The sequence below is a fragment of the Equus caballus genome, chromosome 17, assembly GCF_041296265.1.
Source record: "Equus caballus isolate H_3958 breed thoroughbred chromosome 17, TB-T2T, whole genome shotgun sequence".
NCBI lineage: Eukaryota > Metazoa > Chordata > Mammalia > Perissodactyla > Equidae > Equus > Equus caballus.
The window spans coordinates 98,452,225-98,593,953 of NC_091700.1; the positions used below are offsets into that span (position 1 = coordinate 98,452,225).

Here is a 141,729-nt window from a genome sequence, read left to right on the forward strand (position 1 = left end):
GTACAGCACACACTGCTAGCTAGGTATTTTACTTCCTCTCGGCCCGCCATCCTGAATAGGCATCAGTAAGGTGAATTCCATGACCGCAGATCCAGTTCAGCGTGGCCTCTTTTGGCAAATGCAGGGAGAAAGGATGGAGAAACACGCTGTTGAGTTTTACGCAGGAGAAAGTGAATAAGAATATTCAACACAGCGCCTCTGCAAACGTGACAAACGTGAGAAGTGCTTTAATCATTTGAGATCTTGATAAAGATTTTGTTCCTGGGCCCCATCAACCTGACATATGAGAAGAGGCTGTGGTGAAATTACAGGGTGCAGTTCAACATTCATCCATGGCCTCTCCCCCGGTCACCAGTGTACCCTCCTGCCGATGCTGCAACAGCTGACAGAGGAGACGTGTCCTACGCCATAGCCAAGCAGATCAGCAGAACAGCAGCAACATTTTGACTGATTATTTTGTGTTTTCAAGAAATATGTTGAATCATAGCAATCACTTAGAAAATAGATGGCTCAATTTTTAGGCATAACAAACAATAGGTACCTTTGTGCTTCTGCATTTCAAATAAGCCCCCGGAGAAACTAAATCTACCTGAACCTGACTGGTTTTTCCTCATGTCTGAAAATAAAGATTTGCTGATCCTGGTAATAAATTTTATTTTTCCTTCTGGCTATATTCCTTAATCATATTCCTCTTCACTGCAAAGCTAAAAATAATAGTTAAGATGTCATGAGGGACAGTTCTCAAAATTAAGGACCCAGTTACCAAGGGGCGTGATGAGCAGCCGCTCCCACTGAGGTAATTAAACTAACAGGAATGCAGATCAGTTGTCAGTGTTATGTTACTTCTAATCTCTTCAAGTTTACTCAAAAAATTACAGATTATTCTGGCTTTAACTATTTTCAGATTTTGTGGGTGAAAGCTAAAAAACGCACTTACAGGTCTTCTGTAATGGTATCCAATGTGCTACTTCACATTCAGAACAGTAAGAGATCCGGCCTCCGACGGATCTTTCTTGCATCTATTTCTTAGCCTGGTTTGATGAAGACAGCAGCCTGCAGGCCAAGAGCACCGGGGAGGACAGTGTGGAAAGGCAAGGAAGGTCACCTCTCAACCTTGCCAGAGAGATGGGACAAATGTGTTTTATTTTAGAGGTGATGCAAAGGAAATGAAGTGCCACCCACATTTCAGACTGTTCACTTTCCCTCCCTGTCATTTGGCTTTGGAGGACAAATCATAATACAGGGAGGCAGGTCTGTGTCCAATGAGCTCCATATCCCCTCTCTTCCTCCTACCACCACTCCACAGGATGGGCAGCTCTGACTCTCACGCTTTACAACTTCATAGCTGAGTAACGAAGAGTCAGAGTTTAATTATTTGTACAACTTTTCTAAGTGTACACAGATCTGTCCCCTCCAAAACTAAGGGGAGGGGCACAGGAGAAGGAACTCCTGTTCTGCATCTGAGGGAGGGCAGACTCACCACATCCCAAGGATTAGAGGTGTTGGAAGTGGGGGGCAAGATGACCCATTGAAATGTAAATATTTAAATATGCTTGCATTTAAAATATAAAAAAAGGGTAATGTAATAAAATAAACAAAATAAATGAAAAAAACTTACAAATTCATACTGGTAATAAATAACCTAGTTAATAAATAAAACAAAAATTCGGAATAAAATAAAAATTCACAAATTTTTTCTGAATGAAATAAAAATCCAGGAGCTCACACTGGTAATAAATAAATAACCTGGTGTACACCACCCTAACCAAGTGATCAAAGTTAACGAAGTTAATGTCACCAAAAAATGGGGCAAACTGACACTGCTTATATAGACGATCCCAAGCAATCTCAAAAACATTTGCTAGAACTAATAAGTTAATTTAGCGCAAAGGACACACTGTCAATATATAAAAATCAATTGTATTCCCATTTACGAGCAATGAATAACTGAAAATTAAAATCTAGAGGCTGGCCCCGTGCCAGAGTTGTTAAGTTCATGCACTCTGCTTCAGCGGCCCAGGATATCACCGATTCGGATCCTGGGCACAGACCTAGTACCGCTCGTCAGGCCACGCTGAGGCAGCGTCCCACATAGCACAACCAGAGGCACTCACAACTAGAATCTACAACTATGTACTGAGGGACTTTGGGGAGAAGAAGAAGAAAAATAAAAAATAAAGTCTAAAAAATAACATTTATAATAGCATCAAAAGCATGCTTTGGGTGTGTTGATAGAAATGTTCTAAATCATGAATGTGATGATTACATGATTACATACATTTGTTAAAATGCATAGAATTGTACTTTTAAAATTAGTGGATTTTATTGTTACGTAAATTATACCTCTGTAGTGGAGGAAGACATTTCCTCTTCCCAAATGTGGGTTCGTCTGGCCTGAGAACGAATTAAATTCACATGAGACAGAATAGCAAGAGAAAATTAAACAAAGCTTTATGAGGAACCATGGCCCGGGGCCTTTCTTCCCGAAGGAAGAAAGGGCACCCAAGAAGTGGGGTGCACAGAGTGGTTATATACTCCCAAACAGGGTGTTTCACATGTGATTGAAATGTCCCTCCCACAATAGTCACAAGATTGCCCTGTCGGCACAGTGCTTGATGGACACAGCAGGCAGTGGTCTGCTGTCTCAGAGGGCGTAGCCAGAGGCAAGTCAATTGTCTGGAGCTGGGCGGTCACAGGTGAGCACAGCAATCAGTTCCTAGCCTAAGGAAAGGTGCTTAATCCTTAAGAAATGCCAATGTTGGGAGGGGGAGGGAAGTCAGTTACAGGAGGTTACCAGAGAAGCACAATAAAATGCAGATTTAAATCCTTGCCTTTGGTATTGATTAAGGGTTTCTAGAGATAAGGTCATCGCCTTTCTTGTTCCTGGTACAGAGAGAGGGAGGCACCTTTTACAGATAGAGATTTACCTTACAAATGTAAGTGTCCTAACAAAGGGCAAGTTCCATTCCTCAGAGCCTCCTTCCCTGTCCCAGTTTATCAAAAGCAATCAGCCTCAAATAATCCTGATGCCAAAGAGACATATCTTGGGGTGGCCAATTTCAGGTCCCTACACCTCAACAAAGAGAGAGAGAACTTACTATGTTCCACCTTCTAGGTACTGAGCATACAGTACAGAAAAAAGTAAAGCTTTCCCATTGGAGCTAACTTGCTAGTCATGGTGAGACAGATGACAATGAACGAACGAACGAATGAATGACTGAATACATCAAATAGTGAAAAGTGCTAAGAAGAGAAAGAAAACAGGGTAAGGGGATGGCAGCGGCGAGAGAGACGAGGTATGAACTATTTTATATAGAATGGTCAGGAAAGGCTTTGCACTGATAAGACAAATGGGCAGAGACCTAAGGGAAATGAATGCATAAGCCCCACAGATATCAGGAGAAAGAACATTCCAGAAGAAGGGAGAGCATGAACAGGCTTGGCAGGTTAGTCTAAGGGCAAAGAAGTTGACGTAGTCGGGAGAGAGCAAGGATGACAGTGGCAGGAGACTGAGGACACCATCACAGGGGGGCTGGAAGGCCACGGAAGAAAGAGACTTTGGATTTTATTCTGAGTGACACAGGAAATCACTGGAGGGTTCTGTGCAGCGAGTGACATGGTCTTTCATTTAAGATCATTCTGCTGCTGTAGGAAAGCAGGGAGGTGAATTTAGGTGTTATGAGGTGAACTGCATCCTCCCAAAATATGTTGAAGTCCCAACCCCCAGGACCTGTCAATGTAACCTCATTTGGAAGCAGGGTCTGCAGATGATCAAGTTAAGACAAGGTCATTAGAGTGGACCCTAATTCAGTATGACTGGCATCCTGACGAGAAGAGGAAAACACCATGCGAGGACAGGGACTCACAGGAAGAAAGCCAGGTGATGACACAGGCGGAGATTGGAGTGTTGCAGGCACAAGGCAAGCAATGCCAAGGATTTGTGGAAATTAATGAAAGAAACCTTAACCAAGTTGGAGTTGGGAAGGCCTGTAGGGGGAGCTCTCATACCCTGTCACACATCTCAATTACACCAAGTAGGAAAAGAGAGAAACTTGCATCTTGGACAGGACGTACAACTACTTCACAGCTGAAGGAAGATTTCTCTCCACACCGGCAGCAACCCAGGCAACGAGAAGCTGCTGCGGCCCTGAACTGCTACTTTCCCCCACTGGACTTTGCTTTAGAACAGCCCCTCCCTACTCTCCCTTTTCTCTATAAAAACAGCTCCCCTTCTTTGTTTGCTGGATTTGCCTATGGTCTGCCATAGCATGCACACCCAAATTGCAGTTCTTTTGGTTATTCCTGAATAAACTCATTTTGAGCTAAAATAACAGGCAAATTTGCTTTTTAAGTTGACAGATGGATGGCCACCACCAGAAGTTAGAGCACGCCTTGATTTTGGACTTCTGGCCTTCAGAACCGTGAGACAATGAATTTCTGTTGTTTAAGCCCCCCCAGCTTGTGGCAATTTGTTATGGCGGCCCCAGGAAACGAATACAGAACGCTATTGCCATCACCGCTTGTCCACGAGGGCGCTTCAAACAGGGTGCGCAGGCAGGCAAGCCCTGGGTCTGTTCCTGAGGCAGGGCAAGCGGGAGGAGGGATGGGGTGGGGGACAGAGACGTCAGGATCCCTCCAGGCTGGCGGCTAGAGCAGCTGGGGGACGGAGCTCCCGCTGACGGAGGTGGGGAAGGTGGCGGGCGCTGGGCTCAGGGCTGGTTTGGGAGAGACCCAGCTGGACGGACCAGCTTGGAGTCCAGCGGAGGGTCGGGCGGGGCCCGAATCTCGGACCCCGCACTTAACAGACCTGAGCTGCAAGAGGCGGTCCTCGAAGCCCTCCACCTGCTTTCTGGGGTCTGACGCCGAATGACAGGTGTTCTGACGGCAGCCTGCTGACCCATGGGCAGCGTCTGCCTCCATCATTTTCTATAAGGCCCTTGCTCAAAGGAACGATAAAAACAAGCCCAGCCTTCCACCTTGAAGACGCATCTTGATTCCGTCACCGGCCTTCCAGCAAAACGCGGTGGGCCACAGCGAGGGCCCAGGCCCGGTTGGGCAGTGGGCTTGTCAATCATCTGCAACAGGATGTGACTGGTGGAGGCCCGTCACGGGGTGGAGCGAGGCCGCGGTTCCGCTACCGCGAGTTGGGAGCCGGCTTCTGGAGGCGGCGCGGGGGTGGCCGGGAGTCGGGAAGTCCGCCGGGAGGTTGTTGTTCCGGCGGCGCCGCGGGGGCGGCCGGGAGTCCGGAAGTGCCCCTATGGCTCTGAGTTCCGGCTGGTTGGTGGCCTGCGCCAGCGGGCAAGGTAGGATCGATATGGCTGTCCCCGGCATGGCCACTGGGGCGGGGGTTGGGGCTGCGGTCGCCTGCGCGGCCGTTGTCGCGCTGCTTTCGGCAGTGCTCGCGCTCTACGGGCCACCGCTGGACGCAGGTACCCGGCCGCGGGCCGCTTGTCAGGGCGGGAGGCGCCGCTGTGGGGCCAGGGGCCGCTGGGGGCCGTGTGTCGGGGAGCTCAGGGCGGCCGGGGTGCGCGGGCCGGGAGCGACGCCCGCCCGCCCCCGGGGCCTCCAGTGTCCGAGCGGAACATGCGAACCCGAGGGCTTGGAGAGCCGGGACCACCGAGTGGGGGGCGAGCCACCCGCCCGAGTTCTCGGGCCGGACGGACCGGGCCCGGGCGTGTGTGCAGGGGTCACTTGAGGAGGGGGGTAACCCCGTACCCTCTCGTGTGGCTTTTCCTCTGTGTGCTCTGTGGATATTAACATACCCAGTATCTTTTACACCGCTAAATACGTAGCTTGTGTATTATATTATCTCATTTCTCACGACAATTTGGAGAGATTGCTGTCATCCACCTTTGTGTAGACGACAGAGGCTGTGAAAAAATAGACTTACCCAAGCCTGGGTTCCCCAGCCAGTGAGTAGCTGAAATGACAAAATGTGCTTTTGTTGTAGTAATTAGAAAGATTTTACTATATATGTATATACACACACATACATAAATACATGCTGGGCATGATCAGAGACAAGTGTTGGGGAGTTTTGGCTTTTTGTTTTTTAGGACGATAGTTCAAATGCTTTGAGGAGCTTTGAGGGGTCCCTCAGCTTCTGCACCTCCCTTCATCGCATCAGCACAGAGGGACTTCTGGGCACCCGTTTATTCAGAAATTTTTTTTATCGGTGGTTTTTTGTCTTAAAGTCACACACTATGATGAGTCCGCAAGATTTTTCTTTGAGTTTGAAGTTTCATTATTAGACTGACTTGCTGAACTTTTACCACAAAACAGGTGGAGTTCTAGATCGCTGACTTCCCATGCTAGCTTTAGGGCATCTCAGTTATCTTAAGGATTGCTGTCACATGCTCCAAATTAGTTATGATTCACATTAGTTTAAATCACGTTTGGCGAAAAGAAACATCAATAGCATAGAAAGTTTTAAGTGTCAGGTAATTCTGGAAAACAGCCCAGACTTAAGAAATCTATTTAATTCCCGAATCGTCCTTAGCCACACTTCTGTAAAACAAACAAAAGCCAGACAGGTTTGACCTGTTCTTCCAGACTCAGAGTTGTCGTGAAAAAAAGGTACTTAACAGGATGAATTTTAAGTCGCCTCTTGTCGAGGCCTTTTTATCCTTCAGAACTTTGATGTTTACTTTTAAGTATTTCGGTGGATAAGTGCAAATGGCGTGTCAGTAAGCCAGCTGACACTGTGATTCACTGTGCAGTGTGGGGAAATTTAATTGAGCTTCCTTTGGCCCTTTTGCTAGCAGAAGATGTTCCTCTCAGGTGAATAGGACAGACGCTGGGGACCAGTGTGGATTTTATTTTGCATTCATACAATTCTAGTTAAAAAGTGAAAATGCTGTATTTCTCAACAGTGATCCCCGCCCCCCAAATGGTTTCAGAGGGCAATTGAGAAGGATTTGACTTGTCTTTTTGTTGGTGGGGTGAATATTTTGTTAAAGAAAAATGATTTCTTTTGCCTTAGAATAGCATTTTGGAAAAATGGTGTCTTTTGGCCTAGTTATCCATTCCTAACCAAGGCATCTTCACAGGTCTGTCTCTCTGGGCCCTAGTTTCCTTCTCTGTTGAAGAAAGAGAGGCTGGCTGCTAATGAGGAAATGAAGGAGGATGCCTTTAATTCATCGAACATTTGTTGAGTGGCTTACTCTGTGTCACACCCTGTTTGAGGTGACTGTGGGTGAGGGTCCAACATGGAAACACGTGGACCCTACCCTTAAGCTGCAGGTGGAGCTGTGCCACATTCTGTGTAGGCAAAGGGTAGTGGGGTGAGCTTAGGGATATTTTGTGTGTGGCTAAGTGCTGTGTGTAAAGTGATGATATCTAATAAACCCAAAACATTGTAAGGAGCCCAGAACAACCCTTGAGTGACTGGTAAGTTTGGATTCTGCTTTTATAATTTCTGTACTTTAAAAAACAACTCTAGGGGCTGGCCTCATGGCCAAGTGGTTAAGTTCACTCGCTCTGCTTGAGTGGCCCAGGGTTTTGCCGGTTTGGATCCTGGGCGCGGACATGGCACTGCTCATCAAGCCATGCTGAGGCAGCATCCCACATAGCACAACCAGAAGGATCTACAACTAGAATATACAACTACTTACTGGGGGGCCTTGAGGAGAAGAAGAAGAAGAAGAAAGAAGAAAAAAGATTGGCAACAGATGTTAGCTCAGGTGCCAATCTTTAAAAAGAAAAAAAAGCAACTGTGTTTCCTGTTCAGGGGGATTTGAAAGAGTGACCATTCTCTGATACTCTTGTATTGACTACTTGTGTTGTTGTGCTAGATACCTTATAGTTTGAAACAAATCCTTGCAGGCATTTTCATGACTGCTGGTGGCTAACCAGCAGCCAGCAATTCTGTCTTTAAAGCTGATTATACAGCTCTGGTGCCTTTCATGCAGCTTGGCAGGGAGCACTGGGAAAGAGCATTTTCTGGTAACTGCATGGTGAAGAGAAGTGCATGTCCTGGGAGTTGGGAGTGTGGGTGGGCATCTGGAAGTGGAGTGAACCCGGGGCGAGGAGGCAGGAGAGCGGGTTGCTGTTAAGTCAGTGCTTCTCTGGGCTCCGAGTCAGGGTGGGAGGCAGTCCTGCGCACTTGTCACGGGAGCAGAACTCGGCCGGGATCAGCCACTGTACTGATCCTTGAGCAAGCCTATGTGTGCCTTTCCTTGGCCAAAGGTTTACAGTGATTCTGTTGTGAGTTTTAATCCTGGGTTGGTTTGGAAGAAGGTGAAAAGGTGTTTGAGTTGAGGGGGTCTGAGGGTCTGATGTGTCACCTAAGGAGACATTTACAGTGACTCATCCAAGAAAGTTACTTGAATAATTTGTTGAATAAAAAGTAAAACCATAAGAGTGTCATTAAAGATAAAGCTGTTTTACCGTATGGAGCTGTCACCTCTCAGTCTTCATTTGAGCTAGGGACATGGGTCTAGTTTCTCAGCTGCTAAGATCCTGGGAAGGATACAAATATTGGGTGCCTTGTTTGAGAAAATATTGTTTATATCTACAAAGGTTCTTTAATTCTAGAGAAAATACATGGTGTATTTATTCATACACTGGGCTCTACAGAACATAGCAGCATTTCTCTTGCAGATAGGCTGTTTTAGATATTAAGCAAAATATAAAATGCAGGATTTTTTTCAAGAAAGACCAATTAAAATGTAGCTATTTAGAGATAATTCAAAATGATCAAATTATTTTAAAATGCCACTTTAAACCCAATGTAAGATGTTCTCTATTTAGAATGCTATTTCTAGGTTATTTGATTAGTATCTAATTGAGTGTTGGAAGTAAGACTGGAAAATTAAACTGGGAATACTATGAATCTGTCAGGCTTGAATGTGACAGTGGAAGATAACAAATGGGAGCTTGCTTTTCCAATTTCAGAAAGAGACCTAATAAAGTTAAAGGAGATTGAAATGAAATATGTTTAGTTATTAAGTAATAATGCACTTTTTAAAAAGCTTTCGGAAAGATTAAGTAGGCTTCCAGAATGTCTGATGCATTTCAAAATCACAGTTGATAGATACAGCATGTGTTAGTGTTGTTGTAATTTCTAAGCATCATTTGCTTACAGAAATAAAATGGTGAAAGCTGTGGATAAGTCTGTGTCATTCCTATGAAGTTAACTTTGGGAAGTGTTTTGGTTAATGGGGTATTTTGTTTAAATCTTTCTCTTTATGTATACTAACAGATATTTACCTTTCTGAATGATTGCATTTTCCTGTTTCTCAGTTTTAGAAAGAGCATTTTCACTGAATAAAGCATGTTCGATAAAGGATATGAAGAATACTTTTCAGTTGGTGAGAAATATTATACCTCCTCTAACTACCAAGAAGCACAAAGGCCAAGATGGAAGAATAGGCATAGTTGGAGGCTGCCAAGAGTAAGTGACTTGGAAATGTTAGTGTTTAAACAATCAGTCTCTGTTATTTGGCTGTCTACCTACCTGCCATCCATCCGTCCATCTGTCTGTCTCGTTGGACCCCAGTAATCAATTCTAAAGGTAGTCTGATACTATGACACTCGGTAGTCTTCAGTGATGAACTTTGTGATTGAATGGGAGAACTCTGAGGGGCCAGATCGAGCTGTTCCCTGGTGTGTGTCGGTGTTAACGTTCTGCCTGTAGTGGGGGGATGAGACTGTTTTCTTCTTCTGTACTTTTCTCTATTGACCAGACTTCATACTATACGTATATATTACTTTGTCCATCAGGATAAAAACCCTCAGCATCTGCTTGGTTTACTTTATTAATTTAAAGATTAACTTCCAGATTCCTGGAAGTCATTTATGAAATTTGACAGGTCCTAGCTTTACTCGAGGCCTGTTTTATCTTCTTGTTTTATGTCTTTTGCTGCCCCTTTGGCATATGACATTTATAATTTAATTTGTCCTTGTTTATAAATGATACCTACTGCCTTTGACTTAAATTCCACCTGGGTTACCATTTCAGTTTCTCCTTAATCTCTGTTTACATTTATGTGCTGTCTTTTTGCCTAGCCCTGACTTTTCAACAGTTAATCATGTAGTTAGGTGTATTATAAATAATATGTAGCTAGATTTTCTTTCTTTACCCAGTATGACAGTGACTCCTCTTTTTAATTTTTTTGTTTTATTGAGGTCATAATAGTTTATAACATTGTGAAATTCGGTTGTACATTATTATTTGTCAGTCACCATGCGTATGTGCCCCTTTACCCCTTATGTCCACCTCCCTTCCCCTCTGATAACCACTAATCTGTTCTCACTGTCCTTGTGTTTGTTTATCTTCCACATATGAGCGAAATCATATGGTGTTTTTCTCTCTCTGGCTTATTTCGCTTAACATAACACCCTTAAGGTCCATCCTTGTTGTTGCAAATGGGACGACTTTGACTTTCGTTATGGCTGAGTAGTACTCCATTGTCCGTATACACCGCCTCTTCTTTATCCAGTCATTGGTCGATGGGCACTTGGGTTGTTTCCACATCTTGGCTATCGTGAATAATGCTGCCATGAACACAGGGGTGCGTGAGTCTCTTTGGATTGTTGATTTCAGGTTCTTAGGATAGATACCCAGTAGTGGGATGGCTGGGTCATATGGTATTTCTATTTTTAATTTTTTGAGAACTCTCCATACTGTTTTCCCTAGTGGCTGCACCAGTTTGCATTCCCACCAGCAGTGTATGAGGGTTCCCTTTTCTCCACATCCTCTCCAATACTTGTTGTTTTTTGTCTTGGTGATTATAGCCATTCTACCAGGTGTAAAGTGATATCTCCTTGTAGTTTTGATTTGCATTTCCCTAATGATTAGTGACGATGAACATCTTTTCATGCGTCTGTTGGCCATCTGTATATCTTCTTTGGAAAAGTATCTATTCATATCCTCTGCCCATTTTTTGATTGGGTTTTGTTGTTGTTGTTGAGTTGTATGAGTTCTTTATATATTCTGGAGATTAACGCCTTGTTGGATAGATGATTTATAAATATTTTCTCCCAGTTGGTGGGTTGTCTTTTCGTTTGGTTCCTGGTTTCCTTTGCCTGCAGAAGCTCTTTAGTCTGATGAAGTCCCATCTGTTTATTTTTTCATTTCCCTTGCCCGAGTAGATGTGGTATTCGAAAAGATCCTTTTAAGACTGACGTCAAAGAGTGTACTGCCCCTGTTTTCTTCTAGGAGTTTCATGGTTTCACGCACTGACTGCTCTTTTTAATGAGGGAGACAATCCTGTTCACATTTAGAGTCCACCTGACGCACCTGCTAAGGCTGGTCATGTTTCCTCTTTATTTTACTTGGTGCTTCCATTTTTTCTTTCCTTACTTTGCTAGGCTTTTCCTTTTATTAATTTGGAAATTCTCTTATACTTTCAAATTCAGCTCGTGATTGCCCTTTCTAACTACCGTGATGAATTCAAAGTGCCACTTGGGGGAGAGAGTGTTGGTGGTCGTGTGCCTTGAAGGTGGACCCTTCAGACCATGGTTCATCCCTCTTTGCCTTCTTCGGTGTCCAGCTTCCTTAAGCGGCAGTTGGTCTGAGAACTCCCAGCTGAACCCATAACTACTGAACATCATTTTGTATACTGGCAGATATTTCCTGCCCTCCCTGGTCTGCAGTTTGGATAGGGGCACTTAGCCTCTTCCGGCGTTTTCTTAGGGCAGTGTGTGTAGGTGACCCACTGGACTCCCTGCACATCCACTGCGCCTGCTGTGGTAGGTGGCTGAGCTGGGCGTTGGCTGAGTGTGGGATTCCTAGGGAGCAGTCATTTCCTTTTGGTAATCTGTGTGTGTGATCGCCTTGTCCTCTAGCTTCCATTTGCACCTTAAAAGTCTGGTGGAAATTCCCTTTCATTTATAAGTCGCTTGTTCTTGCTTGGATGTTTGAAAAATGTTTTCTTTAGAATTCTGCACTCTCTCCAGGCTGTGTTGGCTGTGTCTTATTTTTCACTAATCTCACTTGAGACAGGGTCCCTTTGGATGAGGGAAGTTTGCCCCTAGTACTGTTTTCTCACATCTCTTCTGTTCTTTTTTCCTCCTACTGCGTGTTGGACTCTTGGATTGTTAACTCTTAGGCACAGAAAGCTGGCCTTTCTGCCTTTGGGTCCTCAGTCCAGATAGCTCTCCCTCAGCTTCAGGGATGGAGGCCACCAGCACGGCCCTGCCAGTCCCTGTGGGGCCAGAGCAAGCCGGGCCCCTGGGTCCTTCATCTTTCTCGAGAGTTGAGGGAGTCAGGGGTTTTATTCCTCAGACCCCCTCCATCTCCTGCCTTATGTTTTGGGAAGTCTACATAAGAAGAATAGGCCATCAGATTTTCTTTTCACGTAAGTCTGATAGTGTAGGGTGTAAACATCTAACTTAAAATATGTCAGCTTTAGGGATTAAACTTTAAAGTAGAAACATCTTTCTTCCAATTATAAAATCGGAAAAGTATTATCTGCTTATAAAAATTCAAACACTACAGAAATATGTAAAGTGAAAGTCCCATAGTACCCTACATAATAATAATACAGTATGGACATGTTGTTAGCCTTCCACACTTTTCTGTGTAACTATGTTTTACAAAGCTGGGACCATGTAATACCTGCTGTTTGGTTATCTGACCTTTTCAGTTAATGCTGGATCGTGGGTATCGTTCCACGTTGATTCATATAGACCGATTATAAGTGGATGTATGGTATGCATTGGTAAAGGTGGGCTCTAATTTATTTAACCAATTCCCTATTGATAGGCAATTGGTTACCTCTATTCTTTTTTTCAATAACAGTATGACTGTAGACATCTCTGTACATTTATCTCCTTGTGTACCCATCTGGTTATTTCCAGCAGATCAGTTCCTAGAAGAATTTTTGCTGGAGCCAAGTACATAGACGTTTAAAATGATGTTAAGCATTGCTAATTGGTCTTCCCCGCAAATCTCACTAGTGTGTGTGCTGCCGCCGATAAGCATCTGTTCCTCTCACACCCTGTGGCTGTCAGCAGCCTTGCTCATAGAGTAGGCAAGCTGTTTCTCGTTGTTTTAATGTATTTCTTTTGTTAGTGAGGTTTGTGTTCACGTTGTAGGGGGAGGGGAGAGTGTGCGTGCGTGTGTGTGTCTGTCTGTCTGTCTGACGTGTCCTGTCCTTTGCCATTTCTGGCCTGCTGGTGGCCCTGCTCTGCGGGAGAGTGTCACGTGTGTAGAGGGCACTGTTTTCCCCGTTTGTTTTTCCTGGGTTAGCAGATTTCTTCACTGCTTTGAATTCACGTAGAGGTTACAGCCGCTCATGTGGTGCCAAGTTCAAGGACTTTCCTTTCTGTGCTTGAGGCAATGATAAAAATAGTTACAGGCATTCTGGAAATAAGATGGAAGCAAGAGGGAGGAGTGTGAGTCTCTTGTCATTGCGCTGGGTGCCCTGGTGGCCCCCGTCCGAGATGGCTGTTGCTCTCTGGGAGCTGGGTCCCGCTTCTCGGGGCTGCGGCCCCTGGAGGGTTCTGCACTGCAGTCCCCTCGAGCACGGCATCTCTGCCGCAGACAGAGTCTTCGGTGAGCTCCCGCCGTCTTCTCAGCCTTCAGTTTGAACAGAGCGTTACAGAGACCGTGGGCACGGGACGCTGGAACTGGCCTCTTGATGTGGTAGAAAGGCCTTGTGTGTGAGACTGACTTCTCTGGTCCTGATGCGTGTTTCCTGAGCCCCTGGCGGGGGTGGGTGCTGTGCTGTGTGCTTCACGCCTGTGTAATTTGATAAACCTGGGTGCTTGTCTCGTGCTCAGGAGTCTTTGACTGTCAGTGTCTTCTTTCTAGGTACACTGGAGCCCCCTATTTTGCAGCCATCTCAGCTCTCAAAGTGGTATGTTCACGTATATCTTCTTTATTGGGGTTTTTCTAGTACAGAGTTGGATTCTTCAAATATGAGTAAAGAAATGTTTTCTGATGGGAATCTAAATAACATCCTGGGCTAGTCATGGGTGAGAGAAATACCTTTAAATCTGTCCTGGACTCTTGTGCAGTGACAAGATATGTTGACTTGAAACTCTTTTTTTTTTAAACCAAAGTTTTACTAGCGTTGTACTTCACCAAAATCTTCATGGGATGTCTTTCCAGTCCTATCTTAGTCAGTTGACCTCTTTTAACCTCGGCACTTTCCCGTGCATTTTGATTAAGTCCTGACGGCCAGTCAGCACAGTTAACACAGCAAACATGACACGCACTGGGCCCCAAGGCCGCTCTCCCTGCGGGCCTCATTGCGGGTACAGCCTAAGCTGGTCTGGGTCGACCTGCCTCTTAAGTGGCAGCAAGAGTCTGCCTTTCTTTCCAGGTCTTTTTTTAGGTTACATCCTCCTCCTCAGCCACCTCGCTGTAGTTTAACTGCCGTCATTGGCTATTTTTCTTTTACGGATAGTGCTGAGTGATTTGAATGGTTGAACACCACGTGTCCTGTGGTGAGTGGCTCATGCCACGGTCACTTTGGGTGTCTGTGGAGCCAGTCCTGCTTTGAGTCAGCCTCTTGTGCTCATTTCTCAGGGCGCAGACTTATCCCACGTGTTCTGCACCCAGGAGGCCGCGCCTGTGATCAAGTCCTACAGCCCGGAGCTGATTGTCCACCCGGTTCTGTGAGTGGCCCCGGGGCTCTGCGTGCAGTAGTTCTCCCCGTCACGGGCGTTCTCACGCTGACTCTCTCAGAGCCTCTGTTAAGTAGCTGCTGTGCGGGGGTTGGTAGGTAGGTGCTGTCAGGAGAAATGAGAAAACTGTAATGAGCCCATTGCATGGTCAGAAGAAGACAGACAGACAGCCGTGTGCTACAGTGTGGGATGAGATTTGGGCCACCAGGGCGACACGCCTAGGGCTGCTCCTGGCGGCCCATCAGAAGTGGCTGAGGGTTCCCAGGTCCAGAAGAGGCCTTTGGGCCTGCCTGTGGTCATGCCGCTGTGGCAGGAATGGGGGCCTGCGGGCAGCGACAAGACTGTTCCCTCCTCCAGCAGATGTTTCTGCTGCAGGCCCTCTCCTGGGGTCCACGGGGACAGCTCTAAACCGAGCAGACAGAACACCTGCTCCATGCAGCTTCCTCTCCAGGGCAGCCCTGTGCCCTAGGATTTCTGCAGTGATGAAATGTTCTCTCTTGGTGCTGTCCAGGACTCTTGTCACTGACCACATATGGCTACTGGGCACTTGAAATGTGGCCAGTGGAGCTCAGGAACTGAGTTTTTACTTTAATTGTAATTACATTTAAAGCTACATGTGGCTGATGTCTACTGTTTTATGCCACACAGCTCTGGAGACAAATAAGTACGAAAACAGTATCTCCGAGGGTGGTGAGGACCACAGGGAGAGCAGGAGCAGGGAAGGGGACAGAGTGCTGGCCGTGTGTGGGTGCCTTGTGTCATGTCTGTGCCCTTGGTAATAGGGTGATCCTGGGCAGTGGCACAGAGAGTTCATTCAAATAAAGACCTGGAAATGGTGAGGGAGTGAGTCCTGCAGACACGAGAGGGGCTGGGGGTCCCTCCATACCTGGGGAAGAGCTGGTGCAAGAACTTGAGCTGCAGGTGTGTGGGAGCACTTGCGGGCTCAGGATTCCCGGGGGGACCAGAGAGGTTCAGGCCCAGGCTTTGCAGGTCGTGGGGGTTGTTGTAAGGGTTTTGGCTTTCATGCAAATGAGAAGGGGGCTGCTGGAACATTGGAGAGGGCGGGTGGGCGGACAGGACCCAATGTACATTTTGAAAGGCTCCTCTGGCTGCTGTGTTGAGAATAAGCTCTTGGGGCCCAGGGTGAACGCAGGGTCCCACAAGGAGGCTGTTGTAAGGATCCTGGTGACAGGTAAATGACAGGTAAGAAAGGGAGAAGGGTCACATTCTGGGTACATTTGGGAAGTACGGCCCCAGGATCTGCTGACCGATGGGATGTGGGATACAAGGAAAAGACAAGAGTCGTGAAGGCCACCCAGGGTTTGATCCAAGACAGTCATCATTTAACAAGGCGAGGAGACTGAGAGGGTGCGTTTGGGCAGGGGTGACCATCAGGAGCTGGGTTCGGGACTGTTTGTAGTCGCCTGTCAGACATCCAAGCAGATGTGGCTGGTAGGCAGCGGATAGGAGTGGGGCGGTCAAGGAGGCTGTAAATCTAGGAGTAGTTAGCTTCCTTGTGGAAGGTGTTTAGAGCCAGGAAACAAGGATAAGGCCACCCAGAAGTGCATGTAGGCAGGGAGAGCCTGGCATGCAGACGGGTGGGGAGGTGAAAGACGCCAGGAGCGGTGTCCTGGAGTCAGTGAATAATTGTCCACAGACTGTTCTAGAAGGCCCCGTCTCCCTGTAGTCAGAGAGGAGGACTAAGGGTGGCTGGATCTCACAGTGTAGGGTAGCTAACTTCGACAAGGGCAGCTTTTGAAACAAGCCATAACATCTTATTCCAGCTTGTTTTAGATGATGAAAGCTAGACCTCTGCATTCGGGCGTTAAAAGGTGAACCAGTCTACAGAGAAGACTAGGAGACATGATGGCTCATGCAGGGTGGGGTCCTGGCTTGGATCCTGGAAGAGGAAAAGAACATTGGGGGAAGAACTGGGGAGATCCAGAAAAATGTGCAGTTTCACTAATAAAGTAAAGAAGTGAAAATGTTGAGTGAACCGTTCTGCCCTTCTCTTCCTTGTTTAGTGACAGCCCTGACGCTGTTCAGGACGTGGAGAAGTGGTTGCCCCGACTGCATGCCCTGGTCGTGGGGCCTGGCCTCGGCAGAGACGACGGCCTTCTCAGAAACGTCAAGGTAGTGTGTAGAGTCACTGCACGTGACTCTCCTGGGGGCTTTGACGCCCAGATCTCGTGAAGTCAGGCTGGAGCATTTGCCTTGCATTTTCTGTTGTTTAGTGTCCTGTGTGCCTCTTTGTGGGATAATTAAGATGGATAAAATTTGGGGCATAGAGGAGGAACTAGAGATAGTAATGATCTTAAAAACAAAACCAGGGCCGGCCCGGTGGTAGAGTGGTTAAGTGTGTACGTTCCGCTTCCGTGGCCTGGGGTTCGCCGGTTCTGCTCCCGGGTGTGGTCATGGCATGGCTTGGCAAAAGCCATGCTGTGGTAGGTGTCCCACATATAAAGTGGAGGAAGATGGACATGGATATTAGCTCAGGGCCACTCTTCCTCAGCAAAAAGAGGAGGATTGGCAGCAGTTAGCTCAGGGCTAATCTTCCTCAAAAAAAAAAAAAACCAGCCTGAGGGAATCTGTTTTCCTCTTGGGGCACTGGCTCTTCCATGCTACAGCAGGAGGAGGTCGCTGTGGAGTCACTCGGCGGTTTCATGAGTGTCACCCTGCCATTTAGGTGTTTTATATCCAATGTGGTGGGAGAGCCCAGCGTCCAGGCTGAGCAGTCTTACCGTAGGACAAGGTTTGGGGTCAGGCTTAAGTTCACCCTGCAGCATGACCCCCTTCCTGCCGGGACCCTGGCAGCTTGCTCAGCCTCCCCATCCTTGTGCCTTCCCTCTGAAGGGGGTGCCTGCGCCCCTGGGGGTTACTGTGCGTGACATTTTGTAGACTGCTTTGCGCAGTGCCCAGTTAGGCACAGTATGTGATACAGCAGGGACAGTCGAAGTCACTGTCGCTGATGCCCTGAGTGGGAGAGGACAGTCTGAGAATTATTCTAACAACTTGATTTTTGCTGTTAAGTTACACATCCAGATAAAAACCCAAAAGGTATTCTGTTGGTTCTAGCTTTGTGTTGTCAGCTGGGTTCTCTTGAAAGCTCTGTTAGTCTAATTTCTTAACCTGTTGCTTCTCCAACCTTCCTGAGTTTCTTGTTGGCTCCAGAAAACCCTGGGTCTCAAGCCCCATAGGCCTGTTGGTTTGCGGCCTCGACCTCTGTTCTGTTCCCTGCCATCTTTCTCCCATGAAACTATCACATACCCAGCCCAGCCGGGCACGTGGTGATGTGGAGTGGGCACGAGACCCCGCTTCTCCCTCACATGCTTACATACGCTCATCTACCTTTTCATTTATCACTTATGCTCTTCTTTATTACTGGACATTCATTTCATGCCTACCTTAATCCAAAATGATTAAAATAATTTTTGATCCTCAAGAAGTCGAATAGAAATAAATACCACCTGAGATTAGGGAAAATAAAAAGGTTTGGATGGCACACCAGTCCTAGTGCTGTGTCCGTCTGCCAGCCTTCTCTGACACCTGCTGGGTAGGCACTGCCCCGAGACCCTCCTGCCTTCCCAGCTGCCACGTGGGAGAGGGCAGTGCTGTAGCCACCTGGGCCAGCAGGGAGCTCCAAATGAGGGAATGCGCCTGGCGCCATGGTCGGTGTGCGGCCACACGCCTCCTGAAGGGTCAGCGGTCATGCCGAGCCTGACTTACCGTCCTCGTCAGTGACCGACAGGGACTCTGCTCAGCCCAGCTTTCACCTTTTGCATTAAATTGAACAAACTCTTGAGTGAAAGGAAGTGTAGGGAGCTATGGTGGTTGTATTTTCTTAGCAGTCTGATTGGTAAAGGACATTTGAAAAAGGTACAGGTGTGTTTGCTTTACAGAATTTAGTGAGAACATGGATTTTTAAGGGTGCCTTCCATGACAGATCTTGCAGTTCCAGCCTTTGGGATGAAAGATGGGTTTGAAATTTCACTGTCTTCAAACTCGTGAGTTATCACTGAGGAGAAACAGTAGCTGTGACAGGTGACTGGGCTGAATGGAACTGAGCAGTGTATTAAAACTGAGAGTAGATCCATTTATTACTGCCCCTTTAAAAAGGGTTGATTTGGGGCCATCCCCGTGGCCGAGTGGTTAAGTTCACACGCTCTTTTTCAGCAGCCCAGGGTTTCTCGGGTTTGAGTCCTAGGTGTGGACGTGGCACCACTCATTGGGCCACGCTGAGGCAGCATCCCACATGCCACAACTAGAAGGACCCACAACTAAAGATACACAACTATGTACCGGGGGGCTTTGAGGAGAAAAAGGAAAAATAAAATCTTTAAAAAAAAAAAAAAGCGTTGATTCAAACACACATATCCCCTGGAGGACACCATGCTAAGTGAAATAAGCCCAACATGGAAAGACGGTGCATGATCTCACTCCTGTGTGGAGTCAAAATAGTGGAACTCATGGAAGCAGGGAGTAGAGGACAGGGGCTGCCCAAGGGGGCCTGGGGTCAGGGAAGTGGGGAGGTGCTGGTCAGCAGTACAATCTGTCAGCTACACATGATGAACAGGTTCTGGGGATCTAATGGGCAGTGGTGACGAGTTCAAGTGCCGTACTGTAGACTTGAAATTTGCCAAGAGGGAGGTTGACCTTGAGTGTTCTCACCACTAAAACATAGGCTCACCTGTGTGCGGTGATGGATATGTTAATTAGCTTGATGGTGGTGAGTGTTTCACACTACATACATATATCAAAACATCAAGTTGTACCCCTTAAATACATATAATTTTCATTTGTCAACTATACTTCAGTAAAGCTGGTGAAAAAATTTAAAGATAAAAATAAAACACGTATCCTGAGCTGTGCCTGGTGTCATCAAGGAAGTGGAGAAGCCTGCAAATACCTCTCTTCTGCCTTGCAGTGTATTGCACTACTTTGAATTTAAAAGTTTTTTATTTAATGAAAATTCTCGAAACAAAGAAAAGGAGCCCACTGTCTAGAACTGGAAGCTGGCCCGAGTCTGTGGAGTGCTAGGAGATTGAGCGCTTGAACAGAATGTCGCCTGCTTCCCTCTGCTCTGGAGGGAGAAGCCACAACAACAGATGCCTGGGGGTAGGCGGGGCAGCTGCTCCCTGCACGTGCAGACAGCCAAGAGAACAGGAATGGTTAAGGAGCCGGCAGCTGTGCCTGCAGGAGAAGTAAGCTGGCAGGCAGGCAAGCACCATTTACGAGGAGCTCTGGATAACACACTGCGAATGAGAGGCCTTTAGGGTTCTCCTGGTCCGGGGCCACCTGGAATTAGCATGGGAGGTGCACGGCACTGGGCAGGCGGCCCATTCTCATCTTTGAAGGTCATAACTGTTTGCTGACAAGTAGGAGTTAATCAGTTGAGGAGGCTCGACCCTCAGGTTCCTCCCAGGGGACCCCCTCTCCTGGGGAATTCCCGGTGTCAACAGCAGGCCTGCAGGGCGCTTGCATCCTGAGGTAGTGACTCTCCGCACAGTGGGGTCCCCCCACAGGTGGTGGAAGATAGTGTGGTGACAGTCTTCTGCTAGACAACTTGTCCTTGGAAGGGGAGGCAGAGGGTTCCTGCCAGAATGGGGCCTGCATGTTGGGTCCCCTCCCGAGCCTCGTGCTGATGAGCTTCTTGACCTTTCAGGACCTGCCAGTTAACCTCTGGCCCCATTTGATTGTGACAGAGTGGAGCTCATGACATCCTTTAATGCCCTGTCATCTTGGAGACTTACACATGCTGTTGGTGCCGATGGGTTTGACTTCTGTATTGGGCACCCTCAGGACTCCTGAGGGGCTTCCATTAGGTTAGGCTCTGTTTTCATCGTCACATCCTGCTCACTGGGTTATTGAGCTTAGTAGAATCTGTGAACTGTGCCCTGGCATTGCATGCCGGGTACTTTTCTTAAGTACTTCATGTTACTAAACTCGTCTAGTTCCCCCAGCAGCCCTCTAAGTAAGTGTTGTATTGCTTCCGTTTCACAAATGAGGGAGCTGATGCAGGCGTCAGATGCCCACTCTCATCCAGGTAGGACTCGTGTGTTTATGTCCAGAACGTCCTGTGCCAGATTCGGGCTCCAGGGGCTGTGTAAGTAAATAGTAGTATTTATTTAATTCTGCTGCTGTGTGCTGTGTGCTCTGTGAGACCCAGGGGACACAAAATCCTAGTGCTGGCAGGAGTATGGTAATGAACTTGGCTAGTCTTTGTCCCCTGTTCCTTGGAAGGAGTCTCTGAACCTTTGGAATTTTCCAAGTGATAGCAATGTCTGCGTTTACGCTAAAGTGTTGACTCAGGGTTCACACCAGCAACAGATTAGAGTGTTGCCGCTGGGGGGGCGGTGGGGGGGAGTAGACCCCAGTAAACTGGTTGGTGGCAGTGGATGTGCCTAGAGGGGGACCGTGAGTCCTGAGTCACCAGGAGCAGCCAGGAGTTCCTCTGGGGAAACTTCCAGACCTCACTCCCATGTCTCCGTTTGGCTGATCCTGACTTATGTTCTTTATAATAAAGCTGTGATTATAGGTACAGGTTTCCTGAGTTATTTCTAACAAATTTTCGGATCTGAGGGGGTGGGGGGAACGCCCACATTTGTAGCCAGCGGGTTAGAAGTGCAGGCAGTTCGAGAACTCCTGAGCTTGTGGCCGGGGTCTGAAGGGAGGGTAGTGCTGTGGGGTCCCGCCAGTCAGCGAGGAGAGCAGCACAGGAGTGGTTCTGGCGCACCCTCTGGGCCGGCTCTTCAAACATGCACTCTCCTCCGAACCCTGCTCAGACCTGTTAATCCCATCTCAGGGACCCTGTGTCCAAGGGAAATGTCCTAAGCAAGGGGTGGGGTCCTGATTTGTAAACCTCTATATGGAGTGCCTGTCCCTGACCAGACGGGGCATGAGTAAGCAAACTTTGATCCATCATTTGGCTGTGATACCATGGTAGTTATTTTTTTCTCCAACCATATTACAGACACGTGGATTGTGTTCAACCAAACACTGTTATCTAAAATGCTGAAATAAAAATGATTGATTACAGCAATATAAAAACACAGTTTATATCAAGAGGGATCAGGTGTGAATTTAACATGAAAAAAGCTAGAATTCTCCCTACTTCAAGTTGTTTTCTCTGTGAATTTAAGTTTGTAATGAAAAATTTAGTATGTTTATCTTAAAAAAAATTAACACCTTGCAACGTGCAGGTTAGAAGGTGGAAAGTGTGCATGTGCCCACTGCCCTTCCCAGCCAGAGCCAGAGTTCAGGTCTCCTTCGTCCCTTGGGGCTTCTCTCCCTCTGCTTAGGAAACAGCCGTCTTGGTCCTGAGAACGGCCGACATTTCTGGAGCATTTCCTGTGTTCCAGCCAGTACAGAGCAGTACATCATGCTTTCTTCCTTACTAGCTGCCCGCTCAGGGCCTGCTACGTAGCAGACATCTGTGAGATGTCTCTGAATGAATTCATTATCTGGTGCAATCTCGAAAACAGCCCTGTCCAGGTAGCTTTCTGTTCTTAGCCTCGTTTTTCTGATGAGGAAATCGAATCCTGGAGAAATTAAATGGCATCCTGTGCAGGTGGCCAGGTAGCAAGTTCACTGGCGAGTTTTTTAAATCAACTTGAGACTTTTACATACCATACAGTTCACCCATTTAAAGTATACAGTTCACTGGTTTCTAATATATTCACAGAGTTGTGCAACCAGCACCGTGATCAATTATTAGAACATTTTCATCACCCCAAAAAGAAACCCTGTAGCCCTTAGCAATTGCTCCCTGCTCCTTTCAACCTTCGCAGCCCGTGGCAACCACTAATCTACTCTTGTCTCTATGGATTTGCCTATTCTGGATCTTTCCTAGAAATGGAGTCATACAATATGTAGCATTTTATGACTAGCTTTGTTCACTCAGTGTAATTTCAAGGTTCACCCTCGTAATGTGTATCAGTACTTATTTTTGTGGCCGTTTCATCTTTCACTGTGTGGTATACCACATCTTGTTTGTCCATTCAACTGATGGACCTTCCACTTTTTGGCTATTACAAATAATGCTGCTGTGAACATTTGTTTACAAGTTTTTGTGATAACTCTGTTTCACGGGAACTTCCGGTGTTTTCCATAGCGGCAGCACCATTTTACATCCCCATCAGCCACTTGTGAGGGTTCTGGTTTCTCCACATCCTCACCGAGACTTGTTATTGTCTGTCTTTTTAATTACGGCCATCCCAGTGGCTGTGAAGTGGTATCTCATTGAGCATGTGTTTCCTCATTGTTGTTTTGGTTTACATTTCCATGATGGCTAATGATGTTGAGCATTTTTTCATGTGCTTATTGGCCATTTGTAGATCCTCTTTGGGGAAGTATCTATTCCTATCCTTTCCCTATTTAAAAAATTGTTTGTCTTTTTATTATTGAGTTTTAAGAATCTTTATATATTCTAGATACAAGTCCCTTATCAGAGACAGGATTTGCAAGTATTTTCTCCCATTCTGTGGCTTGTCATTTTATTTCCTTGATGGTATTATTTGCAGCACAAATTTTTAATTTTGATTAAGTCCAATTTATCTATTTTTTCTTTTGTCACTCATGCTTTTGGTGTCTTACCTAAGAGGATTTTGCCTGACACAAAATTTTCTCCTGTATTTTCTTTCAAGAGGTTACTGTTTTAGCTCTTATATTTAGGTTTGTGTCCATTTTTATTAATTTTTGTATACAATGAAAGGAAGGGGTCCAGCTTCATTCTTTTGCATGTAGATATTCAGTTGTTCCAGCACCATTTGCTGAAAAGATTCTTCTGTTGTCCAGGGAATTGTCTGGGCATCCTTGTTGAAAATCAGTTGACGTAAGCGTAAGGGTTTATTTCTCGGCTCTCATCTCTGTTCCATTGATCTGTACAGCCGTTGTTCTGCCAGTACCACACTGTCTGAGTCACTGTAGCAGTGTGCTAAGTTTTACAATTTGAAAGGGGGGGCCTCCAACCTTGTTCTCAAGATTGTTTTGGCTACTCTGGGTCCTGTGCATTTCCATGAGTTTTAGGATCAGCTTGTGAACTTGCAGGTAGGCAGCTGGGATTTTGGTCGGGATTATGTCGAATCCGTAGGTCAGCGTGGGGAGAAGTACGGAGAGACGGAGATGTCAGTGTTGTGGCCAAACACTGCAACGTGAAACTAGAGATTGAGGAAATCTGAATCAGCGAAAGCCAAGTCAGTGTTCACATAAAGGCAAGCAGACAGAGCACTGTCACTGTTAGAGCAGGAGGCAAGCTTCTGGGAGGCTCCGCACACAGAGCTCACGGGAGGGGCTCTTGGACACCCCAGTGTCAGCAACTATGACAGAGGCTGTCGGGAGGGTGGCTTGTGCGTTGTGGGCTGTCACATGGCACTTCCAGGATGCTAACTGTTAATTAAGTAGATGTGCATTTATCTTTCAGTGTTTTAGATTATTCCTACTTAGCATGTATTTTGTTTCGCTGTTTTCTTCTTTAAATTTTTTCTGTTATCAGGTGGCTGTATCAGGTAGAGATCATTTTTACATGCTATTGCAATATATAATCGTCATAAAATACTGGTTCATCAAAATAAGCAACCATATGTTAATCATATATATATAACTTTTTTTAGCAAAAAACCTTTGAAACTTTTAGTATAACCTTTTCAGAAAGAAATGATTTACTGTTTATTATTGTGACTGCTCCTTATTTTAAAACACAAAGTCTTATGAAAAATACATAAAAACTAATGATTTGGGGACTTCCCAAGACTTCAGGTTTCTCCTCTCTGAATCCTGAGTGTTAGCATCTATTGGAAATCTGGAGATGCTAGCTTGGGGTCAGCCTTTGTGGACTAGCCTGGGACCCAGTGCTGTGTATAACATTGCCCATGGGCTTATGTCTTCAGAGTTCCAGTGCCCTGCTTCACAAAGGGACTCTGATTCATTTGGGTCTTTTTTGTTTATTTTATGCATTTACTTTATTATTTTCTAGTTACTTGTAATTCATCACGGAACTGCTCAGTTTTATTTTAATTCCTTGAGAGGCGATGGCCTTGGTGCTCAGCGTAGCTTTCTTTTCTTGCAGGGCATTTTAGAAGCGTCGAAGGCCAGAGATGTCCCCGTCGTCATCGATGCAGTGAGTGTGGCCTCTCCTCTCCCATCCCCTCCTCACAGCCAGGCCCCAAGGCCATGCAGTAAGCACGCGTCCTTGCCTGCAGGATGGGCTGTGGCTGATCGCTGAGCAGCCGGCGCTGATCCAGGGCTATCAGAAGGCTGTCCTCACGCCCAACCACGCGGAGTTCAGGAGACTCTCGGAAGCCGTGGTGAGTTTGCCGACCACCTGAAAGACGGGGCGAAGCCCTCCTCGTCCTGAGGAGGGTGACAGACACGCGCTGCGGTTCTGCCCCTGCTCGTCCCCCCGCGCATCCGCAGGACTGACGTGCAGATGGCGAGTGGACAGTGCGTTCTGTGATGCATGTTTCTCACGTGCTAACAGTGTGGTTTTTCTTGGTGCTGCATGTAATGACGGAGCATCTTCTAATCCGTGCGTCTTGGATTGGATAAAGGGTGGTGGGGGGCTCTGGCATCAGCCAGCCCCTCCCGCTGTGCACGCTGGGTGGATCACTGTGTCCCTGCCCTGCGTTGCCTTGTCTGTAGAATGTGGATCACGAGGGCATCTGTCTCAGCAGGCCTTTGAGGACGAAATGAAACAATGCATGTAAATCTCTGAGTCCTTGCATATTAAGTGCCACCCCATAAATGGTAACTCGCTATGGTTCGAAGTTGTATCATTCTGCAAACCCTTAAAATCCCAGCTATGGGCAGAGTTCTTTTGATTTTGGTCTGACAAGCTGCGGTGGGCCCCAGAGCAGTATTTCTGCCATGAGCTGGTGTCGGCGTCCGCCCGGAGGACTTGCTACCCACTACCTTGTGGGCCTCCTTCCAGCTGGTGGATGGAACTTACGTCTCCGCGGGTGGGGCGAGAGCCCGGCCATCAGCAAGTGCCTGGGCACTTCTCCCTGATGTGAGAGCCTGAGGGGCAGGATCTGTGCGTTGTGTCCATGATTGTGGGCTCCTTTCACGTGTCTGATGACAACCTTGTTTGTGTGTCCTGTGTCATAGCTGAGAGACCCCTTGGACAGCAGTGATCCCCACGGAGCTGTGCTGAGGCTCAGCCAGGCCCTGGGGAATGTGACCGTGGTCCGGAAAGGGGAGCGGGATGTGATCTCTGATGGCAGACAGGGTGAGTGGCCTTGGGCTTTGCCCTGTGTCAGCCAGCCAGCATGATCACGCTGAGCACGAGCCCTAGGAAGACCTCTCATTCACACATGACACACATGCTCACACAGCACACGCACTCATGTGACACATGCTTGCACACATCATACACAGAACATGTGTTTCACACATGTTCATATGTGTTCCACACAAAGAAGGACTTCCTGTTTTGCCAAGGGACGTGACAGCGACGAGTGCTGATCCGAGTTGATACCAGGTGCTGTGGCTCCAGTTCTGTCAGTGGTTATAAGAAACAGCCAGTGGGAAGGCGGCTGTCACCACAGGGGGTGCTCCAGGGTCCCCGGGCTGTCTCCATCTTGCCTACAGCATAGACACAGTTAGTTGAATATTTTGTGGCATTTTGTTCTCATTTATAAAAATGACTGGAAGATGAAGAAACCCCAGGAGCTGACACTAGTGCTGGGAGTCACCAGGTGCCGGATGTGGTGACTCTTCCAGTTGTGTTCTTCCCCCGGAGCCTGTGCACCGTTGAGCAGGAGCAGGACGCAGGCATGGGTGGAGCGCTCAAGATGCGCCGTCAGCACTTGTGTCTGCACAGTGAGATGCATGACCAGGATTGACTGTATACTATCTCCAGCTTCCTGAAAACAGGAAGGCTCCCTTCATTAAAAACTTGATCTGGGGCCGGCCCCATGGCGTAGTGGTTAAGTCTGGTGTGCTCTGCCTTGGTGGCCCGGATTCGCAGGTTTGGATCCCGGGTGTGGACTTAATGCACCACTCATCAAGCCATGCTGTGGTGGCGATCCACAAATGAAATAGAGAAGGATGGGTACAGATGTTAGCTCAGGGCCAATCTTCCTGCCCCAAAGGAACAATAAAAACTCAATCTGGAGGCAAAAAGCACAGTGGTTATTTTAACAGAGAATTTAACACAAAGAGTTGTTGCCTAGGGGTAGAGTTGCTGGCTAGGTCACGGAAGTCAGGGCCAACAGAGAACAGGAGGCATACTTAGGCACGTGTGTGTGCACTCACACACACTCACTTTCTCTCACACATGCTGGACAGGAAATGCAGGGTGTTCACCGAGGGACCTTGAAAGCTTTGGGTTCTTTTATAGCTGGAAGGTGCTCTAGACTCAAGCACATTCAGAGAATGTAACAACCCATTTTCAAGACATTTTCTAAAGAACAGAAGTGCTCATTGGACAGCATAAATGACATCCTAACAGTTATGGGCTGAGTCTGAGGTAGGGTGCTGGCACTATGCACGGTCCCTGGAGTGTGAGGTGCCCTGTGGGTGTAGCCTCGGGCCTGAGGGACTGAGGACTCGTGTGTGCCTGCACTCTTCTCCCACTCTGTCTAGCAGGTCCCCTGGGGACGCTGAGTTGTAGGCATCCCCAGTGACACCCCATGCCACACAGGCGGTTCTGGCAACCTCCCCTCATGGTGTCCTCTCCTATGAAAGAGAGGCTGCCCCCTTAAGAACAGACAGGGAGAGCTGCAGATGATGAACATTCCTCAAGCAGAGAGCAGCCAGCGGCGGTACCGTCACCCGCTCTAACGCCCGTCTAACTTGTGCTCCACAGTGCTCGAGTGCAGCCAGGAAGGCAGCAGCCGCAGGTGTGGAGGGCAAGGAGACCTCCTGTCAGGCTCCCTGGGAGTCCTGGTGCACTGGGCACTCCTCGCTGGACCCGAGAAGACAGATGGGTATGGCCACATCTTCATCTGTCCTACTTTGAGATTTTTGAATTGTGTAAGATATTTCAGTAGCTCATACATTTAATCAGTAGCCACTTAGAACATTCCAAATGAAATATTGGTGTTATGCGGGAGAGGTCTCAGGGCAGGGGTGGATCCCAGAATGCTGGCCTCGGAAGCTTTTAACTCTGCACCATGTCTGGGCTCTGCTCCATCCCCTGATGCCGATGGGCTCTGGGGCGTCAGTAGTTTTTAAAGCTCTCCAGTGAGTTAACGTGCAGCCAAGTTTGAGAACACTGTTCTAGAAGGACCAGTGTGTACTGTCTGTAAAACACAATAAGAAAATTGGCAACACGCTGGGTGGAGGTGAGGTCGAGCTTACCTTGGAGGCTGTCCTGAGAGTCCTGTTTTCTTTAAGAGGGAGCAGCATCCTGGGACGGGGGCTCTGGCCCCCTCTGTTGTCAGGCAGCACCGTGAGGGAACTCAGGCAGTCCCACCTCTCTGAGCCTCAGGTTCTCTCTTCTCCACTCATCATGGTGCAATGGTGGCTCCACGTGCTGGGTGGGAAGTCCCGGGTCTGCAGGGCCGAGAGGTCGCGGCACACCTAGCAGGCAGGGAGCATCTGCCCAAACCGGCCCAGGGGGCGTGTGCACGTGGACAGGGAGGCTGTAGCGTGAGTCTAGTAATGGTAGCAAGAGCCTGCTTCTCAGATCTCGAATATTCCCTCCCGCCCTGGGCACTGCAGGGTACTTTCAGGCTGCCACCATTAGGTGTCTGGTTGTCACCAGAGGAGCACTGCTGTGTCTGAGTCCCCCCAGGCACGCAGGTATTTCTCATCAGCCTTGTCAGGGAGTCTCCCATTGGGGTTGATGGCTGCTCTAACTGTAGAAGCTGCCTTCCCCTCAGGGGCCTCTCACACTGGCCACTTTGGGGTCCCGGGTGGAAAGGGCAGGGAAATCTGGAGCCTGTGCTGTCTGCAGGCGCTGATGTCGGACGCAGCTGGGGGGCTGCGGACTTGCTGACGCCTCTCCCTTCAGTTTCAGCCCTCTCCTCGTGGCTGCCTTCGGCGCGTGCTCTCTCACAAGGCAGTGCAGCCACCAGGCCTTCCAGAAGCACGGCCGCTCCACCACCACCACTGACATGGTTGCAGAGGTCGGACCCGCATTCGCCAGGCTCTTTGAAAGCTGACTGGTGCAGATGGAGGGACGTGGGTACACGACGGGGAGGTGGTGTTCGTCCTGGGAAAATCCACATCCAGCACACCTGTCCTCTGGGTACACAGCGGCGCAGCTGCTCGGGAGGGGTCTAAGTCTAGGTTGCACGGGTTCATGTAGAAATCTCAGCGTTGGAAAGTGACGGTTTTTGGCTAAACTAATATGTAGTTGGAGATGTTTTATTCCTGAACCTTTCTTAGCCTCTCGACAATAACTAAGAACAAACGAAGGGAATCGCATGAGCTGCTGAAAGTCTGTCTCGTTGTCAGCTGCATGGGCGGGCTTGCTCCGGGAGCACCGAGTTCTGTGTGAATCTCCCTCAGCTTGCTTCTCATCCTCTCTGCTGTCGTGCTTCCTACTCTTTTATTTACGCAAAAAGTTCCCAATTGATTAGTGGTTCCTCTCAAAGGGATCTGTCAGTGGTTTTCAAATATCTACTGTATCTACTGTGAATGAGTTTTGCTTTTTTTTAACTGAGACCCCCCCCCAAAGGATGTAGTAATCGTTCTTCAACTCATTTTTGGTTTGTAAACAGTTAGGTTGAAAACGTTTGAGCAGAAATACTAAACGTTGGTTAATTGGTTGGAGTACTTCAGAATAATCCAGGTTGACGTTGGAAATCTTTGGGAGGCACCATGGGAAAGTTGGACAAGGAAACCTGATGGGACACTGACAGCTGAATGCTGGGTGGCGGCTCTGAAACGCTCCTGTCTCACGCTCCCTCTTCCATGTCTGTCCCCCCAAGCCCGGGTGCTGGCTGACATGCCCAGCAGAGCCGCAGGAGGGGGAGGGACGCCGAGAGTGTCGTGCTGCCTTGTTCCTGACAGGGCCCACCGGCGCGCACTCTCGGGAGCAAGCAGACATGCTGGACGCAAGGAGGGCGTGCGCACTGGGTCTGGTGGGAGATGGCACCAAGGAGGCTCCGGGGACTGAACATTGTCATCACGTCTGCTCTGCTTCTGGAGCAGGACCTCAGGTCCCCTGGTTTGGAAGTGGGTGTGTCCTCAGGAAGACTTAGATGCCATTCAAGAAGGCGGTGCCTCTGCAGTTGTAAATAAGTCGTCTGTCTCGCTAGCCTCTGGGTAGCTTTTATTGGGCGGTTGTCTCAGTGGCCCGAGAGCTGCTTGTTTTCTCTGGCCACCTCTCGCCGGGCTGTGGCTTCTAACTCGTGCATTTAAGTGGACTCTCATCTGTTTCATGCCTTCCATGGGGCAAGACCTGCCCGGTGCCTCTGAGAGTCTCTCTGCCCCTCACCATCACTCTTGGGTGATACTGCGATTCGAACCCCTCACCCCAAATGGCACTATTTTCTGTAAAACCAGTCATGAACTTTTAAGATTTATTAAAATATGTTTGCCACTGTTATTTCACATCTAACTGTAGAAGCTTCGCTATCTATATGTGAACTTCTCCGGAAAAACTGTCGTGGACATTTTTTCCTTTGGGGAATTACATCTAAATCTTGGTAACCATTAAAAGGACTATCTGATTTATTTCAATGGAGAATTTTGTATTTTTTTCTTAAACAGCCAAAACCCACCTTTCAACTTTCCTAAGTGAGGACATTGTCAGGTACTAGGGAGATAAAAATATATAAGGGTGTCTATTGTTATTTCACCAGTACCTACCAATATTGTTAAAATGAAGTAATTTGAATAAGCCTGAAATGTAACCATTGCTTTACACAGAAAATAGAATTCAGCAATCACAGGAACTATTCTTATGTTTTTTGTTATTTAAGTTTTTGCTCTAAGTACAAAACCCCTTTGCTTAAGGGACATAGGGGGTAAACCCAACTAGTGAAGGGGCCGCTATGTTTAAATGAAGTGAGTAATTGCTCCCTTGCTCTTTTACAAACCTGCGTGTGCTCACCAGCTCCAGCTAAGGACAGTGTCTTACTGGGAGCGTCCCTGAGAGCAGAACAGCAGCACAGAACTACGCATGGATGGTCAAGTTAGGCGTGCAGCCGTTGGGGGACAGTCTGCTCCCCCAGGACGGAATTGACCGGATTTGGATGTCTCCTTATAAGGGGCCTCCCTGCCATCCGGGATCCTCCCTCCGCTAGTCACTAGTTGGGTCTCTCTTAGGTAGTCTGCTTCTGAATAGGGTTCTTTATCTATAGACAGGAACCCCAGTGCCTTTTCAGGGTCCTGAAGGTCAGTGACAAAGTGAACATGACTGCCGAGCTGTCCTGGCGTGTGCCTACCTGCTGCCTGGGGGGGCCACAGGATGAGTCAACGATAGCCTCACAGGGCAGACAGCAGGGTGGGCCTGCGCAGGATCTGAGAGCCAGGGAGGCAGCAAGAGGGCCAGCTCATCTCCTGCTGGTTCACTGAACAGCTGGAGCTCCCTGCCTGTGACAGAAAGGCCAGGAGCCAGAGCGAGGCCGCCAGCAAGCTCCGTCCCAGCTTGGCCACCTCCATCATACCTGTCTTGCTCTCACTGTCAAGACCCAGAGTTAACCTCTGGAGCACAGCCCCGGCCCCACCCTGTCTGCTCAGAGGCAACAAAGGATGGTACACCACAGGAACCAGTTATTCAAAAGGCTTCAAGAGAATAAAGATAAACAGCTATCCAAGCACCACAGAGGGTTTTCTTTGCTGTGTTTTTCTATGATTTAAAAAAAATTATTGAGGTCATGATGGTTTATAAGATTGTGTAATTTCAGGTGTACATTATCAATTTCTGAATATACTACATCGTGCCTACTGCCAATATATATTTTTCTACGATTAACATATTACTATCATAACAAGAAAATGAATGTAAAAATACATCGTCACCTCTGGGGGGGGGCCTCCATGGTTTGGGCATCACCCCTGGTTCAGCACTGCCCAGCACCTGAGGGATGGGCCACCTCCTGCTTCAGACCAGGTGGCAGGGCCGCATCCCCCGAGGCCCCCAGGATAAGGGGTGTCCTAGAAGCCGCTGCCCCATTGGCCCCGTTTGCAGGTCCTGCCTGCCCCTCCCAGGACGTCTTCTGGGGCCCCCTTCAGGACTTTCATCCTGGTCTCCGGCTCCTGGTTTCACACTCCTCCCTCGGTCAGACCCTTGGGCACAGGGCCAGCTGGGGTGCATCATGGACCACAGTGTTGGCTGATTGATTTTACTAAAACCTCATGTGTCTGTGGCTGTCAGAACTATAAAGAAATCCGTTTTTTAGGCATAGTTCTAATTATCAGTTTATTTTACTGTTGACTAAACAGCCATGATGGGGAACTTTAATATAAAGCTTGTATCATGTCATAAGCAGGCACAGAACACGTCCTCAGCTGCCTGGTTTGTGGTCTTGCGCCCTCTGACCCAGCAGTTCCCATGTGGATGTGCTGCTCCTGTCCTGTGGAGGAAGAGGGCCAGGTCCTGGCTGAGCACTCACTTGGCTCGGGGTCAAGAGGTGAGAGGGTCGGGGCCTAGGGTGCCAGGACAAATTGCCCAGCCCGGTGCTCCCACTGCTCTGGGTACTGGAGGAGGCAGTGGCACGCTTAGATGGTCACACTGCTGCCTCCATTACAGGCCGAAGGCCAGAGCAGGGCCACCTGGGGCAGGACAGGCACTGAGCAAGGACATGGGTCTGCTCCTGTGTCCACACACCCCTGAGTGAGCTCACATGCCCCTGGGTCTCAGTGTCCCTCCTAATTTGTCACAAGGTGGGTGTGCTCACAAGCCACATCGGCATGGTGGGATGTCTGAGCTTTGACTGTCCCCTGTGTGCAGTGGTGGCTGCTTACACGGCACCTCAGGGTGATCACTCCTACTGTCACTGGACCCTGGTGGGAGGGGCTCACCTTGATGCTGATGCCATGGGCGACCAGGTCCTGGCGCAGGGTGTCACATGCTTCCAGCAAGGGCTGCCTCTCCAGGAGCTGCTGCCGCCGGGCCTCCCTGGTGGCCTCCCCCGTGGCCAGGGCGAACTGCCGGACCTTGAGCCGGAACCGGACCAGCTCCTCCACCACGCTGTGCAGAGTGGCTGAGCCGCTGTCCCCTGAAACAAACTACACCCAGGCGAGGCAGCATGACTAGTGAGGCCCTGGCAGCAGCCTAGACCCAGCCCAGCTGATGAGGCCGAGTGAGTTCCGTGCCAAGCCAGTCCAGCACACGCCCTCCCCAGGGCTGCAAGGGAACCAGTGGCCTGCTCTTCTCACCGGGCCGGAGCTGCTGGCAAGTGTCCACTCCTCGCCTGCGTGTGTCAGCCAGCCAGGCAGGCTCCCTAGCCTGCTGCAGGCCTCGTCAGAGTGTGCTCAGTGAGGCCTGGAGCTGACCAGGGAGCTCTCCTCCGATCCTGAACTCAGGCGAGGAGCTGGGCGCTGCGGCTTCACGGATGTGCGGACCTCTCCGGTTCACTAGGCAGAGTCTAGAAGTCTAAGCCTTACTGACAGTGAAGCCAGCCTGCTCACTAACCAGATACACAGACCAACGCAGACTTCCCATGAGGCTCACACAGACCACGCTTCCACGGCAGTCGGGACCAACAATCTGCCCAGCCGGAGAGCTTTCAGCGGGGCAGCTGGGACCTGAACTGCTCGAGTTGCCAGGAGTCCTCTCCCCCACAACACGATTTCTTCCTCCATCCTGGAGCAAGGATCCTAGCGGCTGTTTATGTTCCGTGTTTAAAAGAAGAAACAGAACTCACATTTTACAACTTTTGGGTCGAACAACTTCTTCGACCTCATGTGATCCTCAGTTGCTTCCACAATGAAAGAGAGTTTTTCTTATTACGGGATGTGAGCTCAAAGCGGGCTCCAATGTCAACCCGTGAGGTGGGGGCGGTGAGTGAGCTGTTGTGCCAAGGACCAGGCACAGCTTGGCCGAATATGCCTGGTCTTACTCACCAGCAGACTCCGGAGAGTCTCCTGTGGAAATGAATACAGACCTTGCAGAAACTTGGTTACTTCAGACGAGTGAGTTAGATTTTTATACGAACTGGCTGACAGACCCTGGACTGCCCAGGAGAGGACACAGGTCTGCCAGGGAATCGCCACGTCTGTCGGTAAACCAAACTTGAAAATCGTCACAAAGATGCTGCAATTCTTTGTGTTAAGGCCAGAGAACTTCACAATAGTCAAGGTCCCAAGAGCCATGCCCCAGCTCAGGGCAGAGGGCAGCCAGGCGTCGGGAGCTCTGGGTGCCAGGCAGCTGGGCTAGCGTGGCAGCCCCCCGGGAAGCAGGGAGCAGCTGGGCTGTGCCCAAGCCCCTATGGTGGCAGAACGGGGCAGCGCCGTAAAGGAATCTGGGAAGAGTGAGCCATTCCACCACTCCTGTGATAGGGTCACTCCCGTCTGCAGTCTAGACCTTACATGTTGACAACCTGGTCACATAAAATGTTTTTAAAATGGGTATTTTAGCCCTTTCCTGTCCCGTCCTGAACAGTCCTAAAGTTGTTAGGTGTAGCAGAGCAAGGTGGCCCTGTGGAGGAAGAGGAGGGTGCCATGGGGTGGGGGGTCTGGTGTGGGGTGGCACAGCCCAAGGAAGCATCTGTGCAGAGGGCAGTCTGCTGTGAGGGGGATGGAGGCTGACAGGGGGGTGGGGGGGGGGCGGCGGTGGGAGGCTGCCCGCACTCGGGGAGAACAGGTTACTGCATTTAGGATCCTGGAAGGCAGGTTTCTCACCATCAGAGGAGTATGTACGGAAAACGGGGAACGCAGAGTGAACCCTTTGCTGGGGGACTAGAACTGATGTGTGGGAGGTAACGCTGGGGTTTCAGTCAATGAGATCCATTCAGACACAGCTGGATAGCGTGTGCACACATTCCTGGCTCTGCCCGCCGAGGGCCCCAAGCAGCTGTGGCCCAAGCGCAGGGAGCATATGGGCGCTCAGATGCTCCCTGTGATACCCTCCTCTGCGGCAGCAACCCGGCCCCTCGGAGAAACTGCCGCCGCCTGGCTTGGTGCAGAGAAAGTACCAGATGAGCACTGGGTTCTGAAGGGGACCCTCCTGCCGTACAGGGCAGAACCAGAGGATGGGGGCCCCGTTTGCAGGGGGCACACCGAGGGGCTCGGCTAGCAGCTTGCTCTCAGATGGCTCAGGAAAAACGTTCTCACCCTGCATGCCAGCTGTCTGCACATCTCAAGATTCTTTCAAGATAAACACAAAAACGAGTGCGTGCAGAACTGACGACAAAGCGCCCTGTAGCTAAGTGGACGCAGTTCTGCACAGGATTGCCGCAGTTTGCTAGTATCCACTAAAATGAACATTTTAAAAGGGGAAAAGCCAGTTATCACACTAGCACACAGAGAGAATCCCACAACTGAGGACTGAAAAGAGAAGGGCGTACCTGTCGGTCTGCCAGAGAAATCCCCACAGTCTCAAAAAACTGCTCAATGTAGGACACGATGGAGCCGAACACAGCGGGACTCCTAGGACCACCAGGCTCCTGCGACAAACCACCCCAAGAAGCTTCTTTAGAAGCAGAGGAACTTGACGGAAAAGAAGGAAGACCTCGCAGTCGCTCCACCTGCCGCTTTTCCAGCGTCCCGTGGAGTGAGGACACAAGCCCTAGCGGAGACACCGGGCGAAATCCCGGAGCTGCCACCCACCCACAAAGCAAGTGACTGTGGGGAAGTCACTTACCCTGCCCCTCAGTTTACCCATCTGTAACACGGGGGTGTGCTATGGTCTGAGTGCTGCATCCCCCAAATTCATATGGTGACCCCCAGCCCCCAGTGTGATGGTGTTAGCAGCTGGACCTTTGGGAGTCCCTGGGTCATGAGGGCGGACTCATCAATGGGACTGGCGCTGAGGCCCAGAGAAGGCCGGGTTGGGTGGGCACAGAGTCAGGGTCCCAACACACAGCTTCCTCCCCCATTCCATGTCTTAGCAACAAACTCAGATTCCGCCGGGTTCACCTGAGTGAACAGGAGGGTTATGTGCTCTGTGCTGGCAACATGCATGCTGACCGTCAGTGTGCGGGACCTCCCTGTGCCCCACCTGTACCCAAACCGACGCCTCCCGGCTCCGGGCGGCAGCTGCCTCCTCTGCGGGGCCTGCGGGCGGGCCACGTGTGGGCTGCAGCAGCTCCAGGAACTCAAGGAAAGGCAGTCAGAGAAGCCAGAGGCCGCCCGCTCTGGGAAGTGAAGTCTCCCCAGGGAGCTGGCAAGGTGGGATCTGTTCCTTCCTCAGGAGAAAAAACTGACCGAACAAACCCCCCTCTGGGGCCCTGTCCTCAGAGTTACCTTGGTGACTGCCTTGAGCTGTCTGTTCCCATGGTGAATGAGGTCCATGACGGCGTCCACAGCCCCAGGCGTGTCAAAGTCGTCCGCCAGGGCAGCCTTCACAGCCCCCTTGGTGTGGCTGAGCCTTGGAGGGTAGGAAAAAGAAAGGCGTGAGGTGCTCCCAGGACCCGCGGCAGCAGGAGGAGGGGTGCCCGGCCGGTCCTTCCCGGGAGGAGCAGCTTGAGTGATTCTGTGTTTGGACCCTTTCTCGGTCACGTCCACAAAGACCCGTACAAGTAACAGAGTCTTAACCAGATGAGATCAACTCAAAATTGTCCCATTACTCAAAATCCCAGAGTGGGGAACCTGGAAGTGTGTGTGAACACAAAGCAACAGGGGGCACTTCATAATGGTTTAAAAATTGGACAGTGGGCGATGAAGCAGAGTGTGAGAGAATGCTGTGTTCTGACTGACTGAACCATGCGGATGCTGTCACATGAAGGCTTGGAGCCGCTGCTCAGGACCCCATGAGTGGGAGGGTGCTGGCCCGGGCTGCAGTCCAGCCAGTGGGTCAGCAGCGGCAGTCTCCATGGGCCTGGCTGTCTCACCGTCCCACAGTCCTGGCCACGGTCACGCTTTGCTCCCACTCGGGCTCCACCCACACCGGGGAGCTGCCCGAAACCTCTCTGGGCAGCAGACTGAGTGCCCGGCTTTGAGGGGCCCCGGGCCCCACAGGACTGGAACCTCTGCTGAGTCCTGAGAACACAGACCCCTCCCTGGCCTGTCCACGGCAGCCCCCTCAGCTGTGAGCGGGCAGCAGGCCCCGTCCAGCCGCCCCCAGAAGTGTGGAGGCAAAGCCTGCAGAACACTCTTCCCTCTGGCCTGACACCCTCGATGGTGAGATGGCGCTGCTCTCCAGCCTGGGACCCTCCCAAGTGACAAAACAGTGTTCACGGTCCCTCCCTGGCACCTGCCATCCCGGGGCTGCTGAGTCGTGCCGACAGCTCTCAGCCACACAGACACCCAAAGTGTCCCACCCAGCGCTCCGGGCTTTGTCCCCTGGGCTCCCACGGCTGTAACTGACTCAGCTGCAGCCCTGTCCTGTCCTATCCAGGTACCCGCCCTTCCCCACCTGCCCACTGAGTCCAGGGTTCTTCACCCTCCCAGGAACTCAAGGGAGGGGGACGTGTCCCATGGCATTCCGAGCACAGGCAGTCCCCAGCCCGCCATCAGTGTCCAGGAAACGCCCTCCTCATCTCCAGACAGCTGTTTCCCTAGCTTCCAGAAGCTTTCCCAGTTTCCACCATCTCCAGTGTCAGGCCCCAACCTTTCACACTCGGCGGAGATAATAAAACAAGGATAAACACGGGAGACCATCTAAGGAAGCACGGGGACTGGAAACACTCTCCGTACTGACGGTCAGGCGCACCAGGCGTCCCTTCTTGCTTCCTGCTCACTGTCCACTGCAGCTCCTTCACCGGGCCACCCGCAGCCGCGGGCACAGCCCAGGCGGGTCACGACCGCCAGGGTCTGTTCTCCCTGGGCGACGGCAGTGGGGGAGCACCCGAGACTCCCGCAGACTCGCTCCTCAATTCCTGATGTGGGCTGGAGCTTAGTCAGCAGACCCGTGTCCCCACCCGCCTCCTCTCGTCAATGTCCAGCTCGTCCACGGACCTGGAGGTCTTCCTCTAACTAGGAACTCGTGACGGGAGCCTCCATTTATTACACACTAACAAACACCAGCCAGAACGGGGAGTGGGCACGGATGTCATCTGTAACCTTTGCAGCCCCTGCAGGCAGGGCCTCCTCGTGTCTCACCCAGGGGGACCACAGACTTGCCCGGGGGCTCCTGCGCCAGCACTGGTGAGGAAGTGCCCTCAGTTCCCGAAGCCGAGCTTTCCTCTCAGGCAGCCCCACGCTGGCGCCCAAGCAGTGAGTGGCCCCGTATGGCACCTACCTCTCCCACAGCACGTCCTCCCCAATGGGGCCGCACGCCAGCTGCCCCCGCATGTAGGCCCGCGCGTCCTCGACGAAGGCGGTGGCGGCCAGGAGCAGGTGCTTGGCTTCCAGCACGGCGCCGTCGCTGTAGTCAATGGCTGCGGGGGGGAGGGGGGTGGTCACTGGGGGCCGCCAGGTGCCCACGCCCTCAGACCCTGCGTTCCTCAGCCAGGCCATCCTCACATGACCAGAAACCCGGCAGAGGAGCAAGGACACAGTGCTCCCCGGCCCGCCCCACGCAGGCGCCAGGCCCTGTCCTGGCTCGGGTCTCACCACCTCGGAGGAAGCACGGGAGACCTCTCCCAGTAGGTTTAGCCGAGGGGGTCCTCCCCACTGACAGACGGACAGACAGACAAGGGGCTCTGGGAAGCGGAGAGGTCTGCCTGGGGCCTGCAGCACCTCCAAGGAGAGCAGCCAAGTGGTGCAGCAAGGACTTGGCTCAGAGTTTCGGGAGGAAGAGGACTGGTCCTCAGACCCGGCGTCTGGAGAACGTGGAGCAGCTCTCAGGACGCTTGCTCCGCCTGGGCTGGCCACCCAGGGCCCAGACACCCACAGCCAAGCCACCGCAGAAGGGGCGCAGCCAGAGTGCCCGCTGGAGGCCCTGTTGGTATCCTGGGGCTGCCATGACCAAGTACCACAAAACGGCGATTTATTCTCTCACTTTTCTAGAGGCGAAAAGACTGAGATGGCGGTGTCGGCAGGGCTGTGCTCTTTCCAGAGGCTCCAGGGAGGGTCCTTCCTGTCTCTTCCAACTTCTGGGGACCCAGGTGTTCCTTGGCTGGTGGCTACTTTACCCCAATCTCTGCCTCCAGTCACCCAGTCGAGCCCAGTGCACAAGCTGAGGAGCCCACCTGTCCCTCAAGGGCACCTGCTCCTTCTCCAGCGCCAGTCACAGACGTCAGAGGCCACACTGCCATTAGTGGTCGAGCCAGACAGGGCAGTGCCCCGGACCTCGCCTTCTGGGTGGAAGAGCCCTTTGGCCCTGGGGACACAGCACTAGATGACCCCCCCAGCAGCACGCAGTAGCGCGGCCTGGTGGGCACGGCCTACCCTGGGCGGGCCCCCGCTTTGAGGGCTCCTGGCTCAGGCTCTGTGCAAGGATGGCCAGCTCCATCATTTCCAGTGCAGGAAGCAGGGAGCGGAGGTGCTACGGGGTTCAGAAGAGTCCAGCCCCAGAGAGGGAGAGGAAGGGGAGGACCGACTGGAAAACCCACAGCCTCCATGAGATAACTTTCCAGAACCTTCTAGCCGAGTACGGGGCTTATGCTTCCTAACAGTGCATCCTCGGGCTCGCATTCGGAACCCAAACCCTCAGGCATAAGAGCAAGCGCACTAACAAGACCGTGCTCACTGCTCACCGGATGCCGGCAGCCCCAAACGCCACCAGACTCTCGGGGCCACGCCGAGCGGACGCCGGGCCATGCCCTGAGCTCCGTGCCTGAGCTCACCTGACCTGTAGCTGCTCCGCATGCAGAAGAGCCGGAAGACGTCGGGTGAAGCCGTCTTCAGGAAGTCCTGCCCGAGGGAGAGAAAGGGAGAGGCCCGTGAGGCTTTCCCTTCACTCGGAGGCTGGTACTTACTACAGTGTGTGAGCTGATTCCACACATCAAGAAATCAGGGACTGGGGCCGGCTCTGTGGCTGAGTGGTTAAGTTTGCGTGCTCTGCTGCGGCGGCCCAGGGTTCGGATCCTGGGCACGGACATGGCACCGCTCGTCAGGCCACGTTGAGGCGGCGTCCCACGTCCCACAACTAGAAGGACCTGCAACTAAGATACACAACTATGTACGGGGGGTTTAGGGAGATAAAGCAGAAAAAAAAAAAAAAGATTGGCAACAGTTGTTAGCCCAGGTGCTGATCTTTAAAAAAAAAGAAAAAAGAAATCAGGGACTTTTACCAAAAGCTTTGCGCTGTTTCCAAAACTCACTATTAGCACTTTTCCCGCAGATTCCCCGAGGACTCTCCATGTTCAGTCCCAGTGTCTGCGGGACAGGGCCGAGGGGAGAGAGCCCGTCTGCCCTGCAGTCGCTGCTCCACGCTCTGCCACTGGCCTTGGGAGTTCCTTACCGTGACGTGGTTTCTGACCCTCGTCACGAGAGGACAGGGCGCAGCCAGATGCCGCTGGGCGGCCTGTGACCACAGAGGGACTGTGCACGGGGAGGGACGCAGCTCCTGGCTGTGTGAGAGGGACGGGGTCCCAGGAGCAGGGAGGAGACGGTCGTGGCCAAGTGGGACTGAGGACGCAGGGCCCAGCCCGTCTGCTGACGCCACGTCCTCCAGGCAGTGAGGCTGCAGCAGACCCCATGCCCTGTGTCTCCGAAAATAAACCGTCCCGCCCCTGACTGACTACGAGCGAAAAAAGAACCTAACCGCTACCGACGCACACATCACTTCCAGGACGTCTATGCAGAGAGGACACTTCCACGTCAAGAGGGAGGACACGGGGAACCTAGCAGGAACGTTACAACAGCAGACCGTTCACCACCTCTCTGGGGTGTCCGCGGAAGGTTCTCGATGACTCTGACGGCAGCAGACTGGGTGGGGAGACGGGGAGCGCTCGCCTCACTCTGGCCTCCAGCGCGGCCCCAGGGAGGATGGTGGGGCTCTGCTCGGCCTGCCAGGAACACTGGGACACAGGGCCCGCGGTCACTGCCTCGAGAGGGACACACAGCCCAGAGCCCAGCACTGGGCACCACAGGAACACAGGCTCAGACAGGACCCTCTTTTTTCTTTTTTTAGGAAGATTAGCCCTGAGCTAACATCTGTTGCCAATCTTCCTCTTTTTTGCTGAGGAAGACTGGCCCTGAGCTAACATCCATGCCTGTCTTCCTCTACTTGCTATGTGAGACAACTGCCACAGCATGGCTTGACAAGTGGTGCATAGGTCTGCAGCCAGGATCCGAACCAGCGAACCCTGGGCCACTGAAGTGGAATGTATGAACTTAACCGTTGCACCACCGGGCCCCTGACAGGACCCTTTGACAACACAGAGTTTGGGTAAAAGAACCACCACCCTGCTCCCCCGCCCCGGGCTCCCAGAGAGTGAAGAGAGGTGCTCTCAGCCCTCCACTCACCATGCCTCCCTGGCTAGCCATTGTTTCCGCCTCGCCTCAGCAATACTGGGAGAAAACACCGGCCGGGACCCTGCACCAGGACTGGTCAGGTGGCTCCTCGAGGGAACACTGATGAGGGCCAACCACATCACCCCTCACTCTGGGCCCAGCCTCGCGGATCACTGGGCTAACGTGGCAATAATATGACACATGGGGGCTGACGCCAACCCACACCAGAGAGACACAGTCCAGAGCTCCTCACTCAGTCCTCCCGGGGAAGGAGGAAGGGACCACTTGCTCAGACTCCCAGGCTGACCCTTTCAGAGGGGTGGAGGATGACTCTGCCTGCCACCCACCAGGCGGGAACCTCCCCCTTGGGTCCTGCACCTGCACCCCCAATCCACCCCCTTGTCTGGCTGCACCCAAGGCGAGGCGGTGGGGGGTCATTCTCATTCAGGGGCGGCATTAATTAGGAAGCTGCTCAGCCCATCCAGCAGGTCTCCACCTGGGGTCCTCAGACCTCCTGGGGCCCAGGGATGGAATCCAGGAGGGAGGGAGGTCTATGAATTTGGATGAGATTTGGTCACTTCCACTAACCTCCAACTGCATGTGACGTTTCCTCCAACAATCAGTGTAGGCAACAAACCTCATGGGATCAGCCGAACCTGGAGGCTGGGCCCCCTGCGACCACAGGCGTTCTCATCTCAGCTCCCAGACAGCACGGCCTGCAGGCACCCTGTGCAATCGCTCACCTGGGACGATGGCGGCAATCAGCCCTGCTGCTGGAACTTGTCTAATAGCTCACTGAAGCGAAGAAGTGTGCATATCCCTGTATTTCCCTACAACCAGGGCCTTCCATAATCCTCTGTATTTCATGCATTTAAAACGTTAAATTCTAAGGAAGGGTCCATAGCCTTCACCAGGCCACCAAAGGGATCCATAGGGAAGACAGTGCAGAGGCCCCGTCTCGTCCAACTGTTACCACGATGAAGCCGGCACTCCAGCGTCCATCTGTCTGTCTCTGCGCTCCTTCCCAAAGTGTGAAAAAAGGAATATTATTTCTTGGTCCCCTTATTTCCCCCAACTAGCCAATTAACTTGAGCCCCCAGGCGTTTCTGCAGTGCTGGATAACGCGTGCACACAGCCATGCGTCCTCTTATTTTCGCTTTACGTCACTTCCTGTCCAGATCTGCAAGGGCCAGTGTGGAAACCTACCAGTTAAAGCAGTTAACACACCACGCAGCGTGAAACCAGCCACGTCATCTACGGAAGGCTAAGATGCAATGGAATTATTATCTGTCCTTTATGGTGACAAGACGACGAGGCTTAGAGAACTGAAAACCAAGCCACTGAAGGTCAGACAACACAGCCAGCTCCAGATCCTGGGCTTTCTCCATAACGAATCCTTCCTGTGCCTGACTGTGGGGCCACTTCCCAGCGAGGTCCTCGGAGGACTCTCCGGTGCAGGCTGATCTGAACAGCCCCTTGCAGGCCCCTGAGCGCGGGCCATGTCGGGCAGCAGCAACTGTCCACGCACAGCGTCTGGGACCCTCTCCCTGGGCTGGGACCCCAGGAACCCTGCGGCTTGGACCGCGAGTCTGCTCCATGCCTGGAGCCCGGGCACGTGCACGACTGCTCGTAGCACCAGGGCCGCACGCCATCCGCTTCGACTCATCCCCGTTTTTGAATTCTTTCTTTAGACTTCATCCTGCAAAGTGCAGACGCAGCCGCTTTCCAGGCCCGTACAGGGTGCTTTCCTGCTTCTGGCAAATGGTGTCGGGAGGCCTGCCACGCCACGCCAGCCCAGTTGAGTATGCGTTTGTTTTTTGAACTGTCACTGTTGGTTTTGCTTTCTCCAAATTGTTGCCAGATGCCTGCAGCTGTGGGCATGGAGCTGCTCTCCACAGCTCTCGCCCCTCTTGTGACGCTGCCAGCCACGCAGCCTCGTGCTCCCCACCACTTACCATGGAGGGAGCAACAAACCCCTCGTGTCGGTTCCCCACACAGCTGCGCTCTGTGCATCTGGCGCCTTTGCCTACCCCACTAACTTGCTGCTCATGTGTGGGCCTTTAGTTACAAAACTTGAAAATTGAAACATTATGGATGTTTTATGTCTGATATAGTTCTTTGATTTTTCTAAAAGAACTCTCTTCCATTTTAGCATTTTTTATTTTCTGGGTAGCTATGTTCTCTATTTCACTCCTAAAAGGATTTTAGTTTCTTTTTTAAAGAGTTTCTCCTCACATTCAGAATGTGGACTCCTTCAGAATTAACCTCAGTGTGTGTTCAGAAATCTGAGTTAGTCGTTCTCCAACCCTAGCAATGTTTTTTGTTGTTGTTTTGGGTTTTCTTTTAAAAGATTGGCCCTGAGCTAACATCTGTTGCCAATCTTTTTTTATTATTATTCTTCTCCCCAAAGCCCCCAGTACATAGTTGTATATTCTAGTTGTAGGTCCTTCTGGTTGTGCTATGTGGGACGCCGCCTCAGCATGGCCTGATGAGCAGTGCCATGTCCACGCCCAGGATGTGAACAGGCAAAACCTTGGGCTGCTGAAGTGGAGTGCGCAAACTTAACCACTCAGCCACGGGGCCAGCGCCTAACCCCAGCAATGTAAAAGGGTATTTCTTTTCCCCACTTTGGGGGTTCTCCGATGGAGTTTATTATACTAGTTGAAATGGAAATCTGGAATCTAATCTTCCCACAGCATTGAGTTTCTATGGACTATTTCCTAATAATAATAATACAGAAAGCAAGTGGGATGTCACCAAACTAAAAAGCTCTGCAGAGTAAAGGGAACCATCAATGGGGTGAAGAGACAACCTACAGAATGGGAGAACATATTTGGAAAGCATACATCTGATAAGAGGTTAATATCCAAAATATATAAGGAACTCATACAACTTACTAGCAAAAAAAACAACCCAATTCAAAAATCAGCAAAAGACTGAATAGAAATTTTTCCAAAGATGACATACAGATGGTCAAAAGTTGCTCAATATCGACAATCATCAGGGAAATGCAAGTCAGAACCACAATGAGCTATCACCTGACACCTGTTAGGATGGCTCTCATCAAAAAGATGGAGAGAGAGTGTTGGCGGGATGTGGAGAAAAGGGAATCCTCACGCACTGTTGGTGGGAACGTACACTGATGCAGCCACTACGGAAAACAGTACGGAGATGCCTCAAAAAATTAACAGTAAAACTACCATGTGCTCCAGCAATCCCATTTCTGAATATGTACCCAAAGGAAACGAAGTCAGTACCTCAAAGAGATACTGATGTTCACTGAAGCATTATCACCACAGCCAAGACGGGGAAGCAACCCAAGCACCCAGCCACAGCTGAATGGATACAGAAGATGCACATACATACAGTGGAATACCATTCAGCATAAAAAAGAACAACATCCTACCATTTGTGACAACGTGGATGAACCTGGAGGACATTATGCTAAGTGAAATAAACCTATATGTGGAATCTAAGGGAAAAAAAAGTTGAACTCATAGAAACAGAGAATAGAATGGTGGTTTCCAGAGGCTAGGAGGTGGGGGAAATGGGGAGATGCTGGTCAAAGGGTAAAAACTTTCCATTATAAGGTGGGGATCTAATATACAGCACGGTGACTATAGCTAACAAGCCTGTGTTGTATACTGGAAATGTGCTAAGAGAATAGGTCTTAGGCTTTTCAACACACACACACAAGGTAACCACGTAAGGTGTTACATGTGTTAACTAACTTGATCATGGTGAGTATTTCACAACGTATAGGCATATCAAATCATTACATTGTACACTTTAAACATATACAATTTTATGTGTCAATTATACCTCAACAAAGCCGGGAAAGAGCGGGAAGCACTGTAACTCCTTCCTTATTATATGAATACCCGAGTTGTCATATCCTGACACTGACGTGACAAGGCCTCACACTGCTGGTTTCCAGGGACGTTAATTTTTAACGTATTCCTGTTCTGTGCTCTGCTGTCACCGAGCTTCCACACTCCTCTGGTTCCCCCGAACTCCTGACCATGGCGTCCTGAGAGGCAAAATGTGACAACACCCGTGCCAGTTTGTGCTGGAAGATTCTCAGAGGGAGGCAAGCCCCTCCTGGAAGCTCGCTGTCAGGCAGAGACAGCGGCCAGCCCTCCAGGCGCCGCGGTCACGAGGCAGGGCGCCCACTGGCAGGAAGCCGGTGCTGTGGCGCTCTGGCTCGCCGGCTCCCCGGGGCAGGGCGGCGCCCAACCTCCCTGGCCAGCCGCATTTCCTCAGCGCGTTATAACTTTCACCTGCAGGGGAACCCACACAGTAGGTGTAGTTCTCTCATTTTAAAGAAAAACTAAGGCTTTGAGAGTTAAGTAACCAGTCCCAGATCACAATCTAGAAATTAGGGCCAGTTTGGAGCCGACATCTGAACTCTAAAGGTAGACTTAAGCCTCTATTAGGCAGAAAGAATCAGGAGTTTTCACACAGACCACTGTAGGAGCCTGTCAGCGGTCCCTGAAATAATGAGGACCGGCAGGAAACCCTTCTGCTGGGAACCCAGAAACAGACCAATATTTTTAACATGGAGGGCAGAAGCTTAACACACCCAAGGAACTATGGGCAGGGGCAAGTTGCTGGCTAGCAAAATACAAAGTAAAAACAGCCAACAAATACATATGCACAAATTTATCATAACTAATAAAGAAATGAAAATTTAAAATGTAGTTGTCGTTTTCCACCAGATGAACAAGGAAAATGTTAACTTGCTAGGATTCTTCTAAGTTGACACAGACAAGGGAAGTAGACACTTTCATACACTGCTAGTGGGAATGTTGATGACACTTCCTGCTAAATAGCAGAGGCTGCATCCAGAACATTCTGCACGTGCACACACCCTGACATGCATTTATCCTCCATCACTAGTCACTGGGTGTGCGGACGGATGTTCTTCACAGTACTGCAGGTCACCTGCACCGCAGGGAAATAACTCGTCACGTACAGCACCCCCAGGGGCCCCTAAATGGTCATGAAAAGTAACGCAGACTCTGTGATATCTATGCACATTTAAATGCACATACCCTACTAGAAAACTTGATATAATTTAAATGACGATCGATAGGACACTGCTTACATTAATAAAGTGCACCCACACGACAGATGACTCCATCACTGGGAAGAATTAAGTCCATGTGGAAGAAAACAGGCTAGCCCAAAGACTCACTGAAGGAATAAAGCAAGTGCAGACAGCGTGGAAAGGGAAAACGAGAAATACGTGTACAGAGACACAGGCACACGCACATCGTGATGGCTAAGAAACTGGCAGCCGCTGCTCCAGCAGCAGGGGGGCAGGGCTGGGAGGGGAGGGCGCGTCCCACAGGCGGTGCCTCCACACATCTGCCGTGTGCCTCTCTGTCTTCTTGGGTGTTTTCAAACATCCTGCCGTGAAACACATTACTTCTATAATCAGACGAAAACACTACTTAAATTGTCAGGGGAAAAGCAGGTGCCTCACAGGATCATCGTAGATTGTACGGGAAAGAGGAGACAGTCCAAATCCCCACAGAGATGGCTTATAGTTTTTATAAAAACTATAGTTTTTTATAAAACTTTATTTTTAATAAATTTTTATTTTCAAAAATTTTTTTAAAATTTTTACATTTTTATAAAAATTTATAGTTTTATAAAATGAAACACTGGAAAGAGAATCCAGAAAGAAACCTAACATAACAGTTCCACAGGGATGGGCATAACGGGTGCAAGGAAGGAGCAACAACAAGGCGTCTCTTCACAGTGTTAACCACTGAACTCCGACGACCTTTTACTAAATATCTGAAAAATAAAGGAAAATGGGAATAGGGGAAGAGATACTATCCAACTGGAAACAAACGGGACCAATGAGCCTGCAGTGTGGCAAAGGGGAGACCCACACAAAAAGTAATTATACTCTGACGGCACATGGGCACTGTGACCCCATAACCCCAGAGGGATGGAGTCTGAGTGAAAAGAAATGTGAGCCCCGAACAGGCAAATGCACAGACACAGAAAGTGGACCAGCGGGAATGAGGGGGGATGCTGACGGATGGTGATGAAACGTTCTGTAATTAGATAGTGGTGATGGCTGCACAAGTCTGTGAATACACTCACAGCCGCCGAATGATCAACTCAAAGGCTGAATTCTTTGGTATGTGAATTACATCTCAGTAAAGCTACCATTAAAACAAGAACTGCAAGGAAATCTTAAACTTTACCCAATAGTTTCACTGTTAACAGAAATGTCTGTATTAAATTTTTAAACTTATTTTGTGTCTATTTTAAGATAAAACATAACGTTGATATGCTGCTATAAGGAAATACGATTTTTATTAAAAGAGGGAAAAAAGAGGTAAAACAAAACGGCCTTGTAATACTACATTTTATCTGGATATGTCAAAATGAATTCAGACTGTCTACTTCATATGTACAGGTTTATCTCCTCCCCCAGCTCTGTCCCTGAAGAGGACTAGAATCCATGTCACTCCAGCAGCAACGGCACACTGAGCATCCAGACGCTGGTGTCAAAATGCCATTTCCCCACAAAGGCAGCAAGGCTCCTCGGAGAAACGGCGGGTCTGGGGCAGAGTGCAACAGGTGAACAGGGCCGAGAGCCAGGCCACGTGGGAGACACAGCCCGGGACGCAGGAGCCCTGCCTGGCCAAATCTAGTAAATCTGGTAGTTTCAGCATAAAAAGAGTACGACTGAATTGATAAACCATGATGTAACTACAAATCCTGAACTCCACAGCGACACTGAAAAGAGAGACAGAGAAAGAAAGACAAAGCCTCTTCTTTGAAGAGTCTCAGCAAGCACACGTAAGAGAAGTGAACAGAATGCGACAACACGACCTTGCCGAAACCACTGAGTGCACCGGGAAGGTGACGCCCCCCAGAGGCTGCTGGAGCCGCGGGGTCGAGGGCCTTAGGGAACGAGACAGCCACGCCGCGTATCTCCTCACATGTTCTCAATATTCACAAAAGGGAAATAAACAGTGAGCTGGTGGCCATCCCTTAGTCAAGTGATCAAACGTAACATCACGAACAGTCCACGGCCTGGCCCCACGGCCCCCACGGGGATGCAGTATGAAGTCCACAGCACCAATGAGGTGTTCCCGCCAAAGGTTTAACCCGAATCAAGTCAAGCCTTGAGACGTCACTTCCAGTTACAGGAAAGAGGGCAACAGAAGAATAGGTTGAAAGACACCACAAAGAAAAAGACAAATCCTAAAGATGGGATGCTCAACAAAACTGGCCTGGGCTCTTCAAAAAGTCAACGCCACAGGGAAATAAAAGTAGAAAGACTGTTATAGCTCAGAAGCCTAAAAAGAGCAGTGGAATGTTACTCAGCTTTAGAGAAGAATGAAATTCTGACACCTGCTACGACATGGATGCACCTTGAGGACATTATGCTGAGAAAAGAAGCCAGACACAGAAGGACAAGTACTGCATGATTCCACTGATAGGAGGGACCTAGAGTCATCACAATCATGGGACAGAAAGCAGAAGGGTGGCGGCCAGAAGGGTGTGCACCTGCACACATAAAAATAGTTAAGATAGGGGCTGGCTCGGTGGCACAGCGGTTAAGTGCACACGTTCTGTTTCTGCGGCCTGGGGTTCGCCAGATCCCAGGTGCAGACATGGCACTGCTTGGCAAGCCATGCTGTGGCAGGTGTCCCACATATAAAGTAGAGGAAGATGGGCACGGACGTTAGCTCAGGGCCAGTCTTCCTCAGCAAAAAGAGGAGGATTGGCAGCAGATGTTAGCTCAGAGCTAATCTTCCTCAAAAAAAAAAAAGATTAAAAAAAACAGTTAAGATGGTAAATGTTATGTGTTTTCTAGCACTATTAAAATTTTTTTTTAAAAAAAGCCTAAGAAGACACAACATACAAATCCAACACATGAACTTTGACTGGATCCTGGCTAAAAAAAAAAAACTATAAAAGACATATTGGGACAAATGGAGAAATCAGAACTGAACTAGATAATTGGTCATATTAAGAAATTACTGCTAACTTTTCAAGTGTTCGGGTCACGCAGGAAAGCGTCCTTATTTCAGGAGTTGCATGCAGAATAGAGAAGTGTCATGGTGTCTGCAACGTTATTTCCTAGTGGTTCAACAACCATAAAATATGTATATACACGCACACACACAAATACACTCACCACTCCCAGAGACTGAGAAAAGAGCAATATAGCAAAATAATAACTCTTGAATCTACATGGTGAGTATGTAACTGTTTCTTAACTTTTCGATATGTTTGAAATTTTGTGTAAGATAATATCGGACATTTCTATTTAAGAAAAGCATAGAAAGATTCTTTTGTGAGGAGCACTCCCCTTGGGGTTTATTCTAAATTCGGTGCCACAGCTTTCAGTGGTTGGGGACTGCAGTGACGAAGGTCTGATTCCTATCTCGTCTGCTTAATTTGCAATCAAAATTAAACACGGCTTTACAGACCCAAAGACAAAGGAAAATCAAACTGTTTCTTGAAGTGTTCTCCAATTAGTGCACTTGTTTTCCATCATACGGAAATTCACATTCTGTGCTTCATGTCCAGACACACTGAAATTTTTCAGTAGTCTAAGAAGGCAAAAAGCAGCAACAAACCAACCCCACAGCGACACTAGACAGAAGGGGCTGGTGGTGGGAGAGGAAAGAAAAGGGGGAAGGAATCCAGCAAATGTGATTCCAGAGAGAAACTGTCATGAAAGGGAAGGGAAGGGAAGAAGGAGGTGTGGATTGGAATGCAAGAAGAGAAAAAGGAAAGTGCACCGAGAAAGAAACAGACAGAAAACAGAGCAGGAGGGACCTGAGGAAGAGGACAGGGGAATGCAGACACAGCACTGCGCGCTTTTAGGACAAGGAAGAGGATTTCAAACCCGGAGTAGAAGCCCGTTAGGGTCACAGGGCAACGGGGCGGGGACACCGGGACTCAGAGGTTTTGGGTCGCAGCTGCACACCAGCCCTTAGGACAGGTTCAGCAAGCTGGCAGCAATGCAGGAGTCAGGAAAACCCATTACCTTAATAGTGATGTAGTTTTTCAGTGATTTGGACATTTTTTCTTCCTTGCCTTTCACGTGCAAATGCCCTGAAACAAAAACAAAAACAACGTCATTCCTTCCGAATTGAGTGGGAAGAAAGGGACTCTTCCGCCCTAGAGGGGTGGAAGGCGAAAGGGTGCTTCTCCAACGGGTGCCTGAGCCCTGAGCTGGGACTGAGGGCCAGCCTGGGACACGAAGGAAATACCTGATCAGCCTGCATTGTTGATACAAGATTTCCCCCCAAACCTTCACCCACATTCGACCCTCTAGGACACTGGAGCCCACAGCTGCGCTTGTCCTAGGGCATCAGGTATGCCAGCACCAGGGGTGGGCAGCACCCTCAGGAGCAGATGAGGAGGCACTGACAGCAACAGTTCACGCCTCCCCCTCCCCGTAACTCAGAAACACAGACTGAACAGACGCGACAGCTGAAGAAAGGACCAACCTCTGGTTTACAAACCAGGCCCGGGCAGTGAGAGCTTGTTGATGGGCGTTCACAACTGCAGAGCAGGGCTAGGGCCCTGCGAATGAGCAACTACATTTTGTTTGTTTTCAGACTTATCAAGACCTTGGTATTATTTGTCCCCATGTATGTGAAAGACAGGAGGGGAACCTAACCCACGCGGGGACTCCTCCATCCAAGCCTGGATTCCTCCCGGGCTGTATTCTGATGAGGTTTACTTCCAGGGGAGGCCTCTCCTTTCCTAACAGAAGATTCTTCCACTTTTTCTGACACGACTTCAAACACAAGAGTGCTCCAAGGCCAGTTATTTTTTTTTTATTAATGTTATGATAGATTACAACCTTGTGAGATTCCGGTTGTAGATTATTGTTAGTCATGTTGTGGGTACACCTCTTCCCCCTTTGTGCCCTCCCCCCACCCCCCTTTTCCCTGGTAACCACCGATCAGTTCTCCTTGTCAATATGTTAACTTCCACCTATGAGTGGAGTCATATAGAGTTCGTCTTTTTCTGACTGGCTTATTTTGCTTAACATAATACACTCAAGGTCCATCCACGTTGCTGCGAATGGGCCAATTTTGTCTTTTTTTATGGCTGAGTAGTATTCCATTGTGTATATATACCATATCTTCTTTATCCAATCATCAGTTTCTGGGCATGTAGGTTGGTTCCACGTCTTGGCTATTGTAAATAATGCTGCGATGAACATAGGGGTGCAAGGGACTCTTGGGATTTCTGATTTCAGGTTCTTAGGATAGAGACCCAGTAATGGGATGGCTGGGTCATAGGGTATTTCTATTTTTAACTTTTTGAGAAATCTCCATACTGTTTTCCATAGTGGCTGTACCAGTTTGCATTCCCACCAACAGTGTATGAGGGTTCCTTTTTCTCCCCAACCTCTCCAACATTTGTCACTCTTGGTTTTGGATGTTTTTGCCAATCTAACGGGTGTAAGGTGATATCTTAGTGTAGTTTTGATTTGCATTTCCCTGATGATTAGCGATGATGAACATCTTTTCATGTGTCTATTGGCCATATTTATATCTTCTTTTGAGAAATGTCTGTTCATGTCCTCTGCCCATTTTTTGATCGGGTTGTTTGTTTTTTTGTTGTTAAGCCGTGTAAGTTCTTTGTATATTATGGAGATTAACCCTTTGTCGGATAAGTGGCTTGTAAATATTTTTTCCCAATTAGTGAGCTGTTTTTTTGTTTCAATCCTGTTTTCCCTTGCCTTGAAGAAGCTCTTTAGTCTGATGAAGTCCCATTTGTTTATTCTTTCTATTGTTTCCCTCAACTGAGGAGTTATAGTGTCCGAAAAGATTCTTTTGAGACTGATGTCAAAGAGTGTACTGCCTATATTCTCTTCTAGAAGACTTATTGTTTCCGGCCTAATCTTTAGGTCTTTGATCCATTTTGAGTTTATTTTGGTGTGTGGTGAAAAAGAATGGTCTCCAAGGCCAATTTTTCTGAGAACTGGCTAAAATTTGGCTTCCAAAAAGAATTATAACTTTGAATACATGATTCTATGTAACACGTCATATACACCAAGCACAATGAGAATTTTAAAAAATTGACAATATCTGGAAAAGGAAACACATCTATCTTCCATCCACTTACTTCAGCAAACAGGTACTGATTCTCCTGTGCATCAGGAGGCACAGCCGTCTTCCAGGACAGGGCAGAAATGGAATGAAGGTGATTCCTGCTGTCTTAATAGACTGTAAAGTCACGACGGAACAAAGTAACAAGTACCCTCCCTGGTTCCCACGTTTACAGTAAACGAGATGAGCTATTTTACGGACACACACCTCGTCAGGAACGGAGTGAGGCTGCGGAAGTGTGAGCCCCAGCACTGCCAGGAGCACCCTCTGACCTCGATCCACGATTCACAAAGGGCACGCTGCATTCCGCGGTGTTCGAGCAAACCGAGCCTCATCGAGCAGGACGGACGAAGTGTCTGCGGAGGGCGGCGCTAACTCCCAGACACCTCCAGCGAGGACTCGGCCGAGGCTGAGGCCAGGGACGCCCCTACCTGCTCCTGGGGCCTGGAGGGCTTCCTCCCCAGGAGGGCTGCGCACCGTGCCTCTAGGGGAGGGCTCGACTGCACGTGCTCTCTGCAGGGAAGCAGGGGCACCTGACTGTGGAGATCCATGGGACCGGAGTCGCCTCTGAAGCATTCCACCCCTGCCCCTGAGAGCACCAGCTGGAACGAACCAGGATGGTCAGGCTTCTGTCCTATCTAGGGATCTGCCCAGCATGTCACGGCATTGGCAGAAAGGAGGCGGACCCTGGCTACTGACGAGCTCCCCCGGGGAAATGGGGTGGAGTACTAGGTGAGCGCTCACGCGCTACCAACAGCAATTGAATCCGTTTCCGCCCTATTCATTCTCAGGCTGCTGTAAGACCCCGGTCATCACAGAGAACTGGGCCCATGAGGGGCGCAAGAACCAGTGTGATCCCGGGGATCTGGAGGGAAGAAGACACGGTGGTGAGCGCAGTCAGGGCAGGCAGCGCGCGGCTCGCTGTCTGAAGACACAGGTGCACCCTCCCGCAGATGCGCAGCAGCCGACTGCCCGTCACAAAACCCGAGTGTCACTGTGTTAATGTCGCCTCGCTGGGAAAACCTGGCGTCCTTAATTCAAGGACACAGAGAAACAGTTTTTCTTAATTCACTGAGCTTGCGATTATCTGCATCTCTCAACCCTTTCACTACCAAACAACCTTCACCTGTCTTTGCCCCAAGTACAAACGGTACATTCCAAAAAGGTAATAAAACTGGGGCAGGCCCCATGGCGCAGCGGTTAAGTTCGTGCACTCCGCTTCAGCGACCTATGGTTCGCAGGTTCAGATCCCAGGCACAGACCTACACACCACTTATCAAGCCATGCTGTGGCAGGCGTCCCACACATAAAGTAGAGGAAGATGGGCATGGATGTTAGCTCAGGGCCAGTCTTCCTCAAAAAAAAAGGTAACAAAACTGGTGCTCTGTGGCCCCACATCACAATTTGTCAAAATCTGGACCTGTGAATCTCCCCTGCGTCACGGTCAGCCCCCAAACAGCCGGGCTGCAGGTGCGGCTTGTTTCACAGCGTCCCGGCCACTCTGAGAACAGGTGGCTGCTGCTAGTCAGCTCTGCTTTCTGAAGAGTGAAACAGAAGGCAGTGTTAAAAGAGCATGACAGATGTGTACAGTGATGGTATTACAGCCCCAAGCGGCATATTCATAATCATTATGACATCACACTATTGAAACTCCTCAGCAGTTTTATGGGAAAGACACTGATGGAGAACGGCATTGTCCAACACCTTCCATATTCCATACCATTTCCAAAGGGTATACTCATTATTCCAGTCCAAGGAAGTCCAGGGCCAGCTGGCTAAAATCCAACAACAATTTAAGAAACAAATGCGTTTCTGGACCTATTAGCTGATCCACATATTTCCAAATGTAGCTGTTTCACCAAGAAACACGGAATTGGCCGAACTGAAGGAGGACAAATTCACGTGAAGTCATTACTTACCAGAATGTAGGAAATAATTTCCCCATTGCTTGCACTGATGGAAGACCTCACACTGCGCGATCTCGTTTTCGTGATGCGGAAAAGCCAGATCTATCCCTCCTGAGTGGATATCCAGCTGACTCCCAAACACCAAACTGCATGACACGGAACAGAGCAGGGAATTAATTCCATCGAACGCCACAGTTCTCCAGCCACAGCTCCCACTTAATCCTCCAGCCTTTATGCAATGAACAGAATAAATGGATCTCGGCTTTAAATCAATGTGCATGATAATTTAACTGATGCAAATGGACACTGAAATTCTGTTTCACTTCACAAAATCCCTAATTCAGAGCTTTTCCTCCCAGTAAAGAGACTTAATTCTCTTTGCTGCAGATACAACATACGGTTTTCAAAAACTTACAATATTATCTTTCCTTACTTTCAATAGGTAGAGTTTAGTGGTTTTCTAACCTTAACAAAAGAAATACAACTATAAGATCAAGAGAATCTTTAATTTGGCTTTTAAAAATTTAACTATTTAGTGGTCATATATGAAGAACGAGGTAAGAGAATTCAAAGCAACACACATCAGCCATCAGCATTTCTGCTATACATTCCTGAAAAAGCTCACGTCCCACAAAACTGCACACTAACACTAACAGAGCTGATGGGGACAACGAAATTGGCCAGACCCTCCACACCTGTGCCACCCTGCCGCCAGGGCACCTGCAAAAACAACACTGGTGCCAGCATGAACGGTCAGCTGACTAGCGGCTGCTTCGGAGGACATTCAAAATGCAAAAATCACTAAAAATACAACAGCCAGCACAGTGGACACATGGGCTTGGCGGGGCCGGAGTGAAGTGGCAGATGTGGAGCTCTGGAGGCCATCTCCGTGGGGAGAGTGAATTTCCTAAAAATGGTTCAAAACAAATGTTTTTAGAGGTGCCACAGCCCCGCTCAGGTCCGTCCGAGCTGAAGGTTGGGGCTCTTCTCCCACAGGCCCGGCTCAGGCCCCCAACGAACTGCACATCCCCGGTCACACTCGAGCTCAGTGGTGGTGGAGCCATGCACTGTGGCCGAGCAGGAGGCCCGTTATGGTACGTCCTTGGCCACGGGTTTGGAGAATCTCTAAGAGTCCTTGAAATTCAATTGCTAAGGAGGAGGCATGAGATGGGAGGGACCAGGATGGGGGAGGAGAGCACGGGGACCCCATTTGTATTTGTAACAAGTGATTCGTTTTTACAAAGATCTGAAGAAACAGGACAACGTTAAGATTTAATAAAGCTAAACTCTGGGTCCATGGTGTGCCTTATATTAGTCTCTATTCTTGTCTGTAGACTGATTTTAAAACAAGAGAAAGCTGAGAGGGATAAAAGTCTATTCTCATCTAGATTTCAACAAAAATAAGATATTTAATGGTGACATTACATTTGAAATGTTTTCCACCTGCTTTAGATAAATTATTTGAATGCTAAAAATAAATATCTTTCTGTAACCCAAGGTATATGCCACATTGATGTTAAATCAACAAATATATAAATACATATAAGAGTTTACAGTAGGATGAGGGCTGGACATAGTTATTTCTTTTTGAATGAAAAGCTGGACCCCTGCTTCAGACTAACAATACAGGTGATGTCTCATTAACTCGCGGATGCGTTTCCAGATGAGCATCACAGACATCACTACAGGGAAGGGCGGCAGGGGAGGTGCGGTGGAAAAGGAGTCTCTTTCAGGCCCAGGGGAACTGAATCCGGATGGGCAGGCTGTGGACGAGGAGGCTTTCCACCCAGGAGGAGGGGGTGACCCCATGCTGAGAAGGAAACCAGCCCAGGGTCAGGGCACGGGGCGGAGGGCCCTTCCAGGAGTTACCCCTGCTGACACCTGGTTACACAGCCAGAGGACAGCACCACACGCCACAACCAATTTGCAGGTGACTGGGTTTGGGGATCTTGAAATGTTTAGTGTAGACAGTAGTTTGAAATGGTCACCTTAGTCATACTTTATGTTTCTATTTTAAAAACTGCTTAGTAAACACCTGCAATGAATTGAAACACATCAAATACATCAAAATCTGAGTGAATAATGAGACTGAAAAACCCCTCATGTCCATAAACAGGAAACATACACACAAAGCCATTCACTGCAGGTATCTGTAATAGCAAAATACTGAAGAAGCTAAACGCTCCTCCACAGGGTCAAATGGATGGTGGTCCAGCCACAAAGGACAGCACCACCAGGCCGAGACAGATGACGAAGGGCCGGGCAAACTGATCCCCAGGCAGTCCCAGGACAGACTGCTGAGCGATAACAGATAGTGCAGGAGAGAACGTTCAGGACACTGCCTTCTGTACTGCGCAAATGCACACGCACACACATGTACACGCACACACTCACAGGCACAAGAAAAGGGGCGCCTGGCCACTGGCAGCACAGGAAGTGCTGAAGGAACCGTCTATAGAGGAGATCCAAAAGGTGGAGGAAGCCCCAGCAGAAAGGCCGAGACCAGAGGAAAGCTGTTTCACAGAAGCCAAGGAAGGAGCAGCACGTCAGCTGCCCATCACTGATCAGGCTGACAGTGGAGGCCACCAGTGACCTCAGGGGACCAGAGTCAGTGGGGACACCTGGCAGGCAACGGCAGATGGTGCCATGCACATGCAGATGGTGAGAAGAGCAGCAGAGAAAAGAGGGCCGCTGGAGGGGATGGGCATCAGAGCAGCATCCGTGTTATGGTTATGGAGAATCCCAAGACAGAAACGGCCCAGACTGGTGTTGCCTAAGATGCCGAGCTGGTAGAAAGGGCCGAACAAAGACTGCAGAGCCAGGAAAGCGGACAGTGAGGGCAATTCTCGATGGATCGATCAAGAGCCAGCTCTGGGGCAGCAGGTCTGCTGACTGAGAGCGGGTCAGAGGAAGCTCGTTCCGTCCCATCCCTGAGGGGCTCTGTCCTCACCCAGGACCTCAACTGCGGGGGCGGGCGAGGTGGGGTTGCTTTCCTGAACCCACCGAGAAAAGAGATGCAGGCACACCTGGCACTGGTCTGTGACGGGAAAGCAGGAACCAGACGGGGCTTCTCCACTATGAAGAGGCGGTGCTGCTGGAGAGACCACCGTGCCCTGGAGTGGCTTTGACTCCCTGCTCACAGCCGGCCCCACCAGAGCACTAAGCTTTCTTCCCAAGCTGGGACCAAGCCACTCGGCTCCACCCTGCCGAGCGAGTCAGGCCCTGCTGGACTTCACTTCAACACAAACGTGAAGAATCCAGGAAAACCTCACCTTGAGATGGTAGAACATTCGATGTGCCAGCCAGGTCTTCCATTTCCCCATGGAGAGGCCCAAAACATCTCCTGGGGCTTAGCCGCCTTCCACAGGGCAAAGTCGCTGGCATGCCGCTTGTCAGACTCAACTGCCAATAACAAACGGTTCATGAGTGGGAGGCAATGACGAACAGGCAAAGCAACGCAAAATCGCCACAAAACCGAGACGCAGGAAGCTCTCCCCAAAGACCCTGCTCCTTCGTATGGGAAACCTCACATTTCTCATGCACATGTCTTTCTCTTTCCCCACACGACGGCTCGAAGGGCTACCAGATACTTGTCCCTAAAATACGCCAGAAGCACGAGGTGAGCCCCGTTTCAGAGGGGGAATAAGGTCGAGATTTCAAACACGCACAGTGACGCCTCCTTCCCAGGGGCGCGCTGGCCTGAGCACTGTCCCCTCCCTGTGTTATCAGTAACTGAGCTTCAGAGGAACATGGTCCAGAAAAAGATGATAATCATACAGAGGGAAAAAGAAACTACCAGAGTGCCAATCACACTCAAAAAGTAAGACCACCCAGAAGAGGAGGCTGGGTGACTGCTGAAGGTACCACGAGCCAGGTGGGGCTCTTTTATGCTCCCAAACCTGCAAGCAACCAAGAGGCCCTTCAGTAGGGGAATGGGGACATAGTCTGTGCAACATCCAGACGAGGGGATATTACTCAGCGCTAAAAAGAAATGAGCTGTCAAGCTATGAAATGACATGGGGGAACCTTATATGCATATTTCTAAGTGAGGGAAGCCAATCCAAAAGGCCACATACTCTATGACTCCAACTACAGGACATTCTGGAAAAGGCAAACTTTGGAGAGAAAGGTGAGTGGCTGTCAGGAGTGAGTGGGGAGGGATGACCAGGCGGAGCATGGAGGATTTCCAGGGCAGTGAAACTACGCTACGTGATATTATGATGATGGATACGTGGCATCACGCATTTGTCCAAACCCACAGGATCCACAACACAGAGTGAGCCCTGACGTACGCTCTGGACTCGAGTGTTGAAGGTTCACCGACGGTAACAAATGTACCACTTGGTGGGGATGCCGAGAGCGGGGGAGGCTGGGCGTGGGGGGGGCACGGGGTATACAGGAAATCTCTCGCCTTCCTCTCATTTTCACTACGAACCTAAAATTGCTCTAAAAAATAAAGTCTATTTGAAAAAACAGGGTTGCTGAGGCCAGACTGTGTGAGTCTCAGAACGTCCCCCTCTGCCCTGATGAGTCACGGCCACACCTCGCAGGCATAGGTGATCTGGGGGTTTTCTGTCCTGCCCTTTAGGGAGGGAGCAGGATAAGACTGACTGAGTACAAGTAACAAATCTCATTCCTGAGGAGTCAAACAATGCTGTTAGGAACTAGATTTCAACAGCACAGTTTAGAGGGCAGGAGGATTATGCCTAAAGACAAAAAATGGGGACAACATCTTTTGGGGTTTTGCTTTGTTCTCTTAAATAGTATGCGTTACAGGGCTGGCCCCGTGGCCGAGTGGTTGAGTTTGCGTGCTCTGCTTCAGCAGCCCAGGGTTTCGCTGGTTCAGATCCTGGGCGCGAACATGGCACCGCTCATCAAGCCATGCTGAGGCAGCATCCCATATGCCACAACTAGAAGGACCCACAACTAAAAATATACAACTATGTACCAGGGGGCTTTGGGGAGAAAAAGGAAAAATAAATCTTTAAAAAAAAAATAGTATCCTTTAAAATTACTTTTCTTTTAGTTCTATATACTTATTTCTTCTCTATAAAAATGACTTTGATCTAACAATCACTGGAACCGAAGAGAGGACAGGAATAGATTCAAACACACTGGGAGCGCAATATATGGAAACATTTATATGGGAATTTAACGTATGATAAAACACCTGTGGGAATTTAATATATGACAACAGCAAGATGGAGAAGAGCGTTAAACATGACACATGCACGTGCACGAGGCACAGGCAGAGAGCACGTCTGGAAGGAAGCAGAGAACGGGCGGATGCCGACTTGGAGCAGAGCCGGGGACCAGGAGGACGTTAGGAGCAGGTGCAACTCGCTGTGTGAACTTTAAACTCTACGAGTTTTCTCTATTCCAAAAAACCAAATTAAATTTAAAGCACGGCTGTGATCAACGATCTGGCATGAGTGGGGGTCCTCGCTCTCCACTGAGCTCGGGGGACTTGGGGGCCGAGGGTCCACCCACCTGGCTCTCCAACCGGGCCGGGGGCCACACCCACCAGCTTGCCGTACTTGTCTCCTCTGGACTGCAGATCGAAGTAGACGTTGCCTGTTTTGTAAAGGTAATTATGAACTCATCATTCCTCAGTGCTAAATATCAGCATCTGCACGAGCTTAATAGCTGGGAAGTAATCACAATTTAAACAATGTGGCATCTAGCCTTCATTTGGCCCCTTTCCTATATTTTTAAACCAGAATTAACACCACCACCACCACTTTACAAAAGCAGACATCTCCACACCAGGTGTGGAGGGGAAGACACAGGCCTAAGTTCTGTGTGAAATGCTGAGACAGTTCTTTTTAACGAGAAAAAGGAAAAGGGCGTCTTATCGCTGGCCTGCATCCAGCTGCGGCCTTTATGTTACACACTGACCGACGCCGAAACCCTTTCTTAACCCAGGCGTCTTGGAGACGATCTTCCTACTTAGACCACAGACACCTCCGCGCTCAAGCATCCCCGAGCTGCCCCTTCCCTGGGGTGTACAGTCCACGTTTTCAGACTGAGGGTGCAGGAGGACCTCGCCACGGGGCCACGCAGAGCAGGGCCAGCCCTGGCTACTTCCGACTCGAAGGTGGAAAGCAGCGGGGCAGGCACAGAGGGGTCCGGGCTGGCTCTCTCGGAGCCTGAGCCCGCTCACCTGCTCTGGGGCTGCTGCAGTCAAGGCAGAGAGTGGCCACCGGATCTGCATTCCTCAACCAGGGGGCGGGGGGGAAAACAGAGCCCCGCTGACGGGCCTGCCCCGTCCCCCTCAGGGCCCTCTGCACTCAGTGTGTAACTGGGCTCGCACTACGGGCCGAGATAAACCAATGAAACGGAGGAGCTACTGTGGGGGCTGCTTCCGATCAGAGAGAATGTACACACCGCTGGAAAGTCTTTCAAGAGAGGAAGAAACTGCTCCCTTTAATGGAGGAGACATTCTCCTGCCCCTTGGTTTATATTACCATTTTGCTGAATAAATTGTTTCTTCACAAACGGTTCACAGATCAAATTACAACCAAGCTTTTGTGGAAGTGTCACAAAGTCCAAATTAACAGCATCTGAGTGAATGTGAATTTATTTTGAATTAATTATGTTATTATTAAAAATGTACAATAATGCCTGGTAGTAAAACAATAAAAAGAAGAGCATTTCTTCCAGAAGTGTATTTGGGTGAGGCCCTCTAAGCCCCTCAGGAACGTGTGCCGGTTTATCTGGGTTCTACGTCCTCTTTCAAGTTACACGACAGCAGGACAACAGTCCCTGTATGTTCCGGAGCAACCTCCAGTTCGGTCACTAAGTCCTGTAGAATAACTTTTTCTTGGAAACAAAACCTACATACAGCAAAGACGACAGAGTAAAAGACTGCCAGTCCTCCCGTAGGCAGAGGCTGCGGCAGGGCAGCACGTGCTGCCGGGGCCCCTGCCAGGGACCCTGTGTGCTCGGGCAGGCCCGCGGAGGAAGTGCCTGCAGTCCAGGAAACCTGTGAACCATGGCCCCTCATCGGACTTCCTACTTTGTCACTTGCCTGCAACACGCGCTGCAGCACCCTGCACGTCCCAACCCAGGGCTGGGCACTCCAAGAGGTCATCCACTAAAAGCGAAGGGTTTTCTGGTCTGAGAATTGACAAAACATGAATGCATTAACAGCCAGCTAAGTCACTGGCTACGAGATGGTACAGGAAGATACGAAAGCTGAGAAAGTTCTCTCTCAGCTATGGGTGGAAAGAAAGAAAACCTCCTGGGGGCCGGACGCTCTGGTCAAGGCTTGTGGGATGGGTAGGATTTCGATTTGGGAAGAACGACTGGAAAGGAGGCGTGGCTGAAAACAACGCAGGATCACAGAAGCAGTGAAACGCCAGGATGCCCGTCTTTCCCCAAAGCCGCCAGACAACAAGCAGCAGCTCTTAAACCAACTAAACTCCACCAGAAGGAAGCCACCACGCAAATGCAGAGGACGGGGCCTTCTACAAGATGACTGCACGCTCAGTCTCTTCTGTTCCACAACAAGGGGAACAAAGAGGGGACTGGCGTAGGTTACAGAGACTGAGGGACCTGCTCAGATTACGATGTGGGGAGGGGTGACACTGAGTTCACATGAATGCACAGGAGACGTGCGATGCTACTGGGGACTGTCCAGTGTCTCAGGTCTGTCAACGACACTGGGGTCACGGCGGGTGACGTCTCTATTCAGAGAGGCACGCTGAAGTGTCAGGATGTCTGCAGCTTTTCTCACTGGTCTGCCAAAGACGATGCGCCCACAGGCGGAGAGGAGCGTCTGAGGGCTCGGCTCTAACGAGGGAGTGGGTCTTTAGAGGTACTGCCGTGGTCCCCCACTTTTTCCTATGACAAATTGTCAACATAGTTGAAAGAAGATGCCCCAGAACGCCTGCACACCACATCCAACAGCTGTGAGCATTTTGCCATATTTGCTTTACTTAGACTCGCCGTCCAGGTGTTCATCTCTTCCTGTGACCACGGAAAATATTTTTTAAAAGAACTGACTCAACAGTTTTGCAAAGAGACACAATAACCACAGAAAACCTCCCAACGTTTCTGCTGCAGAAATCACATTAAGACAGACAGTAAAGCATGTGGCACGTTCCAACAACTCATAAATGTGTCCAGTTCCTCAAAATCCTATCGGTGCAACCCAGAGACCAGTTGTAATGACATGACCCCTACCTTTTGCTGTTGAGTAGGCATGGCCTTTAGCGATTATTCCTTCAATGAAAGAAATTATCTGAGGAATATTTTCAGTTACCCTCAAGTACACTGTTGGTGGGAGGATCTGAAAGAAAGAAAGGAGAAAGGGCTGTTTCCATGGTTCAAAGGCGCAGGTCAGCCACAACCGGCCTTCACTGTTCAAGCTGCTCATGCTCGGGGCAAGAAGACTCAGCGAGACACTTTATTCACCTTCAAGGCCGCCATATCTTGTTTAAAATCTTCCTCGTAAAGGTTGGCGAGGGAAGTGGGTGACACGTTCATCTGCAAAAGACCGGGGTGCAGAGCAGTGAGTCTGGGGGATTCACAAGAGACCAGGCGGAGGCCCGCGCCCCGTCTGCACCGCCTCGCGCAGGGCAGCCGGGAGAGCTGGGCCTCGGCTCGGCGCTGCCTGCTCACAAAGGGGCCTTTAATTTTAGGGAGCAAACTTGTGCCAGTAGCTTAGCTGGTCAAAAAGGTTTACTCATCCTGCTTTCTGGTTAGAGAGGAAAAAGGAATAAACAATATCATGATTTCCACCACACAACTCAAAACAAAAACAAAAAACATACAAAAGAGCTTCCACTCTTCTGGGACAAGGGCCAGCCAGGTCAGTCTATGCTACATAACGACCAGAACTAGGAGCTCCCGTCTTATCCCTCAGCCCTCAGGGGGCAAAAGAAAACAAGCCAAAAATACATTAAAGAGGAAATCCCTAAGAAAGCAACATAGCACCTCAAAATAGGGACTGTGATGGGTGCTCAATCCAAAGGGGCGGTGGCTGGGCTCCTAGGGGCAGGCAAAACCCCCGGAAATGGACACTGCATTCTGAGCACAGGCCTTGGGGGTAGGGACCTGCAGGCTCTCAGAGGGGCTGGCACACAAGACTAGGCTCCCCAAAGGATTTCTTACTTTTCAGTGGAAAACAGTCCATGGACAGAAGCATGACATTATGAGGTTGCACCAGCTTCATTGCTGCTGAGCCTGCGAAGTGAGCCGTGAGCCGCTGGAACGCGACAGCATCTGCAGCACCTGCCCCGTGCTGGGCGCCCTACCCCGCTCCTCCCCAGCCCAGGGAACAGGGCTCCCCACCTTAAGGCGAAGAAATTCCAGCTCGGGAGTATGAAGGAACTTTCTCAAGTGAAACGCCCCCTCAAACCTCGTCGTCCTGAAGCCCACCTGCTTCCCATCTGGGGCCCTAAGGCGGCAATCACCCCAGAACCTCGACCAACGAACGTTAACCGAAGACACAAACCCGGTGAAGGGAGCGTTGCTGCCCCACCGTCTTTCTGGCTCTGTGGTCTGGGGCAAGACAATACGCCTCTGTGCCTTAGGGTTCCCGGCACAAGGACACAGTCCCACCTAACAATCTCTGAGACTGCTACGAGGATTCCAGGCGCACGGGCGAGGCACCTCCGGGAATGTAAAATTCTACGTTGACATCACCGTTAAAGGACCAGGCACCTGCACCCAGGCATGGCTGGAGATGGGTACACATCAGTCCTTTCCCTCGGTGCCACCCTGTGGCAGAGCAGGCCTCCTAAAAAGAAGTCAGTTAACCTACCATTATCCAGAGGACAAAAGCCAACCAAACAAAAAGCCTAAAAATTCAGTGTCATCTAGCCGCTTCAGAAGTTTCAAATACTATTCAATTTTGGAGCTAAAGATCAGCAATTGCCTGTATTTATTTATCTTTAAGTTTAATTTTCTGCACAGGTGATGCACTCCCAGGGAACTCGAATACATAAAGGGGTGCCCAGGGCCGGTTTCGCTCCCAGAAGGCAACACCGTCACCGGCCGTCTCAGGAGTACGGTCATACGTGTATCTGCATCCTCTTCCTGAAACGGAGCAACTAGCACACATGGCCTGCAGCTGGCTCCCCTTGCTAAGACCAGCACCCAGACCTGCATGTGCGCCATGCACGCCGAGCTGCCACCGTCCTTTCAAGGCTGTCTGCATCCCATCTGCAGACGCACCATGTATTCACTGGTCCTCTCCAAGTACTTTCTCATCTTTTGTTGTTACACAAACCGCACACACGTCACTTCACACATTTCTAAGCTCAGACCGAGACGTGAAACCGCTGGTCAGAGGACTTGCTCGTGTCCTTTGCTGGCTACTTACCGCCCACTGCTCCCGAGGAAGGTGTCCCGACTGGAGCCTGACCGGCAGTGCGTGCCACGCACATCTCCCGTACCATCACCAGACTTTGTCAACATGACGGCTAAAAATGCTTTCTTGCTGTCATTTTAACTTGTACTTCTCTTATTTTGAATGAGCATAAACAGCTCACATGTTTAGGAACCTTTTGTATTAAATGATCTGTAATTACCCAGACCCATTTTTCTATTGAGTTGTAGGTCTTTTCTTACTGATTTGCAGGAAGTTATTTTTATACAAAAGAAATTAACTATTTTATCTCTGATATGGATTTCAATTTTTTTCCACAGTCTTTCAACTTTATGGTTATTTTATGGCATGTAGAAAATTTCATTTTTATATTTAGCAATCTTTTATATTTCTCGATCTTTTCCCATAAATGGCTTCTGGGTTTGGAAACAAACGTAGAAAAGCCTTCCCTAATAAGAGGCTATAAAAAGTACCCTAAAGTTCCTTTAGTAATTTGTGGTGCCATTTCTTTTATGTTAAATCTCTGAATCTGCCTCAAATCTGGCTGTGAGGCATATCTCTAACTGTGATATATTTTTTCCCCAGATGGTTACCCAACTGTCAGCACTTTTTACTGAATAATTCCTCTGTTCTTCATTGATTTGAAATCCCATCTTTATCATAAAGCAAATTTCCTTATTTGTTGTCTCTATTTCTGGACTTTCTGTGTGTTCCATTATCCATCTATCAGGCATCTGTACAACAAGGTTTAATTTCTAGACTTCACAGGAACAGAAAGCAGACCGGCACGGGTTCAGGGACAGGGCGGCAGGGGGGTTGACAAGGGGCAAGGGAAACTTCTGGGGCAATGGATGGAGATGGTCACCATCTCGATGCTGGTGACAGGTTCACAGCTGTGCAATTTCTCCCACGCTGTACAGCGGGTGTGCACTATGCACTGTACCGTGGGTCTGTTCTACCTCCACAAAGCTGTGCAGAAAGAGAAAAGAACGTATGAAAACAAAAAGTCTTCTATAGCTTTTAAATATGTTCTAATATTTAATGGGGCTACTCCCTCCTCAATACTCTTCTTTTACAGACTTTTCCTGACTATTCTTGCTTTTTTTCTGTCCATGTGAACTTCAGATTCAGTTGCCTAGCTCTGAAAGGGGGGAATAATATGGACACACACTCTCCCTCTTCAGTGGCTCATCAAGTGTAACGCTGCCCCCCTGTTCCACATGTGGCTGGCACAGCCCTAGAGGACGGGATTCAGAAATGCTCAGGAGTGACAGAGAACCGTGAGTGCAATACCACCCATGCTGGCATTGGGGGCAGGAGGAATCACATTCTCTAAGAAAAACTTTAAATTTAATTTTAAGCAACTGTTCATACCACATAATGGGATAGTACTGCGTTCTCTCTCTCTCTCTCTCTCTCTGAAATAAACTACAGGAGGTAGCTGCTGAACTGGGGTCTCAGTCCTTGTTACTTCAGATTACTGTCTAGCTCTCCCGTATTATCAAAAACCACTTCAAGTCAGCTCTCTCCCTGGCCGGGACCCCACCGGTTGGGCCCTCAGCACTCAGACTAAGTGTCCAGTCTTCTTTCCGGGAAGAATGGCAACGTAGGCAGAGTCCCAAAACACAAAAAGAGTAACTTTGGTTTGAATCACTCTGACACATGTATTCTGATTTTCCTTTATTTTTGGTGAGGAAGATTGGCCCTGAGCTAACAACTGTTGCCCATCTTCCTCTATTTTGTATGTGGGACACCGCTACAGTGTGGCTTGATGAGCGGTGTGTAGGTCTGTGCCTGGGATCCGAACCTGTGAACCCAGGGCTGCCAAAGCGGAGTATGCGAACTTAACCACTACACCACTGGGCCGGCCCCTATTCTGATTTTTCTTAACACAAGATGTAACTGTGCAAATATACCACACCTCCTTTAATTCTCACCCTGGAAATCCTCCTGTGGTTTTTATCCCTGACAAACTATAAAACTGTGCCAAAATTTAAAGTCAAGAGAGTGATTCAGAAAGCTGCAATATTATAATTTAAAATATTTTAAAAACAAGTGGGGGAGCAGGTGGCATGAAAGATATTGCTGTCATTAAAAAGCTTGCATTAGATAAAAAGAACAGCCTTTTGCTAGATCCTAAACAATAGGTGTTTTCATAACTGTGTTTCAGATACATGGTCCATTGTCTTGAAGACACTATTTTGAGAAAAAACTGTTCAATGCCATATTAGCGTCTTGCTGTGTAATAAGTATGGAAATTGTCAAGTGTCAAAAATTAAAACTTCTCTACATTTAGGTTTTTTAAACCAACTGTGCCAACCTTCTCATATTCTAAAGTTTGTAAAAAGCAACAACCAGTGCCTCCTTGTGGTACTTGTGAAACCCCCTAAATAAACTCATCCTCCCTGCATTTCTGCCCCCCCCCGCCCCCCCCCCCCCCCGCCTCTGGGAGTCCTGGCTCTCCGCCCACCCTCCCCACCCAGCCCCCACGGTCTCCCCGTCTCTCCCACTCCTCGCTTGCTCATCTCCTCCCCCCAGACTCCTCTGGAGCCCATCCAGCTTCCGGCCTCCCACCAGCCCAGCTGCCACGACTTTCGGGTTGACACATCCACCTCCCACGGTGCAGCTCCACCGTGGACCCCAGTTCACCAGGCGCAGGGACACGCCTGCACTGCCGCGGGCTCCAGCCGAGTGTGACGACAGACGGACCCGGTCACCTGCCTTCTGAACCAACCTGCAGCTCCCAAGGCCACCTCTGCTGCAGCGCTACTGCAAACTACGGGGTCTCCTAATACTAGAGATCACGCTTCTTTCGTCCTTTCCATCCTAAGCCAGCCAGTGAGGTCGGGTTCCGCCTGCCTTCCTGCGCAGAATCCCCGGGACAGACCTGCCCAGCGACTGCCCCTGGACCGTGGCTTCGGCTCCCGCCTGGATTATCCCGACAGACTCCAGGGGACACTGCACCTCCATGCTCCCCTCTGCCCCCCGGTCTGTCCTCACCGTGGATTATAGGACCCGACTTTCTTCATCACGTTTGCTCAAAAACTTCACTCCAGGATCCAAGGCCTGGCGGCCCGGTGACCGGTTAGCACAGACTCCAGTCAGACAGTCCTGGGCAAACGCGTGCACTCGCAGGCCCCCCTCCTCGGGTCGGGGGACACCGCTCCACCAGGCAGGGCCGTGGGCTCAGCCACGGCAGAGGCAGAGGCAGGCCTCCCGCTCCCGGCACTGCTCCCCTTCTGCTCCCGCAGGACTCTGCCCCTTCCTCAGGGCCCCTGACACAGGGATGGCTCCTACGGCCACGTCGGCACTGCAAGACATCACCTCCAGGGTCTCAGGCGGCTGGACCAGGGGACACCTGACCCCAGAGATGCCAAACACAGGCAGGGGGTTTGGACATGGGGCAGAAATGGATGCTGACGAGGGCCTGGACTCCACTGTCACAGAGAACCAGGGACGGGGTGAGGAGCCCCAAATGCCAACACTGCCCAATCTGCATTTCCAGCCCCACAGTGTCTTCTTTCTGACACCAAATGTGTGGTGTCCTTTCCAACACCAACCACTCCTCCAATTCTGCAGCTCCAGCTGGTGACCTGCGATTCACTCCTATTCTGACACTAACTCCCCGGCTTGGGGCAGACCCTACAAGTTCCACAAGTTAAGGGCTCAGTTCCACAAGACTGCCCCACTTCAAACGCCAGCCACAATGGGATCCCCAGGCCACCCACACTGCTGCCCACTGACTACAAATCTGGGGGTTTGATAGAATGCATCACAGAACTCAGGAAAGCATTCCACTTCCTATCACTAGTTTATTACAAAGGACACAACTCAGGCACAGCCAGATGGACAAGCGCACAGGGCGAGGTGTGGGGACCGGGTGGAGCCCCGATGCCCTCTGGTGCGCCACCTTCCCAGTACCTCACCGTGTTCACGAGCCCAGAAGCTCTTGAGCACTGTCGTTGTGCGGGTTTTTGTGGAGGTTTCACACATGGGAAGGTTGACTCAATCACTGGCCACTGGTGACCAACTCTTCTCAGGCCTCTCTCCCCTCCCAGGAGGTAGGGGTGGAAGGACGGGTGCAAGAGAAAGTTCCTATTTATAGAGAAATAGAGAAAGCGCTATTCACAGCTGCTCCTCCCTGGCACCAGCCTCCATTCTGGAGCTGTCTAAGGGCTCAGCCACCAGTCAGCTCATTAACACAGACGACACCATCACTCCAGAGATGCCCTGGGTTTTAGGAGATATGTGCCGGGAACGGGGCACAAAGACCAAATACATATTTTTTACGGTACCACAGCCCTGAGCTCACTGAGTTCAGACTCCCACAGCCACACTGGTTCGGGTTTCTTTAGGTAGCTCAAACTCACTCTCTTTCTCCTCACGAGGTCTGCCCTCTTCTACGCCCCCTCTCTTGATGCGTGGCTCCCAGGGACCCCTCCCAGTGGGCTCTGGTCTCTAGTCATGTCCTTCCCACCCCTAGAGTGAGCTGCTTCCATTGGACCAAGCGATCCTGGGCTAGAACGTTCTGTGAGCCTAAGGAACAAAGTCCAAGTCCTCACTGGGTCACGCAGGCCCAGGGCACCCCACTTCTTCTCCAGCTTCACCCGCCAACTCCCAGACGCTCCACGGATGGACTGATTGTTCCCGCGCAGAGCACTGTCTCCTGCACGCCCCTTCTCCGCCTCTCTTCATGCCCTTCCCTCTGCCTGGAAGGTCCTTACTGCTCCTGCTCTGCACGTGTCAATCCCTTCCTAACGCTTAAGACTCTGTGTGGCTAACCTCCTCCAGGAAGCCATTTCCGAATCCGAGGGAGGCTGGAGGATGTTCTTTGCATTCCCCTGTCTTGGCTTAGAAAATACACCACGTCACATGGGGCATCTGTCTGTGGGCCCGTCTGCCTCACCGACACAAGCTCAGCAGGGCCAGAACTGTCTTCCTCATGTTCCCACAAAGCCAGGCGTGGGCCTGACCCAGACGGTTGAGTGCATGCCCAGGGCCAGTTCTGGAAATGGAAGCTGAGTCTGGAGAGGGAATACGACACGCTGACTAAACTACCCAAACGAAACTAAAATGGGAAACCCCACCATGCATGGACGTGAGGAAATAGGTTTAGAGTTGGAATGGATTTTCAGCACTGCTGGCAACCTCTCTAAAGTGACCTGACTCCAAGAAGAGTGAAAAACTTGACACATAAACTGTCCATCCTGTAACCTAGTAATTCCACTTTGGGAAAAACATTTAAGTTAAAAAAAAGAGAGAGATTCATAGCAGCACTCTTTTGAACAGCTGGAAACAGGAACAGCCAATGACAGGGAGATGCAGGAGGACTGCTGACCCCGCCATGGTGGGAGGCCATCTGGTTATTAAAAAGGCAAACTGGTAAAACGGGGCTGCCCGGTGGCACAGTGGTCAAGTTCGCGCACTCCGCGTCAGTGGCCCCGGGTTTGCCAGTTCGGGTCCCCGGTGTGGACCTGCACACCGCTTATCAAGCCATGCTATGGCAGGTGTCCCACACAGAGAATGGAGGAAGATGGGCAGAGACGTTAATTCAGGGCCAATCTTCCTTAGCAAAAAGAGGAGGATTTGTGGCAGATGTTAGCTCAGGGCTAATCTTCCTTGGGGGAAAAAAAAAGGCAAATTGGTAGAAAATAGGAAGATGAGGTTTCTACGAAATAAATTTGAGAGAAAATAGCAGAATATGGAAGTAATTGAAGAGTCCAAAAATAAGGATGGTAAATTATGATATGCAATGTGATGGAACGTTATAAGGCTATTTTAAAATGTTCAAGAATATTTAAGGACATCAAAAATCACTCAAAATATAGTTAGTGGAAAAAGCAGACTATAAAACAAAAAGTCTAAATTAGTTTTCTAAAAAAGTACCATACACATGTACATATATTTTTTAAAATTACAGGAATGTAAAGCATCCAACACAGGTTTTTCTGTAAATTAGATAACTTAACAGTCATTTCTAGATCTTTAGAGATAATGGTTAAGGTTGCTAATTATAAAAGGCAGAAGAGGTGAACCTTCGAAAGTAGAGTTTTTAAAAAATAACTATAATATTTAATTTAAGCCCTCAGTTAGGATTTTCCCCCAAAACTTCCTCTAAATGCCACATGAGAAATAAGCAAAGTACTCTGTTCACTTAACAAATGAGAAAATTACAGAACTAGAACAAATAATTCTCACATTTATATAGAACCACAAGAGAGCCCGAATAGCCAAAGCAATCTGAAGAAAGAACAAAGCTGGAGGTATCACGCTCCCTGATTTCAAACTATACTGCAAAGCTATAGCAATCAAAACAGAATGGTACTGGCACAAAAACAAACACACAGATCAATGGAGCAGAACACAGAGCCGAGAAACAAACCCATGCAGGTATAGTCAATTAATCTATGAGAGAGGAGGCAAGAACGTGGGGAAAAGACAGTCTCTTCAATAAATGCTGTTGGGAAAACCAGACAGCCACATGCAAAAGAATGAAACCAGACCACCATCTTACATCGCACACAAAAGTTGACTCAAATGGATTAAAGACTTAAATGAGAGACCTGAAACCATAAAACTCCTAGAAGAAAACACAGGCAGGAAGCTCTCTGATGTCACTCTTAGCAATGTTTCTTTGGATCTCTCTCCTCAGGCAAAGGCAACAAAAGCAAAACTAAACAAATGGGACTACATCAAACTAAAAAGCTTTTGCACAGTGAAGGAAACCATCAACAAAACAAAAAGGCAACCTACAAATGGGAGAAGACACTTGCAAATGATATATCGGATAAGGAGTTGATTTCCAAAATATATAAAGAAGTCATACAACTCAACAATAAAACTACAAACAATTGGATTAAAAAGTGGGCAGAGGACCTGAACACATTTTTCCAAAGACATACAGATGGCCAACAGGTACACGAAAAGATGCTCAACACCACTAATCACTAATCATTTCCTCAGGGAAATGTAAATCAAAACCACAGCGAGATATCACCTCACACCTGTCAGACTAACTATTATCAAAAAGAGATAATAAGTGTTGGCAAAGATGTGGAGAAAAGGGAACCTTCACGTACTGTTGGTGGGAATGTAAATGGATGCAGCAACTATGGAAAACAGTATGGAGGTTTCTTAAAATATTAAAAATGAAGGTACTATACAATCCAACAATTTCACTTCTGGGTATTTATTGGAAGAAAACAAAAACACTAATTTGAAGAGATATACGCATCCCCATGTTCACTGCAGCATTATTTACAATAGCCAAAATATGGAAGCACATAAGGGTCCATTGACAGATGAATGGAGAAAGAAGATACAGTATATATACACAATGGAATACTACTCAGCCATTAAAAAGAATAAAATCTTGCCATTTTCAACAAGGTGGAGGGACCTAGAGGGTATTATGCCAAGTGAAATAAGTCAGAGAAAGACAAATGCGGTATCATCTGACTTATATGCGGAAATCTAAAAAACAAACGAACAAACAAAACGATACAGAAACAGATTCATACATACAGAGAACAAAGTGGTGGTCACCAGAGGGGAAGGCGTGAGGGGTGGGCGAAACAGGAGAAGGGATCCAGAGGTACAAACTTCCAGTTTTAAAGTAAATAAATCACAGGGGTTTAATGCAGCATAGGGAAGACAGTCAATACTACTGTAATGACATTGTATGGTGACAACGGTAGCTAGACTCAATGTGATGATCATTTCGTAATGTATGAAAACATCAAATCACTATGTTGTACACCTGAAACTAATGGAATACTGTATGTCAATTATGCTTCAATTAAAAATTAAATTAAAAAGTGAGAAAATGAAACCTCATAGGAGCCAAATTTCCTCAGCCCAAAGGTGGCCTTTCACCCCTCTCTGTAAAGAGGGAGTGAGGTGTGTGTTTACCTCGGAGGCTGAGGGGCCAGGGCAGGGATTACGGATGCAAGCCAGGATGCCACCACAGAGCGGGATGACTCTTTAAAGGCTTCGGTGACCAGAATTAAGTAGATCTTAACTTCCTTTACCAGGACAAACAGATTCCTCTGATAACCTGTTAGAATATACTCATTGGGCCGTGCGGGGACCCTAAGTACTGAGACACACAAATAAGAACCACCGTCACCTCGGGGTCAGCATACACATCAGTCAGGCCATCAATCCACGTAATCGTCTACCTTACCTCACGGGCTCTTCTGATTATTTTGTCATCCACGTCTGTAATTCCCATCACCATGATGATGTTGCAGCCAAAAACCCTGGTTAGGATCCTTCGAATTATATCAAATCTAACATAGGAACTGAAAGAAAAAAAATACATTAGGGCATCTTTAACACAGCATGTCATCATTGTGGTCTTTAAAAAAGAGCATGCTACGCTCCGCTTCAGGGGCCCAGGGTTTCACCAGGTAGGATCTGGGCACGGACATGGCACCGCTCATCAGGCCACACTAAGGCAGCATCCCACATGCCACAACCAGAAGGACCTACAACTAGAATATACAACTATGTACTGGGGGGCTTTGGGGAGAAGAATAAAGAAAAAAACAAGAAGACTGGCAACAGATGTTAGCTCAGGTGCCAATCTTTAAAAAGAAAAAAAAAAGAGTGCGTTACATTTTAACAGCTGCTGCCTAACTACAAGTGTGTGATACAACTGATAGCTCGAGGGCAGCTAGCTTTTACTGACTGGCCCACACTGGTCCTCTCAAGAAACTGGCAAGGGTATTGCCTCAATTTCAGGACACGATATTAGCATTTTTAATCTTAGAGCTGTTAAGTGCGTTTTCATCATTTAATTGTACAAAAATTCACTCGTAATGCGGTCTTACTGAGCAGTTAAAATACTGACAACTTTTACTGTTCTTGCTCATGTTCTAGAATAACTGTAATGTTTCACTAGGACGAAATAAAGGGGAACAACAACAAATCAAGAGAAGTGCATCCTATGAGAACTGTCTGAGAAGACCCCTCAGAAGCGTGTCCACATTGTGGAATATTAAAACCCAGCTCACTGACAGACCACACCGGGCTAACTTAGACTTGTAGAACCATTAAGATCTCAAGAACCTGGTTTCCCATAAGAGCAACCTTACAAATGCAGGTCAGCTAATCTCATACTTATCTCTGTCATCATACAGCCGCTCTGAATCTGACTTCATAAAGTCACTTTCCCTTGAAAACGAGCCTCATTATTGAACTCCTTGAACCTCCCACACTCACCCACTCCAAACACAGCTGAGCCCAAATCTCCCTTCTAGTAATGAAACGACCCCTGAAACTCCTTGTCAAGATATTTAACCTTTTCAGGTCTCAGGCTGCTCATTGATAAACTGGGCAAAATTCCGCTGTCCCACAGGGTTACTGGATGTGATCTCAGTGTCTGTGCAGCACACTTTCCAGCGAGCACGGGCTATTATTACCATTATTATCATTATGCCCTTCATTCATCTTGAGACTCTATGAGAAATGAGATTTAAGAGAAAAAGTTATCAGGAACTTAAAGTGAAAACAAGAGTAAAGTCACGCTTGGCCCAGACGGGCTCAAGGGCTGCAAGGCCCCAAGACGTGGAAGTGGCACCTCGGAAGCCCAGGTGCAGGCCCGGCTTGGCCCAGCTGCCTCGTCTATCACTTCCCAGCTGTGGGACCTGGGGCGGGTTCCATCAGCCCTCGGCAGTGCAGTGTCCCCATCTGTAACTTGGGGATGATAGCACCTCCACCTGGCATTGTTAGGAGCATGACACTGGCTGGTGTTGGTAAAGCACTGAGAACAGTGCCTGGCACACAGCAAGTGCTATCCGTGTCTGGAAGTATATGTCTTTTTACAATAGAGGCTGGTGCGGCTACCTGGGAGGGAAGCGGGGTGGGGGCAGGAGGCCATGAGCCTGAAGAGTAAGCAGGGACAGACTGTCAGGACCACGGAGATGTCCTGAGGATACTGGACCTTGCCTTAAGGGCAGTGGAGCCACGCCCGACCATCCCTGCCCCGAGACCTCACACCTGCTTCAGAAATCTTGTGGTACGCAGCGTGTCTACCTCGCAGGGGCATCGTGAACTGAATGACTCTTCTTGAGGAATGGGTTTCTCTCACCACCAAGACCTCCAGAGATGCTCTCCTCGAGTGGGGGGCTGGGGCAGGGAGTGATGAAGGGGGACCCAGAGGAGGCTTTGGGGTGTCGGTAACATGCTGTTTCTCTTTCTGAGACCAACTGGACACATATGATCTGTATTCTTTTCTGTATTTGTTTTGTTTTGTTTCTGCTGAGGAAGATCGTCCTTGAGCTGACATCTGTGCCAATCTTCCTCTATTTTGCATGCCGGTCGCCACCACAGCATGGCCACTGACATGGTCTTTTCTGGATTTGTAAGGGCAAATACGAACTGTAACTGAGAGGCCTGATTCTCCTGGCTGAAAATAAGGGAGCAGACTCTCCCTCACTCCCCCTTTCTTTCTGAATTTCCTCAGTCCTTTTAAAATGTGTGTAAATGTTTTTAACGGCTAAATAAGCCTCTCTCATCATTCTCCCAACTCAGCGAAGTGTCAAGGACCTGGGAGCCATCTCCCTCAAGTCACGGGGAAGGCAATGCTCTGTGACGGGAGATGGGCCGGACCTGTCACCTGACTCCAAACTGCCAACCTGCCTCAACTAGAGAGCTGTATCCACTTAGCTCTGCAGAAGAGCGGGATTTCTTTCCGTCTTTGCAATCCTTTTAGTGGGTTGCCTGTGACTGCATCCCATTCTGACTTAATACTCATTCAATAACAAAATTGTTTTCTCTTCTGCCTTTGTGGAAAGGTTTTCCAAGTGGAGGGATTTTTGTTTTTAATATTTCCCCAACATAGTTTATACATCAATAAAGAGGTCATTTTTATAATTTTATAATAAAAGGCTTTTTATAGTTAATGGTAGGTTAGCCCAAAATGAAAAAAAATGATTCCTAGACCACTTATTTTGTTCTAACAAAACACAAGAAATGTTTGGACCTTGCCAGGTGATACATAATTTTGTAAAAAGTGTACTGAGTAAAGGTAGCTTTTTACTTTTAGGCTGGTCTGAAGAATAACAAGTTTAAAAGATGTACAAGAGAACACACAAAATATCAGGAAGAGTGGTAATTTTGACAAACATATGAGGCAGTGGGGCTCATGGTTAGGAGGCTGAGAGAGCAAGCAGCTGGCAGTCGGCCATAGCAGGCTCCACCCCAGCTCCAGCCGTCCTAAACGTGGGACCTCAGGCATGTCCCTTATCCTCAACAACGTGGAGGCCTCACCACACGGCACGCTTTAGGCACTGTGCGAAGCAGGACTTCAAGCGCATTATTTCATAAAACTGAGAAGACTCAAAAAGATGGGTATATCATCCCCAACTCAAAGATGAAGAAACCACTACCGGAAGCAATAAAGGGGCTTGTCCAACGTTGGGCAGTAAATAAAAGGTGGGGGCCAGAAATAACTCCTGACCAGCTGACTCCAGGGCCCCTGCAAGGGCCTCATCTTGCTAAACCCACCAAGAAACACCTAATTCCAAAACAGGTCACTTTGCACTGCTTCTCACTGCCTCCCTGAGTTTCCTCACCCGTGAAATGGGTCTAAGTGCTTAGAACTGCTACAAGAACCAACTGAGACTGTAACACACACGCTTCCCACAATACCTGGAATACAGTCATTATTCAGCATTCTCAAGTTGTCACTTGAGAGATGGAAAAAACCTGCAAAAGGCTCTTTCTTTTCAAAATAAGTGGTTCCTTGAAGTGTGAGAATTCAAATTCAGGAAACTCACCAAGCATGGCCAAGGTGTGCATGATCGTAGACAGTTGGTCCACAGCTATACCTAGGAACAAAGTTAAAATCCACGTGAAACATATTGCAAGAAAGGACACCACATTCTGCTCTGATTATCATACAACCATGTCTTTCGTTTAAGTAACCACTTTTGGAGAATGCATAGCCGGGGTTCTAGAACTTGAATAGCTTAATTCACAGCCAAACCCTGTGAATTCACTGCGACTAACCTACAGCGTCTTTAAAGGTGGCTCCAATGTATTTTATTACTTACTAAGTGCTTTTCCGCCTGAGAAACCAACCCTGCTTTCAACAGCGCCGCGTCCTGGAAAACGCTCGGCGACAGTCCTTCTCGCCCCACCTCCCCCAGCACGCCCCCCATCCCCGGGGACTACCAGGAGGTGGCGTCCGCGCTGCCCACGATCAAGGGGTCCTTCCTCCGGGTGCGGCTGTTGTACACCTTGACCCCCGTGTCGTAGCCGGCAGGCTGCAGCCAGCCCTGCCCGTGCGCCTCCGACGCGGCCCGACGCGGCCCCGGGCCCAGACCCAGGCCCAACGCCGCCCGGAGAAGCGGGGCGCCCACGAGGGCCCCGCGCGAGCTCTGCATGACCGGCCCGCGGACGTCACTCGCGGCCGCCCGGGCGGCTCTGCAGCCCGCCAAGCCCTCGCTGGGAGGGGCCAGCGAGGCCACGCCCACCCGGAAGAGGGTTCGGCCCCGCCCATTCCGGAAGAAGACTCGGCCCCGGCCCGCCCGCCCCGGAAGAGGCGGTCAGGAAGCGGCGGTGGTCAGGGCAGAGGGCGAGGGCGGAGGCCTCTGGGGGAGGCGCGCTCTCCTGCCGGCGGGAGGGCTGGTGTCTTCGTCCTTGCAGACGCGGTACGAGCCATCCCCACCCGCGGCGTGCGGACCCGCTGCCCGCTCTTCGCCTGCGTGCGAAGCACGTTTCACCCCAGCGCGCACACGGCAAGTTTGCATCTCAACACACACCCAGAGCACGTTTGCACCCCAGGACGCACACGGCAAGCTTGCACTTCAACACACACCCAGAGCACGTCTGCACCCCAACACACACCAAGAGCACCTTTGCACCCCAGGACGCACACGGCAAGCTTGCACCTCAACACACACCCAGAGCACGTTTGCACTCCAACACACACTCTCCGGATGAAAGACCAAAGCTAGGAAACCGCTCACTCATCAAGTACCCGTAGTAGGAAATATCTATTTGGGATTCATTTTAAGGTTAAAAGTTCTATCGTGTTGTCTCTTGAGAACAAAAACATTCTGAATTGCGGTTTCAATGGGACTTTTTAAAGGCGAATTCACTTGAAGTTACTTTCAAATTATCTTGACAAACGTGCCCCTGTTGATATCTTGCAAAACACTGTCTCAAAAAAAGGAAAGAAATCCCCTTTGCTTTTGCAGTCTTCAAAATAGCAGAGGTTCCTCAATTCTTTTTTTGGTTTGTTTTGGTCGTTCTACTGAAAGCAAAGGTTTAAGTAGAGACAAACCAGTATGTTTCCAGGGCATTTAAAAGTTTTTTTCAAGATCCCTGGGGTCCAACTCTGCAATTCTGTTTCAAGCTAAACTGTAGTCTTATGTAAGTCAATGCACTAAAATGTTAGAACCTCTTATTCAGAATTAGGAGTCGCTGCATCAATGCTAAGCTTGTGCTCCTGACTACTTAAAGTTCTACTGGAGTATATTATCCCTTGCTCACTGCCTGCATACTTGTCTTGATGTTATTTTGTAACTGTCTCTTGTTTCTAGTACAATGTGTGTATTTCTCTCCCTGAGAACTTTAGATTGTAAATTCTTTTGAGTGTCTCGCTGTACTCAGCACTAAATTCACAAAAAGGGTGTTGAACTTTTGCTGAATTCATCTCTGATGAAATCTACCTGTTGGGTGGGTGGGAGGAAATTTTGGTAGTAAAATATCTGATAAAGCTCCGGTCCAGATATTAGATGTGCCAGTAAACTAAGAAAATAAACAAAAGCCTTGATAGTGTTCGTGAGAACACACAGAAATCAAGGAAAAAGCTAGAAGTTTTGAAAACAGACTTATTAACACTAAAGACCAAATCCTGCACATGAATCTGGATCGCTGGCATGTTTGAGTTGACCACAGAAAATCATGACTTTTAAATTAACAATGGTACCTTGTCTTCAGAAAACTGGTCTTGTAATGTGTTCAGCCCTTTGACTTATAGCAATCCTACCATTTCTTAAGTCTCGCAGGCATCATCAAAACAGTGATAAACATAACCCATTATTTAATGATGGTTAAAAATATGATTCCTTTTGCAGGTTGAAGATTAAGGTAAAGTAAAAGAGACCGGGAAGATTTATTAGCATATCTACCAAAAAAACCCAGAATCTGTTAATTTGAAGTGACTCCTCCTCCATCTAGGTCAGAACAAGGAAGTGTATTAAAATTAATGATTACAAAATATTTCGAATACCATTTCTTAGTCCTAAATGACAAGAACAAAAATAAGTTCTCAATATTACAATTTCTTTCAAGGCAAAATCTTGTAAATCTATAGTAGAATAGATAAAGTAACATACTCTTTAGGGCATTTCAAGTTTGAGATGAATGCGTTAGGATTTATTTTTTAAGCACTTCAAAACATAAAGAATTTTATGTTCATCTCTTATCTTTTACTTCCATAGGTTTGAGCATCTCCAGTTTAACTAGAGATATAATTTTAGAAAAAAAGCTTTAATATCTATTTTTGCAGCGCATTTCAAAGAGCAAAACTGAAACTACCAAGATTCTTTAATGTATCCTCAAAATTAAACAATTTTCCTTAGTGGCATATTTTAAATCCACAATCATAGTTAATTATGTTTTAGCTATTGGTCTTCTAACCTTGTTCAGAAAACTGTGAAGTCATCGGTATATATTTTAACAATTCTGTAAAGCTAATAAATAAAATATTTTCTTAGTTTTTATTCCAAGGGGGAAGTTAAATATCTAATAGAATGTAAGCTCCTTATTCACCACTGTATCCCAGTGCATAGAACAGCAGGTAGCAGCTCGTGGTGGGCACTCGCTAAGTATTTCTTGTGGAATGAATAAGATGCCTTTTTGTTTTATGCATCAGTGAAGTCCATGAAAACATGAGAAGAATCATTATTCGGATAGTATCGTGATTTTTTGAAAAGACAACCTAAGTCAAACTCTGGCTTGATTATCGTTGAAAGGGGCAAATGATTTCTAACCTTTATTCTTAAATTCAGATAAACACTACTCATTCCAGACCCAATTAATTCAAGAATTAAAAGAACCTCTTTCTTTCTTGCTATTGTAATTTAAAATTACTTATATGCTCTTAAGAGGAAAAGGCATAATGTTTCTTATTCACCTTTGTGCCTTCTTTCTGTTCTATTCCGTCTCATTTCCACATAATGTCATAGTGTTAGTCTTTTGTGCAGACTAGTGGCCAATAAATTTTATTGTATGAAATGAAATGAAACTTTACTCATCATTTGCTTTTAACTGAGCCGAGACTGGAAGAAGTGAGAATCTGTCAGTAAAATAACCACTTTCCCAAACATCAAAGTGAACGTTCTCCTTCTGTAGGTGGGGGAAGAGGAGGTTTAACAGTGAAGATCAAATCCATTTACTTCCAAGTGTAAATATTACTCGTCGTCTATCACCGCAGCAACGTTCCAATGTGAAGAATCCATTTCCAAAGACAGAACAGCTCCATTTAGTCTCATTTGCTGTACTGGCCTCCCTACGACAAGATGCCCTACAGATCGCCGGAATCAGACCCACTGCGGATAATCATCTAGATCACAGAAATTGGACTGGTCCAAATGTCACTGGATTACATACAGTCACTTAAAAATTCCCAGTGGTCTCGGTTGTCACAAGATCGTTTCGCTGCACATCCCGAATCCGAACCCCGGAACGCGCGCCGGCCTGAGCGGCGGTGTAACCGCTTTACGCGTAAGCGGTGAGACCGGGATGGCAGCGGGGCAATCCCGGCGGCCAGGCCGAACCGTGCACCTTAGCAAGAGGAAGAGAGGCAGAGCGCCGCCGGGCGCGGAGCTGCGGAGCCGTGACGAGGCGGGCCGGACGAACCGGCCGGGTCCGAGCGGCGCCCAGGCGCCCGCCCACCGCAGGGAGCGGGTCGGCGCGGGAAGCGGAGCGGAGCGGAGCGGGCGCGGGGCGGCCAAGATGCACTAGCCGGAGCGCAGCCCCGCGCCGCGCGGACAAAGGCGGGGCGAGGCCACGCCCCCGGGGCGGAGCCTCGGCCGGAAGGGGCGGGCCTGTGCGCGGGCCCGTCGCCTAGGCAACCGGATGGTGGGCGCCCGGGTTTTCAGAAAGTCCAGATCCGGAGAGTGGGGCGGGGAAGGGAGCGGCGGGGGAGGGGAGGGGCCGAGACAGCACGCGGAGAGACCCCGCGACCCCGGCGACCGCACGCCTGCCCCGCCCCCGTTTGGGTGGTCTTTCCAAGTCGGAGAGCGGACTTGAGAGCGGATGGCAGGGCACATGCGGGAAGGGGTCACGTCGCCCGCCCTCTGCGGGGGCCATGCCCGGCGAGCAGCTCCCCTCTCGGGCCCCTTTGTCTCCAAGCCGCTCGGCGCTTGGCTCCAGCCCGCGACACAAAGGGAGGGAGGTGACGACCGCGCAGGCGCGCGAGGCGCCGAGGCTGCTGGGAGTGGTGGTCCGGCCGCCGAATGGTAGGTCTCCCGCGCGGGCCGGCGGCCGCCCTGGCCGCATAAGTGCGCATGCTCCACCATTTCCGCCCTGCTCGGCCCGCCCTCCCCTCCGCCCACCCGGAGGACGCGGGTTTCTAGTAGTAAGATCCCAGGAGGAGTCTCCCGCGCTCGCCCCGCCTCCTCTTCATCCTGATTGGGCCACCGAGGGGAGGGCGGAAAGCGGATTGGCTCTCGGAGTTGCCCGTCTGTTCTGGGCCGTACTTATGTCCCGCTGCACGGTGGGCCTGGGAGAGTGAGGGGATCAGTGGGGACACGGAGGTGGTGCCTTGGGTATGCGATGGTCTCGGAGGCCGCGGGCTCGCGGCCGCGTCCGTTCCGGCCGGATCTTCGGCGGGGCCGGCCGCCACCGCGCGTCCCCCGGCGGGCTTGCAGCGCCGCCCGCCAGGCTCTGCCTCCAAGTGCGAAACTCCTAGTAAAGTTTGTGCCTCGCGCGCCGCCCCCGCCCCCGCAACCCCCGCCCCCCGCCCCGGCAAAAGTGACAGACAAAGCCACACCCCCGCGCGGCCCGGCCGGTGAGGGGCGTGAATGCGGCGGGGGCGGGGCCCGCGGGGAGGGGGCGCGGGCGGGGGGAGGGGGGGAACGGGGCGCATGCGCGGTGCGGGGCCCCGAATGTTTCCCAAGTGTTTGAAACTGGTATTTGGGTTTTCCACGTTGGACAAGTGCGGCGCGGCGGGCGGCGCGCGCCCCTTCCCGCGCTCGCTCGGCCCCGGCCCCGGCCCCTGCGCCGGGGTGCGCGCCCGCACGCCCGCCCGCGCCCGCCCCGCGCCCGCGGCCGCCGAGCGCCGGCCCGGCCCGCCAGGCGCCGGGTCCCCGGGCCCAGGCGGCGCGGCTCGCAGATGTAGCGGCGCGGGGCCGGCCGGAGGGGGGGCGCCGGCGGGCGGGAGCTTTGCATTTTGCAGCGCTGGGCTCCGAGGGGGCGGGGGCTGGAGGAAGCGGAAAGCCGCGCCGAGTCGCCGGGGACCTCGGTGAACCATGTTGAGCCCTGCCAACGGGGAGCAGATCCACCTGGTGAACTATGTGGAGGACTACCTGGACTCCATCGAGTCCCTGCCTTTCGACCTGCAGAGAAACGTCTCGCTGATGCGGGAGATCGACGCGAAATACCAAGGTACGGCGGGATGGATGGGCGGGGGCGGCCGCTCCATCCCCGCCGGTCGCGGCGCGCCGCGGGGCCGCGGGCCGTCCTGTTCCCCGCCCGGGGAGCTGCGGGCCCGCGGCGGCGGCCCTGGCAGGGCAGGAACAAAAGGTCTGGAGCGTCTTTGATTCGCCAAGGTCCTTGTGCGCGAAGCCCGGACACGGAGGAGGAAGGAGGAACGAGAGGTCTCAATGCCAGGCTGCGCGAGCAAAGCGCTCTTTGTAGTGAAGTGACGAGGCGGGGTGCTGCGGGGGAGGGGGCGCAGGGGGCGCAGGCTACGGCGCGGAGGGAGGGAGGGATGTGCGGCGGTCGCCAGGGCTGAGGGGTGCAGGAACGGGGCTGCGCGCAGGGCTGCTGGCGAGGGCGCTGCGGGCCAGGGGTCCCCCGGCCCTGCTCGCCATCCTCAGAGCCACCCCCACCCAGTCCCGAATATGAGTGTTACATAAAGTCCGGGGTCGGTACTGCGCTCGGTGTCCTCCCGGTCGCCCCCGCCCAGTCCCCCGGCCCTCCCGTGGTGCTGGACACCGAGTGAGGGCGACGCGGCCGGGTGTAGTTTGCGGAGGGCCAGGGCTTTATTCCGTGCGTGCGGTGAGGAAGGGGAGGACAGGGAGGGGAGGATGGGGCGAGGAAGTGGCCCATCTGTGCTGCGCTCGGGGGGCGCGGGCAAAGATTGTCGGCTTGGAGAGGAACATGGCAGAAGAGAGGACCTGTGGGTCGTTCGTTCTCTGCAGCCCTTGCCGCCCAGAGTGCCGGAGAGAGGCGGAGGGTTCGCGTCCGCTGGGAATTGTTGGCTGTTGGGGAAACTTTCCTGCCAGGTCAGGCCCGGCATTGGGGGCTGTGTTTGGAACGTGGATCGTCACTCGGAGTTTACTAATGTTTACAGGGCTGCGCAGCAGGGAAACGGAAGAGAGGGGGGAGGTGGAAAGCGACTGTTCGCCCCGAAGCCGATAGAGAACCCCTGCCGGGAAGGCGCCCCTGCGCGCTCTGCCCGAGGCTCGCCTTCGCAGCGACTTTTATAAGAGGCTTATTAGCATATTGCGAACGTTCCGCCTCGGCCTCCTTGTGATTGGCCGTGGCGTTGCCCATGGAATGTCCTTATCAATCTGCTGGTGAGCCATTGGCTGCTGGGCCGGGGCGGGGCGGGCCGTGCGCATTGACTGGCACGGCTCTCTGTTTCCGCTGCCTTCCTTTTTCGCTTTCGTAGAGGGGCGGGGAGGAGGGAGGAGGCCGAGTTGGTTTGAAGTCTTCTTGTTGCCCGGCCTCCAGCCTCGGCTTGGCCATTGGCGCTGCTGGGGCGGGCAGTGTTCTCTGGCCCTGCGCTGTGATTGGCGCTCCGCCTGGCCTCCGCGCTCCTGCTCGGCGGTGTCCATAGGCAGCGGCTTCCGGGGCGGGGCGCGCCGCCCCCTGGCCGCCTCCCCATTGGCGGGCACCGGCCCCGCCCCCGCTCTGGGGCCCGAACCGGCCACTTCCGGTCGCGGAGCAATGGCGGCGCCTGAGGCCCGCGGGCGAGGCTGCCGAGGCTTGCAGCCGCGACTTCCGAGGACGCAGCTCAGGGACGCGCGAGTCGGGGCCGCAGGTGGCCCCGGGCCGCCTCTATGCCGACCGGCGGCAGAAGCGTGAGTGACCGGGGCCGGGGACAGCCGGGCGGCGCCGCGGGTCCTGAGTGCGCTGGGCGCGGGGCTGTAACGGTAGCGGGCTGACTTAAAGGTCTCCACGGTCCGTCTGGAATTCGTCGTCACTAGCATTTAGGACATTTGAAGACGGCAAAGTTTATCTTTATAGTGTTGCAGCGCCCTCGTGTGCACACCCCGTAAGGGGGCTTCCCCCTGTCGTCCTGCCGCCTCGGAACCCGGGCATCTCCGGCGGGCTGAGCACTCGCCGCGGGGCCCGTTCGGGTCCTGCGGGGATGTAAGTCCCACCACGACCCCCACCCCAAGCGAGTGAGCCGGGAAGCCTGCACGTCCGTCATGGCCCTCGTCACGGCTCACCTGGGTGGGGCTCACTATAAAGGTTGAGGTCAATTAAGCTCTTACTTTTAAAGAACAACTGTGTTGCACGCGAAACTTGGTTAACGGTCTTTTGCTTAGGACGCATCAGTTGGAGATTAATTGATAAGGATGATTATAGTTAGTTTACCGATTTTAAATGGTATTTGAGGTTATTTTTGAATTCTTCAAAGTTATTTTTGCATTGTTTTTACATGTTATTTTTTAAATACTTACCCACCATGGAAGTTGGTTTCATAAAGAACTTCAGTGCAAGCCTTATGCAAAATTAAAATGCATTTCTAATAATCAGACAGATCTGATTAAATGTGGCTGCAGTCTCATTTAATCCTTAAATTGTTTTTGTGGTACCGTTGCTTTCCTACGTTGATGTCGGTGTGGAGCAGTTTTATTTTTAGAAGAAAGGGTCAGCAGCGTTTTGAGCTGATGGAGCCGAAGAAGCCGCGTGTCCCGGAGGATGCCCCCCTAGTTAGCTCTCATGGCGTTCCTGTTTAGAGATGCCTATGCGACAGTGCCTTCGGGACAGAGTACTTTGCTTGAGGCGCCTAAGTACATGCAATTGTGTTGGAAACAGAATTACTTCTTAGTAATTTTGTGATGGGGTGTTTCTTTCTTTCCCACAAGTGAGGCTTCTCATGTGTGTAAGCTTGCCTGTGATGTAAAAGAAGCTGTATGTTATTAAATTTTATGTTAGCTGTGTGATAGAATTGTTTTCTTTCCTATGAAATGCTAACATTGTCTTTAGAAATTTGGTTATTGATTAAACCAAATGATAACAGTTTTGTAATGTGCAACCCGTTTAAGAATAAATGGCAGAAACATATTTTAACATCTATGGAATAGAGCTTGGATTAAGTTGGGCATGGCTATTTATTTTCAAAATTAATTACTCTAAGAGATTATAAGACTATGGCATTCCTTCTTTCTGGTGGCACAGTCTACATTGTTCCTCTAGGAAGGTATGGTCAGAGCTATCTTTAGTTTAAGAATATAGCCTGGAAAATAACACAGCGTTTAGGTGACCTCAGTGTCGGCCGGAGTTCCTACGTTTTCTCTAGCGTTAGGTTTGTGCCTTACCACTCTTGAAATCTGGAAGGAGTGATGCTTACATTTTATACGTTTTTCCCCCCACATCACCTCACATACTTCCTAGTTGGAGAGCAGAATTGCCTTATTTTAAGAGACTGCAAAAGAGTTTCAGGAAAAAATCTGATACTATTTAGTTTAATGTAGCTGTTTGGGGAAGATGACTCTGGGAATTTTTATCTGTGTATTTAAATAGGTTTTTGGCCAGAATATTTACTTTTCTTATTTCAATCAGGTTATTTAACAGCTTTCATTTCTTGAGAACTTACCTAGTTACATTTGACAAATTACATGTTAAAATGACATACACTGTCTTCTAACCTGTCCAAGAAGGTTTAAATTTAGTACTGAGGGGTTTTTGTTTTTGATAATGTTTTAAAATCTGTTAACTTTCATAGATATGAATATGTTGTTGTGTTAAGCAATAAAAGCACAGGTAAAATCTGCCACCTGTATTTTAAAGCAAAGCTTATTGTGATAAACCATTCTTGTTTTCAGTAATACAGAGGAATAAAGTGCTAGGAGGAAAACAACGTGACTGAATAACCCAGGGCCTGGGTCACTAAATAGTATTTATAATATACATTCTCCACTTGATTAGGGTGTTGTAGACGTTGGTACATTGAAATAGAGAGAATAAAGGCCTTTAAATTATTCAAAAAATATTTGAGTAAAAACAGTGGAAATATAGGACATAGTCATTCATTTTATAGGAAAAAAAGTTTGGGCCCCAGCACTCCCCCTAAATTTGAACTTTTCCCCTTAATTGCCTATCCCAGGAGTGTTTGTTGCCCATGCTTCTGAATGCACTACAGAGTCCCTTGGGGAGCTCTGAGTGCCACTTAGCTAAATGGGAACCACGTTGACATTTGTATTTAGTTCCACGGATTTTTTTCAACAGGAAAAAAAGGTCTGCTAGAGAGGCCTGCAGGTTATAGGATTTTCATATAAGGAAGCCTTGCGTTCATCATTTCTGTCCTCTGCAATTACTTTTCTGTAGACTAGAGAATTAAATTAAAGGCTCAGTAGTGTTTATAGGTGTAATGCTTATGTTTCCTTTCCAGAAATCCTGAAGGAGCTAGATGACTATTATGAGAAGTTTAAACGTGAGACGGATGGCACCCAGAAGAGGCGAGTGCTGCACTGCATTCAGAGAGCCCTGATTCGGAGCCAGGAGCTGGGCGACGAGAAGATCCAGATTGTCAGTCAGATGGTGGAGCTGGTGGAGAACCGGACCAGGCAGGTGGACAGTCACGTGGAACTCTTTGAGGCGCATCAAGAGGTCAGTGACACCACCGGCCACAGTGGCAAAGCCGGCCAAGATAAGTCCAAGAACGAGACAATCACTCAGGCAGAAAAGCCCAATAACAAGAGGTCCCGGCGACAGCGCAACAACGAGAATCGAGAGAACGCAGCCAATAATCACGAGCACGATGACATCACCTCAGGAACACCTAAGGAGAAGAAAGCAAAAGCGTCCAAGAAGAAGAAGCGCTCCAAGGCCAAAGCGGAGAGGGAAGCGTCCCCCACAGACCTTCCCATCGACCCCAACGAGCCGACCTACTGCCTGTGCAATCAGGTCTCCTACGGGGAAATGATCGGCTGTGACAACGACGAGTGCCCCATCGAGTGGTTCCACTTCTCCTGCGTGGGACTGAATCATAAACCAAAGGGCAAGTGGTACTGTCCCAAATGTCGAGGGGAGAATGAGAAAACCATGGACAAAGCCCTGGAGAAGTCCAAAAAGGAGAGGGCTTACAACAGGTAGTTGGGGGACCTCGCTGAGCAGGGAGACAAGACGGGCCCGTGTATTTATTCCATCGCCACCTCTGGGGAGGCACAAGGACTGTACAGTGTATATTTTTAAAGAATGTTAGAAAAGCAGCCATTCCTTTTGTAGGGATGGCAGTGATTGTCTTTGCCTTTTGTTTTCATTGGTACACATGTGTAACAGGAAAGTGGTCTGTGGATCAGCATTTTAGAAACTGCAAATAGAGGTTTGAATTAAACACTCAAGTGAGTCTCAGACTGATTCTTCTTTTTTTCGGGTGGGGGATGACTTGGAAGCAATCTAACATATTAAATGTGGAAAGAAAAGATTTCATTTAGCTGCTATGTTATTTAATTTTTAAAAAATTAGCCAAGTTGCTAAAAATATAGCCCATAGTAAATTTGTTTCTTGCTATAATAGTGTATATCCATATAACAATTTAATAAAAAGGTTTAAAATTTGAAGATTATTTTTTAAAAAGATAAATGGCTAAATTTTACATGACAAACATTTTGTATACTGGTCCATTCCCCAAATGGTCATTTTTAAATGATTTGGTACATTTTTTATAAAACCAAATAGAAGTGGTCTAGTCATGGAACTTCAGGTTACGCTTTTGCTATCACACATCATAGTGTAGCTGTCTTTAGTTTATTTAAAGTGTATAAATGTACATTTCCAAGTGAACTTGCACTTGCTGTATTATAGTCAGAAGTGCAGCCAGATGCCATGGTGAAACCAAGATGTGTTTCCTGCTGTGTGCACGAGAGCTGTACAGATGTGACGTCAGGAGATGAATGAAACTTGGCCGGTTTGTTCCTCCAGCAGTACATTTAATTTTGACATAAGTAATTTTTAAGTGTTTGTCTTAAAAATTTGTACACCAGCAGTTTAAACAAAGCCTTAAGCAAATTTTGTATTATTGTTGTCACTTAATAATGAAGTAGAAGTTACCTAATTGCAAGCAAATCACTAAGTGTCAAAACAGAATATATATATATATAGATAGATGAGGAGCTGGGGATTCCTGCCTGCAGACGGAATCCAGTCATCATCTGCCTGTGTACTGCCTGTGAGCCAAGAGTGATCTTCACCTTGTTGAATGCTTAACAACTTAGAAGAAGATTCCTAGTTCATGACACATGAAAAGTATATGAAATTCAAATTTTAGTGTCCATAAATAAAGTGTTGGCATACAGCCATGCTCACTCGCTTACATATTGTCTGTGGCTGCTTTTGTACAATGGCAGAGTTGAATAGTTGGGACTGAGACCGGATGACCCCCCCCCCCCCAACCCTCAATTATTTATTTTCTGCCCCCATGCGGAAGAACTTTGCTGACCTCTGATTTAGACTGACCTCTTGCCTGATAACCTGTGTCCTTAATTGCCCACGTAGTGAAAAGGGTCAGCGGAGTTTCCATTTCTGAGTGATAGGTGGTTCACCTTAGGCGTACTATATTGGAGAAGGTTTGTTTCTCTCATAGTGTGTTTTACAGTCTATGAAGCTCCACAAGCAAGAGTTTAGTAACCGCTTAGCATCTAAGGATCATTATGGCATGTGTTTATTATAACTAACACAATAAGTTGTTTTCTGATTGTTCATTTGATAAACAATTATTGAGAACTTTCTTTGTAACAAATGTAAATTCCTGTTTTACAGTGAATTTCCATTATAGAGGGCTATTTGGTAGAGAAATGCAAATTGTAGTTGATGATACGTTAAAATGTGAACTTTTCGCTTATCAATACCTACAAACAGGCATTTACTTTCCAGCAAAACTCCAAAACATTTAAGAATCTTGAGTGCTTAAATTTGATAAGATTTACCTAAACACAAAAGTTGATTACATGAAAATAAGTTAAAATACTAGATAATCTAATGGCAATAAAAGTAGTTTAAAAGAATATTTGGTTAAAACTCTCTTTGCCAGTTTTCACTTCTATTTTAATTTGAGCTAATAATGAAAATTAAGTTATGAGACTAAAGACTGAATGGAACACAGTTGCTAATACCAGATTTCTTCGTATCTGTTCAGTTTCCGTGCAGACAGCTGTCGTGGAGACAAGCACAGGGGCCGCATCTTGCTGTTTTGTACCCCATCTTTGCCCCTTAGGGGTTTGGTAGTGAATAAACTGCTTAACTCTCGATCAATGGTTTTTCACTTTTAAAGTATCTGTTTCATCTAGGGTGATCCTGAAAAATAAAAGGTTCAGTGAGTAAGAGTCTAGCATGTAGTTAATCACATGCTGGATATTTTTTCCCTACCTTTAGTGAAATTTCCAGTGAAGACAAATGTCTAGGCGTTGTTTCTTTTAAATGTAGAACATTACAATGAGCTGGTGTGGACTGAGCAGGCATGGCACGGTGCTCCCGGGGCAGGGGACGTGCAGGGTGGCTCCGTGTCCTGAGAAGGACTGCTGCAGTGACAGGACCCCGGGGCCACCCACGTGGACATTGTGTGGTCATCTCCATACAGGGACCATCAGAGGCTGCGAGTGCTGAAGTAAGGAAGCGTTTGCCAAAGTCAAAGCCTTTTCATTACTGCTATGTGCTTATTTTAGAAAGAATAGGTATTTACTTGAAATAACTTTTTGTATCTCGTGGTCATATAGTTACAGTTCAGGGGAAAATGTAAGATGATAAACCTTTTCATTAGGCACAATTATTAATTTTTTGTCTCTGCACTCTTAAAGACATAATGGGCTTTTGCAGGAGGTCTGGCTCTTCTCCATTGATCTGTCTGATTGAGGATTCTTTGCAGTCATGGCATGTGTAGAACAAGGTTTTGTGGCTATTTTCTGTGTCCCTCTCCGTTTATCTTGGAATCCATTCCTCCTTAATCTTGGGGGCCACGTGGTTTCGGGCGGTTTGGGAGGAAAGCTTCTGGATTTGTCTCATCTGGAGAAATTACTGCTGTTCTCCAGGCTCTTAGTTCTCGTTGCTCTCAGTTCCCATGTGTGTGGAGGGCTCAGGAAGAGAGTGGGAACGAGGTGTGTCGGGAGTCAAGGTGGCCTCTGCAGGTTTTTATGAGGAGCTTTGTTTCCAAATGTTTTAACTGTCCAGTTGTTTTCCTCACAAACCAAACACCAGTGTGCTGTGTCCTCTCCCCCCATAAAAAAGGGTGACTGCAAAGACGGTTTTAACTGGAGTGGAGAAAAGCAGTAAGTCCCTTCTCTTTCCTTGCCTCGACTGCTCTCTCTTACCTGATTTTGATCATCAAGATGGGATTGAGGGCCTGGCCCGGTGGCACAGCGGTTAAGTGCACACGTTCCGCTTCGGTGGCCCGGGTGCGGACACGGCACCACTTGTCAAGCCATGCTGTAGCAGGCGTCCCACATATAAAGTAGAGGAAGATGGGCACGGATGCTAGCTCAGGGCCAGTCTTCCTCAGCAAAAACAGGAGGATTGGCAGCAGTTAGCTCAGGGCTAATCTTCCTAAAAAAATTAAAAGATGGGATCCATACTTTCTCAATTTACATTCCCTGATTAGAAAGAAGAGCATGCAGACTAACAGATTAAATCTTGACTTGTATTAGCAATGCTTCGTTAAACCAGAGTTTCTTTGTTTGGTAAGGAAAATTGGCCCTGAGCTAACATCTGTGCCAATCTTCCTCGTTTTGCTTGAGGAAGATTGTTGCTGAGCTAACATCTGTGGCCATCTTCTATTTCATATGTGGGATGCTGCCGTAGCATGGCTTGATGAGCATTGTGGGTAGGTCAGTGCCTGGGATCCAACCTATGAACCCTGGGCCTCCGAAGGGAGCGCGCAAACTCAACCACTATGCCACCCGGCCAGCCCCCAGAGTTTTTCTAGTAAACAAAACGCTTGTTTAAGCAAGTCAGCTTTAAAGTTATTCAACATCCCTGATATAAAATTAACAGCCACCATTTAACGTCAGCTGTGTGCTCACTCTGTGCTCGGTATTTTGTATACTTTGTGTTAACTCTTTGTAACAACCCTGTCATGTAGATGTTAGTATTCCTGGACAGGATGCCAAGACCCAAGTGACAGGACCTGATTCTCACCAGGCCATACTTCCCTCCCTTGGCTGAAAAACCTCCATCCTCATACCAGCATGCTGCACCAAGAGACCTGCCCAGTGGTCAGGGCCTGGCCCTGTTGGCCCGTACTGATCGAGGCCAGGAGCAGAGCTAAGTGTCTACAGTGATCTGTCTGGGTCCTCACTGCCCTGTGTGGTAGGGAATTACCTTCAACTTAGGACTGAGAAAACTCAAGAAGACCTAAGAAGTGCCTGGTCCAAGAGTGGAGCTGGAATAGGAACCCAAGGCAGGCACAGCCCAGGGTCTTCATTGCTGGGCTTCTTGCCTGAATGAAAGACCTGTGCTACCAAGTACCTCACATGCGCCTGCCTTTCCTCCAGGTGAACCAGTGCACCGTCCAAGCATGTTCCTTGTCGTGTCCTACCGTAAATTTCAGGATTGCATTTCACCCATAAGGTTGTAAGCGCTTTACCAGGGGCAGAGTGCTGTCATAGAATCAGCGTGAGATTTGAAGTCAGAGGTTTGAATCTGGACTAGTTTCCCATGTCCCTTTTCTCAGCCCCTGTCCTCGGGCACTGTGATAATATGTCAGTGATACATGTGGGATACCAGTTATAGTGTGTATCCCACAGCTAGCGGGATCAGCCCAGCTCATGCGTGTAAGTACTAAGCACCATACGAATGATTCGAGTAATATTTTTGGTCAGTTGTGGATTATTCTCTTTAACAGATGTGTTCTGAAAAATGGAATTGAGTTTCCTTACAGCTGGAGAGAAACAAGTCGAGTCCAGCCTAGAAGAAAGTGGCCCCTTCGTCTTTCATCCTGCATGAGAACTAAGTCTGCAGCTGCTTTTCCGTAAATGATTCTGTTTGTAGAACACAGAAGTAAGTAGAGAAATAAGAGTTTCTATTTTCAGCAGCAATCAAAGCCCACTAAACTTCTGTTGACTCACCTCTCGACTGAGTTTGAGTGGACAGAATATGAGTGCAGTCCGTTCCGTGTGGAGGTGAGGATACAGGCTCAGACTGATGGGGCCGCTCAGCAAGTTAACGGGGCCGCCTTGCCTCCTTCTGGGATTGTTCCTCAGGGGCAGCGCCGTCCCGCTGCGTGTGCTCTTCCACGTGTGGGCAGTCGCTCTGCATGGAAAGCCAGAGGCCTTCAATAAAATGTGTCGAATAATAATAAATCTAAGAATCGACAAAGAACAAGACATTTTAAAACATTCTAAAGCATTAGAAGACATTCTTTTTTTTTTTTAGACTTTATTTTTCCTTTTTCTCCCAAAGTCTCCCAGTACATAGTTGTGTATTTTTAGTTGTGAATCCTTCTAGTTGTGGCATGTGGGATGCCGCCTCAGCATGGCTTGATGAGTGGTGCCATGTCCGCACCCAGGATCCGAACTGCAAAACTCTGGGCCTCCGAAGCAGAGCGCGAGAACTTAACCACTCAGCCCCGGTGCCGGCCCAAGAAGACATTCTTTTCTTTTTTTTTTTTAGGAAGATTAGCCCTGAGCTAACATCTGCTGCCAATCCTCCTCATTTTTTGCTGAGGAAGACTGGCCCTGAGCTAACATCCATGCCCATCTTCCTCTACTTTATATGTGGGACGCCTACCACAGCATGGCGTGCCAAGCGGTGCCCTGTCCGGACCTGGGATCTGAACCGGCGAACCCCAGGCCAGCGAGAAGCGGAACATGCAAACTTAAGTGCTGTGCCACGGGGCTGGCCCCCTAGAAGACTTTCTAAACGTTCTATAATCACACCTAAAATGGAGTTTCAAATTGATTTGTGTGAAGGAAATATTTTTAGGATAAATGCATAGGCCATTAGAAATGCAATATTTCTAAATGATTCGTATTCGACAAATTGAATTCGGTTAGATTTTGATCAACCAATGCATTCAATATTTTCTATTATAAAATTTTATAAGAACAAATGCAAATAATTGTTCATAGGGTTTATTAACAATTTATCCATTTAAAAAGATGCTTAGAAATGGTTTGCTGTCTCCCAAATTTATTTTGCATGAGAAATTGCTTGATAAATATTTATGTTTCCTCTATTATTGTATTTAAGCATGTTTTTGTTGCAAGTAACAGTAACTGACTGACTATGCCGTAAGCAGAGATGGAAAAGATCAGAGACGTCTCGGGAAACCCAGGAGGCAGAGCAGCAGAGAGGCCAGGCAGCACGGCTTTCTCTTTGCAGCGTAGATGTGAGAAACGAGCGACGGGAGAAACAGTTTGGCCTCAGTGGAGACAGATCCACTTGGCATCAACTGTGGCCAAGGGGGCAGATGGCACGCTAGACGCTGAGCGGCTGCAAGCCTGGCTTGGACCATCAGGTACTATGTTTAGAGTAAAGCTTTCCATTTTTGAAGTCCTTGCCCTCATAGATGCCATGTTTAAAGTGGATCGTTATCCTGCCACCATGGCAACCAGATTGGATCCGGCTTCCTTCTTTCCCTGTGAGTTGGGATGTGCTCAGGGAATGGAAATTAACTTTTGCATTTTAAGAGTAAGTAAAAATTAGGTGGTGGTGAGGATCATAATTATTCCATGGTCAGCATACGTGATTTTTAACATATTTTTGATTCTTTGCACATTGATCTCCATAAACATGAAAAATTAAAAGTTGACTAGCAGTGAAATACTTGCAGGGCACAAACATCTGCCATAAAGTATCAGTTGGTTGGAGGTAATAACGCACAAGGATGAACTTCCCCAGCGTTCTTCCCCGCTCGTCAGTCAACACGAAAGACCAGCAAGGAGCGTTTCACTTTGCAAATTTTGAAACCTTATTTCTAGACTCGAGAACATCAACAGAAGTGAAAACTGGATTGAGCTCCAGAAGGGAAGGGTGAGAACAGAATGTGTGAGGACAATTATGAAACGGTTTGTGGGGTTTATTTATATTACTCTATATTTCAAACACGATCTGAACATTGACTGTACACTAAGCAATTATCATCATTTATCGAGCTCTGACAGGACGTATTGGTGTGGTGCAAATCTTAGATGAGGTTACAATTCCTGCCACGGAGTTTGCAGTGCAACCTAATCTTTGAAAAATATAAGACAACTAAATAGACCACAGAAGAGCAAATCTGATGATGCCAGCAAAGACTCGGAGTGGCAGGATTACTGTGATTACTGAGGCTGATGTCTCGAGGAAGCAAAAACATGGGCAGACTTACTAATTTTATTTCCTCTTTTACTCCTATAAGGTCTCTTTGTAGGAGGACTCTTCTGACAATTTTATTTATGTTTTTTAATATCTGGCATAGGGAAGAAGCCAACAAATGTCATTTCTGGTGAAGTCACGACAACGCAGTGTGCATGGGGTAAAAAATGGTTCCATCGCCAAGAGCGTTAAGTTGTGCTCGTCAATGAGGCAACTCGGACTTGACAGTTGAGGGTGTCAGGCCAACATTCCTTCAGTGCAGAAAGAGCGAGCAGAGGGTCAGCTGTAGAAGCAAAGGTGTAGACGATGAAATCAAATAGATGACGTGGAGAGACCCAGTGTGCTCAATCCACGGGAACCGCGAAGACCTTCTCGTCAGTGTGGGGGACTGAGCCCCACACGCTAAACATGCTGGACGAAATACACTGAGGGAAAAAGTTTTAAATACATCCCCAGGAGCACACACAGAAAGGAAAATCCCCAGGTGCCTAAGCCAAGGAAACCAGCATAAGAAGAGTCACCAGCTGCTGAAGAGGTGGGCAGGGGACCGAGGGCTGGCCAACCAAAATGCCCCCCTGCTGGCCACAGGGGTGAGTATAAGAATGTACAGTCTGAAGAAGGGCGGGTGCCCCAAGCTCGTCCCTACATATCTTTCCTGGAACTTTTTTCTGGAACTACCAGCACAATCACTTTTTCTCCCTCCACTGGAGCTGCTAAGCTGTGTGGATTTAGAGCTAGGATTCTGGGCATTGGCTTGTCCAGCATGTGGAGAAAGTCTGCTGGAAAATGGAGAGAAATATGGTCTCCTGAGGGCATTGTTTGAGCCCCTGAAGCCACATAAGCCCCTGGATCGGTCGATAATGCACGTCAATGAATCCTTTTGTTCCTAAGCTAGTTCAAGTTGGATTTGTATACTAACCCAATCAACCACCGCCTCCACTTCCCAATCCTGCTGACCTCCTCGAGAGAACAACTGTCAACAGTTGGTGAGTATCTATTTTTACAGATGTTTTTCTAGGAAATTATACACACTCTACTATGGTGGCTTTAAAGTCACAAATCTCACGCTTCTCCCGTCAAAGGTGGGGTCTGGTTTCCCTCCCATGGCCTCTAGGTGAAACTGCCCACCTGCCCTCACGAGGAAAATACAGCAGACGTGACGCCAAGACACTTCCGAGACGAGGATGGGCAAGGCAGCACAGCTTCTGACTGACCCCTGCTCTCCACAGATGCTCCCCTCTGGGACTCGGCCACCTGTGGAGACCAGACAGGTGCTCCTGCAACATCTTCAGCTGAGTCTCAGCTGGAAGCCAGCGCCAACCACCATTCACATGAGTGAGCAAGCCTGCAGGTGATTCCAGCCCCAGGGGACGCCGAGTGAGCACAGCCGAGCGTCCCCACCCAGCCCTGTGCAAGTCACCGATTCCTGAGCAAATTAATTTTGGGGCGGTTTGCTAGATAGCAGTAGATGACCAGAACCACGCTTATGCAGACATAGTTTGCTTTGATTTGCTTTTTATATAAACAGGATCATAGCCTATTGATCTTCAACTAGCTAATTTTTTTCGTGTGTAACACTTTGCCCTGGGGTTCTCTCCATGTCAACAAATAAAGATTAATTAGCGTATAATTAAGTACCGCAAATAATTTTGTCCTACAGATATGCCATAATTTACTTAAACACTCCTCTATTGAGCAACATTTAGACTGTTTCAACATTTTCCTTGTGGCAAACCATTCTAAGATGAATATCTTTATGTTGGTCTCATCATGCACATGTATGAGTATTTCTCTGTAATAGATACATGAAATGAAATTTTAGCAGAAAAGGTTTTCACACTTTATCTTTCTGCCAAATTGCTGAAAAAAGCTGTTCCCTTTTATACTTCCCCCAGCAGTGTGTGAGAATACTCACTTCCCCTTACCTTTATTATCATTGGATATAAACCAAATCAAATTTTTTCCTATCTTAAAAAATATAATTATACATGGTTATATATTTTATTAACTACTTAAAATAGTATGTATTTTGTACATATTATATAACACACATATATTTTACATATAAATATATGTGTTTAAATATAATTTGCACTTTCCTTGTTTCTAGTGATTTTCTGCAACTCTTCAGGTATGTATTGGCCATTTATATTTATTCTAAAATTATTCATTTTCCTATTGCTTTGTTATGTGCAAATATTTTCTCCCAGTGTGTTGTTGTTATTTTGTATTTGTTTATGGCATCTTTTGTCATAAAGAAGGTTTAAATTTTGAGATCATCATCTCTGAACTTTTTTTCTTTATAGGAGTTTGTATTATATTTTGCTTAAGAAAGTCTTTCCACTCTAAGGTTATGAAATATTCTCCTATATTCTTTACGTTAAAAAAAATATCTCCTCTCTCCATCTGGAATTTATTTGGTGTTTGGATTGGGGGTTATCGAAGTTCCTTGAATGTGATGGGTGAATCAGAGCGATGCTGTGTGGTGTGCTGGGGTGTGGACCAGCTTCAGCCTCTGGTATTTGGGAGCTGTGTGACCTGTGTGCCGTTTCTTCATCTCTTTGAGGCTCAATATTTTCCTTTGTAAAATGGGTAATAATACATAGCCCTCAAGGTGTTAATATGAAGTTCAAATGAGCTAAGTATGTGAAAGTGCCTGGAACTTAAAATAATATTGTGCATTGATCCTCACCAAACATTTCCCCAGATGGATGGTTAGTTGTCTCAACCCAATACTGAATAGTACGTTACTTTCTCACTCATATGAAATGTCAACTCTATTATATACTAAATTTTCCTATATACACGGATGTCTCAATGTTTCCACTGATTTGTTTGTTTATTCCTACAAAAAAAAAAGCTTCACTGTTTTTGTTAAAATAGGTTTATAGTATCTTTTTTATATTTAATAGGGCAAATGTTCTATTCATTTCTATTAGCTATTATAGATTAATTTGGAGAATGCCTATATACTTGCTATTTGAGTCTTCTCAAGCAAGTATATGGTATATTTCCATTTACTCATGGGATCTATTATATTCTTCAGTGATGTTTTATAGTTTTCTTCATATTTCTTGTTGGTATTTTGTACTTTAGTTGCTACCATAAATGGGCCAATTTTTCCATGACTTTGCCTTATTGGCTGTTATCTGCATGTAAGAAAGCAGTTAATTTTCGTATGTCTATACTTGATCTGGCCACCTTGCTTGCTGAAATTTCTCCTTGGTTCTAGAAGTTTGTCAGTTGACTCCGATTTTCTAGGTAGAGGACCATCACTACAGAATTACAAGTGCCTAGAGCATTTCCATGACTGACAGTCAGTGTTCCCGCTGAGAATAACTTGTCTTGTCCCTTCCTCAGAGCCTTGTTCTGATTCTAATGGAAGAGCCTTGAGTGGTTCCCTATTATTCTGATGTTGACAGAGATTTCTAGTAAATACTGTTTGTCTGTCGGGTACAGGAAAGTTCCTCCTGTGATTTCTGGTATTTTCAGAAATTAGTCTTGAATTCTGTCAGGTACTTTCTTTTAAGTGGGAGTAGGGGTAGAAGCAGCTACATGTGGATCTTCTTTTTTAAAATTTAGTAAATTTTCTAGTTTTGAAAAATCTTAACATTCTTGGAATAAGCTCTTCGTCGACATGACAGATTCTTCTTTTAATGCGCTTCTGCATTTGATTTGGTAATATTTTAGGATTTTTCTGTCCCTGAGATGAGGCTTTTTTGGTAAGCTGTTCTCTTTTTGTTTTGATATAGGATTATATTAACCGTATAGGAGGAGTTTAGAAGGCTTACGCTTTTTTACACTCTGGAAGCATTTATATGTCACAGGAGTTATTTGTTCCTTAAAGATTTGTTAGAAATACCTGGGCAAGTAATCACTTTAGCAGTCAATGCTGACTCCTTTTCAGTTCCTTTTGTTCGGGATCTCTACCTCTTCTTGGCTCCATTTTCTTTATTGTATTTCCCATGAAAATAATCAATTTCATCTAAGTTTTCAAATTTGTTTGACATCCTGTTAAAGCTATTAATTATCTTTATCTCCTTGATGACTACAGTTGTGTATACTTTTTTCTAATGTTGTTTATTGTGTGTTGTCTCTTGCTTCTTAACTTGGGTTGTCAAATATTAGTCTATTTAATCAGTCGTTTCAAAATGCCTATATCTGGTTTTATTGATCAAATCTGTTATTATTTTTGTTTTATTGATTTCTTTTATTATCAATATAATGGTCTTTTCTTTGAATTTAGTTTGTTGTTTTTCACAACTTTTATTTTATTATATTTTTTCCTCCAGCTTTATTGAGTTATAATTGACAAATAAAATTGTATACATTTAAAGTGTACAACCTGATGATTTGACATACATATATTTTGAGAAATGATTATCACAATCAGGTTAATTCACACATCCATCACCTCACATAGTTACCTTTCATTTCGTTGTGATGAGAACACTTAAGATCCACTCTCTTGGTGTTTCCGGTACACAACACAGTCTCATTAACTGCAATCGCTGTGTTGTCCGTTGGATAGCCCAGTGCTCATTCATCTTATAACTGAAGGCTTGTACCCTTTGACCAATATCTCCCCATCTCCCATACCCGCAGCCCCTGATAATAACCATCACTGTACTCTTGTTTCTAGGGTTCAACTTTTTTTTTTTTAGCCCCCCAGTACATAGTTGTATATTTTAGTTGTAGGTACTTCTAGTTGTGGCACGTGGGACGCAGCCTCAGCGTGGCCTGACTAGTGGTGCCGTGTCCGCACCCAGGATCTGAACCAGCGAAACCCTGGGCTGCTGAAGCCGAGCACGCAAACTTACCCCCTCGGGGTTGACCATCTTTTCATGGCTAGGTGATATTCCATTATGCATATATACCATATCTTCTTTACCCATTCATCTATCGATGGGCACTTAGGTTGTTTCCAAGTCTTGGCTATTGTAAATACTGCTGCAGTGAACATGGGAGTGCATGTATCTTTTCGAATTAGTGTTTTCATTTTCTTCAGATAAACACCCAGAAGTGGAATTGCTGGATCACACTGTAGTTCTATTCTTAATCTTTTGAGGAACCTCTGTACTGTTTTCCACAGTGGTTGCACCAATTTACATCCTTGCTGTTCTGTTCTGCGTGTCAAATTTATTTCTCATTCTAGCTTTATGACAATGGACTACGCTACACTTTCCAACTTGAGTGGGCTCTGGGCTAGAACCTCCTAGCAACATTCCTCAGCGTCTTTGTGAGGCCTGAGAGAGGTCGGGAAGCTCTGCCCAGGCTGTGTCTCCTCCCCACCCACTCTGAACCTTGGATCCCACACAGCCCTCCAGGAAGAAGCCCAAGGCTCCAGGGTTTGGCCTAAAGGAAGGAAGACATTTCTCGCGGTAACCGGGATCTCTTCTTTCACTTCGGTTTTGGCCTCTGTGGATTTTTTTTAAGCTCATGCCATCTCAGCAATGCAAGTAAAAATATTTTTTAACATATTAATCACCTTAACCTGAGGGTTGTTCAGGATATCCAACCTGCCATATTGCTGGAAACAGAAGTCTTTTATCTACTCCCTTCTGTGCATTAAACATTGAGTTCTTAGAGACCAGGAACTGTGATTGATTCATTTTCGTATCCTGGGACCCAGCACACATTAGTGTACGAACAGGAAATATTATTTGAATGAATGCCAAAAACAATTGTTTCAGGTTCAAGTAATTGGTTTGAAATTCTAAGTACAATCAAGGCAATTTCCTTTCTGAAAACTCTTAAGGCTGTAATTCAACACCATGATAAGGATTAGAGAATTCCTTGGGAAATTGATAATCCACATGAATTTTCTGTTTTAATCAAATTAACTGGGAAGTTGGTCGATTGTAACGTAATTTGAATCACATGGATTTGATCCAGTAGGACAGCAGAGAAGTTTATGTTGTACACGAGTTGCACAATTATGGGACTCAGATTGCAAAGGTTTAGAAAAATATTCTCAGCATAAACGTTTTCTACCTCTGCTACTCTCCAATGGTGTTTCGCATCCCCTCGTTGGTATTGACATGACCATGATCATTGGATTATCTCACCGATCCACTCCTAAGTCAGCATTCACCTCCTCAGTCAGCTGTTATGGAGCGTGTGTTACATGCATTGTGGTAAACACAGGTCACAAAGATGGCATATTCCTGCCTCAGTGTTCTCCCAGGGAGAGACTAATGTTAGCGACTGCAATGTAGTAAGAAATAAAATGGAAGTACCTTTGGGCACATCAGTAGCACAAAGGAGAGAGTGAGCGCATGTGTTTTGGAGCAGCCAAGGAAGGTTTCACTGGAGAAGAGGCTGCTGTGTTGACTGGAATGGAGAGTAGTTTGTACTATTTAAGGTGTGGGAAACAGAGCGTGGGGCCAGGGGGCAGGTGTGGGGCCAGGCGGCAGAGTATGGGGCCAGGGTGCAGGAAGCAGCATCTGGCCGGTCCCCGTTCAGTGTCCCAGGCTGCCCTCCCGTAACGGACAAGGCTTCATAACACTCGTGTGTGCTCAGATTTTAGCGGTCCCCCCAAGGACTCTCAGTTTTTCTTGACCATTCCCCAGGACCATGTTCACTGGTCCTTCCAAGGTGGCACTTCACCAGATGGTCATGCCTCCTGTCCCCACTCTTCCTAGATGACTGGCACATGTTTAAATGCTGCTGGCCTCAATGACCTTTCCTCCCTTCTTCTTCCCTCCCTTCCTTTATGTTCTATAGGATTTTAATTTGTTCCTTGCTATAGCTCTCTTCTTATGAAAACTAGGTTGAAATTTAACATTTTAAGTACATGCAAACTCAAAGTGCCGTGGTTTCTATTTAGAAATGTGGGTGATAAAATTTAATACAAACCAAGAGAAAACACAACCAAAATATCCAGAACATATCCCCCTTCCCTCATGGCATGCTGCTTCTGTTTTTATTTAGTCATCCTTTTTCTTTAACCTTCATTTCTTATATCCTGAGTTGAAATCCAGGCTGCCTATATTTTTCATTAATTCCTTTAGTATTTCAGTAGACTCCAAAGGGCAGTGTGACCACCAGGAGCAGCCCCAAATTATATGTTGGGGTGCAGAAAGAAAATATTAGAATATTTATAATTTATTTTAAGGTTATCCTTTAAAAATTGCTGTTTTTATGTTTTATAACATATATAATAGTTTATTTCATGTACATAATTTATAAATATGCATAGACGAGGGGCGCGTGCTCAAACATCGTTTGTGGATGCCCAGTAAAGACACTTTGGAGAACACTGGTTTATTTAATTCTTTTCTCAAGCAAAAATGCTTCTGGCTGTAAAGCATGTCCCACGAGGCGGCGGCCCTGGCTTCCTGATCCGGGGTCAGTTCCGCCAAGGGAAGCTCTGAGGGTGGAGAGTCTGCGTCATAAACCCGGTCTTAGCTTGCTAACGTTCGGTTCAGTGATGAGAGTCTTTCTGAGCGCGTTTTCCAACGCCAAGAACTTCCGAGCTGCTTTGTAAAGATGGAGGCTCCTGGCAGGTGGTGGGGGTGGTATTTTGAGAAAAGCAAGAATTGGCAGCTCCTCCCACAAGTCACGTTATAGAAACGTGGACTGTGGTGGACTCCAGGTGGCGGGAGAACCCGGGGGTCTTTCCTGCGCCGGACCTCAGGGGCAAGGCCTGTCTCGCTTTGCTGATTGGTTCTGCCTAACCACGTGCTCATGTGAAAACCTCCTTTAGACCCGGAGGTTTTAAAATCCCGCTTCTACTTAAAAAAAAAAGAAGTTTAGAGAATTTTAAAGCCCAGTTCTGTTCCTCTTTGTCGGTTCAGTGGAAAATGCACTACAGCATATTGGAAGCTTAACTTCAAGTTTGATTTGTTTATTATTGGAGTATGAAGCTGCTTCATAGTTCACAGTTAATTCCATGGCTTGCTCTCTCTCTCTTTTTTTTTTTTTTTTTTTTGAGGAAGATCAGCCCTGAGCTAACTGCTGCCAATCCTCCTCTTTTTGCTGAGGGAGACTGGCCCTGAGCCAACATCCATGCCCATCTTCCTCTACTTTATATGTGGGACGCCTGCCACAGCATGGCTTGCCAAGTGGTGCCATGTCCCCAGCCGGGATCCAAACAGAATCCCAGGCCACTGAAGTGGAACGTGGGCACTTATACCGCTGTGCCACCATGCCGGCCCCACCATGGCTCTTCCTGTTACGTATTTTGGCGCTGGTGATGCAGGTCTCTCACTTTATGTGAAGGGTAGTGTGAGTGTGTGTGATAAAGCGTCTCTGGAAGTTCTGGAAAGGCTTCGTGGAACTCTCTCCATCATTTCTAAATGTGCTTAACACGGAGATGTCAGCTTAAGGCCACCACCCTGCTGTTCCATGGAAAAGACGTCTTGGAATCTTGGCCCTTCGATAATTTATGGTTTGAAATTTGTACCAAATTAAGAAAAATTTAGCTCCTTAGCCCAGGTGCCTTTCTTTTTCCGTTTTTAGGTAGCATTGGTTTATGACGTTATATAGATTTCAGGTGTACATCATTCTATTTGGCTCACATCGAGTTCACCATCAGAAGTCTAGTCTCCATTTGTTACCACACACATGTGCCCCTTCACCCCTTTCACCCTCCCCCCACCCTCCTCTAATCTGTTTTCCGTATCCATGGGTTTGTTTGCTTCTTTAATCTTCCACATGTGAGTGAAGTCATACAGTAGTTGGCTTTCTCCGTCTGACTTATTTCGCTCAGCATAATACACTCAAGGTTCGTCCGTGTTGTTGCAAATGGCAAAATTTCATGTTTTTTATGACTGAATAGTATTCCATTGTATATGTATACCACATCTTCTTTATCCATTCATCTATCGATGGGCACTTAGGTTGTTTCCAAGTCTTGGCTATTGTGAATAATGCTGCAATGAGCATAGGGGTGCATGTATCTTTTCGAATTAGGGTTTTCATGTTCTTTGGATGAATACATAACAGTGGAATAGTTGGATCATACAGTATTTCTTAATTCTTTTTGTTTTATCGAAGTCATATTAGTTTATAACATTGTGAAATTTCAGTTGTACATTATTATTTGTCAGTCACCATATAAATGTGCCCCTTTACCCCTTATGCCCGCTCCCCAACCCCCTTTCCCTCTGGTAACCACCTCTCTGTTCTCTTTGTCCATGTGTTAGTTTATCTTCCACATATGAGTGAAATCATATGGTGTTTGTCTTTCTCTCTCTGGCTTATTTCTCTTAGCATCATACCCTTGAGGTTCATCCATGTTGTTGTGAATGGGACATCTTGTCTGTTTTTATGGCTGAGTAGTATTCCATTGTATATATACACCATATCTTATTTATCCATTCATCAGCACCTTGGGTTGCTTCCACCTCTTGGCTATTGTGAATAATGTTGCAATGAACATAAGGGTGCATAAATCTCTTTGAATTGCTGATTTCAAGTTCTTTGGGTAGATACCCAGTAGTGGGATAGCTGGATCTTATGGTATTTCTATTTTTAATTTCTTGAGAACTCTTCATACTGTTTTCCCTAGTGGCTGCACCAGTTTACATTCCCACCAGCAGTGTATGAGGGTTCCCTTTTCTCCACATCCTCTCCAACACTTGTTATTTCTAGTCTTGTTAATAATAGACATTCTGATGGGTGTGAGATGATATCTCATTGTGGTTTTGATTTGCATTTCCCTAATAATTAGTGATGCTGAACATCTTTTCATGTGTCTGTTGGCCATCTGTATATCTTCTTTGGAAAAATGCTCATATCCTCTTCCCATTTTATGATCGGGTTGTTTGTTTTTTTGTTGTTCAGTTGCATGAGTTCTTTATATATTTTGGATATTAATCCCTTATTGGATATATGATTGCAAATATTTTCTCCCAGTTGGTGGGTTGTCTTTTCATTTTGTTAACGGTTTCTTTTGCTGTGCAGAAGCTTTTTAGTTTGATGTAGCCCCATTTGTTTATTTTTTCTTTTGTTTCCCTTGCCTGAAGAGAGAGGGTATTCAAGAAGATGCTGCCAAGACTGATGTCAAAGAGCGTACTGCCTATGTTTTCTTCTAGGAGTTTTATGGTTTCAGGTCTTACATTCAAGTCTTTGATCTGTTTTAATTTTTGTGTGTGGTGTGAGATAATAGTCTACTTTCATTCTTTTGCATGTGGCTGTCCAGTTTTCTCAACACCATTTATTGAAGAGACTTTCCCTTCTGCATTGTATGTTCTTGGCTCTTTTGTCGAAGATGAGCTGTCCATAGATGTGTGGTTTTATTTCTGGGCTCTCAGTTCTGTTCCATTGATCTGTGTGTCTGTTTTTGTGCCAGTATCATGCTGTTTTGATTACTGTAGCTTTGTAGTATAGTTTGAAGTCAGGGATTGTGATGCCTCCAGCTTTGTTCTTTTTTCTCAGGATTGCTTTGGCTATTCAGAGTCTTTTGTTGTTCCATATAAATTTTGGGACTTTTCTATTTCCATGAAAAATGTCATTGGAACTTTGATAAGGATTGCATTGAATCTGTAGACTGCTTTAGGAAGTATGGATTTTTTTTTTTAAAAGATTGGCACCTGAGCTAACAACTGTTGCCAGTCATTTTTTTTCCCCTGGTTTTTCTCCCCAAATCCACCCAGTACATAGTTGCATATTTCAGTTGTGGGTCCTTCTAGTTGTGGCATGTGGGACACCACCTCAGCGTGGCCTGACGAGCAGTGCCATGTCCGCGCCCAGGATCTAAACTGGTGAAACCCTGGGCACCGAAGTGGAGCACGTGAACCTAACACCTCGGCCATGGGGCCGGCCCTGAGTATGGACGTTTTAACTATGTTAATTCTTCCAATCCAAGAGCACAAAATATCTTTCCATTTCCTATGTCTTCTTCAATTTCTTTCAAGAATGTTTTGTAGTTTTCATTGTACAGGTCATTTACCTCCTCAGTTAAGTATGTTCCTGGGTATTTTATTATTTTTGTTGCGATTGTAAATGAGATTGTATTCTTATTTCTCTTTCTGCTATTTTGTTGTTTGTGTGTAGAAACACAACTGATTTTTGTCTGTTGATTTTGTACCCTGCAACTTTACTGTGTGCGTTTATTAATTTTAATAGTTTTTTGGTGGATCAGGTGCCTTTCTGACAAGTCATTTCTAAGTAAGTTCTTTGGTCTTTCAAACGTAGCTTGAATGTTGCCGAGTTTTATGTGACAAGTAAGAAAGTGCGGCCACTCAGGGTGCTGCATGTAGACTTGGCAAACTCTAAGGCAGAGATGGCCCCTGGGGTGCCCACGCGCTTGCCTCTTCTCTCCCATCTCCACCTCCACCCCTTGCAGACATCTACAGGGAAACCAGCACGCCTCTGGGAAACTCTCTTCTCTCCTCCCCCCGTTTTGTTAGGTCCTTCTTGAGTGAAGTTGGGGCAGTTTTCAGTCACCCAATAGATGTTTGTCATGACCCAGTCTTAGGGGGCCGCCACGGGGGTAGGAGTGAGGCGTTCTGACAGTGGGGCTCTGGCACCAGGAAGAGCTTCCTCAGCAGCCACCGTAACTAGCCAGGCTGTGAGTCCTTCTCAGATCCGCTGAGGCGCTCGTTTTCTGGGGCAGTCTCCCGTCTGCAAAGAATTTCAGCGCCATGTCTGAAGCCACCTAATGGGGCTGGATCTCCGTCACTTCCCAGCTGGGTTCCTTACCAAAGACCTGCCGTTTTAATCTGAAAATGGGGAGAAAATGAATAATAACACCGGCCATGCTTAATCCAATCGGGTTATTGTGAAAACCAAATGAAAAAAATGTGAACAAATGCTCTTTGTAACTTATAAAGCTTAGCGCCTCAAGTTGTTGTTATCGGTCAAGATAGACTCCTTTCCCAGCCACTTCTTTGTCAAATTCCAGGGCTGGGTTGCTTGGGGGGCACCTGGTCTCGGGCGGTTTTATGAAGCTGACCTGCCCCAGGGCTCTCACTGCCTCACTCTCTTCTAGTTATGCTGGGTGCCCAGAGCAGGAATTCTAGGGTCCCGGTCACCACAGTGGCCTCCACCCCAACCTGCCCTCTCCAAGCAGCACAATGTACCCCGCCATCTTCCTTCTCCTTCCATCACTCCCTCCCCCGACAAACAACTTATCAGTCTCAATATCTTTTCCTTAAAGTCTTACTTTCAGATTTTTCACCCAGAGAACTCATTTAAATGCAATGGATTTCCAGATCAGAGAAGAGATATCTTGGAATATAAGGGAGAGGATATGACCTTTCATTGGCCTTCAAATGGCCCTGCATCAGCTTCTTCAGCCCTTGGATTTCAAGCAGCTCAGGGTCCGCTAGATCCATAGTTAGCTAAATCCTATTTAGCTGGAATCCTGTTTAGGATTTAGTTAGCTAAATCCTAGTTAACTAAATCGTTTGCTAGAATTCTATTTTAATAAGCTCAGAGAAACTTCCAAGTTACTTGTCTGAAGGCTCCCTGCCCTGATGGGGGCGTGGTCAGTGGATATGTCAGTAGAGATGGCAATTTGCCCTCTTCGAGGTGTGCTGACTGTCCCACAACCTCGCTTCCAAAAATTGTTCTTAAGGAAATAATAAAGATTTACGTATAAAGATATACATTGCAGTTCGGTTATAATTTATATTATTATTTCTAATTATTTTATACAAAAATTAGAAACCAAGTCTTTAACAATAGGAAAATGGTATAAAAATCTATGCTCAACTAGATAATGGGAATTCTGTGTGGCCCTTGAGAATTTCTATTTGGAGAATACGAAGAAGTGGAGAAGTGTACGTAATCTAGAATTTTTTTTTAATGACAAAACAATCTGTAAACATTTTTGTTTCAAGGTGGAATTTTCAGTTTGTACATCTAGCTCTCTTTTCTTGAAGACCACTTTAAGTGACCAAAGAAATACAAAAATAAGATTTTAACCTTTGTATGTAAAGGTGACCCTATAATAAAAAACGACCAGATGCTTGAGATGAATCATCAGAGTTCATGCCCCATGAAGGGATTGAATGCAGCAGAGGATGTGTACAGGCTCGAACACGTATCTTAGGGGCATTCGAGAGGATGTTTTTCATGCTAAAACAAGAACAAGTAACTGAGAAACTAGCCGCCACAGATTTTCAAATGAAATACAATCAAGCAATTCTAATTCCAAGAATTTATCCCTCTGATAGACACATTGCAATAACTGTGCAATGGTCATTTGAAGATCAACAGCATATTTCCAATAGCGAAAGATTTAATACAACATAACTGTCCGTCTGTTAAAATAATACGCAGTCATAATAACAAAAAGAATCCAGGAGATCCTTGCTTACTGACGTGGAACAATGTCTAAGATGTATTGCTAAATGAAAAAAGCAAGCGTGGAACATTGTGTATCGCTCCAAACGTATAAAGGAAATCTGTGGGGTTTGTGTGTGTGTGTGTGTAATGGAAATGTGTGTGTGCAGAGAGAAGATTGACGGTCTAGATATCAACATGTGAACACTTATTTTATACTTTGGGTTGTAATCCAAAACCAAAATAAATTATTGCTGAAGTTGTTCCAGCTTTGGCCCTTGGGAGCTCTTGCAGGTTGGCTCCTGTGCCCCTGGGTGCCCCCATCGCGTCCTTACTTTTCTGGCACAGCCAGAGGCTCCAGCCTCATCTTGTCCTTTCCCAGCCTCAGCCCTAGAATCAATCAATTTCAAGGAGCCAAGGGGCCTGATTCCTTTTCTTGGACGATGATATGTAGACACCAAGAGCTGGGTGGTAGGTGTGCTTGTTGCTATTGGTTTTCACACTTTCTTGGCCCTCTTAGCAGATGAAGCCAGCAAACGTATGTATGTATACTGACGGATGTATACTCACATCCATAATTACTTCTGCATCTATATAGCTGCGTGCATAGTAAACTGGACATGAATCCATACTGGTACAAAGAAATGACTGAATACATACATGAAGAGGGGAGAGGAGACAAATCTTCCTCACAGAAGAATTCCAATGATATATGTAGAAACTCCCCCCCTCCAGGAAGCAGAGCTCGCTCTCCGCCCTCTCAGTCTTGAGGGAACTGGACTTGTGACTTGCTGCCAAAGAACAGAGTCAAGACGGGAAAACGGTGACTTCACGGTGTGGAGTCCTGTGGCCCAGGTTAACGTGACCAGTGATAGGTCATGCTGACGTCACGTACCCCCAGTATGACGTGGACAAACAAGGGCACATCGCCTTCAGTATTCTCCCAGCAAACCCATAGCCCTACTCTAAACACAATGAAGACATCAGAGAAAACCAACTTGAGGGACATTCCTCAACGTACCTGACCAGTGCTCCTCACACTGTCAACGTCATGAAAGACAAGAAAAGACTAAAGAACTGCCACAGACCAGAGGACCAAGGAGACATGATGGTTAAATGCAATGTGGGATCCTGACCCAGAGGAAGGCTGGCCACAGAAGAACTGGTGAAACCCAGATGCATCCTGGAGCTTAGTTAATAGTAAAGTACCAATGGTAGTCTCCAATTTTGACGAATGTACCATAGTTATGCAAGACGCCAACATTAGGGGAATTGGGGGAGGGGCATGGGAGACTCTCCTATCTTTGGAGCTTTTTCTGGAAATCTAAAATTATCACAAAATAAAAAAATTGTTAAAAAATGGAAATCTTAATTTCAGACAACATTGAGTTCAGAATAAAAGGAAGTAACCAAGACAAAGCATGGTGCTTTATAATTCTAACGGGAACAATATCCAGTGAAGATACAACAGTCATCAATATGTCAAAACATGCCATCTCCCTTCGCCTTCCCCTTGCTCGGTGGCAAGGATCTGGCTGGTGTGACTGTGTGTCTGGTGGGGCTGGGGGCCGGCAGGGCTGGGCCGAGGAAGACATCTGTGTGGTTGGGCCAGCAGTCTTGGTGCCAAATTGATGGTCTGAGTGGCCAGGAAGTTTGTCACACAGGCAATTGAACAGCTAAGTAATGCGTTGAGGATAATCAGAGCCATATTCTGAACTCTTAGGGAATTACAAGTATGAAAAGGGAAAGCTTGAATAATCTCTTCTGTACCAAATTAGAATTAGTTTATAAATATGAAATCGTGGTTTTTAACATCTATAGATGGGGAAATCAACATAGAAGTGCACGTGTGTGCACATGTGTTTCCTAGTTCTGTCCTAGAAGCAGTGACAGGCCAGTAGCAGTGAGCATGTGCAGCACCCAGATCTTGGTTTCTAATACCATTCTCCACTAAAAGGAACCAGGGCTTCGTGGAAAATGGCTGATTCCAGCCTCTGCAGGGAAAATGCAAGCTGAGCCTGGAACGTCTTCCTGTGCCAGAAAGTAAGGCAATACTAAAGATGTTGGGAAGATGTCAAAATGACATAGGAGCTTCTCTGGGCCATATCTGAGCATCAAAATAAATAAGATAGTAATAGATTATGACCCATTGAATAAAATAAGAATCTGTGGATCTCTTCTGACATAAATAAAGAAATGAATAAGTAAATATGGTAGAACATCAACCAGAAAAAGTAGAATGAGTGATGGAATTAAAAAATCAATATTTGGCATTCATCATGGTAATACTTTGGGCAAGAATCATCAATGATGTGGAAGACCACACATACATAATTTCAAAGCATCCACCCACAATCAATTACCTTTGCAGTGGAGAAACCTGCAGACGCCATCTTAACCAGGTGATGCAAGTTAACATCACTAGCAATGAGACAAATTGATGTTTTGTACCTCCTGGTATGATGCACTGGGGAGGACACAGTGTCACTTTTGTGGTATTCTTACCCAAAATGCATAATCTGAATATAATCATGAAGAAATGTCTGACAAACCCAAATTTAGGGGCATTCTACAAGGTAACTGGGCTGTCCTCTCTGAGACCATCAAGGTCATTGAAGACAAGTAAAATCCGAGGAACTGGATCGGACCGAAGGAGACTGTGGAGACCGGACGATTAAATGCAATGCGTGGTCCCCAGAATCCTGGAAACTCACCGAACAGCTCTAGCTGATTGTTTATTTCAGTGAGCAGATGCCCTGTTGAATAAACAGCCTTCAAGATCAGCTCGATCCAGTTTGGGCTATTCAAGCTGGGGGGCTACAAACATGTTTTGCCTTTAGAGTATTTTGTCTCTGAAATAATGCAGAGATCGGTAGCTATGTTTCTCCAAAAGTCATTTTATTTCAAGCTATTTCGATTTTCCGTGGTGCGAGGAGTCAGATTGCTCTCAGAGAAAATTCCACACTAAGTTCTATGCCATTGTACTAGCAAATCGGATTGTCATGAGTTTTCATTTTATTTTGTGTGTTCGTTTTTCTATTGTGGATCTTATGAGTATTTTAAAAAGTATATTTGCTGGTTATTTCCTTTTAAAATTTTTAAAATAGAATATCTATAATATTTTTATAAAAAAGTAAAAATCTACTTTGTCATTTTCTATTTTTAGTTGCCTACCAAATGAATGAATGTTACTTTTATAATGAGAGAAAAACAATAAATGTATTTTTAAGTTATTTTCTTCACCTTTTGTAAATGCACCCGTTACAAGGTGAGTCTGTAGAAACCTTGAGGGGTGAAGAGGTGAAATGGTTTGAAGAAGCGTATTTAGTAAGTCTTGTAAGTGAGAAGGCTTTCTGGCAAGTGGTGGAGATAGGAGCGATCTTTCTGACTCAGAGGCGGGAACTGCGTCTCCTCCACGGCCGCTGTCCCAGCTGTTTCTGAAGGAGGTGCTCGCTCCCACTCTGCAGCGGGCGTGCTGTCAGATGGGGTCTCAGAGGCCTCGAATATGAGCAAGTCCTTGGATTTGCTTGTTCAACATGGGTTAAGAATCAATTTAGAGTTACTCTTATAGGGAAAAGTTAATGGAAATTTTAACGAAAAATTAGGCTTTGACAGGATTGGAACCCAATGGCTTTGAATTTTGAAACAAAGCCTTTTCCAGTAAGATTGAAGTCAGGTTAGCAGCTGTCCAGACTTACGGATGGAAAAGCAGCCACGGGGGTGCTCTGTGCTATTCCCTGAGTGCCAGCAAATGTACTGAGCACGGAGGAAGAAGGAACGGTCGTGTACCCCTGGAAACCAGAGGCAGACATTTCATACAGTTACGTCCTGAGACTTCCCAAAGGTCATCTCCGCGGGGAAATTTCATGAGTGCTGGACCTAGCGTAACGGCCCAGCACGTGTGATGCTCATGTATTAACTCCCTCTCTTCAGGGAACACGGCTCCTCAGTTGGCCTCTTCTCTGCTCCCATGTCCCTGCTCGCAGCCAGGACAGCAGGGAAAGCCCTGGGTTGGGATAGCACAGCTTGTTCGGCCATTGGTCACGGAGGCCTCGACGACACCTACACTAGGCCCACCAAGCCCACAGTTACGCCAGCAAGCGGCAGGGAACGAGACGCATCTCACTACCAGCCAGCTGGGTTCCCATTGCCAGAGAAAAAGATACTAAAAATTAGGCCCTTTTTTGCATAATCCCAATACCAGCGTTCTGCTGCCACTCCGAAATCGCCTCTAGGACATCCTGGGAGAAAAGGAGGGCTCTCCCACCCCACAGACTCGGCTCCCTCATCCTCTCTAAGGTCGGATCCTCATACAGCTGGAGTCAGCCCTCTCGCCCACGCCTGAGTGGGCTCTTATCCATGACTGACTCGGCTCCACCATCCACGGTGATTTGACTCTCCCAGCTCCAGGCCCACATCTGAGTGGGTCTCTCACCTACACCTGATTCTGACCTTTCAGCCACACCCTGGACTATCCTCTCATACACTCAACGTGAGTTGGCTCTCTTCCCCGACACCTAAGTGTGCTCTCTCACCCACACCTTGTTGAGGAGTCCTTGAATCATAGGTTGTAGACACTGACTGGGGCCTTCGAGTTTTAGAGGACGTTGTGGTAATCTTGGCAGTGGCACAGAAGAGTCGATCTCTACCTTGAGAGGTCCAGCCTCCTGGAGTTGGCCTATGTCAGAGGAGCAAGCAGCCCAAAGGGAGTCAAGAGTCTCAGTTAACATAGTTTGTGCTTGGGGGTTTAAAGGGGTTCAGGGGCTTTGAATAAGAGAAGAAAAGGTGGATCGGTAATGACAGCCAATGAAGGACGATGGTGCCAGGAGGAGAGTTACAGACGTCAATGGCAGGGCCCTCGGGAGAGCAGAGAATATTGATATTCTGGTTGGAAAGTAGCTTTCTTCCTGAGGGTTCGCTGAGAGTAGAGGAGCTAGGCAGAAAGCTGTGCTGGGTAGTGAGAAATCCTGTGGGGAAGAAAGAGGTTAAGACAAAAGCCGTCTTATGGAAGATTCCTGAGCACAGTTTGCCTACTCCAAGGTGGCAGGAAAATAATGTTAGTGGTGGATATGTCGCTTCCCTATGACAAATAGAAATGGCAAGCAATAGGATCTATTGGAGTATATGAGGAAGACATTTGGTGTAAAACTAATTCGGCCTGACTTTGTTTTTCCAAAAGGGCCTGACATGGCCATTGAACATGCATTGTATATCTGCTTTAAACATTTACTTTGGCAAGAACAAATGCCCTTAAGATAAAGGTGCAACTTCCCCCACATTGGCATTTCCTTAAAGATAAGCATCTCTCCCTAGGCTAGGAACTGATTGCTGTGCTCACCTGTGACCCCCCCATCTCGAGACAACAGACCTGTGACCCTGCTGTGTCCACCAAGACAGCAGACCTACTACCTGCTGTGTCCATCAATCGCTGTGCTGACAGAGCAGTCTCGTGACTATTGTAAAAGGGACATTTCAATCCTATGTGAAACATCCTCTTTCAGGGTATATAGCCACTCTGTGCACCCCACTTCTTTGGTGCCCTTCCTGGGGAAGGAAGGCCCCAGGCCATGGTCCTCACATTTTAGCTCAGAATAAACTCACCCAAATTTTCATTTGTAGATTGGCTATGGGTTATTTCTGTCGACACCTAGGAAGGTGGTAGGTGGCCATTGATGGGGATGGTTATTTCCCCCTGTGCGCTGAGCTAGTTGTGGACACAGGGGGAGGATCCATGGGGGAAATTCATGGGGAGGTGGGTTTGTAAACTCTTGTTCCCTTTTGCATTTTACGGCCAGGCAATCCTGAGTGCAATCCCTTTTCTTTACAAACATCCTTGCCTCTGGGGCTTGGCAGAGGTGAAATTGCCCTGGCTTGTTCTCTTCAGATTGTTAAATCGTCAAGCCATGAGTTTGCCCTTGGCCTTCTTGCAATCTTCCTCATGGTGCTGACCTAGCCTAGGTATTTCAGGGAGAGGAGCGTTTGCTAATTTACATTGTGTTTTTGGATAACATCTCCAGTTACCAGTGTGAGCCATTAGTGAGGCTAGTGACCCAGCCAGAAGCTGTTTGGCGTCCAGAGGTGGGAGCAGCTCTTCCAGACACGCTTGTGTGTGTCTCCAGTTGGAGGCCTGCAGTCCTGCCTCCTTCACCCATTGGTTTTGGAGGGGAGACAGTGGGAGCGGATTTTGAGTCTCTCTCTCATGGTTTAGCCTGTCAGCCTCAGGGATGTCTCTTTTCTTGAAGGTCCTCGTAAAGAGTGGCCCATTGGCATTTTCAAGCATAAAGTGGCCTCTCCAGGGCCCACTAGAGGATGAAGAAGTCGATACAAATCACTGAGTCCAGGAGAATGCGCCCTGAGGACCGGTCTGAACTGATTACTAAAATCTTCCCTGCTCTCATGGGGGTCCAGTAACACCGGCAAGTAAATCTGAGTGAGAACAAGGCGTAAAGAGTAGGCACTTAGGTTACTGAGCTTCTACCATAGTTGAAGAAGGACCAGTAATGCGAGTGAGGATGGCGAGGGTGGGGGCGGGGAGGGGGAAAGAGGAGGGCTGGGGCGGCTGGGGACGAACAGAAGAGACTGAATCAGGATTAAGAAACTACTGAGGGGCCGGCCCTGTGGCCGAGTGGTAAGTTCGAGCGCCGGGCTTTGGTGGCCCAGGATTTTGCCGGTTCGGATCCTGGGTGCGGCCATGGCACCGCTCATCAGGCCACACTGAGGCGGGGTCCCACATGCCACAACTAGAAGGACCCGCAACTAAAAATACACAACTATGTACTGGGGGGCTTTGGGAGAAAAAGGAAAAAATAAAATCTTTAAAAATAAATAAATAAATAAACTACTGAGAAAGAAAAGCCCAGCTCGCTTCACCCCTGAAGAAGAGTTTATACCAATTCTTCAAAAACGCTTCCAAACAATAGAAGAAAGGGGAACGCCGCCCCACTCATCTCGTGGGGCCAGTGGCACCTGATACCAAAACCAGACCAAGACGTCAGCAGAAAGAAGACTCCCACCAACCTCTCTTGTGACGATGGACACGAAAGTGCCCCTCAGACTCCAGTGGCGTCGCGGCATGTGGTTGTGTTCTTTAGCCTGAGTCTGGTTTCCGGAGATTGTCGAGGTCGTTTGTCTGTCCAATACTGTTTGAATTAAACACTAGCGTATTTGACAGGCAAGTGTATTCCTTTTTACTTTATACCCTAATACTTCTTTGTTTATTTCATATAGTTCTTTATTTTCACCTCCGTATCCCGAAGTGCCCGTTTTCCGTGTCTACGTGTGTCGTAAAGTACTTCCTCCCTTCCCTAACTCAGACCTACCTCCTCTTATCGTTAACTAAAGTTGATAAAGTACCATTTTCTAATTGTACGTTAGAATAAGATACTCTAATGTACATTTTCTAATAAGGTACAATTTTCCTCTAATAAGCTACAATTTTCTCAGTTTAAAACTGCCAATTCAATTTTTTTCGGATAAACATCGTTTCTTTAACATCTTCCTTTGTCTGTGGTAAATTTTTATCTTTTGTGTGTATCTTTCCAAGGTTCTATCTCTTTGTAGAAAGCGCCCTTTTCGGGGTCCTGGTTTCTGTCCTCCTCTCAGAGTTGCCGGGTCCAGCTCCGTGTTTGTGGGGTGAGTTTGGAGTTCTGCTCCCAAAGCACACGAGCCGGGGGTGGGAACGCGAGGGGGCCGTATGGTGGGTGTGGTGAGACACGGGCATCTGAGTGGACGTTGGGGTTCTGTGTCCCCAGGGTCGCCACACTGAGACAGCCCTGCATCCACGAGGAGGAGGCGCTCCAAGAAGAAATGGAACTGTCAGATTCAGACATGGGGCTTGGGCTAGGGTGGAAAATGCTTCAGGACAGGGCTTAAATAGCATCCCAATGCAGTGGAAAACCAAGTTACACCTGGGAAGGGAAGCAGATGCGGGAGAGGACAGTGGTCTAAGGATCAAATTGGCAATTTTTTTTTAAGAATTTATTTTTCCTTTTTCTCCCCAAAGCCCCCCGGTACATAGTTGTATATATTTTTAGTTGTGGGTCCTTCTAGTTGTGGCATGCGGCCCCAGCCTCAGTGCGGCTTGACAAGCGGTGCCATGTCCGCGCCCAGGATCCGAACCGGTGAAACCCTGGGCTGCCGAGGTGGAACGTGAGAACTTAGCCACTCGGCCATGGGGCCGGCCCCCAAATTGGTAATTTTTAAAAAAATTAAAATATCCAATATTGATAAGGACTCGGGTAAATGGACCCTTTCAAAAAAAGGTAAGTTGGTTTAAAAAATTTTTAGCAAAACTTGGATATACATTTCAAAAGCTTAAAAATACCCTCATCATTTGATTCAGCAACTCTGTATCAGACGTTTTTCCTAACAATAACAGCCAATATCTATTGGGGCCGTAAGCACTGCTGTGAATGCTTTACCTGTACTTGTTAATATAATCTTTTTTTTTTTTTGAGGAAGATTAGCTCTGAGCTAACATCTGCTGCCAATCCTCCTCTTTTTGCTGAGGAAGACTGGCCCTGAGCTAACGTCAGTGCCCATCTTCCCCTACTTTATATGTGGGATGCCTACCACAGCATGGCTTGATGAGCGGTGCAATGTCCACACCCAGGATCTGAACCGGGGAACCCCGGGCCACCAAAGCGGAACGTGCACACTTAACCTCTGCGCCACCAGGCTCGCCCCTCGTTAATATAATCTTTACAGCAACGCTTGGAGGTAGACGTTATTATTCTCCCCATTTTCAGGTGAGGAAGCAAGCACAGCACGGCTGGAGAGCTGGACAGAAGCGGTCACACGGGGCCTGTGCTGAGCTCCGAGGCCCACGCGCTAAGAGAAGTCAGGGTCCCCAGAGCAGGACGTTGCTGAGGTTCAGACACTGAGTTCCCAACGGGCTGGGGCGGGGATGTGTGAAGAGGAGGCTGGATGGAGATGGATGTCACCAACCTGCCCTTACCTCTGGGCGAGGGCGAACCCTTGGGGGCCTGTGGAGGGCGCTTTGGGTGATCTGACCACGGTGTGACCTTGAACTGAGATGAGATACAGACCGCCACTGAGAGGCACGGTTCATGACGGGTCATCTGGTCCTTGTGGTTTAACCAGAAGGTTAACCATGCAGAAGATTTTTTCCCAGAGGATTCATTAATCGAGTTGTCACTATGTTGAGTTGTCATTAATTGGGTGTTTTGTTTTTATTCGCTTTTCATTTATAACCTTGCTCATGAGTGTTAGCTTTCTGCTGCCTCTGACTTCTAAGAGAGCTCTCATTTTATTAAAAAAGATATATTTAGTCTGCAGTAAAAGGGATTTCCAGTTAAGTAACTGGCCCAAGGCCACCCGTTAGTTCGCAGAGGGCTGGGGAACAGAAATCTCAAATCTGATTCTGAGCGTTATGCTGCTTTATTTGCTGGAGGAATGCTCTCTATTTTCAAAGGATGTTTTTCTTTAATAACATTTTTAAATGACTGTTTGGGTTTGGGATAATAAGAGAGCTAAAGCTTAGTGAGCCATTCAACTCGGGCAAAATAATAGGGGGGACGTCAGAAAGAAAGAAGCAAGTCGTTTTGCGCTCTCTGGGCTGGTTCTCACCCCCTTTGTTAGACGGCTCCAGAGGTTCCCAAACTGTCTCAGTTCAGGGCGGCTCTCAGTGTCGTGGTACCTTTCCATGCTTCTCCTCAGCTGAAAGAAACACCTAACGATTCTGTTTATTAAGTGGCAATGTCCGAAAAACTTAATAAGTATTTGTATCCTCACAACTAGGTAGCTGTTTGAAAAAATAATACACAGAAATCAAAGTAAAAAATATTCTGCGCCATCCTTAAATAACCACTATTTCTTGCTAATGGGCCAGCATACCTAGCAGTCGACGCACAATTTCTCAGTCCTCGGAATCGTTGCACACAGCACCCTCCTTTTCCGTTCCACGTTGACTTTTGCCTGGTTCTTGCTTTTTATCATGTCAGCTGAAGAAAACTCAGCTCCACAAAGGTACGATGGCATCCAAAGGCATGTAGCTGCAATCTGATGCTGAAATCGTGGACTCCTTCGAGCTGGTAGTTCCTGGGAATATCATTGTGTATCCTTGAAAATGCAAAGTATTCTACAGCACACCAGGGTTTGTGGTGCCCTCTGGGTTCCTCAGCACACAGTTTGGGAACCACTGGAGCAGGCTCACTTTCAAATTTGCAGCCACCACCTTAAGAAATGTATGAGCGTGAAATTAGCCCCAGAAACATGCCTCATCCCTTATTCTGTGACTATAAAAGATTTGTGAATTTGTAAAACACACTTCTCAGTGGCAACAGAGGGCAATCAAAATTCTTCATTTCTTCATTCATATGAGTGCACATAATGTGGATTAATTTGCTGGGTCTTTTTTTGGGTGGAGAATGCCAAGTAACAATGAAAAGAATATTCTGACCTTGTAGCCACAGTTTCCTGTGTGCGGCTGCCCACTGACTATGGTGATCCAGTATTCTCATCTGCAGGCTGCTCAGGTCAATGAGCGGATTGACAATGAAACCCGGCCAGCAAGTGCCCAACAAGACAGGAGGGTTACAGGACTCAGGTTCAGACACCAAGCTCAAGAAGTCTGTCTTGCACCCATGACAGGTCAGTCTTCACTGAGCTCCCAGGAGGACTGTGACCAAGGTCCTCTCCTGGTTGATACCATGGGGAAATTGTCACGTGTTCAAGGAAGTTGGACTCTGTAGGGAGCCTTATTTGTATTTTTCCTGACTGAGAACCAAAATGGGCCCCTGAGGGATTAAAATATCGAGAGCTGCAAAGATTCGATCACGTGTAGAAAATGGTCAGTATGAAAAAAAATACCCTGAATTCCTTGCCTGGGCTGTGCGGGATCCAGACAGATGGGGCTCGCTCTCATGTCTCAATATTATTTAAATGACTTAAGCCTTCAGTTAGCTATAAATCTCCTTTAATCCATGTCCTTAATTTGAATTTTTTCTTATTGACGAGATTTTTCAGTTCTTTTTGACTTTAAACCTTTCTTCTAATCCCCAAATGCTCCCTAATCTCAGTATAAATGTTCCTGCCCCCCTTCCTCCAAGTTATGAAGTAAGAGTTCACCAGTGTAGGGAAAAGAGATGGCATCCTTACTAAACAGAAAATCCCTTCTACAAAATCACACATTTGTGATGGTTCCCAAATGTGAGCTGAGGAACACATTTCCATGAAATTCCGTTTAATACACGACCCACAACATTGGCGAAGATGGAAAGAGAAAAGAAAATATCTCCTTAAGTTAAACCCAGAGAGAACGGCCAATTATATACAGGTAGATCCTCACTAAACTGTTCTTAAAAGTAAACTTTGTAATGTTTGGGTAGCTTTAGATTTATATAAAAGTTGCAAAGAGAAGTATGCAGAGGGTTCCCACCCGGTCCGGACTCCTCCTCTCCTCTTGTTAGCATCTTGTGTTCTCACCTTACATTTTTCACGACTAGGAAGCCAACAGAGATACATTACTACTAACTAAACTCCACGCTGTGTTCTGACTTCACGAGTTTTCCCACTAATGCCCCTTTTCTGTTTCAGGGTCCCATCCAGGATACCTCGTGTTGTAGGCTGAATGCTCATGTGCCCCCAAAATTCATAGGCTGAAATCCTAACCCCCAATGTGATGGTGTTAGGAGGTGGGGCCTTTGAGAGGTGAGTAATTCGTGACAGTGGAGCCCACATGAATGGGAGTCGTGTTCTTGTAAAGGAGACCCCAGAGAGGTCCCTCACCCTTCTGCCATCTGAGGATGCATCGAGAAGACGGCGTTCTGTGAACAAGGGAGCAGGTCCTCACCAGACGCCGCATCTGCAGGTGCCCTGATCTTGGACTTCCCAACTTCCAGCACTGTGAGAAGTAAGTAAACGTTTGTTGCTTAAACCACCAAGTCTACGGCATTTTTGTTATAGCAGCCTGAACATCAGCCGTTATGTCAGCCCGGCCTCCTCTGGTCTGTGACAGTTTCTGAGATGTTCCTCGTTTTTTAGTGACCTTGACAGTTTTGAGGAGCACTGGTCAGTATTTCGTGTGGTGCCCCATTTTCATGATGGTTACACAGGGGTCATGGGCTCTGGGGAACAACACCACCGAGTGGCACGCCCTCCTCACCCTGGCACACCCGTCCCTGTATCTCGGTTGGTATGACATAAGCCGTGCACATCTGTAACTTCAGTAAACAATGCTGATAGTTTTTCAAGGTGTAGTTTCAATTTACAAACACACCAGCAGGCTCTGAAAGCTTCTGCTGCTCTTCAGCCTCGCCCCTACGTGCTACTGCCATTCGTTTTAATTTTAGCCATTCTGATGTGTGTGTGTGTAGTGGTTTCCCAAGGTAGTCGTTTGCATTTTAATGAGGTCAAGAGCTTTTCTTGCACGTTATTGACAATTGTGATATGGTCTTTGGTGAAGTCCCTTGCCAGTTTTTCTATGGAGCTATTGTTTTCTTATCTGTACGAGTTCTTTCTGTCATTGAAATACAATCTCTTTGTCAGGGACCTATCCTCTCCCACTGTATGACTTAGCTATCAGCTCTTAGATTTCTTATAATGGACAGAAGTTCTTAATTAAAACGTAGTCCAAAAGATGCACCTGTTCCTTCATGTAGTGTTTTCTGTGTCCCGCTTAACATAGCTTTCCCCACTCTCTGGTCGTGAAAGACGTTTTGTTATATTTCCTTTTTTTTAATAGATTTTTTTTGGTGAGAAAGATTGGCCCTGAGCTAACATCTGTTGCCAGTCTTCCTTTTTTTTTCCCTCTCCAAAGCCCCAGTACATAGTTGTATATCCTGGTTGTAGTCATTCTAGTTCTTCTGCGTGGGATGCTGCCACAGCACGACCTGACGAGCGGTGTGTAGGTCCGCGCCCAGGATCTGAACTGGTGAACCCTGGGCCACTGACGCGGAGCATGCGAACTTAACCACTCAGCGACGGTGCGGCCCCTTAATAGATGTTTTTATTGTGGTAAAATGCACATAACATAACCTAACATTTACCATTTTAACCATTTTTAAGTTTACGGTTCAGTGGTGGTAGACACACTCACGGGGTTGTGCGGCCGTCACCACCATCCATCTCCAGAACTCTTTATGTTGTAAAATTGACTCTCTGCATCCGTTACACACGGACTGCCCACTCTCCTCTCCCCCAGCGCCTGGCAGCCAGCATTCTACTTTCTGTCTGTATGATTTTGACCACTCTGAGTACCACATATAAATGGAAACACGTAGTATTTGTCTTTTTGTGACCTGCTTTTTCCGTCTGGCATAATGTCCTCAAGGTTCATCCACGCTGTAGCATGTGTCAGAACCCCCTTCTTTTTTAAAGCTGAATAACATTCCACTGCGTGTATATGACACATTTATCTCATCCATCACCTGTCGTTGGACACTTGGGCTGCTCCCATGTTTCAGCTGTTGTGACTAATGCTGCTGTGAACACGGGTGTACAAACATCTCTTCAAGTCCTGCTTCCAATTCTTTTGGGTACAGACCCAGAAGTGGAATTACTGGATCATACAGTATTATTTTTAATTTTTTGAGGAACTGCCATACTGTTTTCCACAGGGGCTGCACCATTTTCTGTTACCACCAACAGTGCCCCAGAGGTCCAGTTTCTCCACATCCTCCCCGACACTTGCTGTTTTCTGTTTTTTAACAGTAGCCATCCTAATGAGTGGGAGGTGGTGTCTCACTGTGGTCTTGATTTGCATTTCCCTGATGATTAGTGATATTGAGCATCTTTTCATGGGCTTATTGGCTATTCGTATATCTTCTTTGAGAAACATTCATTCAAGTCCTGTGCCCATTATTTAATCAGGTTTATTTTTCTTGTTGAGTTTTAGGAGTTCTCTATATTCTGGATATTAAACCTTTATCAGATATATGACTTGCAAATATTTTCTCCCATTCTGTGGGTTGCATTTTTACTCTGTGGATAGTGTCTTTTGATGCACAAATTTTAAAAATTTTCGTGAAGTCCAATTTGTCTATTTTTTCTTTTGCTGTCTATGCCTTTGGTGTCATATCCAAGAAATCAATGCCAAATTCAATGTCGTGAAACTTTTGCCCTATGTTTTCTTCTAAGAGTTTTACAGTTTTAGGTTTTACATTTAAATCTTTGATCCGTTTTCAGTTAATTTTTGTATATGGTGTTAGGTAAGGGTCCAAATTCCTTCTTTTGCGTGTGGATATCCAGATTCCCCAGCACCATTTGTTGGAAAGACTATCCCTTCCCCATTGAATGGTCCTGGCGCCCATGTCAAATATTATTTGACCATGTAGGTGAGGGTTTGCTTCCGGGCTCTCTATTGTAGTCCATCGGGCTGTACGTCAGTCTTCATACAGTACCTCCCTGTGGTACGCACAGTCCTCCCACTGTGATGTTTTCTTCATGACAACTGCCATGGGGAGGGGACAGGCCACCGTGGGGAGGGGCAGACTGCCCTGGGGAGGGGACAGACTGCCCTGGGGAGGGGACAGGGCGTGTTCTCTGGTGTTCTCTTCCACCTCAATCTTGGGCAGGTCTCCGTCCATGGGTCTCAGAAATGGGGCTTTCAGACATGCTTCTGCCCTGTCTGAAGCTGTGGCTCTGGACCCAGCGTGTATTCCTGCCCCCTGTCCCCACAACGGACTTTCACAAGTGCCTCAATGGTGACAGTGATGTTTCTGTGCTCTCCTCTCCCCAGATTAAGGCTTCGGTTCTGTAGGAGAGACGGGGTCTGGGCGGGGTTCGTGCCCCTGCCCCAGGCAGCATCCCACTGTCACTTTGACCTAGTGCTTGTCAGCCTGGTGACAGGAGTGCATTCTCTGATGTTCTCGTTAGGCCTCAGCCCAAGTCTCTTGGCTTCGACCCCGAGGGAAGCTCCCTCGGGACTCTCCCTGCTGGTGCCTGGTGGGTTTGGTGTAGAAAAAGCCTGTGAAACCATGGGATTCCCCTCTCCCACCAGCCCGCACGCGGCCTCCACCGCTTTGTCAGCGACTCCAGAGGATCCCTCTCTCGGGTGTCTGGCTGCACCTGCCCCGGGGAGCAAGTGCTCGTGCTCGGGCTGCACCCGCGGGCGCCCGGCTCTCCTCAGATTTCCGCTGAGTCGGTTACCCTGCGACTTCAGTGCTCTGATGGGCTCAAGGAAAGTCACGACTTTGTAGTTGGTCGGTCTTTTTTCTTGTTATAAGGATGAAAGTGATACTCTTTCCAGCTTTCTTCGTCCCCAAGCAGAGCCAGAATAACACGATATTTTTGGAACCTGTTCATGTTTTTGAGTAGATCGTGTAGAACAGACACAACATCTACTCACAGTTTGAGTAGACACACCCATATAGAGTTTATCTATCTTAATGGCTGTGTAGGTTTCCATCCAGTGATCACGTGACAGTTTGTTTATCCTTTTTTTCTGCTATAACTGTGTCACACACATCTCCTTGTGTAAACTGCAGGTGTCGGTTACACTGTGTCTCATAGGACTAACTGCCAGGTTTTATGACAATGCATTTATATTTTGTTACAGACTGTTAACTCACTTCCCAAAGTGGCTGTTCCAATTTGTATCCCACCAGCAATAGATGAAAGTACCATGACTATTACATTGTATTGAGAGGCAGAGAGTTCAGTGTTTAAGAGCAAGGTTCTGGCAGCCACTTGCCTGGGTTCAAATCCTGGGCTCTGCCACTTACTGGATGCATCGTTATTGCCTTCCTGCTTCATTGATGAATTGGGTCTCATCATACGTGTCCATTCTCACACAGATGGGCCTTTGGGTAACTTCCAGTTTTTGACTTTTACAAATGAAGCTATTAGGAACCTTCCAGCACGTGCCTTTTGGCAAACACTTGTACACCCATCTGTTAGGTGTAAATCTGGAAGCAGATCTACTTGTCTAGGGTGAGCACTTGCTTAGTTTTGTAGATTCTGCAATGCACTTTCTCAAAGTCATTTTACCACCCTACATTCCACCAGCAGTGTCTGAGAGTTCCTGTTGCTCTACATCCTTGCCAACACTTGGTATTGTCAGTCTTTTTCACGTTAGTGTCGGGTTTATCGTATTTCTAGAGAATTGTTGGTATGGAAGCTTACAACAAGGAGAACGTCAGCAATGCTCACCTGGCCCTTGCCCAGGGGAATGAGAGTCTTAGGAAATTGAAATGGACCGTGTGTCTCATCTTCCTGGCCAGAGAGAGGCTTTGCCAGCAGTGAATGAGTTCCTGGGAAAACTGCATTTCTAACTGCAACTTAATAAATTGGCATTGCTGTTTCGTGCATCTGGTTTATGAACTTGGGTAACATGACCTCCTCCTGCGAGATCACTTGGCGAATAGTGAGTACCTGGATCACGGGAAGAGTCAACGTTTATAGAAATCAGAGTGGTGAGTGGTTGCTGCTGGGGGTGGGCTGGAGGGCATGTGAGTGAAAATTCTTGGTGCCGAGAATGTTCTAGATCTTGAGCTGGGGTACATACATGGGAAAAATCTTCAAGGTGTGCACTCAAGATTAGTGCACTTTTTGTCCTGAACTGTGTGTATGCAGACTTCCATTAAAAAAGTAACCCAGCCCACTCTCCTCCCGTTGGACAAGATCTCTTTCAGCTTGACCACCATGATCTTGAGCAAGGAAGGGAAACATGACATCAGGACAGAGGAGAGGCTGCATTGTCAGCTCTGTCTCAGAGAGGGTGTGGGTCTGGACGAAAGGTTTGAGGAGGGGCCCGGAGAACAGGCTGCAGACAGTGTCAGGCCCCCCTTCCCTGTGCTGGGGGATCCCATCGAGGGCTACGGGAAGTGACAGGAGCACGCACGGGGGGGGTCTCTTCCCATATGTCAGCAGAAGAAACAAGCTAAGAGAAAGGTGTTAGCTTCAAATTTATGAGGTGCTATGCTAGGTTTTCCAGGAAAAGAAAACCCAATTGCTCCGCCAGACTTTGAAAAATATTATTTGGTCCTTGAGTAAAAACAGATGTTGTTTCCTGTTACAGAAATGAGCTATACATCTTCCGACACACACTGGCGGTAAGGCGTTCAAACGCACGGATTTCTTTCTCCCTCCAGGATCAGCCCCGCAAGGCAAAGCAAATGAAACAAGTTCCAACTTCATCATTTCTGACGCCCGCCTTGTGAGAAGGGGGCAGGAAGGTGGTTTTCTGATGAACTGAGTTCATTACTGTCCCCGTCCTCCTCGCCGTGACAGCTGGACACGTAATGACGGCGCCGTCTAAGACCCCGGTCCCCTGGACGTGCGGAGCGGGCCTCCAGAGAGGGAGTCCTTCTCCAGAGAAGGACTTGCTTTTTCCGTGGGGTGGGCTGCTGGCCGATTGTCGATTGCTTCCTCAGCTCCCACCGATCTGATTTTTCCAGCTTTGGAAAGTGGTGTTTGCCTCCTTGCCGGTATAAAACAACGATTTTATACTGGAAATAGAGGTTGGCACACGCCAATTTAACACTGTGGTCACCGTTCCCCTAAACACCTACTGTGGGGCCGGCTCTTGGCCACGTGGTAAGGTGGACAGGGTTCACCTGGCATCCCCTCACCTCGTCCATCGCCCCTCGGTTCCCTGGTTCTCTATACCTGCTGCCCTCCTCTCCACCCCTGAGATGGCCCTCCGCAGCCCCACCTTCAGCTTGTGCCTGGCTCACACCCTCAGCCTCCCCTTACGTGGATTCAGGGACACGTTTTAAAGCGGTTTCACCCGGAATTGGGTTTCTTTGACATCTTAATAAGCTGAACAAATAATAATACGCGCTCTGTTTTGGCAGCTTGAGCTATGGTTTTGCCTTGATTCATGGGGAATTAGACCCAAGGTAGCTGTTGAGCTTGTCACATGTTGCTAAGTGCATGCAGGTCCCCAGCCGGCGTCAGGAGGCGGCTCAGGCCCTGAGCCGGGCTCTCACAAGAGCCTCACAGGTCTCCCTGCTTCTCAAGCCATGAGAGGGAGCAAGGAGTGAAGCGAGCATGTGAAATGGCGCATGGGTTGGGAGGGGTGCCTTTGGCCCGGAGCCTTCCCCACCCCGGACTGTTGCCATGGTCTGCAGGGCCGGCTTGGGGCTCCCACCTGCAAACCTATAGTTTCCGCCGGGCCTCGTGCTGGTGGATGTTTAGCACTTCGCTCAAGCAGCAGCTGCAAGTGCAGCCCGCAGGACCAGCCCGGAGCCCCACCATCCAGTAGAATTGGCCACAATGAGGGACATGTTCTCTATCTGCTCTGTGCAGATGTTTATTTCTGCCTAAAAAATAAAGAAGCGAACTTTACCAGCATTTAATATTCAGAGTGACTCTGGGTCGGTCTCTCGGGGGGGGGGGGGTCACTGTCACATGGATGTGCAGGTGTCCTGGCAGGAAATCCCCGGTTAGAGGGTTGACAGTGGCGCCCTAGTGGTTTTTGTTCAGAATCTTATAAATAGCCTAGGTGTGTCTGCTTTACTGGATTTACAAATTATCTGGTTTTAAGGAAAACTAATCCTCGCAAAGTGGAACGCTGACTTGAAAAGCACTCTGCACAGCGTTGCAGATTGGCGGTCACGCTGATGAAGCAAACCCAGGCAAACAGCAGGATGGCGAAGGTGGCCCTTCTCGTGGTACAAGCTTCGGTTGGCCCCTCTGTGGGGTAGAGCAGCGACAACCCACTCACGTCTGCCAGGGCCATGTAGGGGAGCAGAATTTCCTACCCCAATATATCTTTGACTTGGTTACTTTTAAAAACAAAAGACTCAGGAAGAAACTTTGACCTTCCCCCCAACTGCCTAAAAGAATGTAAGATGGAATGCCTGTTCCAGGAAGGAGCTGTCGCCATAGATATCTAGAGCAGAACAGGAGCTAGGTGTGGTGGGCAGGGAGGAACCCGGTGAGGCTCATTTGATCAGAGTCCTCCCACGTCCCCTGGTCCCTGCAAGGCATGGCAAACATCTGTCTACCAAACGTTTGCTTTTCTGTCTCCATGGGAATTGCCTTCCTCCCCTTTGAAGTCCCAAACCACTGCCCCCAACATACCCTCTGTCTTTAGCTGAAGAGGGTGTTTAAGGTGGTGGCTCCAGCCACTTTGGTGAGTTAGTCAGTTCTCCTGGGTCTCTTCCATGTCTACGTGTTATTAAATTTGTTTGATTTTCTCCTGTTATTCTGTCTCCTGTCAATTTAATTCTTAGACCTACTGCCAGAAGGACCTAGAAGGATGAGGAAAATGTCTTCCTCCCCTACAGCCACAGATTCAAAATGATCAAGACTGTCTGAATTATGGATTTACATTCACAGTCGTTAAGGATAACCCTCATTGAAGTATATGTCGTGTCTGGAAATATTAGCTAATAATTGTATGAAATTATTATGATGGGTAAGACACTTAAGGATTAAACAGTTGAAAATGAAGACAGGGGCTGGCCCGGTGGCGCAGCAGTTAAGTTTGCACGTTCCGCTTCAGTGGCCCAGGGTTTGAAGGTTCAGATCCTGGGTGTGGACATGGCACTGCTTGGCAAGCCATGCTGTGGCAGGCATCCCACATATAAAGTAGAGGAAGATGGGCACGGATGTTAGCTCCAGGTCAGTCTTCCTCAGCAAAAAGAGGAGGATTGGCAGCAGATGTTAGCTCAGGGCTAATCTTCCTAAAAAAAAAAAAAAAAAAAGACAAATTTTTACCATTTTTAAGATCCTAAATATAGTACATTTTAAAATTTCACTAAATGTTTGGTAAATTTCCAGAAACCTCTTTTGAGTTTTCTAACTTAGCAGCAAATTTCAGTCAAATACCATTGAGGGAGTACTTCCAACTGTGGTTCAAAGAGATGAAATACAAAGAAAATAACAGCGTGGCAAACTAAAATGCATTCCTTTGTCATAAAATACTGTGGGGATGCATGCAGAACATACTGCCGAAGATGGAAAGAAATAGGTTAGAACACATGACACAGGGTGGGAGGTTTGCTACACAGTTGGATAAAAGTATCGATGTTCCTTTTTAACTTTTTATTTTAAAATAATTGCAGATTTATAGAAAAATGGCAAAACTAGTACAGAGGGTTCCCGCCTGCCCTTCACCTGGTCCCCCCTAACTTAACACTTACCCAACCACAGGACAATGATTGAAACCAGGACATTAACACTGACACGTACTGTGAACTACCGTGCAGATCTTAGCCGTGTGTCTCTGGTTTTCCCACTGATGGCCTTTTCAAGCAGGGTCCCCTCAGGATCCCGCACTGCATTTAGTTGTGGGATCTCCTCAGACTTTTCTGATCTGGGACTGTTCCTCAGTCTTTCTTTGTCTTCATGACTTTGACGTTTTCTTTTTTAACTAAAAAAATTTTTTTTTGAGGAAGATTAGCCCTTAGCTAACATCCACCACCAATCCTCGTCTTTTTTGCTGAGGAAGATTGGTCCTGAGCTAACATCTGTGCCCATCTTCCTCTATTTTGTGTGGGATGCCACCACAGCATGGCCAGAGAAGTGGTGCGTAGGTCTGCTCCTGGGATCCGAACTGGCAAATCCTGGGCCGCTGAAGCAGAACGTGGGAACTCAACTGCTGCACCACTGGGCCGGCCCCCATGACCTTGACATTTTGAAGACTATTGGCTGGTTATTTTTCAGGATGTCTCTCCCGTTGAGTTTATCTGCTATTTTCTCAGGAACAGATCGAGGTCATGCATCTTTGGCAGGAACACTGCAGGGGTGATGCTGGGTCCTTCCCGGCCCCTCATCTCGGGGGTACTGAGATCGGTGCACCTCATCGCGGGCGATGTTGACATTTCTCTCCTGGTTGAGGTCTTGTTGCCAGGTTTTCTCCTGTAAAGTTACTGTTGTTCCTTTTGTAATTAGTAAGTATCTCTGCAAATAGCCTGTTTCTAATCCAGGTGCATATGTATCCAGCGAGTCTCTACTCATGGGATTTGCTGTATTCTGTTTCAAAAATTAAATTTAAAAAAGATCTATTTTCCCCTTGTGTCTAAAGAGAGATGTGCCACAGAACATATATTCTTAACAGTAAGTGGTTTATTTATTAAAATAAAAATTTTAATGGAAAAACTGTAACCAATCTCATTGACTGAAGTAGAAAAGGAAAAGATTCGGGTTAGGTTACAATTATTACAACACATGTGAAACCCATTCATTGTACCTGCGTGAGCCAGTTTCAACAATCAAACTTGTAGGGCAAAGTCCTCTGGGTGCTACAGTTATGTTGATTTAGAAGTAAAAATATAAAAGAATATTTATAGTGCTTTGTAGTGAGGAGGGACATGAAAATATTTTGTACCACACAATTGTTCTGGTAAATTGCAACAAGGTAATTAAAAGTGTTGAACTTAAAGATGAATTACACAGTTTTCTCTTACAAAACAACAGCGTAGTTGTTCAAAATTTGTGACCTATCATTGGGAAAACGAATGGCTGTCAAAAGGAGGCTTGTTAGCAGACATTTAAAACAAAAATGAGGAACACTACTAATTTGTACCTTCAAGATAAAAGTGATTTTTTAAAATAATAAGAAAGTAACAGCTTTTTGAAAGAAACTTGAAAGTATCTTTTGAACAGATGGGCTAGAATTTTTATTGTTGCCCAGAATAATGTGTCTTATCTATTAAAATGCTCCTATCTGCATACTTAAAAAAACAGAGACATCATTTTCTATCTTATTTAACAATCTTCCCAACAATGGTGGGTTGTAATTCCATCTGATAAAAAATGTTAATATGTAGTGCCTTACAATTAATTTGCAAGAACAACTAATTGACACCAGGGAAAATGGAAATTTACTAGCTGAGTTTCAAATTCAAAGGAAAAATGTTTACATAATTGGATCAGCTTGAGAAATGAGCAACATGATTTAGGAGGTCAATTCTTCGTTACTATTTGGATTTGTGCCTCTTTGAGGAATACTTTTTGCAAGTTTGACGGCCATTAAAATCAAATAGCAAAATAAACAACTTGGAATCAGACCTTCAAATGTTGCATCAGATGTTACTGAGTCTTAAAATAGTGAGGTGTGTTCCCTCACATTACTCTCCACTAAAAACATTATTATGGATAACAGTACTACTTTAGTGAGCGTAAAATAGTTTTCTTCACCGTAAATAAATAAAATAACACAAAATTACTTTTGTGTATTATTTGTTTAATCTTTAACTCATCCTTCCAGCGTTTTTATTGTCGTGTGTGTTTTGCGATATAAGGAATGTCGGCCTAGTCGTTCTTACTTGTAGTTTATCGACACCTATTAATTCATCAGGAGGGTTTGCTCAAGTGCTTTCACTTATGGGGGTGAGAGATCGAAAATGCGCAAAGACCACTGCTCTGATCCAAGATCAGACTGTATTTCAGAGTGAGGTTTTTACGTGTTGCCCCATTTAATTCTCACAATGAGAGATAAGTCTGATTTGTGGACTAACAGTTGTCCCTAGTGTTTAGTTCAGGGAACCAGAGCCTGAGAAAAGGTAAGAAATACACTTGAGGTTTAAAAGCAGTAAGCAATTTTCCAGAACCGAGAGCCGTGTCCTGTGCCTCTCCCACTCGTCGTTCTGACTCAGAATGGAAGCTGTCCTCAGGGCTTCACGGTGTGTGCCAAAACGGACTTTCCCCTCAGTGCAGAGGCTGAAGGAGGAAAAGCATCTTTCATCCTTAAAGGAACATCCTTTAGTGACTTCATGTGCTGGGTGTCCAACAGATAGAAGTTGAACCTGGGGGCTGGATAAGCAGGACTTGTAAATATACACGAGCAGGGAAAGAGCGTGCAACAATCTTGCTGTCTGATCTCTCCAGAGAAGCAGAAAGCTTCTTGTTCGTATGTGAAGTAGTTGGTTCCCTGTGCAGGAGAACGCTATTATTCTCACTTATTGCTCATATTTGTAGAGGACTCCACTTAAGTTAGCTCATCCCAGTATCATAAGAACCCTTCAGACGGGGCGTAATTCCTCCCACTTGAAAGAAGAGGAAAGCCAGGCCTCGAGGCTGACTGCCTCGCCGAAGGTCGCAGGAGCGGGAGGCTACGGGCCGGCTCTCCCCAGACCTCGGCCTCTGACCCGAGCTCTTCCCACGAAGCCCCCGCATCTCCTGGTCCCTGGGCAGCGGAAACCCAGCCGCTCCTCCTTCTAGTCTGCGTGCCCGCACTGCAGACCCCGCTTTTGGGGGTAGTGAGGTCTGTCTCCAGGAACCCTCTCTTAAATGCAAGTGGACTTCAGGAAAGGGGCTCTGTGGTCACTGGCTTACGCCTAAGCACAATTTAACACGTTAGACTGCTTCACAAATGGTCAAATGAGGAAATTTTGTGCCCGGGGACATGGGACGTGAGCTGTGCCCGTGTCGGTCCGGGCAGGGTGGGGATGGGGCCGGGGGTCTGCAGGCCAGGGCCAGCCTGTGCTGGGCTCAGTGGGGTTCAAGGTTCAAAAGGCATTTCAAGAGCATGAGTGTGTTTGGTATTTACACTGACAAAGTGATGGAAGAAAAGACGTGGCTCTGAACCCCCATTTTGCAGATAAATTGATTGAGGTTCTGAAGGGGAAATTATGTGACTTTCTCAGAGTCACGCAACTTGTAAGTGTCCCTCCAAAACCCATTGTGAATGGACTTACTCTGTCTCTGCTACTAACACTCCAGGCCAGTGGTTCTTACCTGGGCCAGTTCTGCCCCCAAGGGGCTGCTTTGGATGTCCCTGGGGACATTTCTGGTTGTCTCAGTGATTGCTGGCACTACTGGTATCTGGTGGCAAGGGCGAGGGATGGTAAAGTTTCCATGAAGTGCAGGGTATCCCCACAGGAGAACTGTCGCACGGCTGCCCCACTTCACCGCTGCCAGCTGGATTCGTGAAGGACGGCTTTACTATGTATTTGTCCTTATCTGAGCCGAGAATGCAGCGCTCCATGACAGGCGCAGAGCTTGACAACCCCGAGCAGTGCTGGGGCCGGTCCTGTCCAGGGTTCACGACTGGGCGCCAGGACCTCCCTGGGAAGCGTGCGAGGCCAAACTGTGGGCGGTGGACAGAGAGCGCTGGGCACGCGCCCTCTCCCACGTGGCGGCTCCTGTGCACCACCTGTGCTCCCGAAGGATTTATCCTTGTTTCTCTGCCCACATGCAAAAGCACTTTTAAAAAAGCCATCATGGTATCTTGGGGAGGATGTCCCTGGGCCCTAAGCATGGTTCTCCCTCTTTCTTGGCTAAGTTCCTACACCTCTCAGGGCCTTGGTTTCTCCGTTTGTAGGCTGGAGTAAAAGGCCTGCTTTGTCTGGTCGTCCGGAGAGTGAAGGGAGACGGAGTTCACGGACCACCTCTGCTCCCCTCTGCTCCCTCTCTCCTTCCCTCTTCTCCCTTCTTCCAGCAGAAGGAGGATTTCCTTTCACCTCCTGCAACTTCACCCTCACTTAAACAGGAGGAGTGTGTTTAGCATTGAGAATAGCTTTCTTTCTGCAGCTGTCCTTGTTTAAAATAAACAAAAATAAATAAATGCATGCCTACCCTTCTGAGCATCGCCGGGGCTGTGGGCTGTCTGGGACTCTAAAGCAAGCCTGCCAGGTGCACAGACACACCTGCCCGTGCTCTTTACACACAAGCCTAGCTCCACGCAGGAAGACGGGGACCTGCTAAGCCCCATCTAGCCCTGGGAGGGTTGCCCTGTGTGGAGCTAGGCTGCAGCTTTACCAAGATCTGCATGGAACCTGGGTCCCAGGGCGCAGGCAGGATGGGGATGGGGCTGTCTGGCTGTGAGCATGTGGCCTTGATAGGCGGGCTGCCCTCATACAGACAGCCCAAAGCTGCAGCTCCACTCGCAAGCACACGTACCGCCACGGTGATTGCCAGGCCTCATCCCTGTCTTCCTCCCTCCTCTGTTGCTGCAGTCTCTCCTCAAGCTTCTACTGGGGCAAAAAGGACGGTGGTGCCCAAGGAAAGAGGGCCCTGTTGTGGTCAGGGGTGTGCGAGGAGGTATCACCTCTCTTGGCAGTTCTGCCACTAAAAGACCTCATTAGGGGCCGGCCCGGTGGTGCAGCAGTTACGTTCGCACAGTCTGCTTTGGTGGCCCAGGGTTCGCTGGTTTGGATCCTGGGTGCAGACCTACACACTGCTTGTCAACCCATGCTATGGCAGGCATCCCACATATAAAGTAGAGGGAGATGGGCACGGATGTTAGCTCAGGGCCAATCTTCCTCAGAAAAAAGAGGAGGATTGGCAGCAGATGTTAGCTCAGGGCTAATCTTCCTAAAAAAAAAAATTTAAAAAATTAAAAAAAAATAGAAGACCTCATTAATCAGGCATTTGAGGGTGACCAAATAGAATGATTAACTTTGGGGATTTCCAGTTTGGCCTGCATTAGACAGGAACCAAAGAAATTCATGCCAATGACAAGCCACACACTTGAGTCTTCCCACTTAAAGAGTTACTTTTAGGCAGAAGTCATGATGCCCTTTCCAAGGAATGGTTGTACGATATTGTCCAAACCACAGGAATTTTCCAAGCGAACGCTGGATAGCAGTGGTGCCTGGTGGGTTGGCATTGGCTCAGATAGAGAAACAAAAGAAAACTCGCCGTAAAAATAAAGCACTGGCATAACCCCCAAAAGTACCTGATTTTCCAACTGGAAATAACCCAAAAGCATGGTTGAGAATCTGTATTGATTTTTCAAGGTCTTTTCAGGGAAAGAAATTGAAGATTGAGGTAAGAGGTAAGGATTTTTCAAAATGAGTCAGAGTCCTTGTTTCTCTTTGGTCTCAAGTCTTGCCATGATGGCTGAGGGTCTTCGCTGGCAGTTTGCAACCCAGACTGCCGAGTCCCTCAGTGGGTCGCTGAGCTAAAGGTGTCTGGCGGAGCAGCCGTACACGGGCTGCTGTCGTCCTCTGGCCGCACTCAAGTACCCAGTGAGTCCAAGAAACTAGCTGGGAAGAGAGGGATGTGCTCCAGTCCATCGCATCAAGCTCCCTGGTACAGCGTGAGTCCTGGCCAGGCTGCGAGAGGCCCTCAGGTGAACCGGTGTCCACCTGCCAGGCTTGGGGAGAACTCCTGACTGTCAGTCATGGTGACGGAAACTGGGGGCAGCAACCAAAATCTGCTCTGCCCTCTTCCGATGTTCCGGAGTTGTAGCTGGTCACTCGACCCTGTGCCCCTTGAGGCCAAGATGCAGGCATGTGACTCAGTTCTTGCTGTGAGAGTGTGAAGAGGAGTGAGGTGGGCCACGTCCAGATGTGGGGTTTCAGACATCTGAGTCTGCTCCTCTGTGCTCTTTTGCCCCTTTTTACTGGTGGAAAGCCAGCCTTGACCATTTACGTGGTGACCAGGGTCAGAGAGAATGGCTGAGCAGTGACTTGGAAGGAACCTGGGATCCTTCATGGCAGAGGGATGGGGACTGCTTTCCTGTCCTGGACGACTCCCCTCGAGACTTCCACAAGAAAGTGATGAACGTGCATAGCCTTTAGGTCTTTTTATTGTAACAGCTTACCTTTGCCCTTACAAGACAGGCATGAACGCTCATTCTGCTCCCTTGTTACTCAACATGGCACTTTAGATCTAGCGAGAGAGGAAAATCCTAATTACCAAGGATGGGCCTGGTCAGCACGTTTGGATGTTCTCTATCCAAGCAGAGACGAGTGACTGCCAGAAAAACACTGACACAGTCCAGAAAGCATTTTGTGTGCAGCCATTGACCGTTCAGTTTAGCAGAAGAATGCCCTTTCACTTAGCATGGCGGGAAACTCCACCAGACAGTGTTCATGATGAGGACGATGGGGGTGACGTGGTTGGTCAGATGAGAAGACATGTCCACTGGAGACTCTGAGGGCCTCTTCTGGTACTACCTGGAGAGGGATGTCACCTCCCACTTTCTAGAGACTCTCCCTGGAATAACTCTCCCACCACGAGTGAAAGGAAGGCTCCTCGCTAAAAGGCATCCTCTGCAGGTTTCAAGATTGTAACAGGTTTTGCTCCCAAGTAATGCTGAGTATGTGCTTGACTGGATGGATCTTCTCTCAATAGCAACTATTCATTCTGGAAAAAATAGGAAAAACAGCTACCTAAAGGCACTGGAGAGTGACCAAAAATCTGGAGGGGGCTGACACTTGGGTGAAGGACATGGCACCGAGCGGGGGTCCTGTTTTCATGATTTCCAGCCTGAGGACAGGACCAGACCACACCACCTGGGGAAGCAAAACTCTGTGGGAAACTGGCAGTCCCTCCAGCTTGAAGAACCAAAGGAAGAGTTTGGGACAATCACAGCCTCTGGAAAGAAAGGGGAAAATTCTGGAAAAGAGGGAGACAGGAGGGGCCCCAACTTCTGTGTGTAAACTGTGCTCACATCTCTAGCTGACCCCTGAACCGAGTCCACATGGGGCAGACTCTGAGCATCTCGGATCAGAATACAAGACCTGAGCTGAGATTTGAGCGGTCCCCCGGGAGGCAGCGTTTGCAGTTTTCATTCAACAAGGTTAATATCAAGAGGTCTAACATGTAAGTCATTCGAGTCCCAGAAGAAAAGGAGAGAGAGCCGCAGGAAAATAATTGAAGAAACAGTGGCTGAATTTTTCTTAAATTTGGTAAAACTCACATATTTACAGAGCTAAGAAACTCAGCAACCCCAAGCAGGATAAATACAAAGGAAAAAATGTTTCGTCACGTCGCAGTAAAGCTGTTGAAAGCCAAACCCTACGGGAGAGGGGGCAGGGCTGACCGTGGGCCGAGGGGGCCTCGTCCTGCTGGGCCCTGAGCCTGCTCTGTGTGGGGCCCAGGCCTTCAGGGACAGAGTCGGTGGGTAAAGCACTGTCTTGTCCGAGGTGTGACCATTCCTTATCTACATGTTCCTGCCACCCTACACAGGAGGCGTCAGAACCTCAGAAGGGCACTTGTTTTATTTAGAATTTCATGCAATTAGGCCTTCCTAATTACTACGCAAAAATTAACAACTTTCATTTATACCAACTACAAATACCAGATCTGATGGAATAAAAGATATTTATTAAGATAATAATAACAACTTTAAAATGCTGAGGTGGCAGAAGGCACCTCAGGGCCTCAGGGTCGCACTAGAAACCAGTTCTGTTTCATGAGTAGCCAAAAGATGGAGTAACCAAACGTTTGCCGGGAAATGGGTCTCTGCCTCAGCATCCCGAACACACCTCAGGGGGCGGCCCTGGGCTGGGGCCCCTTGGCTGACCGGACAGGGCGGATTTCTCTGTCTCAAAGTTTGAGCACTGCCCACGTGGTGGAGGACAAAGAAGAGAACTTAAACAAACGGAGGCATAGAATGACCACAGGGAGGAGGTCTCCTCACAAAAAGACGTCACTTCTCTCTAGTTTATTTATACATTAAGCTTGATCCCATTTAAAATACCAGCAGTATGGAGGATTTTTAAAAAATGAGACAAGTAGATTATAAAGCTTGTAAGAAACATGCATATGAAATTTGTGTCAACTGTTTCTGGAAAGATGCACCAGAAACTGATTACACTGCTTGCTTCCTGGGAAGGAAAGAGTGTGATGGGTGATAGAGACCGCAAGATTTATTTCATTGGTTCTTATGATTTTCTTTTCATTTTGAACTATATGAATATACAATTTAAAAAATATAAAATTATTTAAAATATTAGTTCTGACAGATTTTAAACAATTAAGAAAACCCAGGAAGATACTGACAAAGAAAAATAACAAAGTTTCCCATATATTAAAACATATTACAATGTGGTACTAGTTCATGAATAGATTGATGGAACAATCTATAAAGTCCAGAACACAAATGCAATATTATTACATAATAAAGTGGCATTTCAAATCAGTGGGATAAGTGTGTGATCATCTGGAAAAAAAAGTTCCATTCCAATTACCCATATTTACCAAAGTACATTTCATATGGGTGGAAAATTTGAACATGAAAAACGAAACTTTAAAAATCACAGAAGAAGGGCTGGTCCCGTGGCCGAGTGCTTAAGTTTGTGTGCTCTGCTTCGGTGACCCGGGGTCGTGCCAGTTCGGATCCTGAGCGTGGACATGGCACCGCTCATCAGGCCATGCTGAGGCGGCGTCCCACATAGCAGAACCAGATGCGCTCACAACTAGAATATACAACTAAGTACTTGGGGGGCTTTGGGGAGAAAAAGAAAGAGAAGAAAAAAAAGAAGATTGGCAACACTTGTTAGCTCAGGTGCCAATCTTTAAAAAAAAAATCACAGAAGAAAAGGGGGAGAATTATCAAATAATCTCTGATTTGGAAAGACCTTTTTAACTCTGACACAAAATCTGAAAGCCAGAAAAGATTGATAAATTTGACCAACCCCAAAACTAAGATATTAGTTGGCAAACACCACCATAAACAAAATCAAATGATAATCAATAAATTAGGAAGCCTGTCCCTCAAATAAGAGAAAAAATGGCTAATATGTTTAATAATAAGAATGCCCAAAAATCGTATATTAAAAAAGGCCAAGATCTTAATAGAGATGGGGAAAATATATGAAGAGTTTACATGGAAAAAACCCCTAACTGGTTCCTTAGTGCTCAAACCCACGGTTAATAAGAATGCAAATTTAAACAACACTGCAATACAATTTCTTTCTTTATCAGGTTGGCAAGGATTCAGAGTAAAGTGTGCCATCACGTTATATTCGTAAAGGTGAGGAGAAAACAGGCAGTTTATACACCGCTGCCGGGAATGTAAATTGGTGAAACCTCTGTGGAGGATCATTTGACAATACCTAACAAAATTTAAAATGCATGAAGCTCTCAACCCAGCGATCCTAGGTGTTTATCCCACAGATAAAGCCTCCATTCGCAAAACAACTCCTGCCCGCCCATATTGAGACGGTATTGTTTGTGAAAACAAAATAATGGCAATAATTTAGCATCTGTCTGTCAGCAGGCTGGTTAAATAAATGTTGGTATAAATGGACTATAAAATACATAAAACCATTTCAAAGAATGAGGATGCTCTTTATGTGCTGAAATGAAACAATTTCCAATATATAAAGTAAAACAACAAAAACAACACGAGGAAGTATGTTTAGTACGCTCCCATTTGTATGAAATACATTGTGTGTGTGTATACATGTATGAATATTTTCCACACAGGTAGTGTATTTTGTAAACACTTGCCTTGTCAAGAAGTTGCCAACAGTGCTCTCTCTGGATAAAAGAAATAGGAGCCAGAGGAATGGAGGTGGCGCTGGTGCTCATATTACATGTTCAAAGAAGGATACAAAAATCAAAGAATTAAAAAGTTTCATTTATTCTTTCAACCATGTTTACTAAGCATCCCCATTGCTTATCCTGGATTACGGAGACGGGATAAGACAGAGAGCAAGACACATCAGATTTAAAGCAAAAGTAAGACGAGGAGAGGAGCCAGCTGCGTAGCATGATGGCTAAGTTTGTGTGCTCTGCTTCAGCGGCCCGGGGTTCGCAGGTTTGGATCCCGGGTGCAGACCTAGTACTGCTTGTCAGGCCACTCTGTGGTGCCGTCCCACATAAAATAGATGAAAATGATCACAGACGTTAGCTCAGGGCCAATCTTCCTCACACACACACACACACACACACAAAGGACCAGAGATTGAGCTGGGGGTGGAGTTGTACTGTGATGCCCGCAGCCCAGCCCAGGGCAGCATCACGGCTCTGGGATGCGGTCCAGGTGCAGGGAATGGGTGGGCTTTGAAGACCCAGAGACCCGGCATGTCTCTGCTCGTTGCCGGGAAAGCCGCCTGCAGGTGTGGTGGGTCGGCAGCTGCATCTCTGCTCCCTGCTGGAAGCCCTGGGCTGGCTGGGGCTCCCCGCGTTTGATCGTGGGGTTCTTACCTCTGGATCCTCGCATCCATCAGATCCACACAACTGTCAATGTACCAGGCGCCCAGGGAAGCGCTCTCACCGCATCTCTGCCTCGGAGAGCTCAGCTTCTGGCATCCAGTTAAAGAGAAGCCATTTTTCGTGGCCTGGAAAAGACCAAAGGCAGCCCTGGCTGAAGGCACCTCAGGGCCTCAGGGTCGCACTAGAAACCAATTCCGTTTCATGAGTAGCCAAAAGATGGAGTAACCAAACATTTGCCGGGAAATGGGTCTCTGCCTCAGCATCCTGAACACACCTCAGGGGGCGGCCCTGGGCCGGGGCCCCTTGGCTGACCGGACAGGGCGGATGTCTGTGTCTCAAAGTTTGAGTGCCGCCCACGTGGTGAACATTCCGCAGGGCGAGCCAGCGCCCTTCAGTGCTGTAAAAGCGCTGGACCTCGGCTCCACGAGCCGGCCTTGCACGGGCGGGCTGTGGCTCCCAAGCGCTGCTCTGACACAAACGGGCATCGAGGCTGTTAGTCTGCTCCCCAGGAAGCTCGGACTTCCTTCTGCTCTTGTTGAACACACTGTGGACGCCCTTCCTCAGCCCTGCCTCGCTGCCGATAGTCGTCGGGTGGGATGGAGATCACGGAGCGCTTCCCGGCTCGGAGAGAAACGCGACACTGCGGGGCTGTCCGCCGAGCCCCACCGACTCTGCCAGCGATGCTGAGTGTGTTTACCGAGTGCTTCCAAAAACGCTTCCTTAATCCCTCAACAATCCTTTGAAGTGGGATTTATAATTTCCTCCATGTTGCAAATGAAAACAATAGCTCAGGAAGGTTGAGCCATCATCCAAGGCCACAGCTGAAAAGCAGTGGCTCACCGGGTGACCCAGGACGCATGACAGGGAGCCCTCGAGAGCCCAGCTCTGCCTCACGCCTCACTCAGCCGCCTCGGGATGAGCCGGGCCCTGCACACTCAGGGGATTCCCGCTGGTTGCAGCCGCCGGCCCTCCAGGACCAGTTCACCTGGCCCCATCTCATCGGCACGGTGAGTAATTACGAGAGGTTTTCCAGGAACTGAGAGCTCCTCGTGTCCACTGCAAGCTGGCTAAGACCACCGACTCGACTGGGCCTGCGTTGAAAACTCCACCCCAGACCATGCCTACACCACCATTTTGTGAACGCGTCCTGTGAAGAGGCGTGAAGCTTGGCCACACTTGTGCAGCCCATTGACGACCTCACCTCCAGTCACCTTCTCCACACTCAGGCTGCCCTGCCCCTCAGGCCCTACATGGTGCCCCGGCCCTGGATCGGGGAGACAGATCTGAGGGCACACGCTTCCTTTCTCCAGCCAGATCCATCTCGCAATAAAGCTGTTTTCCTCCTCCAGAAGTGGATGCTATAATCATTGACTCTTCATGCTCATCGGGCAAGAGAACCCAGTTTTGTGCAGCGACATGGTCATGAGATTGACCGTCACAGCCTGTCCTCTATGCCCGTGACTTTGGTCTGAGCACTGGGGCCTTCAGCAAAGCCCAGCTCCTTGGCTCTTGGATGAATAAAGTGCTCTCCACGGAGCTGGGGCCCTGCCTCCTGGGCCTCCTGCCAGGCAGGCGTGGGGAGGCCATTGCTGCCTCAGCACGAGTCACTCAGAGCCATCCATGCCTCACCTGGGGACAGAGTGCAGCCGGCACCAGCCTCTGGTTGGTACCCTTCATGGAAGCCCCTGAGCCTATGGTTTAAGCCCAGCTGGCTTACTGGGGTCTTCATTTTTGTTTTCCAGGGTTCCCCTTCTGTGCTCACATTTGCCCAGTTCTCTATTCTGTTCCATTCCATTCTGTTCCAGCTCACGCCATTCCATTCTGTTCCATTCGTTCTCATTCTGTTTGTTCCCTTCCACACTGTTCCACTCTATCGCATGCTAGTCTCATCTCTGGTCTGGTACAGACTGTCGGACCCCGGTCACCAGGATTTCCCATCTGTAGCGAGCTCCTCGGCTCTGCTTGTGTGGGGGTCTCTCCCCAATGCCCCCCGGGTCACCTGGTCCTCAGCGGGCGGGCAGCTCCCTTGCTGTTGGCCAGCCTGCCAGGGGAAGGCAGCCTCTGCAGACACGAAGGGGCCGGGCAAGGAGCCCCTGAACCTGAAGCCGAGTGGGCTGGGGCAGACAGGGAGGTGCAGTCACGGGGGGATGGGTGGTTAGGGCTGGGGGAGCGGAGGTCCCCTCACAAACTGCCCTCAGAGGCAGTTACCCCACAGCTCTCTTGGGTCTCTTCTAGACATTCCTTTAATTCTAAACATGCTTGCCTCTGGAATAAAATATTCACAGAACTGAAAACGACCTTAGGGATCAACTGTCTCACAGGTGAGGAAACCAAAGCTCAGAGACCTCAAGCTGTTTGCCCGAGGTCACACAGCAGGGCCTGGGGGGTGGGTCTCCCGGATCCTGAGCCCAGTAAGTTCATTGCAGTGCCCACCACAGCCCCACACCTTGGGTGCACATTTGGCCTCTATTGCTGTGTGCAAAGCACCACGGCTTAGTGGCTTCAAACAACACACTTATCTCTCACCGTTCCTGTGGAGACCGGCACGGCTTCATGGGGTCCTGAGCATTCTGGCCTCTGTGTTTCCTTAGTTTCTCTCTCCTTTGTCCCAGTCACCAACCTCCTAGCCCCAGGGAGCTTTCTTCCCTAATCTCGAGCGAGCAGGCTCTGCAGGTGGGGCTGGGCTCCGGGCTGTGGTCCTCCCGGCCGGGCAGGCGGCACCCGGGGGCGGGTCACAAGGTTATGCTTGCACGAGTGGACATGCTTTTACACAGTATTCGGTGTCCCACTTCCTGCAGGAGGCTTTCAGTCCATCTTGTTGGGAAGTCTGCAGGGTACGCTGTAGTCAAGTGGCCTTTTCAAAAACAATCGTAAGGGACAGAAGGACTTGCGAATGGAGTGCTTTGTGGCCCTTCTGGGCCCTCGTTGGTGAACAGAGAGGAGAGAGCTTGATTTCTGAGTATCATGGGTCCTTTCCCTGTGGCCTCCAGAGGGTCAAGGTGTCCCTTCTGCTTTACTTAGGGAACAGTGTTGCTCCAGGAAACCAGGAAACGACACAATAGCATTCCAGAAACACCTGGCCACAGGGCCTTTGGGCAAGTGGCACTTTTCACCCCACTTAACCTGGCACTTGAAAGAAGGTTCTCAAGGCAGGAGAGGGAAGGACACAGAAACGAGAAAACCGATCTACACTGGAGCGTTTCCATGATCACGTCACACCAAAAATGTGTGGCAGGCTCGCTCCCCAGGTGACAAAGTGTGGATGCTCAGACAGCCCAGACACACAAACAGCAGGGCCCCCACCTCCCGTTCACCCCCAGTGGCCTTTAAATCCCTCTGGCTTTCCGTTCTCAGCTCTGTGACCTTGACCTGTTTACGTCGTCCTGCTGCCACTTCACTCATCTCGTCAGCACGCCAGGAACAACAGCCTGTGGGAGAGGCAGAGCCAGCTGGTGTCACCTGGGACGCACCTGGGACACACCTGTACTGCCTGTGATATTACCTTGACAGGGCCACCGCATTTCAGGGTCGGCCCCCGTCTCGTGGGCTCAGAAAGTGAGCGCAGACGTTGATCAGGCGCCATGTGGACTGACAACAAGCCGAGGTCGCCGCGTTAGTTCACAGCAAGAACTGGAACCCAGTGGACGAAACAGGCACACGTGTCTGCCTCCTACGTTCCCTCCTGTCTCCGTCTGTCGGGCTGCTGTGACAAAACACCACAGGCTGGGTGCCTTCTAAACAACAGGGATTCGTTTCTCGGGGTTCTGGAGGCTGG

General features: G+C 48.0%; 3 protein-coding genes and 4 long non-coding RNA genes across 37 annotated transcripts in view; 4 read left to right on the top strand and 3 right to left on the bottom strand.

Annotated features, from left to right (window-relative positions):
• Positions 1-937: 937 nt before the first annotated feature.
• On the bottom strand, positions 938-5,020 carry LOC138918422 (uncharacterized). The gene is made up of 3 exons (XR_011427842.1): positions 4,808-5,020; positions 2,344-2,394; positions 938-1,113 (listed from the first exon to the last, which is right to left on the bottom strand). It is a non-coding gene; the product is annotated as an uncharacterized lncRNA (long non-coding RNA).
• On the top strand, positions 2,591-30,204 carry NAXD (NAD(P)HX dehydratase). 6 transcript variants are annotated; one of them, XM_070240008.1, is made up of 11 exons: positions 2,591-2,696; positions 4,353-4,546; positions 9,244-9,394; positions 13,760-13,805; positions 14,480-14,568; positions 16,602-16,710; positions 24,641-24,691; positions 24,774-24,878; positions 25,678-25,798; positions 27,380-27,500; positions 28,529-30,204. In XM_070240008.1, exons 3-11 carry the CDS (start codon positions 9,291-9,293, stop codon positions 28,677-28,679), a joined length of 897 nt encoding a protein of 298 aa, XP_070096109.1. In that variant the 5' UTR covers positions 2,591-2,696; positions 4,353-4,546; positions 9,244-9,290; the 3' UTR covers positions 28,680-30,204. The 6 variants fall into 6 exon arrangements, with proteins under 6 accessions (XP_070096109.1, XP_070096108.1, XP_005601397.1 ...); XM_070240007.1 differs by having other exon boundaries at positions 2,606-2,696; positions 14,480-14,675; XM_005601340.4 differs by lacking the exon at positions 2,591-2,696 and having other exon boundaries at positions 4,540-5,303.
• Positions 10,104-80,655, bottom strand: CARS2 (cysteinyl-tRNA synthetase 2, mitochondrial). Of its 25 annotated transcripts, none has more exons than XR_011427840.1 (16): positions 76,449-76,753; positions 76,052-76,102; positions 72,454-72,571; positions 62,351-62,422; positions 62,120-62,225; positions 59,423-59,506; positions 57,205-57,334; positions 53,945-54,078; positions 49,943-50,010; positions 39,300-39,366; positions 37,811-37,949; positions 35,875-35,998; positions 34,977-35,075; positions 32,848-33,555; positions 32,491-32,697; positions 31,872-32,042 (listed from the first exon to the last, which is right to left on the bottom strand). XR_011427840.1 is itself a non-coding variant. In XM_070239995.1 (15 exons), exons 1-15 carry the CDS (start codon positions 76,658-76,660, stop codon positions 14,647-14,649), a joined length of 1,647 nt encoding a protein of 548 aa, XP_070096096.1. In that variant the 5' UTR covers positions 76,661-76,753; the 3' UTR covers positions 10,104-14,646. The 25 variants fall into 25 exon arrangements, 21 of the variants coding, with proteins under 21 accessions (XP_070096096.1, XP_023477597.1, XP_070096102.1 ...); XR_011427839.1 differs by having other exon boundaries at positions 34,977-35,197; XR_002801121.2 differs by having other exon boundaries at positions 39,210-39,366.
• On the top strand, positions 80,358-87,038 carry ING1 (inhibitor of growth family member 1). Of its 2 annotated transcripts, none has more exons than XM_023621839.2 (2): positions 80,358-80,746; positions 86,077-87,038. In XM_023621839.2, the coding sequence occupies exons 1-2, from the start codon at positions 80,596-80,598 to the stop codon at positions 86,778-86,780; spliced, it is 855 nt and encodes a 284-aa protein (XP_023477607.1). In that variant the 5' UTR covers positions 80,358-80,595; the 3' UTR covers positions 86,781-87,038. The 2 variants fall into 2 exon arrangements, with proteins under 2 accessions (XP_023477607.1, XP_023477608.1); XM_023621840.2 differs by lacking the exon at positions 80,358-80,746 and adding an exon at positions 81,563-81,893.
• A 5,875-nt stretch (positions 87,039-92,913) lies between these two features.
• LOC138918421 (uncharacterized) lies at positions 92,914-95,601 on the top strand. The gene is made up of 3 exons (XR_011427841.1): positions 92,914-93,132; positions 94,075-94,957; positions 95,086-95,601. It is a non-coding gene; the product is annotated as an uncharacterized lncRNA (long non-coding RNA).
• A 41,762-nt stretch (positions 95,602-137,363) lies between these two features.
• The window catches only part of LOC138918574 (uncharacterized), a 4,534-nt gene continuing 168 nt past the window's right edge, over positions 137,364-141,729 (bottom strand). The window contains exons 1-3 of the long non-coding RNA XR_011428097.1: positions 141,457-141,729; positions 137,946-138,079; positions 137,364-137,600 (exon numbers count right to left, since the gene is read on the bottom strand). The exon at positions 141,457-141,729 is cut by the window's right edge and continues 168 nt beyond it. This is a non-coding gene — a long non-coding RNA (uncharacterized lncRNA). The remainder of the gene's footprint in view (positions 137,601-137,945; positions 138,080-141,456) is intronic.
• Positions 141,205-141,729, top strand: part of LOC138918573 (uncharacterized) — a 4,786-nt gene continuing 4,261 nt past the window's right edge. Inside the window, exon 1 of the long non-coding RNA XR_011428096.1 lies at positions 141,205-141,729. This exon is cut by the window's right edge and continues 36 nt beyond it. This is a non-coding gene — a long non-coding RNA (uncharacterized lncRNA).

What these genes read in the sequence shown, in the direction of transcription:
- NAXD (XM_005601339.3), top strand. Translation starts at nt 5,258, where the DNA reads ATGGCTCTGAGTTCCGGCTGGTTGGTGGCCTGCGCCAGCGGGCAAGGT. An exon ending in CCATCTCAGCTCTCAAAGTG is followed by an intron (nt 13,806 to 14,479) that starts GTATGTTCACGT and finishes CTCATTTCTCAG; the next exon opens with GGCGCAGACTTATCCCACGT. An exon ending in CTGATTGTCCACCCGGTTCT is followed by an intron (nt 14,569 to 16,601) that starts GTGAGTGGCCCC and finishes TTCCTTGTTTAG; the next exon opens with TGACAGCCCTGACGCTGTTC.
- CARS2 (XM_070239992.1), bottom strand. Translation starts at nt 76,660, where the DNA reads ATGCAGAGCTCGCGCGGGGCCCTCGTGGGCGCCCCGCTTCTCCGGGCG. An exon ending in AAGATATGGCGGCCTTGAAG is followed by an intron (nt 62,226 to 62,350) that starts GTGAATAAAGTG and finishes TCTTTCTTTCAG; the next exon opens with ATCCTCCCACCAACAGTGTA. An exon ending in AAAACTACATCACTATTAAG is followed by an intron (nt 39,367 to 49,942) that starts GTAATGGGTTTT and finishes TCCCTCGGGCAG; the next exon opens with GACTTCCTGAAGACGGCTTC.
- ING1 (XM_023621839.2), top strand. Translation starts at nt 80,596, where the DNA reads ATGCCCGGCGAGCAGCTCCCCTCTCGGGCCCCTTTGTCTCCAAGCCGC. An exon ending in GGTGGTCCGGCCGCCGAATG is followed by an intron (nt 80,747 to 86,076) that starts GTAGGTCTCCCG and finishes TTTCCTTTCCAG; the next exon opens with AAATCCTGAAGGAGCTAGAT.